The 144,179-nt window shown below is 35.2% G+C and overlaps 2 protein-coding genes across 2 annotated transcripts; one reads left to right on the top strand and one right to left on the bottom strand.

Moving 5' to 3' along the window:
• Window positions 1-51,452: 51,452 nt before the first annotated feature.
• On the top strand, window positions 51,453-135,243 carry LOC149775860 (uncharacterized). The gene is made up of 14 exons (XM_089943352.1): window positions 51,453-51,636; window positions 57,357-57,524; window positions 65,259-65,367; window positions 65,754-65,794; window positions 68,404-68,432; window positions 70,146-70,277; window positions 104,305-104,565; window positions 106,641-106,776; window positions 108,958-109,268; window positions 110,235-110,384; window positions 113,319-113,468; window positions 116,163-116,309; window positions 128,318-128,467; window positions 130,660-135,243. Exons 2-14 carry the CDS (start codon window positions 57,415-57,417, stop codon window positions 130,875-130,877), a joined length of 1,944 nt encoding a protein of 647 aa, XP_089799478.1. The 5' UTR covers window positions 51,453-51,636; window positions 57,357-57,414; the 3' UTR covers window positions 130,878-135,243.
• A 2,639-nt stretch (window positions 135,244-137,882) lies between these two features.
• On the bottom strand, window positions 137,883-142,718 carry LOC149775859 (uncharacterized). The gene is made up of 4 exons (XM_089943904.1): window positions 142,613-142,718; window positions 141,295-141,530; window positions 139,313-139,524; window positions 137,883-138,712 (listed from the first exon to the last, which is right to left on the bottom strand). Exons 1-3 carry the CDS (start codon window positions 142,707-142,709, stop codon window positions 139,348-139,350), a joined length of 510 nt encoding a protein of 169 aa, XP_089800030.1. The 5' UTR covers window positions 142,710-142,718; the 3' UTR covers window positions 137,883-138,712; window positions 139,313-139,347.
• Between the last annotated feature and the right edge of the window lie 1,461 nt (window positions 142,719-144,179).

The raw sequence follows: 144,179 nt of genomic DNA, 5'->3' as shown, positions 1-144,179 counted from the left end.
CCAATAGTCTGCTAGGAAGCAGAGCTAAGCCACTTGTAGCACTAGATATAAGTGGTTCAAGGCAAGTAGAATATCTCAAAAACTGCTTGGATGACAACTATTTTGAATTGCATCAAGCAATTAAGTATACAATGTTTTCAAAATTATCATCCAGGGAAAGGGCTTATGTTTGCACTGTGAACATCATATGTTCTCAAAAATGGCCTTTCGACATGAAATATGCATATATGAATTTGGGGATGGGGTGCATTAACTTTTGTATTCTGTGAATTGACTTGTCAGGTCAAGTGAATGATATTCCTATATTTGGCTTTATTATACCTATCCAAAAATATGGACCTTTTTGACCTTATTCATGTATTTTATTTTATTACGAATTTTTGTATCAGACAGGTGTATGCAACATTAAATTTGTGCATAAAAACTGTTTCTTGCACCCAAAGCTTCATCTCAGCAAGAGTTTTTGATGACAAAAAGATTCATTTTTGTATTTCTGAGTTACTTCCCTTTATCAACTTGCATTAGGCATTCCAGTAGCTTGTGAACACTGTAGCATTCACACATATTTGGCTGGGGTACTGCAATAAGCATGTCAGTGCCAACTTCCTGTGTCATAAATTGAGCAATGTGTGTGTGTGTGTATGGGAGTGAGTCAGTGGAAGATTAACAAATGCATTTAAAAATCGTACATTTGCAGGCTTGGTATCTAAATTATATTCTGACTGTATAATAGGATCATACGTTTGGGGCAAGTTAGGAATGTCAATGAGTAATTTATTTTGAAATAAGTGTTAAAAGTTCTGATTTATTAAACAGGGAAAGATTAAATTATATTTTTTATTAATTAATCAATCAATCAGTTGATCACTCAAATGTCGCGAAGGAGTCTGTACATAAACTGACTTAAACAAGTATGAAATTATAATTAATTATGACAATATGCCATAAATTTTATTGCAAATATCTTTCCATGTCTTCATTGTTACCATTATTGTTATTATTATTATTATTATTATTATTATTACATTGTGGACTCCACAAAGGATAACAGTCAGAAGCAGCAAACACCAGGTGAAAAGACACATCCTTCATCTGAAGTGATACAGAAGTCACAGTCAGACCAGGTTGGGAATACAAAATCTGAGACTAAGAAGCAAATTAAACCTGAACAGGAGAAACATGAGTCCACCGAACAGGCCATATCCACTGACCATACTGTTACTGGGACCAGAAGCCATAATAGATCAGGACTAAGTTCCCTAACATCAAGAAATGAGCCAGCAAGAAGCCAAATAAGTTCCAGGTCACAGGAAAGTACACAGAGAGAGAAAGATATAAATTCAAAGGATAAACCAAAAGATGCAATAGTGACATGCATAGAAACAAAAGGTGAAAACTCCGATAAACATCTTTTTTCTGTGAGTGAAAATGAGGAGAGACAGACAAAACATCAAGAGGGAGTTGACATACCAATGCCTCAAAGTAGTCACATGACTCCAATGGGCTTGGGTATGTTTTAAATTAAAGTTAAACTCTAACTGTGATTATTTATGGGCTAAAATCTTATCCTGATTACATGGCATAAACTAAATGAAACAATCAGAACACGCTCTGGTGTTTCCACCAATGTTTGTAAAAATGGCTCAGAAATATTACAGTAGCTGGCATTGTATACACATGTACATGTACATTGTTTGCCTGATGATACCATGTGATGTCAATTACATCAGAATTTTTTTTGTCAGGGCCATTTCTTGATTTAGGTATGTTTCTCAGGTACTTCCTCTCAGGTTTGAGCTGTTTTGATCTTCAGTTTTTATTAGGTAAACTTTCATTAACTTTGGTAATTAGTTCCACCTTCATGCATTTGGTACAGTACTACTGAACCTTGCTTACTTCAATATTTGAATAAGTTCTCTGCCTTTTCTCCAGTGATTTTCCACTTTCTATGGAGTATCACATAATCAAATACTATATCATTTGTCAGTTTTTTTTATATAGATTCTCTGCCTAAATTCTGGTGATTTCTCCCTTAATATGGAGTATGACATAATCAAAATAATGTATAGTTTGTCAGTTTTTATAATGGGTTCTTTGCCTATAATATGGTCGTTTCCCCTTTGATATGGAGCATGACATAATCAAAAGTACTGTATTGTCTCTCAGTTTTTATAATGGGTTCTCTGCCTATTTTCCAGTGATTTTCACCTTTCTATGATGCATGACATAATCAACATAATGTATAGTCTGTCATATTGTAGGGGTAGAAAATCAGCATGACACTATATGATATTAATTTTTATGTCCAAACCAAAAGTCACAGACCAAAACATTTACTACTTAAACTAAAGGATAAGACATGACAAAATTGTTTTGAATGCCATTTTTGCTGTGACTTTTAAAGCAATAATATAGCTGGGGAAATGTATATAGTCTTAGATGTGTGAAATGATCTTTTTAATCAGTAGCATTAGTGATGTATTTCTTCAAAAAAAATTGTAAATTATGAAATTGGCATAAAATACTTTTGTGGGTCTCCAAATTGGGAATAAAAAAATATATTTTGCAATATTATACACAATAGTCAAACAAATGGAGTGCAAGGGGTAATTTTGGTCATGCAGATTATATACTATGTACATTTACTGGGATGATTTCCAGTTCCTTATTTGTCACATGCACAATCAATGTTAACCAACAGGCAGAACATTAAGAAAGTAACTGTATCAAGGCTCCCTTAATTAGTTCTAGGGTTAACAAAGCACAGTACTGAGCACTTGTTGATACTCACCTAAGTGTCAATATTAAACAATTCATGGCTGACTTATGTAATCAACATAATTAAAACCTAAGTAGTCATCTATGAACACTGCATGTTTTCAAATCAGGAAAACCTAATCTTGTTTTCAGAACTTTGACATTGTGAAGTGTAATCAATATCGAGGTTTCTGCAAAAATGATAATACAAACTGAACAATCTGGTTGAATCTTGACGGTAAGACAATAGTTTTAAAAACACACAAGTTAAATGAACAAACTCATAATGTTTGTTTATACATTGATACTGGATTTGAATGCACTTTAATATAAATCTGTCAGCAACTTGTTTTGTCACTACATTTCAACATGTCTAACTTAATATACTGAATATTAAATAAATATCATTTTTATTAGGAAGAAAATGAAATGAATATTGACAAAATACCTTCATCTGAAATATTCTTTCAATCTTAAAGTTTCCTCCCACAGCATTTAAAGAAAGAGCATCAGTGTCTTTGGAGCTCTGTGCTCTACCTTTTGTCTGAGATTTATTTGGAAGGATTTTATCTTTCACAGTTACAGTTGTATTCATTAAAATTTGAGCATGTTATATTTACAAATTTTTTGACATGCTTATTGGGTTACTTGCTTATTTCTAACAGTTAGCATTTGGTTTCTGACCTGTTCTTAAACCATTCTTCTATTCAGTTCAAGAAGATCAGAAGCCAACAGATGTCAAACAAGAAGAAGTTGCTGATGAAATGGACAAAACAAGTCAAGAACATGACTCTCGTCCTTCAACTGTCTTAAGTGTCCATGAGCATGTCAAGAGACCAGAATCAGGAAAGAGCACTTCAAGTAAATGTAAAGGTGCAGATGCACAAATAAATACTGGTGATGTGGAAGAAAGCAAGGCAAAATCAAATACACTTTAATATAAATCCATCAGCAACTTCTTACATTACTTCATTGCAACATTTGTAACTTGGTTTTTTTAAATAATTATCTTTTTTATTAGAGATACAATAGAATAAATATTGAAAAAGATACTTTCATCTGATATTTTCCTTCCATCTTAAAATTTCCTCCCACAGCATTTAAAGAAATAGCACAGTGTCTCTGGTGCTCTGTGTTCTACCTCTTGTCTGTGATTTATTGGGAAGTTTTTTATTTGGAAGGATTTTACCTTTCAACTTAGTTTTTATCCATTAAACATGGAACATGTCCTTTTCACTAGATTCTCGACAGGCTTATTAGAACACTTGCTTATTTCTATCTGTTTGCATTTATTTCTGACAACTATGTAACCATTTTTTTCTATTCAGTTTGAGAAGAAGATCAGAAGCCAAAAGGTGTCAAACAAGAAGTTGCTGATGAAATGGACAAAACAAGTAACAAGCATGACTCTCGTCCATCAACTGTCTTAAGTGTCCATGGTCATGTCGAGAGACCAGAATCAGGAAAGAGCACTTTAAGTAAAGGTAAAGATGTAGAAGTACAAATGAATATTGATCGTGTGGAAAAAGCCAAGTCAAAATCAGATAGCAAAGAAGAGAGCTTTGTCAGCATTAGAAGTAATGACAGCCAACAAATCTACAGAGCATGTAGAGATACAGTAGATATAGACACTGATGAGGGAACAATCAAAGATGTCCATAAGGAACTTAGAGTTTCAGGTGGTGAAGATAGTCCAAGAGAGAGAAATAAAGAAATTCATTGAGCTCGAAGTGATTCTGAAGAAGAAGAGGATGATAATGGTGAAACAAGGAGAGGTGGTCGAGAAATTTATGGAGTACAAAGAGATTCAGTAGAAACAGAGGATGATAAAGGTGAAGCAAGGAGAGGTAGTGGAAACATTTCTGAAGCACAAGGAGATTCCTTTGTTACAGATGGCGACAGAAGATGGAACAGAGATGTGGACATTACTAATAACAAATGATTAAACATGTACGAATTGAAAGCATCTGTAAATAGTTAATTAATAAAAATTATCTCAATTTTGCTAAAAGAATATTTAATTTGATAAATTTAAGATTTTGCTTAAGTTTCTAAATGATATCTTATTTATTAGAGCATAGATGGTATGAATATTGAAAAAACCCACCTTTACTTTCTTTCCATTCAAAAACTCCTTCAGAAATTTAAAGAAAGAGCAGCTGTGTCTTTTGAGTTCTAGCCTCTAATTTTTTGTCTGCCATTTATTGGAATAGTTGTTATTTGGAAGGTTTTTACTTTTCACATTTACAGTTTTTATCCATTAAATTTGAGCATGTGATTTTCACTAGTTTAATGACAGGTTTATTAAGTTTATAATTTCTATCAGTTTGCATCTTATTTTTGACCAGTACTTAAACCTTTTTCTACTCAGTTCAAAGAGAATCCAATGATGGATTGAAAAGAAAGAGTCAAGAACACAACACTCGTCCTTCAATTGCAGGGAGACCAGAAACTGGAAAGACATCTTCTAGAGAAGGTACAGATTCACAAACACGAGTGAATATTAAAGAGGTAGAGGAAAAAAAAACATAACTAAAGAACAAAACAGAGAAGTGTTAAAAGTAACAACAGTCAACAAATCACAAGAATACTTGATAGATAAAGACACTGATAGTAGTCCAAGCACAGATGTCCATACAAGTCTGTTGTTTATGCTACAGATTACTCCCAACACACTGCATAGACTCCTATATGCCAGTATATTATTTGATGTCAAATTAGATTTATGAAGTTTAAAGTTTTTTCGAACAGATATTCATATATATATGTGTGTGTGTGTGTGTGTGTGTGTGTGCAAATTGATGTAAAATACAGCACATACAACAGATGCCCATTTCAGCCTCTTCACTCGATATGAAGTCCCTATTAGATGCATCTTCATCCAAAGAAAGTGAGCTGAAAGCAAATGTTTTGTGCTAGTGAGAAATTAATCTTCATTAAATGTGTGACAGGAGAGGCAGTGAAACCCCAAAGGCTATAATTTATGCCATGGACATGTTCATTTTTGATGTAGATCTCCCACATGCAAGAGAAAGATTTGATTAATTTCATATCTGTGTATATAATCGATTCCCTTGTACTTTATTTCTATGCGCAATGATTGAGCAGAATGTAGGTTAAATTGATTAATTAATTGATTACTTAATTAATTGATTATGGATTAATAGATTAAATTGATTAACTGTATATGATCCCTTATCAGTTGGGTCCAACAGCAAACCAAGACAGACGTGGATCTGCTGTCACATTCTGAGATGAGAACAATTATATGTGTTAAAGTCATACTTGCTTTTAAACATGTTATAACCACTTGTCTCTTGATTGATTGATATAATATTTTGATCTGAGTATGTAAGATACTGCTGTTGAAAAGTTTTCATGCAATAGGGCCTGAACGTATACTTCACCAAACTAATAATTATTAACACATTGATTTCAACTGCGAAACCATTATGAATGTTTGCCGACCTTCAAAAATACAAGATTTTCCACTGTGCTCATTCTAACACTTGTTAAAAATTGTCTGAGTTAATTATGATAATATAATTCTTTGTTGCACACAGTTGCTACTGGCATTATGATGTCACAAAGATACATATAACACTCTGTGTCACTTCATCACAATTGGAATCATGATTTCACAGACATAAAAATAACTCTCTGTGTCACTCCAACACAGTTGGAATCATGATGTCACAAACATAAATATAACTCTCTGTGTCACTCCAACACACTTGGAATCATGATGTCACAAACATAAATATAACTCTCTGTGTCACTCCAACACACTTGGAATCATGATGTCACAAATATAAATATAACTCTCTGTGTCACTCCAACACACTTGGAATCATGATGTCACAAACATAAATATAACTCTCTGTGTCACTCCAACACACTTGGAATCATGATGTCACAAAAATAACTCTTTGTGACACTCCAACACAGTTGAAATCATGATGTCACAAACATAACTCTCTGAGGAACTTCAACACAATTGGAATCATGATGTCACAAAGACAATTATAACTCCGGAGTTGCACTCCAACACAATTGGAATCATGATGTCACAAACATAAATATAATTCTCTGTGGCACTCCATCACACTATGAATCATAATGTCACAAACATAAATATAACTCTCTGTGGCACTCCATCTCACTTGGAATCATAATGTCACAAACATAATTACAATTCATTCTCTGTTGCATCATGTTGAACAATGCATCACAATGTCAGAAACTGAAGGAAATTGTTGAAGGAATGTTTTATAGCGTCATTATCTCTGTGAGTACTGGCCATTAGTTAGTTAGTGCAACGTTGTCAGATTGATACAAATTATCGTGCAATTTTGATATTTTATGGCCTGTAACTTCAGTTTGGTCCAGCACAGAAAAGTAAACAATGGCTTGATGAATAGAAAAATATATTAGAAGTTAAATGAGCATATGGTATGGCTAAATGCCTTCATGGAAGGCAACAGTAGCCAGACCTTTTCCCCCTCCCTAATTATATGTGACATCAGTGTATAAAAAAACAGACACCAAAGCAGTAATTGAAGTAGAGACAGATGGTAAATGCAGAATAATCTTGGTGTCAAAAGTTAAGTATTTAACAGGGAGTCATAAAAAGCAAGTTTAATGATTATGTTTATTTGCCTAATAGGTATTTAGTTATTATTAATACAGATTATATAAGAATGTTGTATTTTGAGTACAGCACATTAATTGAAGATAATTCCAAATTGTCAATTGTTGCATAACACATTCATGTTTTTACTGTTTAGTATTGGTACTTATTTACAGCCCATTAAGCCTCCTTTGCTTGTAAGGGAGTAACAAAGATCTTCCACTTCTGTCTGTTTTTTGCCATTTTCTCTAGTGTGCCCCAGCTGTGGTGAAGGGTCTTCAGCTCATACTCAGCAGTATGACGCCATGTTGTCTCAGGATTTGTATTACTGTAAAAGTACATCAGAACATTTATGCATCAGTTATAAGAATGTGATTAGATAGAATAGATAATACAATATTATATACAGATTGTAAAATATGAAAGACAAGAACATGGATATGTGTAACGATATACAACATGTGAAAATGTCCTGATAAACACCATACTAAAATTATTTTTGAAGTGATATATTCTGTAATGATATAATTTAAAAAAATCAGAATCCAATTTCCAATTAAATGTTTCAGACTCTTATTCTTGTTGATACCAAACTGCATATGTAAGCATGGAAAATCATGAAATGCATGCACGTTTTACACATGTTCAAGTAAACTCTGAAATGTATTAGGGAGCATTATAACTGCAGTATTACTTACTTTGTTAAGGAAATGAGTGTCATATATTCTTCATATTGTTTTTGTATACATCTGTCAGCAGCTTTTTTCATGTCATCTAAGCCTCATCCTGCCTCACCCACAATAGTTTTTAATGTTTCATGCTCCCTACATATCAAATGGATTGTTAAGACATATCATATCACACTGTAATTGGATCATATTCTGCATGATATGAATAAATTTTCTCCAGATCTGGTTTGAAAATAATATTCCCAGGCTTAATTGGTCTAGATTCCAGATTTTAACTTCAATTTTAATCCAGTATATACCTATCCTTCACTATGTGGGCAGACCCCTTAAGAACCCACCTATGTCAAGACATTTCCTGTTAAGGTCAGGAAATGGGTCAGCAAAGAGTTTGTTGGTTATGAACTAGAAGTCTGATAAACATTCATTTAAAAAAATGAAAACAACCAAAGACAGACAAAACATAAGAAGAGATAAACATATTTAAGTCTGAACAAGATGATATGGTGCCAAACAGCTTGGATATGTTTTAAATCAAAGTTGAGCACAACTAGTGACCTTGTATGGACTATAAACTTTTATATATAATTTTCTTCATTTTTAAACTGTCCTCTCACCACATTTAAAGAAAATGCATAAATTTCTTCTGAGCTGTACCCTGTATGTTTTGTAGATTTATTGGGTAGGTTGTTATTTGGAAGGATTTTGCCTTGCACATTTATATTTTGTATCCATTCAAACGTTTGAGCATTTCATTTACACTAGATTGTTGACCGAATTATGAAGTCACTTGTTTATTTATATCAGTTAGCATTTTGATTTTTACCTGTTCTTAAACCTGTTTATTGTTAAGTTCAAAAGAAATTGCAAGAAGGAGATCAGAAGTCTACAGATTTTGAAGATAAAGAATCTGCTGATGAACTGAGTACAAAGAGTAAAGAACACGTCTCTCTTCCTTCAACCTTAGGTAGACCAAAATCTGGACAGAAAACTTCAAATAAAGGTAAGAATACTAGCAAATACTAATGAGGCAATACAAAACAAGTTCTATGCTCTTCATTTTTGTCTCAGATTTATTTGGAAAGTTATTATTTGGAAGTGTTTTACCTCTAACACTTACTTACAGATTTTCATCCACCAAATTGGAAGAAATTCCACTACATAGTAAACAGGCTTATCAAGTCACTTCTTTATTGATATCATTTATCTATGTTCTGATATGTACTTACACCTTGCTTCTATTCAGTTCATGTAAAGCTGCAAGAAAAAGATCAGAAGTCAAGACAGTTGGAAGAACGAGAATCTCCTGATCAATTGAGCAAAATGAGTCAAGAACACAATTCTCGTTTCTCAACTGTTGAGAGACCAAAATCAGAAATGAGCCCTTCAAATAAAGGTAACACTGCACAAACATAAGCATGTACTAATGAGTCAGAAGACATAATTAAGCAGCCAATCAGAGAAGCATTAAAAGTAACAGCAGGCAACAAATCTCAGAAACACATAAAAACTCAAGACGCTGCTGGCAATACATGGACACATGTCCATTCGGGTCTGTGCTTTTTTTACTACTCATTACTCTTAAGAAACTGTGTCTAAGTCACATACCTGCCATTATATTATTCGATTAAAGATATGGATCTATACTGTAACAGTTGGATCGGACTTGTATTCGAGTATAAATGGAATCTAACTTCCAAGATTATGCTTCTTTGTCAAATTACTTTGAAGAGATAAGCTTGTGTGTAAAATAATGTCCAATACAACACATGCTGCATGCCCACTTAACACTGTTGTCCGTATATGAATGTCCTTTAAAATGTATCCTTTTGTCAAAACAAAGGAAGCTTATTATTGCAAAAGAAACGCTTGTTTGGGCTTGAGAAAAAATCCACATGTGTGTGTGTGTGTGTGTGTGTGTGAGGAGAGGGAGTCTAACTCACAGAGATTATGATTTAATCCAAGGACTTGTTCCCTGGAGGTAGATTTTCCTATCCTATCACGTTCAAGTGGAAGGATTTATCAATTTTACACACATATATATGATCGATTATGTTCTCTAGTACTCCATTACTGTGTGCTATGACTGAGCAGAACAATTATGCATCAAAAATAACAATATGATTAGATGAGATGAAATTATGCACAGAATTTTGGTATAATATGAAAGACGAAGAACATATGTACATGTAATAGGACATACAACACTTGCAGATGTTAATAACTCGCTGCGATTTGTAGGTCAAATGTCTGAATAATAAAATGAATGGGCTATTAATAACTTACTGGGATTTTACAAAAAATCAATAATTGTATAGGATGGTCTCACATAAGTTTTAATCATTTGCGAGCATCTGATTTCACAAGGCTCTTAACGATATATTTACACAGCCACTTGCCAAGATATTTTAAAAATGTCAGCTTTTGATATTTTATAGCTTTCATCATCATGACAAAACAAGTACAGATTAACCTTACCACTAATAAGAGAGCCAGGTTCTAGCATTTTGATGAAATTTCCATGTGGGACTATGTATTTCTCGACATAACACTTTTTCAATTCATCATACATGGTGATCTTTGTGTATTTATCTTGTGATATTGGATTATAAAGATTATCAACAGCATTAGAAAGTGAGTCTGTGACCCAGGTAAACTTACTAAAATAATCAGAATTTTATGTGCAAACCAGAGACAGCTTTTTATCTTATTTCTATTTTTGAAATATGTGCTGTAATTTTCATTGTCAAGCATAATTGTCATGTGCATACCTTGGAAAATAATTTTTTTCCTCTTCAACTTGGTATCTTCCATTGTAATATTATTTCATATTTCATACAAAATGTTACTATCCTTATTTTTTAAATGAAATTGCTACTGATTTTACATAAATTTTACTGAGTATTGGTTTTCATATTTCACAACTCTGTTCGATATCATATCTATGAGCAAAGCTTTTTTGACTCGCAGTTCATGTATTAGATCTAGCATGATAAACTTTTCACCTCTGAGATAAGCTCGAAGTTGATTAAGAATTTTATTATAAGTCGCTATTGCTATTTTACATGAAATATTTTTATTCTTGTATTTTGGCTTGATCTTTTTATTTATTGTTGATAATGCAATACCTATCCCCGACACTATTAATAATAATGTATTTGCAGTTCTGCCGGCTGTAGCAATTCCAGTCATTGTAGGTAATATTGGAATATAATTCAGCACGCTTATTATTTTACTACAAAATGTTCTAGCTGGTCTGACACAGTAAGGCTTTTTTATGGTAATATTTGTAGTATTTCATCAGCTCATCTCTATCTTTGTCCTGGAGACCTGATGAAATATGATTGAAGTCTATTATTTCTTTTTTTGTCATCATGAAACTGTTTCTTTAATTATTTCAATCGCTGTAGAAAAAGTACTTTTAGTTGAAACCTTATTGATCAGAGCACTAGATTTCTTATTGACAGGATCGGCAAGAAAACTCACTATACTTACTATACACTTCAGATGAGATATCATCATATCTAATACCTGGCAAAACTGGGAATGAAAATGGGGGATCAAAATGTGTTGGTATTTCAGTAATATAATTGACTCTATCATTTGTTTCTGTCAGTAACTTTCCAGCTTCTTTAGTTTTTCAACGCAACGTTTTTAGAACTATGTTGTATTTTATAATCTTTATCAATAATGGGCTTCACAGTTGTAATTTCATCAAGCTCATGATAAAATATATCTCGTTCAACATCATCATATAACTCAATCCTGGACTCAATTTCTGATACTGCATTTAGTGCAGCTTAATTGTGATATACGTTATACTTTTCTATATCACCGGTGAGACAGTCTATCAAAACTAGATATGCTGTTGTTAGCAGGTTAGTGTCAGTACTGTTATCTACTATTTCTAACATCTTTTCATCATAATAGCCCATACCGAACACAAGAAATACTAGACATTTAGCACATGTGTCATTGAGCTTACGATTTTTAAGAAACGTGTTTCTTGTTTCAGCGAGTTTGTTCAGCTCATCGTGAATCTTCTTAAGCTGCTCCTGCTCTGGTTTTTAACCACCATGAAATTTTGTTTTTACAAGGTTGAATTTATCAATAGTCAAAACATTTTCTTTATTTAGCTCAAGCAGTGTATTTATCAAATATTTTTCAACCTTTAATCGTCTTTCCTTGCAAAGTCTCTGATAGCATATTTCATTTAAGGGCCTCTCATTCCTGAAATTCTTGCAAAGTTACCGCTGTCTTGCTTAAGCTTTTTTTTTGGGGGGGAAGGGACCAGACAGATCCCCCCTCACTTATCTAAAAAATAAAAGGTGTTTTGTGTGTAAGTGTTACCCCCCACAGATATGTTGTTTGTTTTATTTTAAGATAGAAAATTTAGATCAAAAATTTATTTAGATTACATTTTTGATGGGTTATTTTTTAAATCCCTAGTGTTATCCATAGGGTTGTTTTTCCGAGTGGGTTTCTGTCACCTAACTCGAAATCCCTTCTCTAGACTCCAAGTAGACCTTGGCTAAAGGTTGCCTATATCCCGTGTGTGCCATATGAGTATATGTTATATTGTATGTGTGATATATATATATATATATATATATATATATATATATATATATATATATATATATATATATATATATATATATAGTTTTCGTGTATGGATAGCCAGTTATTGTGTCAAATCGTCCCCACTTGTCTTGCAATCCACATGATAATTGGATCAAAACTTTACTTTTATATTAATTCATTTTAATTTTGAATTTTGGCGAAGTAACGGTGTAATACTGGTTTGATTGGAAAAAAATATTTCCCAATTGTTCCATGTGAGTGTTAATCTGTGTCATTCTTCACATACTTGATTTATTGATTGAGGTCAGCTGTGCTTGAGTTGGGGTCCACACTTTCTTTCTTTATTTATTTGTATTTCTCTCAACTCAAGTTAGGCCACCTTCAATTATTTATTGGATTATTGCCAAAGTTCCAAAAGGGTTTAAATTTCCCACACAGAGGGGATTAACTGTACATTACAGGAGCTGTACAGTTGAAAAGGAAAGAGATAAAAGAGAAAAAAATACAAGAGAGTCTTAGGATTAAATTTTCCCTTATCCAGTTTTATAAGTTTTCTTCGTTTCAATTCCCCATAGTTCATCAACATCCCAATATTTACATAAAAGCTCTTTTATATTCCTAAATTTCCTTGGTACTTCCATTTTTTTGACTAACTTATTATTTTTGTATATATCACTTCTATTCCTAATGGTAAAACCAAACCAATAAATATATAAAGCTTCCCAAGGAGTTTTTGGTTTGGTTATTTAAGCCTTTTAAATCTATTTAAAATATTGGAACATTTGATTAAAATTAGGCTTGGTAGGGCCAGGGTAGGGCCAGCCCTCCCCTATTCTTAGCCCTATATAGCGTTGATTTTTTTAACATAATGTGTTTTAAAATTCCAAATATTGTTTATAATTTCATTATCAATTTTGTCAAGTTCATTGTTCCTTACATCTACAGACTTTAAAAGATAAATCATATTAGAATATAAATACGTTTCTGCAACTTGTGTTCGCTCCATTATGCGTACTAGCATTAGTGCCCAGATTTTGATATTTTCACTTATTTTCATTTTTACATTTTTGCAGTTTTCCTTTTCTTCATTTTTCTCAAAGAAGATTCCTAGGGCTTTAACCCTGTCTTTAATTAAGTGTGGTGGTAAAACCGGGTGGTTTCCCCTCCAGTTCCCTATTTTTAGTATCTCAGTTTTGTCATGATTGATTTTTGACCCCAACGCTTTCCCAAATCATTCATATTCCTTTTCCAAGTGTTTAAAGGAATTGGAGTCTTAAATGAAGTTTGTACAATCATCGGCATGTTGGAGAATTTTAATCTCTTCTTTTAGATTTGGAATTTTGATACCTTCTATTTCTTTGTTGGTTCTGATTTTAATATTTTAAAATTTCTATTGCTATTACATATATATAAAATAGCATTGACAGTGGGCAACCTTGTCTCTCTGATCGTTCTATGTCAAATTTTTCCATTCCAGCACCACTGACCTGTACACTAGCAGTTATTTTGTTATAAAGAATTTTGGTCCAATTTTGGAAATTAATTCCAAAACCAACTTTTTCCAAAACCTTTTGTATATAGTTATGTTCTAATCTGTCGAAAGCTTTTTCTTGGTCGATTAGTACCATAGCACTCTTCAACTCGGTTTCATTTATAAAATCAATTATTGTCCTTATATTTAAAATATTATCTTGGATTTTTCTCCCTTTTCCCCCACAAGTTTGGTTTACATTTATCATTTGGTTCATTCCTTTTTTTAACTCTATTTGCTAGGATTTTACTTAATATTTTGTAATCTATATTTAGGAGGGAGATGGGCCTCCAGTTTTGTTTAGATCTTCCCTATCTCCCTTCCTTTTATATATAATTGTTATTAACCCTTCCCTCATAGATTTAGACATTGTATCATTTGTTTAAAAGTATATTATTGTATAGACATTCAAGAATCGGCGCTAACTCACTTTAGAATTTTTTGTAGAATTCCGCAGTGAGTCCATCTCTCCCTGGGGATTACTTTGGCTAATTCTTTAATGGTGGATTGGATTTCTTTTATTCAGATGAAATCGTCACACAGGTCTCTGTGTTCTGGCAATATCATCTTGCATGGGATTCCTTCTAGGTATTCTGTAATTACCTGTGGGTCTATTTTTGGGGTCTTATATAGGTTAGCATAGTGATCTCTTATCTTTTTCATTATTTCTGCTTCGTCAATGAGTTTTATCCCATTTTCTTTCAATTTCTCTATTGTCTTTTCTCCACCTCTCCTCATTTCTTCCCTTTTATATAATCCTTCTGCCCTTTTATTTATGTTATTATACTTTCCTGCTCTTATTTATTGACCCTTTTCTTTATTCCTCTACTATTTGATTTAACCTTCCTGTATATTCTTTCCTAATTTCATCTGTTATAGTTTTTGTTTTAAGTCTTAGTTTTATTTCTTCTTTTTCCATTTGTTGTATTTTGTTTTTCTTTTTTTTTGGAGTGGCATATTGCTATTCTTTTAATTTTGATTTTAAGTTCGTCCCAGTCTGATATAATTTTACTTATGCTATTCCCTTTTTCATTTTTTATTTTAAATAATTCATTTTTAATTTCTTCCTCTAAGTCTTCTTCTTCTGATATTCTACTGTTAAGTTTCCAGATCCCTTTCCCCCATTTTTTCCTTATTATTTAATCCCATCTCCAAATTTACTAATTTATGGTCCGAAATTTTAAAATCTATGAGCTCTGCTTTTTATGTATGTTTTCTTCAAATTTCGTGACGTAGAATTTATCTAGTCTATTAGCCCCTTTGTTTTTTGTACTCGTGTGTATATTCAGTTTTTAAAAGGTTAAGTGTATATATCCATTAAATTGTGTTCTTTAAGAAGTTTTTCCATTAATTCCTTTGAGCTGACGTCATCTGTTGATAATACCCTGTTCTGTCTACACTTTCCCCCACCCAGTTAAAATCTCCCCCAATAAAAATGTGTTCCATTGTATAGTCATTTATATGTTTACTTAGATTCTGAATGAACTCATGTTTCTTGTATCTAGTTGCTGGACAGTATACGTTAATTATATGTAATTTGTTTAGTACTATATGTATCATTCTTCCCTTAAATTTTCTCCTTCCTCTATTCGTTTCCAGTTAAAACCATTTTTATTTTTAATAATAGTAGATACTCCTGCTCGTATATCATCCTGTTTATAGTTGTTTAAAATCACAATTGCATTCATTTTATCTTCTATCATGGCTACAAACTCTTTACAAAAGTTATTGTGAGTCTCCTGTATAAGGATGACATCATACTCAGTTAAATTTATTAATTTATCAATTTTAACTTTATCAAACCCTTTAGTGTTAATTGAAGCAATTCTGAAGTTTGTTCCTTCCATTTTTGTTTCCTCCAGGTGGCCGTTTTCTTTAATTTTATCTAATTTATAAGAAACTTATTTTATTTTTATTTTTAGTGAATATTTAATGATAATTTTAGTTAACTGGTTGGGGTCACTGGCGCCCCATCGACTTCTGATGCATCACTTGTTTTGTTTTCTGTATAGTCCGTTTCGTGCTCCGTTTCCATTTCCATTTCCGTTTCCTTGTCAGATTCCGTCATATTTAATCTGCATTTGATCCGTCCATTTTCTTCGTCTTCCTCTTCGTCCTCGTCACCGTCATCGTCTTCATTTCCGTAGTCATTTCCGCTTCTGTCATCTTCCTCAGTGTCCATTTCCGAGTCATTTTTTGCCGTCATTTGTTTGTTTATTATCAGTTCCTGTCATGTCACTTTGGTGATTTTCTCTCATTTTTGGGGAGTGTTTTCATCCTTTTCTTTAATTGTGGATGTTTCTTCTGTCGATGTTATGTCACTTGGTGACGACATCGACAGAGATTTCATTAGTTTGCTTTTGTTCCTTGTTGTTGGTATTGGAGTTGATGTAAGGGGCAGCAGTCCACTCAGCTCTGTTTCCCCCTGCTCAATTTCTAATTCCCCCTCTTCCTCTCTTAACACTTCAAACCTATTTTGAGTTATAGTTTGCCCCTTTATTGGTGTAGTCATTTTCCCTACATTATTAGGGGTTAGGAACTGCGCCCATTCTGGTTTGTTTTTTTTTGGTGGTTCTTCCTCTATTTCTGATTGGTTAAAATCAGGTAGGTTTGTGTATGTTTCATTTTCACCTTTCTTTCTTATTTGCTGAATGAGCTTTACAATATCTTCTTGAAAAGCTGTTTCTAATGGATGATTCTTTGAGTTTTGACTGTTATAGGCCAATTTTTCCGCGTACGTTTGTGGCCTAGTGTTAGCCGGTTGGCTTGTACACTCGTTTGGTCCATGACCGATTTGTCTACACCTGGTGCATGGTCTCTCCTTGTCTGAGTCCCTATACCAGGTTTTAAGTAAGAAGCCCATCACATAAAAGTAGGTGGGGATTCTTTTGGCTTCTTGTCTTGGCACCGATATGGTCCTTACACCGGTTTTAACGGTTTGAAAACCGTACACCGTTGCCATTTTGCTCTTTTTTTTTTACAGGTATTTTAAATTTCTCCTGTAAGTTGTCTATTACTTCTCTAGTACTGATTTCATGAGGGAGGCCAGATACGGAAACATCAATCGTTTTGGCCTCAGCCTCCCGTATGATTGGTTCTGTTCCAGAAACCTTGACCTTTAACCCTTTTACTTCTATTTCATTTGTTTTGATTAGAGGGGTACTATTTTTAGGGTATAAAATGTATTTATTCCAACCCCCATTTTGTAGCCCCTCTATTTCATGTATTTGAAACTCTTGCACTTTCAGTGATGTTAATATTTCTGCCTGTCTTGGGCAGTTTTCAATATCACCAAAATCCAGTGTTTGGCAGCCTTCATGGTGGAATGCTTCCAGCCTTTGGCACCCTTCGTCTCCCTCTATCATAGTGTTGAAGTAGGGTTTAAATTTGGTGCCTACTTGGAGCGCTGCCAATTGTTCACGCTCTATGGCGTTCGTTTCCATTGCAGTAGTGATTGGTGAATTATTCTCACTCTGTTCTATCTAAACTATCAGTGAGTTGGTCTAACACCACTGTATATTTATATGTTGTTGCTAACAGAATCACAATCTATCCAGAAAAACATTTAACTCTCCCCTAATCAAAGACTAGGTAAGAATTCAAAAGCATAAAGTCAAAACAAGCATCAGAAGGAAGAGAAAAAACTTTCCCTTTTAGGCACAACAAGAAAAAAAAATTAAATATGAAAAAAAGAATAAGGAAAAAGGAAAAAGGTGTAAGAGATCTAAGATGTGCACTTGCTTAACTCTTTGTAGACTTTCTTGCGGTTTGCTTTGTACGTGCCATTGCCGACGATATAACAACAGACTGTACTTCTCAAGAACGAGTATCAGAATTTATTTTACCTCGTAGTTGAAATTTCGATATCGCTACAGCCTCTGAACACTGTATTTTGATCCAAAATCTAGATGTTTTTCCATCTGTAACCCACTCTAACCCGTCAAATGAAGGGTTGTAAAACACAAACGCATACTGTGGCTTAATTTTCGAATAATAACTTGACGCAGATGCATCAAAACCCCAAAGATTATAAAAAGCATCGGCGAGATGTGGGATATGACCAACGCTATTTTAGCTCGTTTTGTACTACCACCAATTGCGATTTGGTCACACTATCCGCATACTGTTTATTGGTAAGTTCGGATGCAGAAACAGGCAAATGCGTGGAAGTTATCTTATTATCGAACATATCGATCGCGCCAGTAACTGTACTACCGGATTTTTTTAAGATAATTGGCATGTGCAAAAGTAATTGCACTCGCTGATCCTGCACTTATCTCAGTGTCAATACAAAATTTATTTATTAGATCAAATGGGGCAACTGGATTATAGGTCGTTGTTATTTTATTCGAGCCCATGCTTAACATACCTGTCATCGTATCATCGGATTTTCATTGGTTTAATATCGTTAACGTAATTTTTATTTGTTAAATCTGATACCGCTAATGGAATTTCTGTAGTTGTTATCTTATTCGATACCATCACCAGATTTCCCACCATAGGATCACCGGATTTTGTTGCTATGTTATCATCTACGAAATTTTTGTTTGACTGCTGATGGAATTGCTGTAGTTGATACCTTATTCGATCCCATAACTAGATTTCCCACCATAGCATCACCGGATTTTATTACAAAGTTAACCTTGACAAACTTTACATTTGTTTCAGAATCGTTATTGTTCAAAGTTGTATTATCAAGTTGAGTATTAAATATGAATTTCCCACCCATATCTATATTTCCAGCCATTTTTCCATCATATAATGACAACTTAGAATTATCTACCGAGCTAAGTTGTACATAGCTTACCGCCTGTGAATTATTTTTGTTGGGGGGGGGGGTATTCAGTTTCAAGATTTACAACTTTTCTTTTACTCATATTGAAATTTCCAGTCATCTTTCCACCCGACAACGATAACATACCATTACTGACCACACTTAGTTGTGCAAGGCTTACTGCCTGCGAGTCATCTGGGTTGATTGGTAGATATGTTGTCTCAAGGTCTAGCACTCTCTGACCTGACATTCTTAAGTTACCTGCCATTGTATCCCCAAATTTTTGTCTATATTTGTTTTAAAAACTCCACCAGCCGTAGTGGTTGCAGTTCCTGTTTTTTCGGTTGAGATGTCAATTAACCTATCACATCTTTTCTAATACTGCAAAATAAAATTTAACTTCGACCGCCTTATAAAATTTAACATTGACCGCGAGATAAAATGTTGTGAATACCTGATATAGATTGAGCATGATCAACTTTGACATGTAGCGCTTAATCAAACGTCAGCATAACCACGACCCACCAGACTGCCAATATCTGATAGTAGAACAAACTGGATCGGGCAAAACTAACCTGCTGATGAATCTGATACTCAATGCCCTCTTTAACTACGATCGAATTTATGTCTACACAATAAATCCACAGCAAGATAAACTGCTTAGCGAATATAACGAAAAGCTGAAAAATGAACTTGGCGTAGGTGGTGATATATTTATCATAAAACAACCTGAAGATCGAATTCCTATTGCCGAGTTAGACTCTGATGAGCATAACATAATTGTGTTTGATGACATTCCGCTCAGCAATGGAGAAATGAACAAGATAAAATCATATTTCCTCCTATCGCGTAACAGAAAATGCAATACAATATACCTAGCTCAAGACTTCTACAATACTGACATATTTATTAGGCGAAATATTGGCAACTTTATAATATTTGCCAGGCTAGACAATATCGACGAACAAAATATAGCCCTAGAAGAGTGCGAGGGTGTATTAAAAGACACAGTTGCCGAACTTTATCATAACGCTACTGGGTGTGGTCGACCCAGTTTCTTTTTATTTGATAAGCTAGCAAGAGATGGAAACCGTATGCTCAGATGTGGAATAGACAGGTTTTTAGACTGTGATAATTAATCTGTCCGTAAACTGGTATTGCGGTAAACATCTAAAATTAGTCTAACGAAATAAATAAAGTGAAACAATAGACGTAAAATGAATAGAGGTTCTAAAGAAATTTGTTGCAACCTAAGGGAAGGTTAAGCCGGGACGTAGAGGTCTACAGCAGACAGCAGAAGAAACTCCCAGACTTTTTAAGCCAGTCACTGAAGCTGTACTTGGCAAACAGCCATATATTTATGCAGTATCACCGGAAGATCTTAAAGAATTATCAGAGAAAGGATTACGAGGTATTCTTGAGGAGGAGAAAAAAAAGTTGCAGAGCAAATTATTGAGCGAATAGGAGATCCAGCTGTTCGACAAGCTGCATTATTAAAAAACATTGAAGAGCAGGTTAGAGATAGTGAAGAATTTGTGGCTTTTTTCTGGAAAGGATCAATAAATTAATGAGTAGCTTTATATCCAGTAGATGTTACCGAGTTAAGAGATTTTAAGGGGATTCTTTTTAGCGCGAATAAATTATGGGTCGATGATATAAAAGAAATGAGTGCAGATGAGGTAGATAAGTACATAATACAACTAGGAATTATGATACTCAAAAAATTGACTGGCTTTTAATAAGATCAGAGAATCTACTAATTATAATGAAGTAAAAAAATATTTTAATATGCACAGAGAATTAATTATTGCTGATTTTTACAGCATTGTACTTGATAACATAAAAACAGAAAAGGTTTTAATTACAAAATAATGTTATTAGAAAACTTAGCTAAAGGAATTGGAGACAAAATTTAGACAGGCCATGGTATGAAGATCTTTAACTCAACCGCTGAAATAGTTGATAGACTGATGTTATTAATAGCATCAAATGAAGCTGAAAATAGGAGAAGATAAATTGACAACGAAATTATTGAAATTTTAGATAATACCAGATCAAACGGTTATCTAACATCTGATGAATATTATATTTTACATAGTGATTTAATTCGCTCACGGCAAAGCACACAACTGCCATCAGTTCAGTTTTATCTGTCAAATAAAATAAGAATGTTATCAACAACGTTACAGCTTGATTCATCACAGACTGCAGCGGATATTGCAAACTTTTATGTTACTTCTAATCCACCAGTCAAACTTGACAGCGATAATATGATACGTTTAGTTTCAGCTACTGCTTGGCAGGCTATGGCGAGTATAAGAACTAATTTGAACGACGATATTACATTTCAAACAATTCAGCCAGCTGGCCGGATTTCGTCTTCTGTCAAGATACAGCAAGGCGCTTGTAACGTTATAGATCTAAAGAAAGCAATAATGGTATTAATTGCAACTAAAGTTGAATCTGCATCAGATAATTTTGAGCTCATTCCAAACTATAACACACTGCGTGCCAGAATTACTTTGAAAAACGGTTTTATAGTTGATTTCAGTATCATAGGGCCATTAGTAGGATTTTCTAGAAAATAATACGGTTCTGAATCACAAAGTTCAGCAATTTCTTATGATGGCTAGTCACCCGTGGACATAACGGAAGTAAATTCGATTTTAATAAATTGCTCTATTGCCAGCGGATCGTATACAGCACGTGGTAGTAAAGGTCAAACTATTTATTCTTTTAATCCAGATGTACATGGATCGCTAATGCAAGTAAATCCAAGACAAATAATCCACTATCCTGTTAGTGTTGAAAATCAAATATATGCTATCACGATGACACTGACTGATCAATCCGGTCGGCAGCTAAAATCTATACTTAAGGTCAGTTAACTAATCACAATGAGCTCTGCTCATTCAGCTATGCTGACCACAATTAATCTTATCGGGAGTTTTATATAACAAAATGAAACAGCGAAATATTTATCATAGAAATATCGTAGGAGGTTTTTCTTTGGAAAATATTCTTTAAAATAATTAAAAATGTACCTGGAATTGCAACAAAAAATGCGCCTATTGCATTAAATGCATCAAAAGCTTTTGCCACAGGAGCATCCTGTGCAGCAGGCTCAGATTTTGGACAGAAGATTGCTGATAAAATTAATAGCGGACCACCGATAAGCGATAGGGATATAAAACAAGCAATTTCTGAAATATCACCAACATCAGAAACTACTAAGGTGCTGATAAAAAACGACCAAAATACTGGCCGACGAAGAAATTGTTAAGAAGCTGATGACACGAGCTAAACCTAAAATCAACATCCCAATATTTTTAATAATTTTATATAATAGAGAACAATAAGATTTCGATTAAAACTTACCTTGGCCTAGCCGATGAAGTAACGATGGACGACTCGGCAACATAGTTCGAGTAAATTGAACATCTCGTCGAAAACTCAAACGAATCTAATAAAGCCAGACTACGGACTTTTAACACAAGAGACGAGGAAGTGTTTCCATTGCCCCTTAAAGCTGTACTCAAAGTTCGAGGTGTAGCTCAAGTAGATACAAATTCTAAAATTACAATTGTTAATAACGGATAGAGTTTGTTTAGAAGGTATCGCTATGTATCAAGTTGCTAATCAAGCTGTAGGAAATATTTCAATGCACTTGCCAGTTGCAAGCACACTTTTTAACGTGGTGTTGTTCAGCGACGATTACTCACAGTCAGTAGAAACAAATATGTTCTGGAATTAGGACACTGGAATTGGAGATACTAATATAATATATTTGAAAGTTACTGCACCCGTTGCTGGTGCTAACGATGATGGAAATCATGCTAATATTAGTTTCTAGCACTTCTCCATGTAAGATATGGAACAACAGCATCCGCTGATAATACTGCTGATAACACTAAACTGCAATAATAATTTTTATAATACAATTAAAACTTACCCACCAGTTGTTGATGCTGATCCAGCTGAAATGATAGCAAGAGCTTGGTACATTGCTATTTTAATTAACTCCAGATCCAACTACAATGACAGTTATTTAAAGAGAATTGCTTTGACAGATAGTTCACATCAGATAACAATGATGCTGCCGCTTAGCACAATATTCGGATTTTGCAGAGACTATAGAAAAGTATTTCGTGGAACGAAGCACACACTTACACTTGATCGAGCTGATCTGAATGATTGTCTGTTGAAATCTGATGCTAATGCTGATGGTGCGTTTGTAATTTCACGACTGGCTTTGTGGATGCCACGTGTAGTTCCATCGATAGAACTTGAGATAATGCTGACCACTTATAGCAGAAAAATTTACTCGGAACAGAATAAGATTTATGAAAGTGCAGTACCAAACACAACAGATAACAGACGGCGCACGCAACAGCACCAAGCGACCAGTTGCCAAGGCATGTATTTATTGTGTTTGAACGGCAAAATAGACGTGGAGATTAAGTTCAAAACAATTCAATTTTCGACAGCGCTGATGTCAGAATAAATTCTAAACAGAATCCCGAACGAGCTATCGAATGTAATTTCACAGCTGGAGCTGATATATACGTTTCTAGAGCTTTTATGTACCTTATGGAAGCTATGCAAAAATGTCAGGATACTGACAGTAAATATCAAACTCTTTATCCGATATTTCACTTTGATGTCAATAAGCATAGCGAACTAGCTATTGGATCGATCAGATATTAAAGTCACGTGGACACTTAGACAGGCTTCAGGAGCTATTAATTAGTATGCTCACGCGCTAATTGTATCTGACAGATTCTTAACGATAGATTCTACCAAGGGCAGGATGACCGTCCAAGTTTGAATGTGGGTGGTATAACTTTATCAAACAATCGTGCGGTGGGAATGTATTCATTTCCTGATCAAAAATGAATTCCAGTACTTATAATGAAATACATTGTGTATGAAGTGAATTTATTGCAGGGACAACACAAGCCATTGTTCAGCGACAGTCTTTTTCGCTTAAGATAGACTTCGAAACCCAGATTGCTATCACTCCGCCGGCAAAACTATTGCTGACACAGCGGCAAATAAATAAAATAGGACTGGAAAAACCTTTTATCGTAAATTTTTCAGCAGAGCGAGTTACTACAATATCGAGATCGCACGCAATATGTAGTGGTTTTCCGGAACCTGCATTGGCAACTCTATCGAAAACGTTGCTACCCAAATTACTACCAGTGCTAGGCACGTTGGGGATAGCTGTTGACTCGGGTGCCGTATCCGAGGCTGCAAACATGTCTATGCCTGGAGATGGACTCAAACAGTTAGTGTATCATTTAACTTTTGTCTAACGATTATAAATAAGAAATGCCCAAAACACGAAGCGTTCAGAAACGTAAAACATCAAAGAAACGTAAAACAACTAAAAACAGACGAACCGGAAAGCGACCCAAAGTGGAGACAGCAGTCCATTGCTATCAGGAATAGCGGGAAGTCTACTTCCCAATCTGCTGAAAATAGGGCGTGGGAGCGGACTAATGCTACCCAGTACCAGGAAGTAGATCTCTCTTTGGTCCATCCATTGACCAACTTTGAGATCTTAGATAAACTTAAGGATATCAGCAGATTTCAAGGAGTATTGTCTAAAGATGAGTTACCACTTCAACCTGGAGGGAGATATTGTGTTATAAATATCCAAAATTTCAACGATGGATCTGGCACGCATTTAGGTAGCGCTTTATAAAAACAATTATTTTGATTCGTTTGGGCTGCCACCAAGTGATATTATTAAACTGTACGTGCTAGCGTCTGAAAAGTACAAAACGTCAACTACATCCAGTAGGAACTGCAGCTTTTGGATATTATTGCGTTATACTTATCAAATGAATGTCCGGGACAAATGGCGATTTTCTGATATTCACGTAGTAATTTGCACCTAAACCAAGCCTGGAAAACGACAAAATTGGAATTTTATCTAGCAAGCAAATATAAAAATGACTACGTATTGTCTGAAATGCAGAAGTAAAACGGAAAATACAAACGAAACCACGAAAACTACAAAAAAATAACAGACTAATGATGAAAAGTATGTGTGATGCCTGTGGCCGGAAAAAGAGCATGTTTCAGAAACGTGATTCACTATTACCTGGAGATCAGGGAATGCCAAGAATTTCTAATACTATTTTAGTCGACGATAAAATTATAACAAAAATTCAAGGTCAGTTTGCAAGCGAAGCGTGTATATGTGAAGCTGACCATGACCTGTGTCTCGAGCAAGATAAAATAGTAATTTATTGCCAGTGTTGTAATCAACGGGCTGTAATCGGAGCCGGCTTAGATAATCACAAGTTGATTGGCAAATTACCGAAACCTAAATATTGGATGGACCCTGCCGCGCCACAGGTATACAAGGCCCTGGAATCACTCGGAAAACAGCTTGATGAAAATGACAATCCCATCCCGGGGAAGGAGCAGTGCAATTAGGTCGATGAAATTGCAATGCGTCACTACATATGTGACCGTGACAACGAAAACGATAAGTCTGGTTGTGACTGTATTATGCTTAATGAGCTAAGCGTTATGAGACCGAAGGAAATAAGGGATCGGATTGATCGTAAGCTGGTGCAAAGTATAAATGAAGTGAAATATAAACTGGGGCTCGGTAAACAATGTACGTTATGACGATGGAGTGCAGAGCGGTCTCACACATGAACTTCACAAACCTAAACAAAAGTTTCCTCGACGAAAGGTTGTCGCAAACTCACCTGATGATATATGGGCAATATATTTAGCTGATATGTCAAATATTGCTTTTGCATAATGAAAATAAAAGGCACCTGCTAAATATAGTTGATATTTTTAGTAAATACGCGTTTAGTGTACCTTTTACAGATAAGACAGGTAAATCTATAACCGATTCGTTGAGAGATATTATTGCCAGCACATAAAGAAAACCGAATTAAGGTATGGACAAACCACGGAGCGGAGTTTTGCAATAAGCAGTTCGAGCAGGTTGTGGAACGAAATATCATCACCAAATACATCACAGGAAATGAGGGTAAAAGTGTCGTCGGCGAAAGATTTAATCGTACGCTAAAGGAAAAGATCTACAAGCAACTTACGGCCAAGAATAATAACAAATATCGTGTCGGATTTTAATAACGCAATACATAAAACAATTGGAATGTCGCCAAACGAAGCTGTAAATAACCCAGTGTTAGCAAAAGAGCATATGTACCGACGACACAAGTTTGGAGTGGGTAATAGAGTTAAAATTTCGTTAGTGAAAAATACTTTTGAAAAAGGATTCACTCCTAACTGGTCCGAGGAAGTATTTTGTTACTTGTAACTTACCAGATGAAAAATACGGGAGAAGACATTATTGGAAGTTTTTATGAACAGATCTCTATCAATCTGATGATTTACATGACCGTGAGTATTGGAATTTGTCGAATCCTGATGTTCTGAATCACGATCAATATCAATGTAAAAATCTAACAGTCTTTTCGCAAACAAGAAATTTGTTTGGGACATCTTATAGATAAGACTTTTATATAATTACTGAAATGAAATTCCGGACGAAATAAGAAGAATAGTCAGAGCTAAAATCTTAAACATGAACTTCTAATTCGACACCGTCAAGCTGTTTATGAGCAATCAAAAAGTACGTGAATTTTCCTGTCGAATACGATCCTCACTCAGCGTTTCATGTGCTACTGACAGATTCGGAGGTATTAGAACTTGAGAAATATAAAAAATTATTTCTTAGATACGATAGAGACACTCTTTTAAAATGGGCCCACTGCTGTTTGACAAGGGAAAATCTAAAAGATATTCTGAAAATTGTTCTGTAAATAAAATTTCATTTAGTATTATTAAATAATGGATAGATTTGTTACTCGAGATAATATTATAAATCTCTTTCAGCTTGAAGAGGCTGTAAGAAATATGTTTCGTGGTGACAATAAAGTTGTAGCTCGCTTTGAAGTAGAAAGAGAAAAAAATAATTTGATTTTGTAAAGCAGTATAGAACATGATCATATACTTCAACATGGAAAGATATTAGTCGAATACGGTTAAGAAACCCTAAATAAATATCTTAATTTCTGCTTGACAGATAGTGAGGTAGCAAATATTTTAAATAGCAGGTGATGCATATTGAAAGAAGATTCTAACATTACATCTTTTTGATAACGCTGATTTATAGATTCCATCAGCAACAAATTTTACTGATGCTAAGCAAATATTAAAATGTCTTGCTGCTGATCTTATTGATGTGAATGACACTTCCTTGTTAGTTTCAGAGTTAGTTGATATTACTGATCTAGGATTTCTGAAATGTTTAATATATCAAATATTACCTAGTCTTACGTTTTTTTTGTTGTGTTACAACGTCTAAATTCTGAAGTCGGTTATCAACTCAGACATTATTAAGGTGGGCAACACTAAACCATTTGAAATAAATCCATGAAAAACTTCAAACACGAACCTAGGACAATAACATTTAATTTGATTTATATTATTTCCTCTGACACCTACATTCAAGTAACCATTATTTTTTTTATAAAACCAACAGTTTTTTTTGTTTTAATATATCTTGCCATAACCTTTTCAGAAGCTTCGTACACATTATAGATCGGATGTAGCTACAACTCAGCTTGAAATGACAAGTTGGCAATATTATTGTCTGTTGCACTGCCGTTGATATGATAAACTCTCATTCCGTTAGAATATCACCACCGCTAAACAAAGTTCAGATAAATTCGTGTAGGAACATCCCAGTATATTCGCTATCATTAGCGCCTTTCACTTTCATCCTATAACCAGACAGCGTTAGAATTCCAATTGCATTTTTTGTTTTTATGTTTATCACAACAACGCCAAGCTCGTTACCAGCTAAAAGATTATATCTCTGGTGACACCAGAAAATCTCTAGCAAGATCGTTAACGATTATCTGCATCTGGTATAAATTTTCCATAATATATTAATAGCTTTTCCAAAACTCTAATTGACAAATTTCACAGTACGCTCAATTAAAGAAATATAAAACAATAAATATAGGATGTTGAAACTTGCCGATATATCAAAGAAAAGTCTGTTCTTGACAGAACGATATCAACCGATAAAAATCGCAACCTCATTTGCTGGTTTGGATTACAGTTTTCGATTCGATAATAAACGTTTACTTACACACTTCTCTGACACAAACTTATATATTCTGCTTCAGCCAACAATCAAATCCCAGCTTGCAACGCAAAAGGACTTTAGAATAAATGTGTAGTTTATGTTAAGTTGTCTAAGCTAAATATATATTTGGAATCCCCACAGACACCTGTGTCAGAGCAACGTGAGGAATTTGCCTATCCTTATGTTACATCAAAATCTAATCGAATTCTTGTAGGGACAGATTTAATGTCGTTGTCGGATAATATATTTTAGGAGATTTGGAAAAAAAATAGATAAGTAGTCTACATCGGGGTCTGGCTGGAAGTTTGAAAAGATAATGGAAATAATTTTCCACACTATTCAATATAATCCATTGCGTGGTAGCTCATATGTCGAACTCCCGAATAAAATAAAAAACTCAAGATGTTGCTTTAATGTAAATAATTATGATAAAAAAAAAATTCCAATGGACCATACTATTGGCATATTTCCAGCACGAGACCATCCCTATCGATTATCAAATTATATTGGTTATGTTAACAATCTAAACTTTAGTGGGATCGGCTTTCCTGCTGCTGAGAATCAAATTCTAAAATTAAAAAAACAGAACAATCTCCTGCTACATGGAGGTATTAATGTATTTGGTGTCGATGACAAGCAAAAGATATATCCTAAGCGATATAGCATCACAAAAACAGTACATTTACTATTTTATAAAGATCACTACCAGTGGATACAGAATTTTAATAGGCTAGTCGGAGGTCAGTATAACAAGCATAATGGAAAGAAATATTTCTGTGTCAGGTATTTGCATGGATGTATATCCGAACATATATTTGATAAATACCTTGAATATTGCTCTAATGTTCAGAAAATGTCTCTGCCTGGCGGAGATGAAAAAATATTTCAATTTGACAAATTACAGGCATAAGATGAAAGCGCCTTTTATAGTAGATGCAGATTTTAAGTCCATTTTACTTCCAGTGCAAAGAGTAGAAAATAACCCATATAAATCTTCGACAAGGAAAATACATAAGCATATTCCCTGTGGCACGGCGTATAAGATCGTGTGTGCAGTTGATAAATCTTTATCAAAACCAGTAAGGATTTACCGTGGAAAGGAACCAGCTGTCTGGTTGCTAAGGGACTTTATCCACCCTATTGATCTCATCCTGCTGTTACTTGCTAAGACAAAAAACATATGAAACCACTAACACTAAAACAAGAAGCTGAAATTCCCGAAGCAGAAATATGCTATATTTATGAGGGCGCGTTTTTGCCTCAAGATAAGGTAAGAGATTACTGCCATATTACTGGAAAATATCGTGGTACGGCACATGATAAATGTAACTTAAAATATACCACACCGGATTTCGTTTTTATTGTATTTCATAATTTCAGAGGATATAACAACCAAATTTTAAATGAAGCGCTCGGTAATAAAGATATAATAAACCGCCTGAAAATTAGTAATAACAATAAAATAAAGTGTATCCCAAGTAATACTGAAAAGTACAGGTCATCGAAACTAGGAATGTTAAGATTTGTTGATAGTCTGCAGTTTATGGCAGCGTCGCTAGACGAGCTTGTCAAAGGCTGCAGTCAATTTAATAATTTGATTGAGCATTTCGGTGAAACTCCTGGCAGTTTATTGACACGAAAATGTATCTTTCCCTACGAGTATCTAGATGATTGGAGCAGATTTGATGAAAAGTGTCATCCTGACAAAGGTAAGTTCTACTCAAGGTTAAACCTTGAAAGCATTAGTGATGGTGATTATGCCTATGTTCGATCGATATGGGGGGGGGGATTCGTTCGGCTTAAATATCTGGGAGATTATCATGACCTTTACTTTATCACAGACGTTCTGTTGCTCGAAGATATATCTGAAAATTTCAGAGATGTCAGCGCTGATAACTACTGACTCGGCACCCGGATTAAGTTTGGACGCATTACTCAAGCACAGTAAAATAAAACTGGAGCTGCTAACAGACCCTGATATGTTCATCTTTATAGAACGGCGAGGCGAGGCGGAATAAGTGTCATAACAAAAAACATGCTAAAGCTAATAATAAATATCTACCCGACTATGATAGTACAGTTCCATCAAGTTTTATAACCTATCTAGGTTCGAATAATTTGTATGGCTACTGCCTATCGGAGTCTATGCCGTTCGGTCGATTTAGGTGGATTAGTGAAAAACAGTTTTGTTTTTTATGTTGATGAAACTGATAAATCTATACAGGACGACATAAGTTATTTAATAGCAGTTTGACTATCCTGTTGAGCTTCATGATTAGCATAACAACTATCCATTATGTCCATTGTCAATGCTGATAGACTCCAGTTTATTATTAGAAAACAGAGAAAGTATTCGTCTAGTGCAAGCACGTGATCATGGTCTGGTATTAAGACAAGTTCGTCGTGTGCTAAAATTTAATAAATCACCGTGGATGAAAAGATACATCGAGTCAAACACATCACGACGAGCAGCTGCCAAAACAGAATTCGAAAAAAACTTTTTTGAAGCTTATGAATAAGAGCGTCTTTGGCAAGACCATGGAAAATATCAGAAAGCCAGTCAATATTGAGCTAGTCAATAAAGTGGAACGTTGTAATAAATGTGTAGCATCTGATTATTTTGTCAGTATGAAAATAATGAAAATCTAGTAGCAGTTCAACGAAGAAAGACAAACTTGAAGTTGAACAAGCCAGTTTATGTCGGTATGGCATTACTTAAAATATCAAAATGGCTAATGTACCAATTTCATTGCGATTTAGCTAAGGTTAAGTGGCCTAATGCAGATCTGTTATTGACTGACACTGACTTGCTTAAGTACAAGATAATATCTGTGATATTTATCAAGAATTTTACGATAACCGGGAAATGCTTGATCTTTCAAATTATCTACACACAAAAAAACAGCAGATTTCATTGTGACGATAATAAAAAAGTAATAAGAAAATTTAAGGATGAGACAATTTTGGTTCCTATCGTGGAGTTTATCGGATTGCGTAATACACTATACTGCATAAAACTAGCTGATAATAAAATTAAGAAACGGATTTCTAGTTATGTTGAGATGATGGCAATAAGATCAAATTGTCACAAAACTGAGACTGATGTTATTTTAAAATCTGGTCTTTGTAATTTTGATGATAAAAATACTGATCTGATGGGATCAATACATTCTTGTTAGGATATAAAAAGTATAATATTGACTTTAGCAATGTGGATTTGTAATTTTGATGATAAAAGATACTGCTCTGACGGGATGAATACATTGCGTTGGGTTATAACAAATCTGATAGTGTTGATTTTAACAAGGTGGATTTTCTAGATTGGTTATTTGGGTAAATCTCTAGCGATTTCATATTTTCATAATTTTGTGCGAATATCAAAAATATCTCGGTTGTGTATGTAAATTATCGATATTTTGTAAAATTCAAGTGAGTTATCAATAGCGACATGAGACATATGGAAAATCTCAGCGACTTGTTAATAGCAGAATGAAATTTTATGACAATGTTAGTTATAGTAATTTTGCGTGCAATATACATATAAATCGCCAGCGATTTCAAGTAAAAACCCGCAGTAGTACACTATAATGAGCATTTCTAAGCCAAACGCTATTTTGTGTGACGACGATGATGATTCAGTGGTAGGTCCTAGAGCTAGGCAATCAATAATGAAATAGATTTTGTTGCCTCAACAAAGTTTGTTTTCATATTTGTTTAGACTAAGGGGGGGGGGCAGGAGAGGGTAATCATGCTTTTTTCCTAATACAAAATAGGGGTTTGGCAAAGAAACCTCATTATAGTCTACTACTCAAGTTTACTGAAATAACGTAAATTTGAAGAAAAAAATCAGATTAAAATTTCCGATAGAAAGTTCTAATCTTTTAGATTCTTAATATCAAACTGCACATGAAAGAATTGGAAATCGGGAAACGCATGAACGTTTCACACATGCTTGAGCAAAAAACAAACCTGAAGTATATTAATTTGCGTGAAAAGTGCCTGACTACATCCATATTTAAGGAAATATCTGTAATATGTTTTGATAATGAAATATTTTGAATACATTAAATATGAATTTATATCCAGAGTTAAAATGTACATGTCTATCATTTAGACCAGCATTGTATATTGCCTGGATAGTAGTTGCTCCAATGTGTTGTGTACTTAGTTTCAACCCCACCATTTTTTTAACTCTCAAACACTTGGGAACGGACAGGCAGATAATGTCTTCACAATGTACCAGTTTTAAGAAAGGATGGATTTCTCAAGCAGACTTGTCTATGTAGCTAAAGAGAGCAGGTGATTCATTTAATTAAATATATTTTCAATGTCTCAAGAAAGTACATGTGTTCCCCAGTTGTATACATTCATCTGTTAGCAGTTTTTCTAGTGCCATCTAAGCCTCACTTCGCCCCACCCACTTCATTGGATTTTTGCTTTGTTTCATTCCCCATATCTAGCAAATGAATTGTTAAAATGTAACGAATGCTGAATCTCACTGTAACTGGATTTTATCTGCAAGACATGAATGAATTTTCTCCATATCTGATTTTAAAATAATATTCGTGTGCTTCGTTGGTCAAGAAGCCAGATTTTAACATCAATTTTAATTAAGTACATACCATGCAATTTTCCGTTTAATCTACCTGTCCACTAGCTACGATGTCGTAGCCTCAACTTGATTTGTTGTGGTTGAGGCTACGAACTGATCCCATATCATGTAATGGAGCAAAAAAATAAAATCATCAATAAAGTCAGAAAAACAAACAGTGTAGAAATCAACTACATACGTATAATCATGTTGTGAAAGAAGTTTGGCTTATTTTGAATTTATTAAGCCCTTACACGATAAAATAAATTGGCATGGTTACTCTAACCGTATCCTGTCCGCCATGACAGATAACGCGAGGCTCTCGCCGTGATCCCTTTTCTACGTAAGTCTTGCCAGACCGTATTTTGGATATTCTACGCTAAATTATTATCAATTAAGTGCGAATAATCGCTTCTTGGTGGAATTTCAAAGTTGCCGATAAACCGTATTTACTTTTCATGCGCAGAATTTCTGACCCAAACGGCGCCAAATTTTTACTACGATTTGTTTATATTTCCAAATATGGCTTCAATGTCCTTATATGGCACACAAACAAACGAGGCTGAGAACGGAAGTAATCATTATTTGAAATAATATGGCGGACGATCTAAACGAAAATATCGGCTAAAAAAGGTAAACCAGATTTTACAACTATTTCTACAATGATTTTCGATACTTCCGGTGTTAAATAAGAGGACTACTCAATTTATTGGATTATATGCAAGGACTATGTTTAAAGTGTTATTATTAGGCTAAAAGAATGCCGGGTGTGAATCACACCCGGCTTGCTCCATTAACACGTATATGCTCATGTTAGTACCCTGTCCACGAGGTACGAGTAAGGGTACTAATATTAGTACTACCTGTCCACTACAATGTCGACATATCCTCTTAGGACCCAACCTGGGTCACGACTGTGCTTCCACGGTCAGGAAATGAGTAAACAAGGAGTCTCCTACAAAAATGAGAATACCCTGAAAACCATTCATTTATCGGGGATGAAAATGACCACAGACAAAATAAAGAGAGTGCGTTGATAGATCCAAGCATCGACAAGGTCATGTGTCTTCAAAGAGCTTGGATATGTGTTAAATCCAAGTTAAACTCTACTAGTGACTTTTTATGTGCTATAAACTTAGCCGGATAGCCATTGAATAAAATGAATTAGACAATACACTACACACTCTATTGTTTTCACAAATGTTTGTAAGAACATCTGCTATCTTATACAAATGTGCTTTGTGGACTAAATGACAGCACTCATCAGCAAAAACATTCGTCAAGGCCACGTCTTCATTTAGAGAATTTTCTCTTAATCGAAACAATTACATGTGTTTCCTGCTAAGTTTGAGCTTTGTTTGGTTATTATGCCTTTCAGAAAACTTTATTTAACTTAGGTAATTTATTTCATTTTCATGCTTTTAGTACAACACTATTCTGTATTGCTTTCTTCGAGTGATGTCCCTTTTTATACACAGTATCACATGATCAAAATACGATATAATGTTTATGATAATAATACGTTCTTCTTCCTCATTAACGAGGGGACAAAAGTAATAATGACTTTTATGAATTAATATTGTACTTGAATTTTATAACCAGTCGTGCGAAGTTAGATATTTGGTTGAAAAGTCTCGAGATGTTCTGATTGGTAAATGTTTCCTCTGTATGCAAAGCCAGTACGTCACCTCCCTTAGAATTTTGGACGTCGGTATTTAAATAAGTGAACTTATTTGCCTTGCTGTTGCAGAGGATCAACATCAGAGGTTAAATGGCAGGTTACTTTAACGATGATCCGGACGCAATATTATAAAAGTGAGATTAGCAAATTTTGCGTTTCAATTTAGGTTTGTAATTTATGAAAACAAGAGCTTAGACTTACCTTGAAAAGTTGTAGGACCTCTATCCAGCCCTCTTAATAATAAGTTGGTACCACTACCAATTAGCCACATTTTGTCATCTGCCTCCTAAATGGCAGATCACATGTTATGATATCTTTCTATCCTTCTGTACAACTTATGTCTATTAACGTCTTTCTCCATATGGTAACTTTAGTTTTACACTATCTACCTTTACTAGATTTTGCGTATGACTTGTACTTGGAGTAATGAAGAAGAAAATAATTAGATTTGAACCATATATCTTGACAAAGATTTGTGGATGGCTTACACTTTATGTAAATTGAGTCATTGAGACAATGTCTCTTGATCAAAGTTTCGAGAGGGCGTTTGTTTAAGGTAATCTTGACTCAGAGAAAACTGGATTTCGCTTAGTAAGGTTAGTATTGGAGCAAATTCGTTAACATTTTGGATGGATTGCACAGTGGATAAGAAAATCATATTTTGGAGTCTGATGATTGTAAGTCTAATAAAATAATAGTGGTTTCTGCACAGCAAGTTTTGTTCAAGACCATATACCTTGACCAAAGATCAAGGTCATTGAGACTCATTGGTCAATAATTTGCAGTATACTGTAGGTTGTTTGTATTGGCTTTTAAGGTAGCGGATACAGGGAATCATGAGACTGATAAGGCATTGTTGATGAATAAACCAAGAATATGTGATTTCTCCAATAGGAAAAGCAGCAAATTTAAATTTCTTGCTTTTTCTACATTAGTACATGTATTTTTCTCTTACACAAACTGACAAGATACTATGGGAGCATGGAACTCGCCTTCATTCAGACTTTCACGACCTATTGTTCTTTTCATCAAAAGAAAACACGAAAGATGTACAAGCAACATACACTGAACACAAATCATTATGAATATTTACAACTACACATGATATTTCCTTTTAGACCTAGACCTTAACATTAATTAATTAAACTAAAGGTGATGAAATGAGTTAAATAAACAATATTATAATTAGATACAATGTATATAGTCTTAGATCTGTAATTTTGTCCGTTTTTATCAGTAACAATTATGGTGCGTTTTCCTCATAAACACAGTTATAAACTAAGAAACTGTCATGAAGTGACCTTGTGGCTATCGACAGAATTGAGAATGATAACAAATATTTTGCATAAATATACACCATACTCAATACAAGAAGAGAATATAAAGGAGAATTGGTACAGTCATGCAGATAAGATACCGTGTACCTAAGCTGGGATGGCCAGATAATGTTTTGTAACATGCATATTTCAATGTGAACCAACTGGCTGAAAAGCTAACAAGGAACACGAGACTGTACCAAGAAACCCATAATGCACGTACTGTTTCTCACAATGGTGATACCATTAGACAATTTTATCCACCCTAGAACCTGTAATTGACCCAACGAAAACTCCGTGTTTAAAATCAGGACAAGCAAATCATATTTTCAAACCTTTCACATCAGCGAGTGAGTGTAATCAATACCGATGTTTCGATATAAATGATAAGTACAAACTGAATAATCTACGTCTAGACTGGTGGTAAACCAACAGATTTAATTAGCAATGAGTAAAAAGAACACATACTATTAGTTATACATTGGTATTGGGCAAGAATGTACTTCAATATCAATGGATCGACAACATCTTTAATTACATCAGTGCAACATTTCTGTCCTATTATCCTTAATTTTAAGTCAATATCATATTTATGAGAAAGAAAATGGAATCAGTATTGGCGACATACCTTGGCTGGATATTTTCCTTCTTTCGTAAAATTTTCTCTTACAGCATTTAATGTCCTTTTAGCTCTACCCTGCACGTTTTGGCTGACATTTTTGTGAGGGTTATTAATTTGAAGGAATTTACTTTTAACGATATCAGTTTTTATCCCTTAATTGGAGCTTTCATTTTCATAAGATTGTTGACAGGTTTTTCAAGTCGCCTATTCATTTTTATCAGTTAGAATTTTGTTTCTGACTTTTTATTAAACCGTTTTTCTATTTTGTTTATGAGACGTTGCAAGAAGTAGATAAGAATTCAATAGATTTCATGCAAAGATAATCTGCTGATGAAATAAATAAAATGAATCAAGTATACGACTCACGCCCGTCAACTGTAGATAGTTCAAATTCAGGAAAGAAAACTTCAAACGAAGGTAAGGGTGTACAAACACAAATGAGTACTAATTGGGGTGGGGGTGGGTGGGCAGAAACAAGTTTTAATCTTTGCTGTTTGTCTGATATTTATTGGGGAAATTTATCATTTAAAAGGATTTAACCTTTACCACTTGCTTATAGATATTCCTCCACCAAAATTTGAAGATGTCCTTTCTCACTTAATTGTCGATATGCTTGTTAAGTTGCTTGTTTATTTCTGCCCATTATTTGTTTCTGGCCTGTACTGACACCTTTTGTCTATTCCGTTCAAGAGAAGCCGCAAGAAAAAGATCAGAAGTCAACATATTTAGACCAAGGAGAATCTGCTGATGAAATGAAGATAATGAGTCAAATACTCGACCTTCGTCCTTCAGCTGTAGAGAGACCAAATTCAGGAAAGAGCACTTCAAGTAAAGGTAAAAGTGCACAAACACAAGCAAGTACTAATGAGGCAGAAAATAGAAAAAAGCAACAAACCCGGGAACCATTAATAGTAAAAGCAGCCAACAAATCTCAAGAACACGTACAGACACGATAGATAAAGACGCTGATGAGAGTGCGTTCATGTATGTCCATACGAGTCTATGTTGTTTGTGCTACTGATTACTCCTAACAAACATAGACACATATCTGCTATCATATTATTCGATGGATGATCTGTGTCTATATTGTTTGCAGTTGCACCCAACATATATTACAATATATATGGCATCTGATGTTGAAGACGGCTCCGCGCAAGCTGACTTTATAAAATATATTAATCCCGGTATTTAAGGTCATATTAACGTCTCTGCTATATTAATTTGCATCTGAGTGTTGTAGAGATGACTAAACAAGACACAAATAATCGTTTCCATGAGAAATTTGTTTTAGTAGTGATTTTGAGACATATTCAAAATACACTTACCATTTCATTTTTAGGACACTCCTCAGGTCAAAGATTAAAGAACAGTTAGTATACAGTTACAATTAAAATGTAAAAATAGCATACATGCAGCGGTGTTCTGATAACTGTATCAGTTGACATTACTAATGGTGTGTGTACGCGTGTGTGCTTGCGTGAGAGAGATAATATTTTGAACTAAGTTTGTGCCACATTTGAAACGTTTTAATGCAGTTTTATATCATCATTGGTAACATGTTCATTGGGATGGTTTAACCATTGGTAATGCCCTCATATTCATCTACAAGGTTGTTGGCCACTCCATCGCACTTGGCATCATGATGTCATTAACACATCAGTATGATTCTCTGTGGTTCTCCATTACGGATGACACCTGGATGCGACAAACATAAATATAATTCTAAGTGTCATTCCCTTTCACATGGTGTAAAAATGATTTCATTAGATGTGAGTGAACAATTTATTTTATAACTTGATAATTACCTACTAAATGTATGAGCTTAACTTGCTGTGAAAAGTATGAGCAAGTTTATTTTAATTAACTCCTGGCAAATTAACACTGTCAGTCTCTGGTTTATCAGACAACCTGTGTTGTACAAGACATGTTGCTAATTAAACAGAGAGATCCAACATCAAGAAACTGACGTAAATATGAGAATATAGTACAGCTCATGCAATTTTAAGTATCTACATGAATCGCGGAGGGAGGGGTGTACGCATGCAGAAAGAATAGTAAATCCCACCACCCTCGTCACGACCATCCTGATACCAGGAGCTGAAGCTGCTTCTTCAAGAGAATAATTTGCACTCTGCGCATTCTTGTATAGTCGAGTCGCATAGTGGAAGCGGTGTCAATAAAGTGGACTGGATTTACTGTTTATGACACTTGCTAGCAAGCACAAACGCGATTCATTGAGAGAGAGAGAGAGAGAGAGAGAGAGAGAGAACGGGGGGGGGGGGGCGACATGTAAATCAGTATTTCATGATACATGCACTCCCCGTTCTACCCCGACCAAACAAAATCTATATACTGTAAACAATGTTATATATCTCATGTACTAGCTCTTCACTCAGGCGGTTACCTATTTGGAACTGATGGAATTACAGATGTGTGCATTTTTTGTCAACATGTAAGTTATTTTCCAGTGAATATGATTCTAAGAATTGATTCTAGTAAATCGTAGATAGAAACTTGTCATTGTCTACCTCTGTACTCAGATGGATGAAGGAATGTGTTGTTGATGAAAAGGATTTCATACTGGAAAACGTTTACCGGATATATTCATTTATTCTTAAAATTTCTTCCCACATCATTCAAAGAAATAACAGAACATTCTCCGAGGTCTACTCGCTAGTATTTTGGATGAGATATCTTGGAAAGGATTTTACCTGTCACATTTATTTACAGTTCCTATTCTTTAAACTTTGAATGTGTTCTTTTCACTTGATTGTCTACAGATTTGTTTTTATCAGTTAGCATGTTTATTCTGATAGGTACTTAACTCGTTTTTCTGTTCAGTTCATGAGAAGGTGCAAAAACAAGATCAGAAGTTAGTTGATCTCGAAAAAAGAGAGTGAATTTGAAATGAAAAAAGATAGTCCAAAACACGACTCCCGCCCTTCGACTAGAGATATTGCAAACCCCGGAAAGAGTACTTGAAGTAAAGGTTAAGGTAAACAGGCACAGTCTAGTATTGATACAGTTGAAGACACAAGATGTCACAAAACAAAAGAACAGTGAAATATTAAAAAGACGACAGATGACAAACACCATGAACACAAAAAGGCTCGATAAAGATGGGAGTGCAAGCATAAATGGATCTGTATTGTTTTTGTATTATTGATTACTCCTAGATACATAGACACATATTTTCCAGGATATTATTATTATTGATTACTCCTAGATACACAGACACATATCTTCCAGGATAGTATTCCATGGCAGATCTGGACCTATACAGTTTGCAGTTGCATCAAACAACTTATGTGCGAATATATTCGGTATCTGATATTTAAAATTATCCGCTTTACCAAGAACATTTTAAGACATAAGTTGTGTGCAAAATGAGTCGATTACACGACTCACGATACTAATTCACTTTCCATAGCAAACCTATGCAAACATCATTATATAAAAAATTTAATAACTTAACATTCTGAGTGCTCATGACCAAACATATTTATCGTTGATGACAGCTTCTGTGTAGAGAAAACAATATGACCCGCAGCATATTCCGGATCTACATGTGTTTGAAACTTGTGCTTTCAATACCAAACCAAAGAGTCACGTGCTGATTCCAGTGATGCGTCTTTCAAACTCAAGTCTCAATACAACGTCTCAATGATTTTTTTCTTCCAGTTTCAAAATCTTACTTGCATTATCAACCAATCCTGGCCAGCCAGACTCTATTATTGTGACCACTGAAATAACCGAATGTAGGTTGAACTGATCTACTGTATATACTCACTTATAAGTAGGGTTCGATCTCAAATAACATAAACCTAGATCTGCTGTTGCATAATGCACCAGCAGATCAGTTTCTGCTTTGTTGGTTTTCTAATATTTAGTCCTAACAAATGCATCAACCCATATCTGCCGATACATTATGCGAACTCAGACGAGAACAATTATTCATCTTAGGATCAAGCATGCTTTTGAGTTTGTTCCGACTTTTCTTTGTTGACTGCTACTTATGGCTACATCACTGTACTGTTTAAGGTCATAGTTTATTAATGTCTCTGCTATGGTTAGTTGCATGAGTGTTGTAGAAATGACTCAGAAAGAAACAACGTTTGCGTCAGGAATCTATTTTCAGTATAGACTTGTGGACAAACTCAAGGAACGCCTCTTTAAATCTTCCTATCTTTTTGTAATTATTCAGGTCAAATTGGAAAGAATAATATAAACATGTAAAATTAGCATAGTCAGCAGGATATGGGGGTGTTATTATTTCTCTATCAATTTACAGTACTATCATTTTGTGTGTGTGTGTGTGTGTGTGTGTGTGTGTGTGTGTTACTGAGATAACAGTTTGAGCTGATTATGTACACGAGTTGAGCCGTTTCTATGCAGCAAGACCTGAACGTATATTACAGCATACTCTTTCATCTCATCGTTGTTGACACATTGATTGTGACAGTAAAACCATTGTTAAATTCCACATATCTTCAATACGAGAATTTCCCCCGTGCTCATTCTAAATAATGTAATTATTGTGTTCATTTATAAAAGTTGTGTGTATTATTAACCCATTTTCAAACAATATTGTAATGTGAATTACAGCGCAACAAATAAATATAACTTAAAATTTCAAACAATTATATTATACATTCATTTATTTACTGTTAAAGCATTTGTATATAAATATTTGTACTGTATAATCTCGATCTGCCGATAATTATTCACTTGTAATAGTCATCAAGTTTATAATAAAAACCAGAAATGACGTTGTTTTATGTTAAATTCTTTTAAAATGAATGGTTGGGCATTAAGTTTGAAAATCAAATGTTAATATCAGTAATGTTTTACCTGTCAGTGTTGTTTAGCTTACTATTTCCGAAAGAAAGCAAGACCCTGTTCGCTCCAGCGGCACCATCATCCTGTTTTAGAAAGTTCTTAGAAGACGTGCATCGACCCAATGTGACTCTACGTCACATGCATATGCGCTATGGCGTATGCTCATTTTTTTTCCATATAACATCATGACAAAAGTGGAAAATGCTAGCTTGACTAAAATATTCCTTTCATTTGTGGTTTGTGCAGTACACAGTTTCTAGTCTTAACAACCCGCCCACTGTGTTCCTCTTGATTAGCGAATATTATTCCTCAGTGCATTTCTTATGGAATGCTCTTTTGATAGTCTCAAGTCATAAATTTCAGTGTTTTTGGTCATGATGAGCAACCTACCTCTCCACATTTAGTGAGTTCGCTAATTAGATTACCGAGACAAAAAAAAAAACTTAACGTAACGCTGAACTTTTATTTCAAAACATAAACGCAGAGCTAGTTTCTATTCTGACGGGAAACATAATAACATTTGTCAAGTGTTTAAAGCTCCCAGAATTAAAGATACTGAATAGAAAAGAAACCAGAAATAAATTATTTCGAACCTTCTTCGTGTTTATCATATCATGCAAAATATCTTAATTATAAAACATCCTTCCACTTCTGGAAAATGGTAAATGTATTGCATTGTGATCAATATTCAAACCATTTGATACATGTAATACTGTGTTGATTTGCATAAATGTTAAAGAACTTGATTAAATTGTACTCCAGTTACTTGTGTCATGTAATTAGTCAAACTGAGACGCATTCAGTTTGAAGTAATATCTTCGGAACCAATTCTAAACTCAAAATAAAAGAAGACGTAGACGGACCAGAAACCATTTGTATAAAAGTAATTGCTGAACAAAAACCCCAATTTTTGTTTAATTTAGTGAAGATATACATGTATTTAATCAATCTCGAATGTGAGAACTTGCTGTATAGGTTCGTGTTTACTGAACAACCAACTGTGAAAGGAGTAGACACATATATGCATACCAACAGATCCAGGTCTACTTTACTCATTCTACTGATAGTTACTCGAGAAAAAGTAGACCCTGATCTACTGGCATAGTATGTTATGGAAAATCTGTGTCTCCACTGTTTGTGGTTCACTGTACATACTAGACATCGGTAAATACGGTATTTAAAATGACAAACGTATTCAACTGTCATAGTGACATAAATATGACATAATAATATCTGTCCAACAACAATTACGTGTCATGATTCTATCATAGTAATATCTGTCCAAAAAGAATTACGTGTCATGATTCTACCATAATAATATCTGTCCAACAACAATTACATGTCATGATTCTATCATAATAATTAAGATCTGTCAATCAACAATTAAGTGTCATGATTTTATCATAATAATACCTCTCAAGCAACAATTACGTGTAATGATTCTAGTATAATAATATATGTCCAAAAAGAATTACGTGTCATTATTCTATCATAATAATATATGTCAAGCAACAATTATGTGTTATGATTCTATGATAATAATATCTGTCCAACAACAATTACGTGTCATGATTCGATCATAATAATATCTGTCCAACAACAACATAATACATGGGACCTATCAATGTGACAGCAATTAAATGTCATGAATCTAACATAATATATATCCATCCAACAACAATTAAATATCATAATGCACATCTGTTAAATAACAGTTAAGTGTCAAAACTCTAATTATGGACATTTAAAACTGAAGCTGATTATATAATCAAAGAGATAAGGTTTTATAAAAAGTGGGAATCAATGACTTGTGTCTGCAGTTAAAACAACATCTAGGGAAATATCTTAGCAATCCTTTTCATCCATGCCTCCGTGCTTTACATGGCAGTGTCCATTCTGTGCGACCAAATAACGTTTGCATTACAAAACATTTTAAGAAACTTCAGGGTCTTACTAAATTTAATACCAAAGTATATATTCCACAGGCCTTTCATGCTAAATGTATTTGTGAAGAGAGGCAAAGTATTAGATTTGATAGTTATTTCCCATGGATATTGTTGCACTTAGGGGAAACCTTGAAACAATAGTTACAAATACCTTCATATGGAGATGACCGATTTCTCAAATGATGTTTCAAATATTAATATAAAATCTGAAGTGACACATAACAAAATCAAACTTCAAAAGTATAATAAAGATTATTTACAGTAGCATGTATACGACAGTAAAAGGGACAGTGAATAGCAATATTTTTGGAGTTTGTTTCTCCCATATGACTTCAACTCTCTAATATTCTCAGTGTTATACTGTAGCCTTGTTAGAGCAACCACTTGAAACATAACAAGGAAAATTCATCACAAATAATCTCGTACAATACAAGCTATTGCGGCTACACACATTATGTAAAGTTTTTAGGCGAGGGTATAAATATTGAACACTGATTACATAATCAAAGATGTAAACCTTGATTAAAGTGGAATGCAGATAGATGCAATTTGGACCACCTCGGTTATTTACAAAACAATAATTGCCAGAGAAGTTGCAAATGCTCTGAACTATTTCTTTTTTCTTCATTCGCATCTTCTAGGACTAGAATTCAGTCAGTCCAATAGTACAGAAACAGATGAGATCCTAATAGACTGAGGCTTCATTGTTTGCGTAGTAAGTTCAAATGATTATTCTGCAAATCACTACACCGTCATATATCCAAAGCGTATATGATTGAGTCTCAGATAAATAGGCACTCTGTTCAAATTCATCCTTAACTGCAGTGATTGTTTGGTAGCTTCACATTGGTTCCTTGCATCATGGGAAAAAGTACAGAGATTCGCTAAGATGGAAGAGGATGGTTAACTGCAACTTCACTTTTCAGGTGCTCAGACTAAATTCACAAGCCAAATTCTCGGTCGAACATGGAATCGAAAATATGGTATTTACACCATGAACACGAACCACCGCATCTCAGCATTGAATACCCGAGGAAACTCCCAACACTGCAAACCTTTTACCACAATTTTTACCAAATTTATAAAATACCAAAATATTGTATTAAATTGATCTCGTTTGTTTAAATAAATGCCGTGTATTTTGTCTATTCACATGATGTAGTAAAATCTTATAAAATACCCAAAATACTTGTGTATTATCTTGACCACTGAGCACTGTAACTAGAATGTTATGCCATTATCCGATGTGTCTGCATTGCATTTAGTCCATCACCAAAAAATGGCATGTTGACGAGATACAACCTTGACCTTGTAACAAGATCAGAAAGTCAACATGATACATTCTCTTCGTTAATGATATATTATCCGGTAACTAATTTGTTTTAGTGCTTCGTCACTGGAGACTACGGGCTCGTTCAAAAAATAATATTAAATTTAAAATTAAGTAAACACGTGAAATTCACCTTGAAATGAGAGCCAGGATTGAAATAAAAACATTATTTCGAATTCTAGGAATGATGCAAACGTTTGTAAAGTTTCTTCAATTGTACTAGTAACTGCTTCGAAGTAGTAGAGATGACAAACAATGGTTCCAATAGTGACGACATCATATACCGGTGTACCAAGATTAATTCTTTGATTTCATATGGATATGAATAATGAAGCACACAGACAAGTTATAACTTCTAGCAAATACTCTTCTGAGATAAATTTAAATTCCTTAATTAACTCTGTTATATTCTTCTGTGAGTTTTCACCTGATTTCTACCCATTTGAAGTGACTTTCCTTTTTCCTTCCGGCAAACGCCTGAAAATAGGCAGAGAAAAGTGTGTATTCATAGCCACATGACTGAATAGTCATGGAAGATTCAACAAAAGTCGCCATTAAGCGTGCATTGTTAGCATATTCTGTGTGATTGTATTCTTATTCTGTTTGCATCCCATTTTTCTTGGGAGGCCCCCACAATCACTTCCCTCGTTAACCTCTTTGAATGGGATCTATATTATACCTAAAGTTGCAATTCAACAGTATCAATACATATTGCCCTCTTTTCAACAGTTCAAGGGTGCTTAATACTGTATCTTCTTCCTCATGAAATTGATCACAACAAACGAGCTTTGCTGTTTTTTCCCTTTTGTTTCTTGTTGTTTTTTTTTGCTAGTTTGTTCTGTTTTTTATATATTATATGTTGCTTCAGTCCACTAGGAGGAGTATCCTTAGTTAGTCTATTTACTTCAGCCTCTATTGAAAACATATACGAATTTTCTTCACATACATCAAATGCTGTAGACCGGTACATCCAAAAGTGTTTGCATATTAAGAAATATGTATTCGTGCTACTACATGGGTATGCTGCAAACTTGTTTTATCAAACTAGGCTGAAACGAGGGCCAAAATGGTGATAAATATCAAAAGAGATATTTTTTCATGTTCCTTAATTTGAAATGAAGAAATAATATTTTGTTATGTATATTTGATTTAATTATATCTGATTTAATATATATTTATTTCAATTTAATTGTTTGTTTGTCAGTCTTAAATTTTTATTTATTTTTCATTACTTGCTATTGTAATGTAAATGTATTCACTGGAGATGATACTTTTTCCAGAAAATAGTTTGAACTTGGCTGTTCGTTTTAGTAAACACCAGGTGTTGACATAGATCTTGACCTTGATTCAAAATTAGTAGCAACCAAGTAAATAAGTTCTATATTTTTTTAAATGATTGGTTGTTGTCGAGGTAATGATGGGACGAATGATTTAAAATGTAAACAATATTTTAAAATTTTATTTCTTAGAGTAAAATGATTGGGTCTTATCAAGAACATGCAGGGGAAATGTGATTTTTTTTTATATGTGATCATGACCACGTGACCCTTATCCGGGGCGTAAAATTCAAGTTTTAAACCATCGTATTAGAGAAGTAGACACAGTTGGGCATTTTCCTTACACTGGAAGGTTTTGTGCCGTTTGAAGTTATTTCAAATTACTTGGATTAAAAAGGATTAATTCATTTTTCCTGGAAAGTATGTGTGCTCATGTGAAATTCTTGAACAAGGACAGCTTTTATTAAACGTTAATAAGATTTCCAAAACCGGAGTGGTATTTCTTGTTTCTACAAGGAACTGTAGACTTCAACACTACAGATTACAGTATACGTCATCGTCTTCCATCTTGAATTCTTCATCGGGACTCGAACTTGAAATTATTGGAACATTTTATTATTCGGACTATTCTTGGATTATTTTCGGATTTGATTCTTAAAACCGTCAGTTCATATTTTTCATTTTTACAAAATTGTTCCAGGGAAATAAATTATTGTATTTTTGAAAGCTTGTCGTTTTTACTCTTTCTTGTGTTACTATTTATTTTAGCCAAAAAACGTAACATAAGAATACATGTAAATAAGTCAGTCAACAGTTGTTTTAGTGTCATTTCTCAAACACAACTTCGATGGCACTAAATCAATTGTCTAGAAAATATATGACAAGACAGTCATAAAACAAAGATGGTAACAATATGGTGATTTGTCAGCTCAATAAAAAATGGAAAATAACTTAAAAAATTTCTTATTTGACACTTAAGGAAGAACACAAGGAGAAGTCTGAAATGAGCGAAGGGTTTTTCTTTCCTGCAGCAAAATAAATGTCTTATAGAAGACGGTCAATATATGTCGGCAATCACAATACAATATTAAAAAAATACTCGTTTTAAAACAAGCATGTACCACTTGACGGACAAATCTTTTTTTTTTTTTTTTTGCTTATTGGGATGTCAGTATATGTTTATTGAAATTTAAGCCGACCTAAAACAATACAGTTAGTTTTAAGACGATTAAACATTTACCTACTTATCCATTGATTGCATAGTCTGATCTAACCGATGCCAAATTGATGATTTAGATTTACTGATAAAATACCAGCGACTTTTATCTATGATCCAATAGTTCATATGCAATCTTTGATATAGAAGTCTTAATTGGAACACTGTTCTATTTGTGAAAAGATGAAGACATTCTGGAAAAAAGTAATGACTAATTACTACAAAATGTACAATTGTAAAATTTAAAAATGTAACCTTTTGCCACATTCTTAGAGTACCCATGCTTTTTACCCAAGTGATGTGTACACTGTATACTAAAAGTTTAAATTAAAGTTGCACAATTGCTGATCGTAAATATTTGATTAAACATTCTCCATTTATACTTAATGAAAGAAAATACAAACTTTTCACCTGTGCTATATCATTCAGTAACCAACCAATTTAAGTTTTTGATATTTTTTTAATTAACAGATGCAACTTGATCAGTTATCTTATTTAATATCGATTCATTTACTTGTAAAGTGACTGTAGTAATGAAACACCTGTACATGTAAAGACAAGTTGGATATTTAGAAGTTTGGAAAGTTCATGTGTACATAGCATAACATGGATGAAATAAAGACTTTGTACTAATGTGAGTCTGTTAGAACTAAAATGTTAAATGAAAAGTGAAAATCATACATTTTAAATAAAACTAAAGCAAAATGTCAGAGTTCAAAACGAAATTTAATTATTAGAATTCAAAATGAAAATGCAAAATGAAACCCAAATGTGAAAATTCAAAAATGTAATTTGAAATTAAACACTTGTTCAAAAGCTAAATTGAAAAGAAAAATAATAAAAAATCTATAAGTCAAAGATATAGAGTGTGGTTTATTCCCTTTTATTACAACCTTCCATATGTTAGCAGGTGTGAGTTAAAGGTCAATCAAGTGGCGTGTGAAGTAGTACATGTGAACTTTGGATAGTTTTTGGCTTTATGGCGGTCATTCCAACGGCGTGCTGATGGTATCATCTGAGAATGGGTAACTCACAAAGGCGTGTTGGATAGTTGTTGTAAGCGTTGGATAGTAGATAACTGGGTATTAATCATAAAAAAACGTCGTGTTGGATACGTGCTATTTGGTGGTGGATAGTAGATCACTCAGTGTTGGTCACTCCAAGGGCATGTTGATGGTATAATGTGGGTGTTGGAGAGTAGATTACTGGGTGTTGGCAGCGCCTAAGGTGTGCCGAACGAATAGTGTGGATATGGTGTGTGTGTGTGTGTTTACGTGTTGAAGATTATATCACTGGGTTTATGTCACTTTTATGGAGTCCTGATGGTATAGTGCGGTCTTGGATAGTAGATCAATGGATATTGGTCATTCCAGCGGTGTACTGATGACATAGAGTGGGTCTTTGGTAGTAGTTAACTCAATATCTATTGCTCAGAGGGCGTACTGATTCTATATTGTGAGTGTTGAAAAGCCGATAAATTGGTGTTGGTCACTCAAAGCGAGGTGTTGGATTGAAGGTGTGGGATGTTGGATAATGTAACTGGGTAATAGGCAGTAGGTAGTTGTAGTATATCTATCATCATTGTCCAGAAAAAGAGTCTGGTCTACGGAGTGAAAAGAATGAAAAAGACGAAAGTTCAGAAGGTGCAGAAAAACAGAAGAAAAAAAAAACACATTCCAAAACTAAATTTAAAGCAAGATAAGAAGAATAAGCAGCGGGGGGAAAGCTCTTATCAATGAAGAACCTAAAGACTACAATAAATCTAAGCTTTGCGCCATATTTTGACTTAGTCTGACAACGTGGCAAATTGAAAAACAAATTCCTGTCTTCCAAAGTCCGATTTAATCCCTCATGTTAAATTAAAACAAACACATCTCTAATAAAATGACTGATACTATATGAGATCATAATGTTAGCTTCCCACTGAGCCCAGAGGGTCACATATATGTTCAGTCCCTGGACTTTTTATGATGGATTTCCCACCAAGGCCAGTGGGCTTTACTTTCAAGATCGTTGTCGTAATGTTAATTCCTGTCAGAGAACAACATCATTATCATCATCAACATCAACATCATCATCAGCAGCAGCAGCAGCAGCATCAATCCCGTAACCCAAGAGTTCGATGGGTCACTACAGATGATTTCACAACGAATTCTCTCCATATATCTTTGTTTTCAACTGCCCTTTGTCCGAGACCAGAGAGCCAGTGTTTGTGGTTAGACTGCCGCTAAATTCTTCTTCCGACTGGGCTAACGCGGACCTTTGAGTACCTTATAACTGACGTTATATATTAAGCGTGAATCTGATGTCATAACGAGTATGTGCTCCGAGTTTCATCTTATTTTCTTTGACGGTTCCAAGGTATCATGTTCAAAACGGTTCACGAATAGACAAGGCGGACAGAAAATAGAAATGCAAGCCCACTATTTCTGCCCTACCATAGCTCCACCCTACCCTCGGATCGGTCTGGTGTGTCAGGAAAACGGAAAACGGAGGCGTAACTCGACGATACTAATCTGTTCTGTATATATCGAATTAATTCTTTCTGGAGAAATATATTAAATACAGTCCAGAATAGTTAATTTGGGACACGAGAGAGTGTTTTATTGTTTTATTATTAATTTTTGTTACATTTACTACATTAGCCATTCTTTAAGAGTATTCTTGAAAATATGGTTTTACACTGACGGGTTTCATCTCATGGCAGATGGTTCTCTACTAGTTACACAAGAATGATATTTTTCGGACTGTGTACATTTGAAACAACATGACAGACGTCATCACGTGCGTGACTATTCCCTTCTAATTTGATTCTGAAACTGTGTTAAGTACGCCCACATTTATTTTATAAATTCGCAAGCGACTTTGAAAACGTGACAATGTTAAGCACTATCCATGAACATCAAGTGCATGAACCAAAGAAATTTAAAGGGCAAATTATGTCAACCAATATATTCTTGTTTCTTGTGTTTCATTCTTCCTTTCACTCAACTATCAAATCAAATTTTAATCTTGAACTTCAGTTACTTTGTTGAATAATTAGCGTTGTAAGATAGTGTCACATCAGTGCAGTGCATCAAGGGGAAAAGTACTGAGATTCTTCAAAATATGCACGGTGTACACACATTTTAAGCACCTTAGTTATGCCACTTTCTAGTTATCTGTCTGGGAGTATAGGTACCATAGTTGATAGAGCACCTGACTCGTAATGCAAGGATTGGTTGGTTCAGGAACCTGCTCAGGCCAGACTTGGATGACTGCCTCAATTTTCCTTTGTTAAAGCACTTTGGTCTTAATGTTATTACTATTATTACAACTTCCCGTAATCAACAAATAATCCAAATATCTAACAAAGCTATAAACGGAGACACAAATACATACAGCATACATCCTAGGATTATTAAACAATTGCATTTTCTTAACGGTGTTTGGTTGCATTTTACAATTTTTTCTTATGCCCCTTTTAAAAATTCTTCCAACTGTAGGATTTAAGCGATGAAAAGAAAGGAAAGCATAATACTGATTAAGAAGCAATATATAGCGATATTGCCAAACTTTCAGTAGATAATAAAACATGCTGTTGAATTATAATTTGTACAGTTTTGTTTGTATATTACTTTCTTTTTATCATAACGAAAATCCACCACTTGCAAACTTGGACATAACTATTGAAACTTTTGACTTAAATAATCCAAAATCTTTTTTGTGTTTTTTTTAATTAAAAATTACTGCTACTTTTCCATTACTCGTAGTCATACGATTTCATTAAATTTCAATAATTCAGCCAATCGTCTGTCTGGTGAATCAAGAACGTGTGCAATAGTTCAGTTTCAAAATTTGCACGAGTTAAATTTTAAAATAACGCAGTAACCCCTTTTGGATAGAAAAAAAAATTATAAAGAGATCTAGAAAACAAGCAACACTTGTGAAGTACTCGTTATTTTACTACTACTACTGTTACCACTACAACTACTACGACTAGTTACTACTACTAAAATTTACAACCTATAATTTGCTACTGTTGGTTCTACTACCACTATAACTGCGGAGATCTACAACCTATTAGTTTCACTACTGCTGCTGCTACTATAATTACAAATATTGCTGCTGCTGAAACACACAACCTACTACTACTACTACTACTACTACGCATTGACTAATTTCATTCTACACCTTGTTTTATTTTGTATTAATTCAATTGTTGCTTTAATTTGCTCAGTATTTTATGCAAAACGCAGACTGTAGCTATAGCGCCAAATTCGTTAAATAATAGAAACCTAACCAGTGTCGTTTATTTTTATTTCTTTCTTCTATTTTTAATTTTGTTTTCTTGCCAATTATATTAGAACGGGCTGTGGGGTGAATTTTATACGTGAGAGTTTCACCAATCGGAAGACAGAGTATCCGCAGTGCAACAGTACTGGTATTTAGTTTCAATCTTCCTGCATTCCCAATTCAGTAATCCAAGATACATATATTCTCAGATACTTTGTTTTTTTTTCACAATTAAATGTAAATCTCGGCTGCGCGTTATCGAGGTCGATGTCATGGAAAATGTTTGTGTGAAAACATGGCGTCGAAGTGGTGACACAGAATGAAAGGAACGATACAGCTTCGACCTCTACATCGATTTGTTTGGAAATAATATTATTGATGAGTGAAGAAAAGCAATACACTGTGAAAAGACTCTAATTTCGATAAGGTAAATATTTATGTTGTTATTTTCAAAATCCTTATTCTAAGCCAAATGGACGGACACCGAATATTAATAATAGGAATGGATAGGGATATTTGCAGATTGCTTAAGTGGCATGTGTATATTACACAGCTAAATCTTCTAATTGCAAAGCAAGAGATCAGAGTGCTGCCAAACTCCACTAATTAAAGTCTATACGCAGGACTTAAGCTAAATAAACTAACTGAAAGAAAGAGGTTAGAGTACTGCCAAACTCCACTAATAAAAGTCCATTCGCAGAACGTAAGCTAAATAAACTAACTGAAAGAAAGAGATTAGAGTACTGCCAAACTCCTGATTGGGGCTGATTGGTTCCGTTTGTTCCAAATTGACTCCCCCCCCCCTTTAGATCATTAACCCAGCCTATTCATGTTCCCACTTCCTAAATGTTTAATTGTCAAATAGACCCTCACTTTATGAAGTAAATTCTGTACTGAGATTAATGGAAGTTTTGTAATTACGACTTGATGAAAGTTTATTCATCCACTTAGTGTGACCTATCTCAACCTATATAAATTTGTGGAATGGAAATAGTGACCTATCTCAACCTATATAAATTTGTGGAATGGAAAAGTGGCTTTTCTTATTGGGACATAAAATAAATAGTTAGAGCTATCGTATTTGGGGCACCAAGCAAGACTCCAATTTCACTTCCGTCATTCACACTTTTTAAAATGAAACTTTATGATTAATACAAAAATTAATCCACTCGTTTCAAGTTTATGCCATAAGTCCGTTGTTTTGTTAAGGTTGAAGAAATGTCTTGCATAATGAAAATATGTATAGCATTCAGATTGCAGATCTTTTGCCAGATATTCATTTAGTGAACAAGAAATTTTTGCATGAAATTAAGAATTTTTTTTAACGTTCTGAAAGCTAATACTTTCTATATGCTAGGCTTGAAAAATAAGTCAAGGATAATCCTTTAATCTAATTTCGAATTTACAGGTTGACAAATCCACTAAATATATCCGGAAAAGTACCAGCTGACAATAATTGTCTTGGATATTATTGAACTACTCTTTCTAATCAAGGGTAAACAATAACTGACTATCATTCTAGTTTGTTATTGCACAGATCAATGGCACCCACCCAACCCCCGTTATTTAACTGTTTCCGTTCATGTATCGAGTATAATGCCCTCAAAGCAAGGCTTGTTACTGTAACATAGGTAAGCATACAGATTTGATTAGATTACATGTGTAATGACACAAAATCTATCTAGTGTGGATGGACTTTGGGAGGGAATATTGAATGACATTTAAATTAGAGAGTTGTTCTTTAAAAAGAAGCATTAGCAATCATTACTAGTTATCTGATATAAGACTGATAATTATTATGTATTAGGTTTTTGACTGTGGTTAGACATGCAATAACTAACCGTTCAAGTGGTAAACTAATCCAGTGTGTATTGTCAGTCTTTCTAATAATATTTAATCGAATGTTTCATACACTTTTATGTTTTGCACTAAGTTTTCATACACTTTAACTTTCACCCTAATTTTTAATGTGTTCGAATTTTTTAATTTAATTTATATTTAATAGTTTAAGTTTCTACTCTAGTTATTCACATGCTTTAATAAACTGTAATTTTTCAGACACTAGTTTTTAATATACTCTAATTTTCATACTCTAATTTTAATATACTCTAATTTTAATATACTCTAATTTTTCAAGCTCAAGTGTAGCAAGAGAAGTGTGAAAACTTTATTGAACCGCTCCAGTGGCCTAGTGATTGGAGCGTCCGCTTCGGATGCGGGAGGTCGTGGGTTCGATCCCCGGCCGAGTCATACCAAAGACTTACAAAAATGGTACTAACAGCTGCCTCGCTTGGCGCTCAGCATTAAGAGGTTAGTGCTAGGACTGGTCGGCGTGGTGTCAGGATAATGTGACTGGGTGGGACATCATGTTACATGTCTGCGATCTGTCACACTGCAGACACCGTAGCGATATGACTGAAAAATTGTTAAAACTACGTTAAAAATCCAAATTACACATACACAAAACTTTATTGTGATGCCGCAGGGGACAACCACCCTACGTTTGGGTGATGTGGATGCCTCCCCATAAGCTAATAGTGCTGGTTTATCAACGCAGGTTAGACTGTATTTATGATAAAATGTATAATTTCCTTTCTTTTCATTAAAACAAAAAGTCTTTTTGTATTATATAATTTAAAAAAAAAATTCATATTGCTAATTTATATACATGGCAATTTGGTCCTGTTAATCTTACGGTTCCACCCAATTTATTAGTAAAAATGTATGATGCAGAATTATCAGTCATTGATAACTTTTATTGAACAACAGCATAATGTTTATAGCTCCTTGATCTTTGAATGCAATGAATATATGTTATGTACTGTATATTACCGTACATATTCGCTTACAAGCCTGGTTCTACTGCTTTATTCCATAGATTTGGGTCTATGCAGCTTGTTAAGAGTAATCAGTGGAACAAGCAGTATAGACCATGATCTGCTACATTATGTACGACAACTCGTGAGAGTCTATGTTGTTTACACTTGGACTTGTCTATTCAGTGTTTATATAATGTAGTCAGCTCATAAAAAAAACTCTTAAAAAAAATTATTAAAGGATATCATGGGAAAATGTAAGATGTCAGATGATAGAATATCAGATAAGATAAGTAAACACGGGGTTTAATAATAATGCACAAACTGAAATCGACAAAAGAAATAATACACGAAAGAAGCTGATGTACCTTGGGGGCAAATCCCTGGGGCGAGAGATACGGTAAGCTTGCTTTATAACGCTGTATGTGTCCTATACACGTTAGAAATTATTTCCTAAAAAAGAAAATTGCATGTTCGATTCTAAAAGAATCGAAGGAAGCTGACTCACATCCAATAAATGTTAATATATGTCACTATAGTTGTTTTGTACATATGTTATATTGTATGTCCATCGTGAGGTTTTATCTGTCATATCTAGGCAATACTGTGAACGGCATGACTGACATGTTGGTCATCATTGTTTTCATGTATTGGATCAATAAGCTTCCACTAGCATATTTGATTACATGTTCTTTTCATGGCATTCCAATCCGAATTGCATAATGTCTAGTACTCTGTGATAAGTTGTGACAAATCTCTTTTTTGATTTTTAATTCATGCCTAGGAAGTTGAGGTATACTTTATTACTAACCCCAACTTTTACATTGAAGTCGGCGTTGGCCTCTTTGTCCGAAGAGATAAAATAATTTATATACTAAAGAAATATCAACCATTATAACCAAGGGGCTAACGTTATGCATACATGTGCAATTGCACATGTCCTTTTTAAGTAGACTGCATTAGCCGAGGTGTTTAAACATTGTATAAACATTGTTTGACCTAGAATCATGAAACTTGGTGAATGGATGGATCTTAGTAAGTCTTACACCCGCATCGCAAACTTTGATCACTGTGACCCATATTTCATGCTTAACTGACTTCAGTTCTATATTTGACTTTAAAGTGTATTTCTCAATTCCTGTTCATGCCGCAATCGCCAATCTAGATGACTGTATGCATCTCAATTAGTACCACACCTAACATCAGTTAGATATGTTTGCGACCTATATTTAACATTTTAAAGGCTTGCGTAAAGTTTTGCGTTTAGTGAGGACAACATTAGATGCTTTTTTAAAAATCTACTGAATAATACTGGTAGACCTTGAATCATGAAACTTGTTGAGAGGATGCGTCTTCATAAGCACTACACCCTAACCTTCAAAGTAGGTCGCTGTGAATCGCATTCACATTTAACGGCTCTTTTTTGTTCAATTTGATGTTTTTACTGGTCATGCATTGATTATCTGGCTAGATCAGTGGTTCCCAACCTTTCCGAGTGTGAGGACCCCTTCTTATTTTTTAAGATGCTAATAATTGTACATTTAGGCTCTGTTAATTGAGAAAATACATAATGACACAATACCCCACCACCTCCACCCGCCTCCCGAGGCCCACCGGTTGGGAACAACTAAGCTAGATGAGTGTATAAATCTTTCATAGTACAACAAAATATACCAAAAGAAGTCACTATGACATATAGTGTACATACTTCTGGCAAAGGATAAGATTTTCATTTAACCCACTGTTCATGCTAGAATCGTGAAGTTGATTGTCAAATACATTTCATATAATTAATACACCTTGCCACAATAGAGCTTTACTGTGACCTATATTTCTTCTCTTACTAGATTTTGTTAAGTGTCTGCATTACATGAGGTTTTTCGGCATGTTATATACATGTTCTCTGAACCTAGAATCGTGAAACTTGCTGTGTGCATCTTGATAAGTTCTACAACCTTTCTTCGAAAGGATATCACTGTGACCTAAATGCAGTGCTTCTAAGACTTTGATGATATTTTGTGGTAATAGTTTAATTGTTCTGAGTGCTATTTAGATTCCAATTATGAAACTTGATAATTGGACGCATATCTGTTGCGCTCTAATTTTCCATTCAAAATTTCATACATGCTACTCTTCTATTCTAATTTATCGTTTATTCTAATTTACCGTACACCATATATTAACGAAGGAATATTTATTTTTCTCCCTTTTTGCAACACACAGAACTGTACTTGTATTAAGATAATGCCAATAAAGAATCTGTTGAGTGTTGTGATGAATATATATATGTATTTCCTTAGAAGTAATCTGTTGCCAAAAGAAAATTGACCATGGCCTGCTTGGCATGAAGCGAGGGCAGATACGGGTCTATTTAGGCTGCATGTAGACCCGGCTTTTGAGTGAGTACATACGGAATGGTCAGACACAGAGGAGAATGTCAATGCTGTTGATAATTTGAAGCAAATCACAACGATCTGACTTCCCAAAGCATTATTTGATAAAAGGACTTGGTCAGTGCACAGGTGCTCGACGCGGGCTGAAGTTACGGGCTCCGAAACGTGCGATTTTTTTACTCCGAGACAAGTCCGAGCTCATGTGATAATAAGTATAACCTTTTGAGCCAATCATATTTCGGCGTTGACGTGTGTGCCGCATACTTGACCTATTTTGAAAATAGAGTCGCATGTATTAAATGTATGTGCAGTGAAGAAGACAATGTCTAATTCTTGCATTGAACAGGATTCCTAAAGTTAAATCGAGTTAATGGTAAGTAAAAACTTACTTTTGCATCTACCACTGTTCTGTAATTCAAGAAGGGATGCACCATAGAGTTGAAAACATGGTACATGTAGTGGTTTTCACATGTGCACGCACTTGTCCAAAACGAAAAAATTCGCGAAAATCGCACGTTTCGGAGCCCGTAACTTCAGTTTGGTACATCGCAGAAAGGTCAATAATGGCTTGATGGATAGAAAAATATCGCAGGAGTAAAACAACCATATAGTATGGTCGTATGCCTTAAAAAACGGAAATAGCAGAAGGAAATCGAGGTTCATGGGTGGAATGAAGTATTTAGAAGTTCCGTACCTTCTCTCTTATATATTATGATAGAGAGGGTCCTATGTCAGAACGGGTCATGGGGGTAATCTAAGGTATTATTGTCACTCTGAATGATTTTTTCCTTTACATTATTGTGTGGGGTTTTTTTTCTCTTCTCAACATCGAGCTCGCGTCGAGCACCTGTGGGTCAGTGCTGTTCACAGTTCGGTAATGCGCACATATCAGTACGACAACAGAGCAAACTCCTATATAAAAAGTGTCTTCATTTCAGATAGCGGCTGCATTGCCTGAATACCGTCTTTCTTGGGTACAAGTTTAAGTCATCAGTCATGACAAACCTACTACCGAGGCTACAGTTCCGCACTCCTGGGCTGAGCTATAATGTCATCCCTATCCACAATACTACCACACCAAAGGACCATGGCAAGATACGTGAGAGGTAAACTTGTATTATCAAATTTGATACGCATACTGTTCTCCTTTTATATAACAGTGTTCATGAGAATCATCGCTGGGAGAGAGAAGTTTACTTAATGCCTTGTGCATGATTAACGTTTTGATGATTAAGATTCAGTCTGGTTTTGTAAGTTTGTGTTTGGCTGTGTTCCCAAAATACCATGCTGAACTTTTAAAACATGCAACAAACTCCAAACCAGGAAGTGAACTACTTACTTTTATTTTACGTTCGTCGTATGTACTCGCCTATAAATTGTCGAATTAAAATGCAAAAACTAAAACAAAACAGGTCTGTATTGTTTGTTCTTCTGACGGCTTGTAACAAGCTGCACAGACCCAGATTTGCCGGCGCATTGTGCTTTTGGTGGTCTGGAGATGCGCAGTTTGCAGTTGGACTAGACGTTTTGGCGAGTATATGCGATAGATAAAGGTACGTGAGTTGGCAGTTGTCAAAAGGTTAATTGAAATTGTTGGTGTTATAAGAATCTACTATACTGTTTTGTATTATCTTATAAGGATGAGAAAATCTAAAGTCTCTGAGAAAATCTTTATTATTCAATTGATGGCCAATTACATTTGCATCTGTCTATAACAAGAATCAAAGCTAGTACTACATAGGTAAAGAGCAAGTATGTGAATCACAGATTCATTGATAAATACAGCAAACTGCAATCTGCTGTCAAGCGTGACCCAACCAATATATGCCTGCCATACCTACGCTAGCAGTCTTAAACAGCAATGCTGCCCACATCCAAAGTAACAATCATAATCGTGTACACTGAAACCTACAATAGTTTCAAACCATAAAATGCATAGTGTTGCAGGTGACTGCATTATATGTAATAAGAATATCGCACTTGTGTTTTAATGCGGCTGGGTGTGGTGTGTTTGTTTTGTTTTGGAGTGATGCTGTTGGGGGGGATTGTGGTTGTGTTATAATAAGAATGGGAATGCCACACACACACACACACACACACACACACACACACACACATATATATATATATATATATATATATATATATATATATATATATATATATATATATATATATATATATATATATATGGTTGCACACCACTATATTCATTCCTGACTCTGTAGGAAAAAGTATTTTCTTAAACAAAACAAGGTAACTGTAAACAATTTGTTGCCTCACGGTTAAGACAAGTTCATTATTGATTCTCCTCCTAAACTACTGGAGGTTTGCCATCAAACGCAGCACTGACCCAGTCCTTTTCCTTTCTTGATGAGCCCAAATGAAAATTGCGTCCCTTTCACATTCAGTATGTCCATGATGGTGTCCATCTCAAGAATCTTTTTATTATATCTAGTCATGAACAGATCGTGGTGTTGACATGGAGTTAACACTAAAATACTTCTGTTCCAGCTTTTCAAAAACCTTCTCAGTAAATCAAACCTAGACAATTCAAGGAAAAACTTGGCGTCTCATAGGTTACATTTCACTTGTTTATTGATAGTATATCGGACCATGGAAAAGCTTGGACATCCTGGGGTAATAATCTGTACAGTGGTTAAAGTTTTTCCAATCTTTCAAAGCGTAGAAGAAATTTTGAAGATGAAATATTGGATAATGTAATGAAAGCGTAAGGACAAAGTTTCACGCTGCATATATACAGAAGTATTCAAACCATTTAAAAAACAAAATTATAACTTTATTTTCATAATTATTTAGCAAATTGAGTTTAATTTGTAGATACATTTATTTGAAGGATAAATCATCATGTGTAAAGAGTGTGTAGTCTAGACCAGTAAAAAATGAGCACAATAACACAGTCGCAATATGGTCTTTCGTCCTGGTTAAAAGTCAGGTCAAACTTAAAACGAACTAGTATCTCAAACACAATTTGAAATTATGGCATGCATTTGTTATTCTCTTATCACCACATTCAGTTTATTATATTAAGCTTACGTTACTTTAGCCTTCAAACTTTTAATATTTGAATAAGACTAAAATGTATAAGTACATTTATCTTTGCCTCAGCGTAAGGTAGAGTTAAGTTGCGATTGAGCAAACGTCTCACAAATACTGGGTAACTATGACCTTTTTTTGCATTATATGATCATCATCTTAAAAGGATCTTTTGAGTGTTTATCACATATGGCCATCAAGCTCTAAATTATGGTTACTGTTGGTTGAAATTCATCTTAGCATGATTCTAATATTTGACCAAGGGTCAAACCATTAACGATGTTATTGCATCTTTAGAATTTACTATATTATGTCACTCATAGATTTTAGATGACTGTTCACGCAGTTGGAATAACTTTTAAATTCTTAATAGCAAGTAATGATATTATTTGTTTTTATACTCCACCCCTAGTTAGAACTCGTCAAACCCATCTGTCCATCCATTATTTAATCTGGCACAATCTTGTTTGCATTTTAAGTCCTGCAGTTGTTTCATGGATTGTCCTGAAGCTTGGGAAATAGTATAGTCATTACATGAACATGTCAATATCCAATCCGCTCAAGGCTTACATGAACATGTGAATATTCAATCCGCTCAAGGATATAAACGACCTTTGGCCGGATGGAGAAGAAACACATTCATCGAGCCTCTCGACGAAGATTAAAAAGAAACACAGGATATATAAATACATCAAAAGAAAACATTAGGAACGACAACCAAATTGTGGCCAAAATGAAATTAGCAAGAAAAAGTTGTAGTTGTAGTTGTTGTAGGGTTTAACGCCATTTTTCAGCACACGATAGGCTATACATGGCGGCCAGTATTAATGGTGGGGGAAGAACCCGGGAAACCCCCAGAAAGAACCACCGACCCACGAGAAGTTACTGACAAGCTTTCTCACATACACCACATTGGCTGAATCCGAGACTCGAACCCACGCAGACAGAGATGAGATGGCAGTGATCCGTAACGGAGAGCGCTTTAGGGGACCCTGCAAAAAAAGGTGACGACTTCTTTATGGCTAATAACATAAAAGAAAGTCCTGTACATGCCGACTATAATGAAAATGCGAATAGTGTGGTACCACTCTGGAGGTAAACAATCCCTCTGAAATCTAAGCAGATTTCTTGAGTTGTTAAGCCATTCAAACCTTCTAAACTGTCATAAATGAATGTTGTTATGTGTATCTATATTATGTGTATTATTTTCATAATAGTTTCTATAAGGGTCATTAGTTAATGACATTTTATTGCTAATACTCCATCAATGGACTTGAACTATACGTCATGAGTTCCAAGGTTAGTCGAGTTTGAGAGGCTAAGCTGTTCCTTTTTGGTCGGTGTTAGAACATCTGGTTTGTTCACCCTAAAGAATATTTCGAAATACATCGACGATTCATTCAAAGCCTATGCGTGTTAGTTTTCTTTATAAGTGAAAGTGCTTTAACATTCATTTAGAAATTATTTGGATATATAATAGATGTATGGACTTATTTTCAAACATCCAAAGACTCTTGGATTTATAGCTGTATTGGAATAACAGTGTATTCATTAAAAGACATTTTGGGATTATATCAGTTAACACTTCTGTACGGTTTACACACCAGTAGTGGCGTCATTCGGAATACCTTTGGAACTTATTCGGATTACTCGGAACTATTTGAATTCATAGAAATTTTAGGATTTTAGGAATTCATTCGCCATACTATAAGTGTAAGTTATTTTTACTTTTTTCACTTTGCTTTTTAAGGAAATAGATTATATTTTTCAATTTTACAGATTTTGGTGGTTTTGAACTTTCTTGTTACGTAGTGTAAGACCCTAGATTCGTTACAACCTACATGAAAAACTAGGAATACAATGACTACTGCCAAAGGTAAGCCGCTAGACAGTACAAAAAGTAACAAAAGTGCGAGACGGGATCCCAAGTGAAATACATACACATATACTGAACTATTCGCTGAAGCAGGATCGGAGAAAACAACGCTTATGAACGCGGCAGGATAGGAACCTGACAGCTTAGGAGTGCGAGAATACTTGGCTTTATCGAATATACACGTACGTTTGCACGCTTGCTGGTACTCATGCTAAAATCGTAGACATCAGCAAGGACCTAGACGGGCTTAGAAAAAGTCTGGAAGAATAGCAAGACAAGAGGAACTATAGCAGTTATACGCACAAATTGCAATCAAGGAAAAGGATCGTTACAGGTGACCTCGTAGCCAGCTTTCCGTAGTTCCAAAGACTATCAGCGAAATTCTTCAGAAGCAAAGAACAATCAATGAAAAAATTGTCCACCTCTTCAGCAAATAGGAAGTTACTAAAAGCTTGATTCTCAATTGTTGCACCTTGAGGTCGGTCTGCTTTAGTTTAAATGACTGGACTGGAAGTGCTTCTGTGCCTCGCCTTTTGTTACTGAGAGCATAATTATGTTTATAATGAATATTATCTCTGTAAGAATAGAACCTATATCAATTTCCTGTTGGCTGAAGAGGATTTTCAATTTTTCATGAAAAGAAATCCGGATCAGCTCGCTGGAATGCTGACATCGCTGGTAGAAAAGACGGATAAAGCCACACCACAGTACTGCTCTTGACAAGTGCCCTGTTATTGGTTTCTTGGTAGTCAGCTTCTTTAGACTCGAGCACTGTCGGAGACAAGCATGGTGCCAGTTTTCAGGCAGTTCGGGCGGTTCCGGCAGACGCTGGCACGGGAGTGGTCGAAACCCACTTATTCTGTTTTGTCTTCTGGGACTGCATGCCAAGGATTGCCCATGCATATGCCCAGAAGCTCTCGTTCAGACGTACGCCCTGTGCGGGTGAAGCCTTACGAATTGTCCAGCATGAAATACAAAAGAAACTTTTTTTCTTCACTCTGTCCTCGCCCTGCGCGAAATGTGCAACGTGCTGTTTTGCACTTGACGGCTCACCAAAGATATAGGTATCGGCTTCAAATGTAGTTGGGTCTGTCATGGGGTTGGGAAGGCCATCCCATATCTTGGGAGCACCCACCCGCCCACGCCCGTCGGATGTAACTGATACACATCGTGCTAAGGAGGCCGTTGTTGAAGCCATTCTTTATCCGCCAATCGCTCCTGTGTTCAAAAGAATGTTATCACAGGTGGTCTCATTTTTTTATATCAGTGCCGTTTTAGAAAGCTTCGATCTCTGGTTCACCCTGAATGGTGCACTTCATCTGATTGAGAAACTTTATCAACTGAAAATAAACATGAAAGCTGTAAAATCTTTGCGCCAGCGTTAGTAACCCTGATGTTTCGGCAGGCAACAGGTGATCGCGAAAGTTGAGGCCTCAAGCGATGGTCGAGCACCATAGGACAAAGTTTACTTGATTTTGACAGAGCCTCATTTCATAGTCTGCATTTCATGAGCTACAGCGGTTATGAACCACTTCAGTGTTGACGTTGGGCAGCGCGTGCATTTCGAACACATTAAGAAATATGTCGTTCATGAATCAAGCGTTATCCGGCGCGTACATGTCATGGTTGAGCAACAGTTGCAAGATCTGCGCTATCTCTACATTGCTATTGTTAAATACCCATCGGTATTAACGCAAAGCACAAGTGGCAATATCATCACCTGAAACTATTGCTGGCTTTGACAGTGTAGTTTGTATGGGTGAGTAATCTAGATGATCATGTGGCTCTTGAACATCCGATATGCACAGACTCAATAGGCACGTTAACGCTCCGAGAGATCTTGTGCAGATCTTCGAAATTTAATCTGAACATGGCGTCAGTATCTTGTACACAAGGTGTTTTGTTTTATAAACGGGAGAAAAAAATATTCACCATTCTGCATAGGTATTATGACATGCAATGCTTGAAAAAGAATTGCAGGCTGCCATTCATGAAAAAAACTGAACTACAACGTCGCAGCATGACAGGTCAGAATTACAACCACTTGCACGATGAGCAAAAGTATAACCAGTATGGTATATGTCAATACTTCTCTAGTCTGCATCATTTGTTTCAGCAATGGTGACACCCCCGGGTTTCTGATTACACGCATGTATTCATAAATTAACATAATGTCCACCTGTCCTATTCCACCACGATCAGGTAAAAACAACTGAGAGTATTCTCGATTGGAACAACATTGTTCTGCTAGAAGTCGTTCTTGTGGGTGGCGAGTTCTAAGGGGTTACTGTCTCCTATGGAAAGATACATTAGCACATACTGCGTGAAGGTGGCATCCATCAGCCCTTGATACATATTTTACATAAAAATCAAAATCCGGTTAATATGCAGGAGTTTACTGCCAGCCCTGAAATAAAACTCTTTTCCTCACGGACTATGTGTAAACATGGAGCTGACCATGGCCCCCGTTTGCCTTAGGTTCCGCTCTACAGTTTCGAATTTTGTATTGATTAATATTTAAAGAGACATATATTCACATATATTTCCTTTTGGTTATTTTGTTTTTAGGAAGCATTGTTTATCACACATATTTTTAAAATAACTGTTAATATTGTATCTATTTTAGTGCATAATTGATCGGTGTAATTTGGATTACACAGTATAGAGCTTGTCTTTACAGTAGATGTGTACCTTTCAAAGTCTACTATCTCGATTTGGTCATTTTCACTTCCTCGACTTGAAATATAAATTAGAAAAAGACAAGCCAATAAAACGTTTTACTTTTTATATATTTTATTAATTCATTTACTAAACTTTCAGAAACTGGTGTTGTTTATGCCTTTCTTTATCCGTCAATTGTCTACTGTGTCTAACTCATTTCCGCTATTTTAACAACTGCTAAAATTATTGTACATTGGACCAGTTACGCGCTCATTTGTCGAGCAAATTGGAGCAACCATTTTGATAGCTGTCTGCTTTAGACAGAGCAAAGGTTACATAACTACCACATGTACAGAAACTGTTGTCACAGTGTATGAAAGTAAAATCGATGGATGACAACGTTCTCTCTATTGTGCATGTTGCCAATGAAAACAACTTCACACTGTACTGATCCCTCCCTCAGAAGTATATAGTAAATATAGAGCGGAACCTTATAGACTGAAATCCCCGGCTGCGAGGTTGTCGTTTGCAAGACCAATTCGGACTTCAGCTCCAACTTACATATCGTGTCCTTAGCGACCATCAGAATTGCCTCTGCATTAAATGTATCAGGTTTGTACCGCTGAGACGTAAAGCAAAGTTTTCAAAACATTGGTGGTTTGACACTCAGCATAGACAAAAGCTATCGCCCATTCCCCACTCTCACCACGAACGGCCGGATTTAACTTCATTAGGCTCCACGGGAGCCGCGGTGGCGGGACGTCGGAATCGCTTTCAATCCAGTAAGCAAGGTTTTAATGTCAACTAATGGTAGTACGGTTGTTTAGGCTAACGCCTCAAACGAAAGCCTTACAACTAACATTGGGTCTATGTTTGCTGTCAGAGACATCATTAGATGTTAAGGTTTTTATGTTTACGCATATCCATCGGGATTCTCAGCCATTCCAACTGTCTTCGACTTCGCAATTAGGATACGAGCAGCTTAAAGCAAAGCTATGGTGTAGCACCAAGACAAACCAGACGTTGGAGTATTATTACAACTCGTGTAACAAACTGAAATCAACAATGTATTTCTGGCTGGCATTACCAATTATTCTAACACAGAAAGCGGTTGCGAAGAATGAAATGTGTATTTAAATCGTTTATTAAAAAGCGATAACAATGATACCTGGAATGAATCAGAATAATTATAAATATATGAATGTATAGTGATGTCCGAACCTAATTACATTATTGTTTTTTGCAGGCAGTCTTTCAAAAGAAATATATGGGTCTCAGACAGTTCTGTCATCCATGTATATGATGTCAGTAGTACAAGCACCCGTAGAATTTCGCGCAATAACAACTATCGAAAGGTAATAAGGACACACGTGTGCTTTGTTCAACATGTCCGCAAATGTACTTAAAAGAAGGAAACAATTAGTGTAACTTAAATGGAATACTTGTCTTCTTTTATCATCCATGCAGATTTTGTGATGTAAAATTAAATTAACATCTTATGGAGCTTTATAAAACTCAGGAAAATGTTATGAATAATCTAGAAAAAGTACAAGCACATTATTAGAAAGTTTATTTGGTGGAATTCTAGCAAAAATAGTACAAACGAATTTGTAAAAAACGGACTTAGTATTTTTAAATGATACAAATATGAAAAATGATCTCTGAAAGGTCTAAAACTGTTATCTAACAATGTTCAAAGTTTCTGAGTTGTTGAAGTTTTTATTAATGCTTTTCATTATAGACTTCAAGACTTAGACAACATGATGAAACAGACTTTAAGAGGTAAATGTTTTATCTATGTTAAGCGGATAAAAAATCTTGCACAAGCACTTTGCCAGAACATATTGAAGATGTACATATTTCAACATGTGGCCGTTTTAGATGTACCATCATATTTACATATTTTGTGCAATTAAGTTACATACCGTGAAACTCTTTTAACTTTAGTGAAGTGGTCTGGTGGTTAGAGCGTCCGCCTTGGATGCGGACGTCGAGGGTCCGAACCCCGGCTGAGTCATACCAAAGACGTATGAAAATGGTACTAACAGCTGCCTCGCTAAGCGCTCAATATTAAGAAGTTAGTGTTAGGACTGGTCTGCCTGCTGTCAGGATAACGTGAGAATGGGTTAGACGTTATGTTACATGTATGCAGCATGATGCCCCATTGTTAGACATCACTATAAACTGCCACTCTGCAGGCATCGTAGCGATATGACTGAAATTTTTAAAGCTACGTTAAAAATCACACACACAGACACACAGACACACACACACAGCTTCAGTGAACATTTGCACACAAGTTGAGCTAGTACACTAAAAATTAGAAGATAAAGAAAATTATTTATTCATGTATTCTCCAAATTAAAGGGAATTTGCAAATTTATATAGTTGCAAGTTTGTTAAAGTACTCTGTATTCTTAGCACAAATACGTATTAATACCAGGATGAATAACTATAACATTATCTTTGTCTTGATTTTGATTCAAATGTGGTTATGCAAAAGGAAATATAAATATTATCCTTCTTTCACTCTTTTTTCCATCAATCCACAGAATGGTGAATACTTAATATCGGCACATTTTATTTGATTTTACCAGAATTTGCTGTGATGAGTTTGACGAGTGTAATTGACTGGTATTGCAGGTGTTATTGCACCTAACCGATCTAAGATAGTGATTTAAGAAAAGTATTTACAATATGATCCTATTTGACAAAATATGGCGTTGTCCATGTACCCATCTGTGCATCCATCCGTCTGTTCATTGTTTGTTTGGCACATAACTTGTAATGGTTTTAGAGATTTTCGTGAATGTTTGCCCAAGTATATATACTGACAGCGTGTTGCACTGGATAATCATTTTCCCTACTTCAACGGGTCACGGCAAGGGTTAATTAATCTTGAATCAAATGAATTTATGCAATCAAGTCTGACGTATAATTTTGAATCGAATGTATTTTAATCATGTCTGACGTATAACTTTGAATCAAGTGAATGTATTGTAATCATGTCTGACGTATAATTTTGAATCAAATGAATATATTTTAATCATGTCTGACGTATAATTTTGAATCAAATGAACGTATTTTAATCATGTCTGACGTATAATTTTGAATCAAGTGAATGTATTATAATCAAGTCTGACGTATAATTTTGAATCAAACGAATGTATTTTAATCAAGTCTATCGTGTAATTTTGAATGTATTTTAATCATGTCTAATGTATAATTTTGAATCAAATGAATGTATTTAATCAAACTTTAATTAGCTACATATTGTGATTAGACAGTGTGTAACACACCGGAGTGATGCACGCTTCATTAAGGTCAAGGTCAAAAGTAGGGATAATAAAAGTTAGTACCCTATTTGCTTATCAGACTGTCAGTTTCTAGCCATAAAGTTATCATAATGAAACTTTAACAAGGTCCGTACCTTGTAATACAACATTCACATCCCTTGCTCGGTTGTCAATGTCATTTTGGTAGGTAAGGGTCACATGATGATCATAGAAGTTATTGTGTATTGGTATTTTTCTTGTTTGATTTCAACCAGTTTTCTTTAAAACTGTCATAAGAAGTTTTCACACCATTTTGATGTTGTCCCCTGATCAGCTTGGACAATTTTTTGGCTTGTAGATACTCCGGCATTTAAAATACTGACACATGCTTGTTATCGTTTTTGCCTTTAAGCTCTGTCTTAACAATTTATATATCAAGTTTGCTTATGAGCAGATTTTGGAGAATAGTTTAGTGTTTGAAATTATTTTTCGGTGTGAATATATATATATATATATATATATATATATATATATATATATATATATATATATATATATATATATATATATATATATATATATATATATATATATATAATTACCTTTTTGCAGCAGGCATGTTCTCTTTTCAATAATTCTCTAAATCTGCTTATTAGTCACCCAATAACCCATAATTACAACTATAATAATAAAATATCCGGGATATAATTTGCGCGTACATAAATTTACATAAAATAACAGATGACGCTATGGCTAATCCATTTCTACGTCAATATAAAATATCTTTCAGCATCCGCAAGAAGTCATAGTCATGTAAAGTTTTACAAAGACAAAGGTTTGTTTGTTTTATTTGTTCGTCTTGTCTATGTTTTGTATTTGCCTTTGAAAAAACTCATTAAAAGTCGAAAGCACTTAGGCTAGCTAGGTAATAGTTTTGCACTGTTCGTCGTTAGTTTATTATATATATGATGGATGCAAAGGATATATGAATTGGTACAAAATTTATGGATTTTTTAATAATGGACATAAATAAAATGTCCCTTGTACACAGCCCTGCGCCCAAAATAGCAGTCTTTCAAATTAAGTTCTGCTGTACAAATTTTATTTTTATTGTAGGTTACCTGATCCAGGCAAACAGTCCCGAGGTAAGTATTATTGTATCTTATTTTTGCTGCATAGTGCATAACTGATACGTGTCATATGACATATATGAAAATATTATGTATGTATGTATGTATGAGGTTTAATGGCACATCAGCACAATCCTGTCCATATACAACTGAATAAGTTTAGGTATCGAAATTTAGGCATCAGTTAAAGAAAGCGTACAAAACATAAATATCGGAAAGAAGGGTAATTTAAACGGCACTCTTTAAAGAGTCATAGACGTACCCATTTGGGAAATCATCATGATATGCATTCCAGAATCATAAGGTTGTTTCCGTTAATCGCTTCTTAGGACATGAAGGAGGACATATCGAACCTGGTCTATATTCCTATGAGTAGAACATGGATTAACATATTGAAAGAGGTGAGAAAATACCACCTAGATAAATAACAACATTGTATGTAAAATAAAACGTCCTTTCTGTATAAATTGATGTAATTTTTTTATTTTTAGTAAGTAAATGTGGTCTTGAAATATTTAGTTTGTAGCAGCCATGATTGAGTCTTTATCCTTAAGTTCATTCATCCATTAGTCGTTTGGTTTCTGCATGATAACTGTACCAGTCCTTTCTAGATTTCAACTAAAGTTCATAGTTTACCTTTATAAAAATGATGAGTTTAATTTTCAGAGTCCAGTAGCATTGTGTCGTGAAGTTTTGGCCCCTAATACCATGTCCTTCTAAACTGTGATTTTCACAGCATAACTTCACCAAGTCATCAATGGCATTGCTTTCAATCAAATTTAGTACGTAGCTATATATTCAAACATCTCTATTCATCTTAATTAACAGCATCTGATGTCGTCATTTAGTTGAATATTGTCTCCGATTAGTCATCCAACAAGACTTTGTTTTATGCATTATATATTTAACAAGGAATACTAGGTTTTTAAATTGAGTTATTGTTCACCCCCATCCCCCGATTGCCATCCTTTCAAAATGTGTTGTTAGCAGCTTAACAGCTTCAGAAATCATTCATTTAAGAGTAAATTTGGTGGGTAACTTTATACATGGATTTATGAACTCTTGAATGAGTTTGGTTGCCACTATTATTGCATCATACATTTTGTGGAGTTATGGCCCTGACTATTGGGCACACCCACTTTTTTTTTGCGTAATGTGTAAGGTTTAACTGACCATAGCATCTCACTAACATCTCCATTTTCCTAAATAATCAAAAGTCGATCATCAGGGCTATTTCTGTTAATAATAGAAACAAAATTAACAACTTCTCGAGGACAAACAAATATAACTGTTATTCAACATTTGTCTTAATCCATAATTTTCATTGGCCATATAAAGATCAAAAGGGAGAAGTGTGTGTGTGTGTGTGTGTGTGTCTGTGATTTGGATTTTTAACGTAGCTTTAACAATTTTTCAGTCGTATTGCTACAATGTCTGCAGTGTGGCAGTTTATTGTGATGTCTAGCACTGGTGCATCATGCCGCAGACATGTTCCATGATGTCCCACCCAGTCACATTATCCTGATACCAGGCCAACCAGTCCTAACACTAATCTCTTAATGCTGAGCGCCAAGCGAGGCAGCTCTTAGTACTATTTTAATAAGTCTTTGGTATGACTCGGCCGGGGATCGAACCCACGACCTCCCGCGATAAGACTGTGTTTAAATTATTTATGATATATGTGTATAATATTATTCCCTTATCTTGGTTATTGTTAATTTTCTGCAGCTTCCTGTACAAAGAATCCCCAAGCTCGAAAGAAAAGCCATGAACCCATATCTCTGTACAATGAGCACGTGACACATACCAACACTGAGAGTCTACGCAGTAGCAATCAGAGACTACGCCCAAGGTTTCCAGGTAGGGGGTTATTTACACATTTTTGTCAGTACAGTAGCCGTTCATTTATTCATAAAGCCCTGGGAACTCCCAGTGTATTTGGATACAGAAGCATTTGATTTTAAGGATGTTATGATATATTTTGGTATGAGTTTAGTTTAGCTAAGAGACCAGTACGATCTGGTTATTCGGGGTTTTAATAAACATAATTTTATTGCATTTATAATCCAGACGATTGTCCGTTCATATGATAAGTTAAAGTGTGACATTATTATACTGAAAAAGTATAGACTTTTTCCTTGTTCCTTGTCTCAGCTCAGCAACATTACGTTGCTAAAAGTTGCATGGGACAATTAGAAGTCACAATTAATAAGTCAGAATTCCATTCAATAGTTCAACATAGTCTATTAGATTATATGAGTAATAAACACAATAAATAATTTGCAATAACATAATATTTTATCAGTAACTGTTGCTATGACTCCATGGTCTAAAACTAAGTAACAGAAAAAGCAAAACTAACAAGTTTAGTAAAATTCAAGAAATTATTTAAGTCTCTAAGTAAAACAAATGAAAATTTAAGAGGATCTTGCATTGTCTATTCAGACAGAGCTATTCCAAATCAAATTTTATGTCGAGAATTTTCCACCAGGTTATGTATAAATTAGGCATCCAACAGTCTTCTATTATCCTGAAGGTTAAGGGGTGTTTAAAAGATTTCATGAAAGATTGAACAGTTTGATTCGGTCATAGTGCTTTAATGCAGAAAAAGATTGGGGTGATTGTTATATTTTGCTGTTAGGGAATCCGTTCATGAATCATTCGGTTGTAGTCCTTTTTAAGTAGTTTTTGGTCATACTGTCTGTGGACCACTGAGGTATTACAAGATAAACTTCTTTTTAAATGTAGATTCCAAAATCTTCTTGACTATGTCTCTGATTTAAAATACAAGTCGTCAAGGGTCTTTGAAGTAGGAATAACTAATCTTCACTCTGCTCCCTCAAAACTGAAATTAAGATTTAAATTTTCAACCTTGTGATAGAGTTCTGGTTCTCTTGTCCATATCTTAGAATCCTCTTCGGGCTAAATTTTATGGTCATTGTGCGATTGAAAAGAATGTAAATGACTAAAAAAAAAAAATTCTCCTTAACTATGGAAAGCAATTTGACAGTAGTGACATTGGTTTAATATAATGAACAATCTAGACCAGAAACTCCCACATCTATAACCACAGGAAATAAGTGAACTAAACCAGCTATTGTGTAAATATGAGCACATGTTTCCAGATGTTTCAAAAGGAACAAATAATCACTACTATGGCGTGTAAATTGTAGATTTTACGCTTCTGAAGCCGCACCTTTACAGGAGAATCCTCTCAAGCAGGAAAGTTTGAAAAACGAAATTCAATATTTATTGGAGAATCATTTCATAGAACCTAGTAAGAGTAACTGTGCCTAAACCAGATAATACTACAAAAGTAACAGGTGTGAACAACACATATTCATTTTCAATACCTGGAATAGATGACTGTATTAACAATATTAGAAATGCTAAATATTTTACCTCTTTGAAAGGATTCTAGCAAATTCCATAGAGAGAGCAAAGGATATTTTGGCATTTGCAATTCGAGATAAACTTTACAAACATAAAGTGTTGCTGTTTGGCATGAAAACGTTTTCGGCAACATTCCAGCATTCAATGAAGATGATGACATCTAGGTTGAGTTTTAATGACATCAGTGAAAATTTAGTCCCTCTGAAGTTAATAATGGCTGCTACGGAAAGTCTTGTTATCGCAACTCCTCCTGATTGAATTGTGATATCAACACTGGATTGTTACTAAAACGTCACATTGTGATGTCCTGTTAGACATTCAAAGCGACTTAATTACTTATTTACTTACTTACTTACTTACTTACTTACTTACTACTACTACTACTACTACTACTACTACTACTAGTAATAATTATAAGAAGAAGAAGAAGAAGAAGAAGATAAGGAAGAAATGTAGAGAGATATTTATTTTTATACTTTCAATGACTACGCATGGACTGAAAATATTTCATATATAACCAACATATAAAATACACAAATCAGTGATAAGACAAATCAAACAGACAAAAGATCTGAGGATTCCCTCAAAATGCATTAAAAATTCACATTTCCCGTAAAAGAAATAAATTAATATCCGAATCGTAGAATCTAATATTTGCAGGATCTTATTTGAGCCTTAACCTGCTATAGCATGATGTTTAATTTTGTTCCATAACCAAATGATTTTTAAACAAAAACCGAAAACAAAACCATTTAATAAGCAACTCGTGTTTCAAGTTGCTGTTGCATGCAGAAATAAATATCATCCAAGGCACCATACACAAATAATCACAATTGAAAGAAAGAAAGAATGTGTAACAAGATAACCGAGTGGGATTTCGGATTTACGACAGAACACTTTTGATGGTGATACAAATACAATATTTAATGATAAATGACTTGAATAAGAAAATAATTATTTTTAATACGTGCATATAATATCCATTTTGGATAAATTAACATAATCTGCACGAACTGAATAATGAAAATACAAATAAATAACCTAACACAGTACAAGGACAATGGGTGAATATTCAAAGTGATTTCACAACGAAAGAATTATGTTTTACTCAAATAGTAAAAACTGCTATTTTACTTATATAGAAAATTTTTATTCACTCAAATAGTGAAAATGATGAAAACAAAGGGACAGGTATACAAAATCTCTTCACAGTTCACAAAACACACTGAGTATTACAAACCCCTAAGATTAGCCCACGGCTAAAATATTACATATATGCAGTTACACACTCCGCCACTAGCACACTTGGCTACCAGTCACACTGGTCAATCAAGCAGTCAGTATTCCAGATTGGTCAATCAAGCAATTAGCGCCCACCAATCTCGGTTAGCAACGCCCGATCATCTGCTACTCGACCAGCAACACTGTTAACTCGGCTCTACGGCTGATATGGTTCAACTTTACAGCTGCTATGTTCAACTTCTCTGGTTAGCTCTTCAGCTGGTACCACGTCGACTCCGATCACTCCGATAACTCTGATCACTCTGGTCAGCTGAAAATACATCTAACACCGTGTACTATGCATGACACGGCCATATACGATAAAACGTGATGAAGTTATTTACGGTAAGCTTAACAGGTTGCATTATCGGCACAATAATTTCAAAACAATACACAAGTTCAGAAGTGAACCTAACAGTGCCCGACAAGAATCCTACGGTACTTAACGTTTCTTAAAAATGCAGCTTTATATATTGCTAATATAAATCTCGTGCTAAGTCACAAACAAGAATAGAAAATATTTGCACGATACTATGTAAGCCAAACCTACATAGAAAATATACACAAATAAACGTGGATGTACAATAGTTATAACTTATGCACAAGAAATTAATAACTCACATACTTCTACAGGTGAAGATATGCAAGTCCTTAAAGTAGACCTGTCACCGACAAGACATTCCATAATGTAAAGATTTAGTCTTACGGTGAGGCATTTATAGACAGGCAATGCCGCAATACATCGTCTGTGCTTGGAAGTATTCGGTTCTTCCTATCGAAAACACTTCGCACTTGCGGCGTAGGATAAACCGAACTCACTATTTCGAAATCTTTGTACAATATACATAAATCACCCTCGAGTATCGTTGTACACAAAAAAAAAAAACGAAACCCGAGTACATGTAATCAATAAATAAAATGATTTATACAATTCCGTGACAATACCTCCCTCCTTAAAAATGTGGTAACACTTTTAGAAAAATCACAGAATGTGATCGTAAACAATTATTAAAATATTCAATTTTGAATAATGAACGAAAATGATCTGCTATTTACAACCTACTTAAAAAAATGAGCACCCACATTTTCTGACCCTCAAATCGCCTCGATTCGGAAATTATACGGTTGCAAAGATAACGCACAACGCATCAGTCTTGCGACATTTGCTTTGTTCAGGTATAAGAGCGGCTGATGGTCCGTTTGTAAGGTAAACTCCCTCCCAAAAAGGTGCGTATGGAATTTTCCTGTCACTCATACTAAGGCTAGGTACTCCTCAATCACGGAGTAGTTTTGCTCCTTAGAGAGCAATTTCCTACTTGCATAAGCATTGGGCGATTTCATCCCCTCTTGCTCCTTTAGCAAAACATCCCCAAGACCCATATCGGACGCATCAGTCCTCAGCACAAAAGTTTTGTTCAATTCTGGCAACTTTAAGATTGGTGCACTTACCAGTTTCTGTTTTAAAGCGTTAAACGCTTTTTCCTGGCACACACCCCATGGAATTTCATTCTGTTTCCCTTTCCTAGTCAAATCTGTTAATGGGCTGGCAATAACTGCAAAATTGGGGACAAATTTCCTGTTAAACACAATCAAACCTAGGAAAGATCTTACCTGTTTCTCAGTTTCTGGTATAGGTGCATCTCTGATTGTTCCTACTTTGTCTGGGTCAGGTTTCAACTGGCCTAGTCCACTTACAGGATGTCCCAAACATTCTAGGTTAAAATACCCTACACTACATTTGTTGGGCCTAGATTGGCAGTTTGAAGTCTATCGAACAGATCCCTTAATACCTTACATCTTCATCTCAGGTATATGTATAAACAAAGATATCATCTACAAAACTGTCGACGTTTTCCATACCGTTTAACAGTTTACGCATGAGACGAACGCACGACGCACAGGCGTTGACTAAACCGAAAGGCATGACTTTAAATTGATTAAGACCTTTGGGAGTCGCGAATGCCGTTAACTCGCAGGCATTATCGGCGATTGGTATCTGCCAACATCCCTTGATAAGGTATAGCATGAAAATGTATTTGGGACCTGCCAACTTTGAAGATCAACTTTCTATGTCTGGCATTGGTTCTGCGTCGAACACTGTGATTTGTTCAGTTGCCGAAAGTCAATGCAAAACATTTTGTGCCGTCTTTCTTTCTCACTAACAACGGGGGACGAGTACGGGGAACTGGAAGGGTCGATCACTTCCTGATCTAACATTTCCCCCACTTCTTCCTAGATTGTCTCCCACGCATTAAATGGTATTGGATATCCTTTAATCCTGATTGGCTCTGAGGTATTCAACTTGATCTCGTGTTAAATCAATCCAGTACGGCCTGGTTTGTCCGTAAACACGTCTGGTTATTGGGACAAAACCTCCAGAATCTGCATACACTGACCTTCGGATGAATCCGGGCATGCACTGTTTCCCGGTATGGGGGTATTCAAGGTGCATTTCTCTACTGGATACGAATTCCTATTCGTCACATGATCTATCTTCTATGCATACTACATTCAAGACCCCTTTATCAATTGTATGACTAGCTCTTTCTTCGTAATGTTTCTGAAAATTTGACCAATTTACCATGTCAATGACGTAGTCCAACTACTTTCAGACCGTCTTCTGACAAACCCGGCACGAACGACAAAATCATTGTACGTCACTGTTAGCCTTGGGCCAATAACATTCCCATAATACCTTAACCGTTGTTATATTCAAACTCAAATGGTCTGCCGTACTCGACTCGTGTGCCACCGTTAGTACATGCGGCCTAAATTTCTGGGGAACAACTAGCTGCAAGAACTTCCTACCATCAGGCGTAGTATAATCTCTATACATTAAACCATTGCGATGTAGATGTAGAGGACCCCCCCCCCCATTCTTATACTTCCTCTTAAAAATGCAACTTTATATATTGCTAATATAAATCTCTTGCTAAGTCACAAACAAGAATAGATAATTTTGCATGATACTACGTATGCCAAAGCTACATAGAAAATATACACAAAAAACGTTGTAGTACAATAGTTATAACTTATAAACAAGAAATTAATAACTCACATACCTCTACAGGTGAAGATGTGTAAGTCCTTAAAGTAGACCGCTCACTGACAAAACGTTCCGTAATGTAAAGATTTAGTCTTACGGTGAGGCATTTATACACATACGATGCCGCAATACATCGTATGTGCGCTGGAAGTATTCGGTTCTTCCCGTCGCAAGCTCTTGGCACGTGCGGCATAGGATGAACCGAACTCACTATTTCGAAATCTTTGTACAATATACATAAATCATCCTCGGGCATCGTTGCACACAAAAAACGAAACCCGAGTACATGTATTTAATAAATAAAATGAATTATAGAATTCCGTGACAGAAAGAAAGAAAGAAAGATATACAGAACAATAGAAAGAAAGAAAAAACAATTCTAGTCTATTTAAAACTGACGAGATATTCGTGTGGCATCAATGACCGTGGAAATTAATCCAGGTAACAGATGCATAAACATCCAAAGGTTTGTTGAAGGACTGACTAACAAATTAATTAATATATTCCTTTTTCAGCTTCCAAACTTTCGATATGTATTGAAGTTTGCTTGAAATGAGACGAGGATATACTCAGTGCTACTTCATTTACAAAATGTTGACAAGAGATACACTGAGCCCGTTTTCCATCACTTATAATAATGAATTAGTATATCCTCCTGCCATGAGAATCCGTTTTATGTTTTTACAAATGCATTTACCTTTGCATGTGAATGCGATTGAGACTGACTCAGATAGCTGACCAAATGAGATTAATTACCATATCCGTGTGAAAAAATATTGATTATCTTTCAAATATTCGAACAACGGGACAGTTAAGGTGCTTCGTTAATCAGAACGCATACTATGGGTTGCGATACAAATTCTGAAATGTTATATTTGTTACAAATGTATGATGTATTATCTTGTATCATAAGATATGCATTTTATTTCGTTCAGGTTAACAGTGCCCTCCAATCCTATCTTTGTAAACAACATTTTTAATAAGTATAAGACACTGCAAATGCAAATAATTTTTTATATATATTTAAAGTATTGAATATTAGCGATTCAGACTATAGACCTTTTCGATGTAATTAACATTATATTATTTATACGGAACGCATCTTCTTTGTAGGATGGTGTAGTTAGTGAGTTTATGAATCCTGCATTAAACCTGTGATAAGATATAAGGCCTGCTTTTGAGAGATACGTTGTATTTAACCGAACTCCTTTTCTAGTAAAGTATTACAATTTTCTATTTATAAAGGAGAAATGTCACACTCAAAAGCAAAACTATCCACCCCAGCTTTAAACGCTAACCCCATTAGAAAAAAAGAAAGTCATAGATTCCCTTGTGAGATAGCTGAGGGTCCGAAGCAAACATTATGACTGTAGAAACTGAATGTCGAAAAATTCTATCGCTCCCATTTTTATATCCATATTCTTTTTCCCCCGAAATTGTGGACCAGAGGAAGTAAACAATAAGTTCAGTCGGGGAGAGGAACATAAAGTATCATATTTTGCGCATCAATCAACCTGTCATATGCATAATTAACTTGTTAGTAAATACAGGCGTTACTTTCTCTTCCATCTTAGGTTTAGGTGTCTTACTGAGATAGATAGATAGATAGATAGAGAGAGAGAGAGAGAGAGAGAGAGAGAGAGAGAGAGAGAGGGAGAGAGAGAGAGAAACAGAGGGAGAGATATCACATTTAATGTGCTTAAAATGTTTTCAGAAAATTCTTCTTTTAAAGATTATTTGACCAAGAATGTGTGTGTGTGTGTGTGTGTGTGTGTGTGTGTGTGTGTGTGTGTGTTACAGCGAAACCGTCATTACGGCGACAGTTCATTGTCACTGGGTAGTCATTATGGCGACAGTTGCATCTGTGTCAACCTAATGTGTGCTCTTCTTATGAAGTTATGTAGCTTAGATTGCTGACTGATTCACTTACATAATTGTATACATGTATCAGTTTCATCGGTAACTAGTATTTACTAATTTTGATGCAAGATATGCACGATTTTATTAAATATTGTTATGCAAAAATTTAACCGTGTGTTAAGGTTGTGTTTTCTCCCACCGTCAGGGAATAACTATTAAGGCGACATTTCTAAAATTGCTTCCTAATTTTTCAAAGTTAATGAATAATTTTAAGCAGATATATTGAATTGATTTAAGGTCTTTTATCTCGATTCAAATCCCTTGTTAAGACACAACACACTCAACTTTTCGAAACGGGTTTGAAAAAAAATCGAGCTGTAGTTAAAAATAGCGTTATCTTAAATTTGTGTTTGGTAAAGAATATATAAACGGAACAAACTTAATAAATAAATCATAAAAATAATATAAAAAGTATTATAGATCAATATATTTATAAAAATTGTATCAATGTTTTACACATTCAAATATTTTATTTTGTTCTTAATTTATATAATAACCAATGTTCTCTTTCCGTAAAATGTAAATTCGTTGACAACTAGGACCTCGAAAGTACGAAGGACATACATGTAGAGAACGCTGGTTAGTATTGTTATATATTATTTGTGCAATAAATAACTTTGTTTTACTCATGAGATGAAGACGTATAATAATAGCTTGTTGAAACTATTTAACATGTTCGTAAATTTTCTTTGAGTACAAATGCAAGATTTTATTATTTTTGGATCAAATTGCAGATGTGGCGTGAAATTATGTCCAAATATATTTTGATGCTTTATTCATTACACCGTACCTTTGCATGTTATGATTATGCCATTTGTAATGACATGAAGTCTAATTATATGTGTAAACATATAGCAAATGTTACATGCATAACAGAGGCCCCGAGTGGCCGAGTGCTCTAATCACTCCATTTCACCTCTGTCTGCGTAAGTTTGAGTCTCAGGCTCAGCTTACTTGGGTACGTGAGAAAGCTTGCCAGTAGCTCTCGTGGGTCAGTGGTTCTTCCCAGGGTTTTCCAGGGTTCTTCCTCCATCAGTTATGCATAGCCTATCTTGTGCTGAAAAATGGCGTTAAACCTTACAACAACAACATGCATAACAATGTAATGTGTGTGTATGTGTGTGTGGGTGTGGGTGTGTGTGTAATACAGTGAAGGCAATAATTGATTTAGAATGTCACGCAATTTCATGTAACATTATATTTAATGGTGCAACATTTTGCAGAGATAATTTCGCAGTACGTTCTGTCGTGGTCAACATGACATAAACTTTAAGATCAATGTATGTGCTAACATCACAACAAATTTGGTACCTAGTGACCGTTAAACTCTCTTGTTTGTAAGCATGAGTGGATTTAAATTAGGACCTACTGGGTTAACGATTATAGACAGAGAGCAATGTTAACATAAGGTCAAGAAGTGGAAAATGACAAGAGCTAAGACAAACCAGAGCAAACATTTAGGAAGTCTTGGGCCATTTGAAACAGGTGTGACAGAATGATATTTTCTGATTAGTATAATGCAAGTAGTCTAGAGATAATTATTGTGACTTCAATGGGCGTGTTAATATTTTTTGGCCGTTGGAGAAGTAATCCTGATTGGCTAAGCTGAATGAGGGTGTGTGTGGTCACAGGCGGAATTCAATGTTTTAAGAAATTTCCCACATGAAATTAGGCAGTCAAAGTTCTGAGGGAAGCCAGAATTTAACTCTGAGGAAAATTAATAAGTAATTTCTCTCATTATGTAAGTTATAAAAAGGAAGAGTGTCTGGAAATTGGAGAGACTTATAACCAGAGAAGGACAGAGGGAATTCCGTGATGATAAGTGACCAAGTGCTAGACAAGGCACAAAGGTATTGTCTAAATTGCATACACCATGTTCATTTATGTAAATTTGTAATTATTTGTTGAATTTATTAATTTTAACTTCATACTTAAAAATTTTTCTTGCGTTCATAGAAAAATTTGTGCATTAATGGTCTGAAAAGTCTAATGATTCCAGTGTTGTAAGAATGTCATACAACATTTAGTTGGTATGGATGAGCTCGGATTTAGTGGTTTTGTATGTAACAGAAATATGAATTGTAGGAATTTCATGCATTTCTTCTGATACAATATCCAAGGATTTAAAACAAAACTCACATATGTTGTATCATGTGTACATGTTTTCTTAACAGGACAAGTATAATTATTAGTCAGTCAGTTTAAATGTAGGCTTGTTTGTGCTTTATGTGGGGTGCAAATACTATAATCTGTTATAATACTATCCATGGGCCTGCTCAGCTCACAAAGCTTTAAATAAAAAAAATTACAGCTGCGCTGTTGTTTAACTAATTGAGGGATTTTAAAAGTGTTTTAAAACAAACTGCGTGTGAACAGGTATATGTTTTCAATGTAGCAGTGTATACATAAAACATTATTTTAGCAGCATAGTAAATCATGCAACTCAACGTCACTGGGAATTTCCATGTTAGTAGAATGTGAAGCATTTCCTTGCACAGGATTACAGCACTGGTTAGTAGGTTAAAAATATGTTACATTACAATATATATTGAAATCTTGTATATCCGCTGACTGGTGATGAGTAATTAAATAGTTGTAATGATAATCATGAGTGATTCTGCACCTACTATGGAATCACGTACGGGTAAATAAGCTCCACAACAACTAGAGGCAATTAAGAAATACCTTCCAGTACATGATTCTGTCAAACAGGAGTTAAAACAACATCAGGAAGCCAAGTGGAATTTACAGAAAGTACAGAACAGTTATTGAAATCAATTGTCAAACCAACCAAAACAGTTGTTACAGCAACTGCGACAGCAAAAAAAGCTTTTGAAACATTACCAGTGGATATTTCTGGTCATCTTCAACCCACTCCACCGCCCCATCAACTGCTTCAACCACCACCACCAGTTCAACTACCTCAGCAACCTCTCTACAACCACCACCAAAAGTTAGGACTAACATAATATATAAATTTACTGAGGAATTTATTGCCGCTGTCAGCGATAAAGACCAAATATTTGATATTGCTACATTTGGATATGGTGGTAGAGATCAATATGTAAAACCCAAATATATTAAAACTTTAAAAGGTGCCGATTATATTAAAGATGTATATCGTATCGCTACTAATACTAAGCAGATTAAATCGGAGGAAGATATTAATAATTTTGAAATCTTTAACAGGCAGTAAATGAACATGCTGCAATTGTAAAACAGAAAAGGGAAGAAAAACAGGAAGAAATGAATCATAAAATTAAAGAAGCAGAAAAAAGAAGATTAGAAATAAAATCTAGGTCTAAAGCAATGAAAGAAATAAAAAAAACTGAGTCATAGTCACTCCAGAAGCACGCTCTGGAACGACATCACTATCTATATCAATAAATATGTTGACATAGTCACACTGGACTATTAAGCAACGGGTGGTGCGTGGTCAAAGATAAAGTAAAGACGGAAGTGATGGGACAGTCAGAAGAGTAATGATAGGAAGGGCAGAAATAAGTAAAAGAGTGTCAGTGTACGTTTTCGTCCCTTCATACTCAGACAAATCCGGCTACCGTAGCGGCAATGAGATAAGGAACCTCAACCGGCATAGCCCTGAGAATCACTAGGTCTTACTTGTAGCTAACTAGTTCACTGGAGTGTGATTTTGGAAATCTCCTGATTCTGAGATACCAAATAAGGGGCTTCTGCAATTATCGATGGTAATTTGTTCCAAGTTCCTGTTGCACATGGGAAGAAGCTGAACAATTTGTTGATACTGACTTTAATTGGAACTTTTTCTTGTTGTTTGCCCTAGTTTGGCTATATTCCAGGGTCAGGTATTTGTCCGCTGATATGTCCACTCGGTTATTCGCAGTCTTGTACAACATGGTCAACTGGGCCTTGGTTCGCCTGGATTCGAGTGATTACCACTGGAGATGGTTCAACATTGCACTGACACTGCTAGTGTTACAATATTTATTTGTGGAATCTGAAAGCTCTCCTCTGAATCATCTGTATCTTAATTATTAGATCTGTATTATGTGGGCTTCACACAGTAGATCAATACTCAAGACCTGGTCGAACCAGAGTGAAATATGCTGCAATTTTTACTTCTTCATTGTTGATTTGGAGGTTGCGGCGAAGAAAACCAAGGTTACTGTTCTCTTTTTTCACTATATTGTCTCTTTGCCTTTTCCGTGAGAGGTCTCTGGACAATTCAACCCCAAGATATTTTGTTGCCTGCTCATTGGCTTACTTGTGCCCCTTAAGAGTATATTCGGACAAGATTGGTGATTTTTTTCCTGTTGACTCTTAGGATGCTGCATTGTTCTGGGTGGAACTACACACCTCAAGTTCTTTCCCAGAGCGCCAGTTGGTTCAGGTCTTCTTGAAGGATCTCACAGTCCTTGGAGACATTTATTTCCAGGTAGACTATACAGTCATCTGCAAAAGTTATTGTGATGGATTTGACACTCGCGGGTGGATCATTGATGAACACCAGGAATAGGATGGGACCCAAAACACTCTCTTCAGGTACCCCACTAACAACCGGTGCTGGGTCTGCTGTTGCCCCATCTACTATAACTTTCTGTGATGTATCTGTCAGGAAATCTCAGATCTATTTCTGAGTAGTACCAATGATGTTATAGTGGTCCAACATACTGAGGAGTCTTTTATGGGGGACACGATTGAAAGCCTTACTGAAGACAAGGATAGCAAAGTCATACTGCTTCCCTCTGTCTAAGGATTTAGCAAGCTCATCCACTGTGGTTATGAACTGTGTTTCACAGCTTCGTCTGGCACGGAAACATTCTGCAGCAGATACATGTAAGGGAGACAGGTCTATATTTGCTGGCCTTGAATCTTTCTCCATTTTTGAAGATAGCTGTAACGTTTGCTGTTGTCCACCAATCAGGGACATAACCTGTTGAGAGGCACCTCTGGTAACTATAACTAAAGTATGGTGCACACTCTTCTGCTAGATCTTTCAGGATCCTTTGCTGGGATCATGTCTGGTCCTGTGGCCTTCTGTGGGTTAATTTTCCGCAACATGCTGTATACACCTTCTTCAGTAACTTTCATGTCAGGTATTGGTGGGTAACGATCTCCATGTAGGCTTGGTAGATCACTCTTATCATTTTGTGTGAAGACTGACTGGTATTGACGATTCGGTATGTTAGCCTTATCGGATGCCTCAGAATGTAGTTTCCCGTGTTCCCTGAGTGGTGCCACACCAGAGTTGTCTCTACGTAAGAACTTAACGCAACGCGAGAATCATCATCAGATACCGTACAAAAACTAAGGACACGAACGGCATCGTCAGAGACTTACTATTTGATGATGACTACGCCCTAAACGCTGACTCTGAAGCTGACGTGCAATGCAGCTTTGACAAGTTATCTGGTGCTTGCAAAAAGTTTGGCCTTACTATCAGCACAAATAAAAGTGGAGTATTGTATCATCCAGCCCCAAGGAAACCGTATGTTGAGCCAAACATCACAATCAACGGCCACAAACTCTGCGCAATGAGTAGGTTCACCTATATTGGCAGCACTGTGTACCAGAACGTCATCGATGACGAAATTAATGCCAGGATTGCAAAGGCCAGCACAGCCTTCGGCAATGTGTGGAACAGAAGAGGCACTAGTCTACAGACGAAGCTGAAAGTATACAGAACGCTAGTAATCCCAACGCTACTATACGCTTGCGAAACATGGACAGTGCACACAACTTGCCTCAGAGGACTCTTCAACATGAAGTGGCAAGACTGGATCCCGGATGCTAGGGTCCTTGCCGAATCAGGCCTGCCCATTACCCACACCATCATGGAGTCACATATGCGATGAGCAGACAACGTAGCCCACATGTCAGACAGCCAGCTTCCGAGAAGATATTTTGTATGGCGAGCTAGAACAAGGAAAACACAACAAAAGAGGCCAGAGGAAACGCTACAAGGACACCTTGAAGAAGTCGACCTCTTAAGCTACCTGCGCACCCAAAAACCTATCGATTCCCCTCAAACATTAGATGAAAAAAGTGATTGACGAAGACCATACTTGTCTAGTCTTATGACAAATGTAGTTCAGCCAACTCAATCTCAGCACGCTGCTTGTTCTGTAATTATTGCTATATCAATGGATTATACACGGATGCTAATAAAAGCATGTCTCCATCAGTACTGTAATCAGAGGCCTACACATCTGAGGATAGAAAGCCTATGCATGTTAAAAATTTTCAGACATAAAATAATAAGAGAAAGAATACATTTATAAAGTTTCCACTTGTAGAATTAAAATTGATGTATTAAGAGTGTATGATAAATTATTAATAGAACCACAAGGATTAAAAGTTTGAAGAACAAATATCTAAGTTGTGGTCAAATCTTTCAAAGAAGTGTGCTATTATCTGCATTGCTTGTAAAGAATATAAGTAAGATAGAAAGAAACAGGAGACAATGAATGAATTAAGGAAAATTTACAGAAAGTAATACTTACCGACTAAACTCAATTATGAAGAAAGAGAAATGAAAAGAAAGAAAGAAAAATAAAAGAAAGAAAGCGAAATATTCGAGAATTCAACTTAGCAAGAGTAATAAACTTTTATTTTACATTATAAATAATGTCACATGCTTGATCAGTGAACAATGAGAAACACTGACAATATTTACGAAAATTGTGTTATGTTTTATTTTGTTAGTGGTGCCATGTGTAAGATTTAACAGAAATACGGTATTTTTCAATTAGATCTAGATTACCTTATAAACTGTACCTACTAAAGCTCTGTGTGTGTGTAAAATGTACATATTAAAGCTGTGTGTAAAATGTACCTACTAAAGCTGTGTGTGTGTAAAATGTACCTACTAAAGCTGTGTATGTGTAAAATGTACCTACTAAAGCAGTGTGTGTGTAAAATGTACCTACTAAAGCTGTGTGTGTATGTGTAAAATGTACCTACTAAAGCTGTGTGTGTGTGTAAAATGTACCTACTAAAGCTGTGTGTGTGTAAAATGTACCTACTAAAGCTGTGGGGGCCCCGAGTGACCGAGTGGTCTAAAGCGCTCTCCATTACTGATCACTGCCATCTCACCTCTGTCTGCGTGGGTTCGAGTCTCGATTCGGCCAATGTGGGTATGTGAGAAAGCCTACCAGTAGCTTCTCTTGGGTCGGTGGTTTCCCGGGTTCTTCCTCCACCATTAATACTGGCTGCCATGCGTAGCCTATCGTATGCTGAAAAATGGCGTTAAACCCCACAATAACTAAAGCTGTGTGTATGTAAAATGTACCTACTAAAGGTGTAAAGTGGAGGACGAAAGGACCGGTTATCAATATTATTTACTTGATTTGTATGTAAAGGATGCACTGTCATGTTACTTTTTTATATATCACATTATCAAAAAGGAAGGATAATGACTTTGGCATATTTATAACTGGAATTTTATATCCATGATTCTTCGGTGACATATTTCAGCTGATAAATTTACGGTCTCTCAAGTCTGTGCAAACTTTGTCCGATATTTGCATTCCGTCATATGAGATTAAACTAATGTAAAGAGTTTTATATGCAAATAAATTATATGGATCATTAGACTAAAATTCACATTAAGTAAAGTTGAAGGCAATATCCTACTCTGTTAGAGGTCCAAATTATTTGAACACGACCCAGTTGTATAGCAGTAAATTATTATTTCATGCCGACTCAAGCACACATAAATCTTAAAGTAAGAGCATACTAAACATTTTACAATGCTATTTATAGCTGACAGACGTCTACAAATAATCGACACTTTGCGATTCAAGTAAAGACGGTCATTTTTTTCAAAACGATGCTGCGTACTCGTAATGTTAATTCGTCCTAAAACAGCCCTGTTTTAAATGGTTTATTACTCTGTACAAGATTATGTTGAAACTACTCTTATGTTAAGAAAAAGGAAATGTATCATTCATTAATGTAGTAGTTGTACAACTTCTCAAAAAGCAGTTGCTATTGAAAGAAGAAAAAGATCAGCATTTGTTACTAAAATGTCAGTCGAATATTTGAAGGAAAAAATAAATGTTCATTTTTTCCACAATACAACTATTTTGTATTGAATGTTTATACTGCCTACGCATCTGCTTGCCTGCTAAATCTCTGTCGATTTGACCAACATATGGTTTTGTTTAGTTTTTATTTTACTTTTCTCTTGACTCATTTAAAAATTACTGTAGGATTTGCAAAACTTTCTTGAAGCCCTTGCATTCCAATTACTATCGATCGGGTAACATCTATCAGGACTATGGGCTTGATGGCGGTTGTGTGTAACTACAGGACAGTGGTAGGCAGAACAGCGAGCGAAAACCATACATAGATTACAGTCCTTTACGTCACGAGGCATGATATATATATATATATATATATATATATATATATATATATATATATATATATATATATATATATTATTATTATTATTATCAATATTATTATTATTATTATTACAACTGATCAAGTCAAAATTTGCTACTACGCGACACTTAATGCAGCTTGATTGACGTGTGAAACAATGCCCTCACGTAGAACCTAATGCAGCCTGTATGGAAATATCAATCATTGCTGCTTCCCGATACCTATTAAAGTCTCTATGGACATTGCAAACCTAAGTAATATAAAAAACCTAGGCCCTTTGTCTTATTCAGTTTAAATTGGGTAATAGATTCTCATCCACTCTAAACAGTTTCCGATTATCAATCCCTTTGTTATCCTCAAAATTTTTATTGAAAACGCATAGCCACTGGTCCTCAAAATAGTTGTTATGACATCAAAATAGACGATTACCTACGCCACTGACCATCAAAATAGCAGCTATTACTAAAATTACAGTATATCTTGGGCAAAACCAGACATGTTCTAATACTACTCATTTTCTAATGTTAATTCCGTTGTAAAATTATAATGTCCGATACTCTAGAATTGATTAATTGCTACTTAATCTAATTCTAATTTTTCTCCTCATCAGTACGTGGAGTCATATAAAAATATACTTGTCTAGTGCCGCCAGGATCAGGATCATGCCCTCTTCTCAGTGAAGATGGGAACACGCTGATCACTGACAAAGAAAAGATTCTGGAAAGGTGGGCTGAACACATCAACTGCGTCCCGAACAGTCCAGCATCAATCAATTATGAAGCCATTGATTGTTTTTCCCAAGTCCCAGTCAATGAACCATTGAATGACCCACCAACCCTGTTGGAGAACCCAGAAAGCAATACATCTGCTCTCTAGCGGTAAGTCTTCTGGCTCAGAATGAATCTCAGCAGAGATATACAAGGAAGGCGGTGCAGCTGTGAGTAAAAAGCTCCATCAGTTGTTTCAGCCCATGTTCTCCGCCATACAGACTGATGCATCCACTATGCATTACGAATCGTCATCTGAAGAAGCAACCGGAAGTGGCCTTACAACTCGCGATGTTTAAACGCATCGTGGTCGTCATATCTTTTCCAAACGATGTATGTCATCCTCTGGCAGACACACTTTTTGTGTCCTGTATGAAATTATCGCCGTACGCACTGTCAACGATGTCAGAATCATCTCATCAAGCATATATCTCACGTTCATTTTTTGCACAACTGTCTATGAGATTTATCTAAGTATTTGGTTTATTAAAATGATGACCAAGCAACAATAACCAGATGAATGTTTTCTGCAATGATACATTCTCTGCAGATCCAGTTAGATCAATGGTATTTCCATGGAAATCCTCTCGTAGAGGATTGTTTAGTGCAACTATCATCATTTCGTGTGCTGGATGACCAAATCGTGAGAAATACGGCTCACATTCACCCACTCCAAGAAAACTAACAGGGTAACAAGCCACCATATCGAATTCAAAACATGAACCCGATATATAATCGAGAAATTCCCGTTGTGTTGAACGCCACGAATTGTTTTGCTGGGCAATACGAGCAACCACAGACGAGATGTTAAAACAATTATTCAGCAATTCATCTATGCTGATTTGTGAATCGACGATAGTGTATTTTAGCGATACGTGTTTCATCGTACAGGGGCACCATCTATCACTCTCATTCCTCCTAAAGAGGGAAAGACCATTAAATTCATGTGTATCGATAATATATCTTTTCGTATCCTATGTATCGTGAATCGTATTTATGCGCGGCACAGGTGTATCTTTTCACCCATATTGATGTTAGAAAAAAAGTAATTTCATTACATCGTAAACTTGAAATTGCTATTTATTTCTTTGACTATAACAAAAACAGGAGTCACTCTAAAGGAAATGGTTTTCTACTTGCCAACTTACTTTCTCCCCAGTTATCAAGAATAAGACCATCTCTTTTCTTTTAATTGCTTAGTGTTGCAACTATCTCTGATATTCTTCAGTTATAGCAATAGTTTCATGATGGCTGTCACAGCAGCCAAATTGGATGTAAGATCGACACTTTGTCACTTAAGACCAACAGTATATCATTAGAAGTCTTGTCGGGATACAGCAAGAACTTTGCTACTGTTTAGAACATAAAAAAAAACAATTTGCATGCTTTGAGTGAATAATGGATGTATTTCACTAAAATACTTTCATCCATTCGATAAAAAAATGTCTGGTATTCGCGCATTTCAAGAAACTTTCTTACTGAGGACACTTCAATATATGGGATGGGAGAGGGATTAATTTCATCTACTAATGGGTCCAAAAACTAATATGACCACACCATTTTAGAAGGAGTTAAATGATTTATTATGGCTTGAAAATGATATTGCAGATTCTGTGTTCCGTCTACATGGCTGCCGGTGAAACTAATTATCAAGGAGGAAAGTATTAAAATATTTTTGCTATGGCGAGAACTAAGCAAACTTCCCTAAGTCCATTGGGATTAGAGGGTTAAGACCCTTTACTAACCACCTGCACGTTAAGACCCTTTACTAACCACCTGCACGTTAAGACCCTTTACTAACCACCTGCACACGTAAGAATAAGTTCATTTTATACCCAAAACAGTACGATGAACCCATTTTAAACATTTCAGAACTAGAAGTGAAAGGCCAAGTGGACAATATATCAGAAGCCACTCCGATAGTCCGAGAGGTTTAGGCCAAGGTAACATATCTAAGAATCAGGCCTCCCCTTGGAAATTGTAAAAATGGAGAGATAGAAAATAAATTAGAAAGAAAGCTGAAGATCAAGGTTAGAAAGAGCCGGATGGCAACAGTGTGGGGTTATCAGACTGTTAAGACTTGTATAAGGGTACTTACACTAGTAAAAAAGGATGCAGACGAGATCCCCGTTGTTCTGTGTGATGGGATTTCTCTTAAAAATCTGGTACAGGGGCTGCGAGAATGATAGGCTGTGCCCCAAGTCTAAGCAGACGGGGCATGACCGAAACTAAAGCGAAAATCTCCCAGCCCAGAGTACTTACGCTAATCAAATATGTAATAAGTTCATCAACGTGATGGAAGGAATTGAGGAAGAAGTACAAATAGAAGAAGCGATGGGGCCTACAAACGCAGAAATAGACTAATTGATAGCACAGTGCATAAATACTCAAGTAAATAAACAACAAGATACGGGGAAAAGCACAGAGGGCAGTCAGGTAAGTGTTACACAGGCCCCACCAATAAATGCCATAGAAACATTTACAGTCGAAGTAGCTAGCCCAACCATCCCTCATGGTGGGCGGACTTATAATATCCAAGTTCCCAGCATAGACAGATCTGTAATCTCAGATGGGGCGGAGAAAGACTCCAGTTTCTGCAGAGAATTGGAGTGGGATGATTTTAACGGAAAAGCCCCCCTCCCCCTCCCAAAAAAGAAAGAGCCAACAAAACCCGAGTTGACACATTAGAACAAGGCGAAAAACATATTACAATAAATATTATTTATTGCACAAACAGGTGCTGGATGAAGGGGGACGTCCACAGAGTACATCCCAGAGGATGATGGGGTCATAGAGATATGTCTCAAACCCCTGACATCAACTCCCGCCCAAAAAGAGAATAAATAGAAAGATGTTGAACTCAGGAGAATCCATGCAAGTGGGTGACCCCCATATCAGAAGGGAGTCAAGAAGAGAAAAACCCCGAAACAGTGATTCCCCATAAAAAATATCGCCATTCTTAGTTATAAAAGTAAAAAAGGAAAAGAAAAGTTTGGAGACTGACGAAAAACAAACGCAATCGGATTAAACAGATGGACAGGAAGAAAACCTGACTGACTCAAGCGATACTGAATTAATTAAGACAATAGACTGGGGAAAAAAAACAGACGTTTCGGAAACGGACATGAAATCAAGCGACAATAAGACTAAGCGATCAACAGAATCAGGAAAACTAGTGACGTATACAACGGAGAAAACAAACATGGAGACCGACAAATCAAATTATACATCTCAACAAGATGTTAACAATTGTCGTTTGAATTAATAAACTAAGAAATACATTTAAAAAATAAGCAAGATTTAACCGGCAGACAAACTAAATTGGGAGTAAAAATGGAAGAACAAACTTCCGGATTGCGACCATTAATATAAATGTGGTTAACGAAGAAAAATTAGGGAAAATATTAGAGGAAACTAAGGACTATGAAATAATAATGATACAAGAAACGCGAAATAATATGATAAAGGAAATAAAAGCAAAATTGGAGTAAAAATGGAATGCAATTTTAATCACTAGTGATAATCAAGAAGATATTAGGTAGGGTAGCAACAATAATTCGAAACAATAAAGGTATATCATGAGAGCAACTACATGTAGGGGATTTTTTAAAGAACGTTTAATCGGTATAAAAATTAAGGACTGGCATTTTGTCAACTTTTACTTTCCTGCACAAAGAATTTAGAAAAGATATTTTTTCTTAGAAAACCTAAGCACATATTTACAGGACATTACAATGGAGAATTTTATAATGGGGGGGGGATTTTAACTGAGTGGAAGATGATCAGATAGGAAAACATATTTAACACCAAAGGATAAATTACTTATTTGATGCATATAGAAGATTAAACATTTTAAGGAAAGAATTTATGTATGAACGATGGTGTAGACCAAGCCAGTAGGCATGGGATACATAACAGCGTTTAGAATAACTGAGTTTAAAATATAAGACCATAAAATGGTTAATATAGAAATAATAATGGAGAAAAGGAAAACGTGGGGAGAGGCGGAGCAATGGAAATTAAATAAGAAAATATTAGGGGAAAATGAATATGAAGAAATTATAACAGAAGGATTGAGGGGTTTAATAAAGACAACCAAGATATTGAAAATGAATGGGATATCTTAAAATGGAAAATTAAAAAGAAAACTCTAAATTATTGTAAAAGAGGAGAGAGAAAATAAAAAATGAGCAACAAAAACTTAAAAGATTTTTAGACTTGACAGAGATAGATGAGAAAAAACAAATAGCGCAGAAACTTCTAAATGAGGTTTTAGATGAAGCAAAATGATGGAGGGAAATATGAGCGGGGAAATTTACAATACTATACAAAAAGGCAAAGGGGTTATATAAGAGGGAAGAATTGAGAAAGGGAGGGGGAGAGTAGAATCTGGAAAGTATAAGGGATTAAAATGATATTTATTCACCAAAAGATGATACATTGAAGTGTATAAAAATACTATCAAGATGTACATGATGTGATGTCATCAGAACACAAACACATGTAAAATGATTTCATCTCAAATGAGGAAATAAAGAAATCAATTTCATCCCTGGCGAAAGGAAAAACGCCAGGGATGGATGGGCTCACCGCAGAATTCTATCAGAAATTCCAAAAAGAAATAACGCCGATTTTAGAATCACTATATAATAACATATTTTAGGAAAGGGAAAATTTTATAAATCCATGAGGGAGGGAATGATCACGATATTATACAAGGGGAAGGGAGATAGGGAAGACCTTAAAAACTGGAGGACTATCTCTCTTCTAAATGTCGATTATACAATATTGAGTACGATTTCATGAAATAGAATAAAGAATTGTGGGAGGAAAATAATTAATGAAAACTAAAGTTGTGGTGGAAAAGGTAGTATCCCTATCAGGCTAATGTTGTAAATATATAAACCGTGATATCCTATATAAACCAATCTGGTCAAAAGGGTGCCATGACACTCTTTGAACAAGAAAAAGCTTAGATTAGAACACAACTACATACAACAGGTACTAAAAACTATGGTTAAGAAGAAACATCAGGAATGGGCCGAAATCTTGTACACTGGAATAAAAGCGAGAGTACAGATAAACAGCAATCACGTAAACATTTGAAATTCAAAGGTCAGTGAGGCATGGATACTCACTGTCCATGCTATTATACGTAATAGCAATTGAGATCTTGGGTCACAAAATAAGAAACAACTCGAAAATAGAAGGTATTCCAAATTTGAAACACGAGTATAAGATGCTCCAACACGCAGATGATTGCACGAACTTTCTCAAGAATGCAAAGTCTTTAAGCACCTGCAAAACGAATTTGAAACTTTCGGAAAAGACTCAGACTCCAAGATCAACCACGACAAACAGAAATTTTAAAGATAGGAAATCGGAGGGGGAATCACCCGGTACTCCCACTTCACCTAATAAAAGATACAGTCAAGGCTTTAGGAGTGACCCTTGGCCATAAAGCAAACAATAGACAATTACAAATACATAGTGTCAAAGATTAAAGATAATATAGATATTTGGATGCTTATGCGGCCAAGACTTTCATGTAGGCCTATAGCAATCTGAATTATATCATAAAATCCGTTGGCCTGGAAACAAAAAACTGAATGAATTAGACAAACAAATTGAAAATTATATATGGAACAGCAAAACGCAAAATCTACCCAAGGAAACATTAGATAGGACGAATACTAGGGGGTGATTAAGTCTTCCCAATTCAATTATAGTTAAGTTAGCTAATACTTTAAATAGATTTGTATATTTAAAAAAATGTAAAAACTCCGAAATTAGCACTGGAAATTTTGTAGACATACTTGTTGGGTTTAACTTTAAAAAACCGCCCTGATATATATATATATATATATATATATATATATATATATATATATATATGAACAACCTTTTAACTAAAAACTTGAAGTTGCACGGAAATTTAGGTATATTAAAGAAATAGTTTTAAAATATATCGATTAAAAGGAACTATGGGGAACAGAGAGAGAGAGAGAGATTCGAATGGCTCGGGGAAAAACACCGAAAACTGAAGATATATAGTAGAACAAAATACTAGGGGATTAACTGGGAAAATGTGTGGAAGTCATGGGCGGGAATTAAAGTCCTTACAAGTTCAAAGTATGATATTTAAATTTTTACAGGATGTATGGCTTACGGGCGAAATGACTTTCAAACGCCACATGGTAAAAGAAATACCCAAATGCCCAACAAAATACCATGCAATAGCTCATAATGCAGATATGCAAACAAGGGAGATACTGAAGAAATAATTTATTATATCTAGACAGAATACCTGATTAGGTATACAAAATACAACTGAGTATATTGTTAAAACAATGTTGAAGTATGGTCATGTAGTTAGGATTAAACAATAAATGCTTGACTAAAATAACTTTTCCTGCACCCTTGTGGAAGACCACTGTGGGGGATTGGCCCCAGTTCATCGCCCAGCTTAGGGGGCGGTTACAGCCCGTGCGCAGGCTGGGGCTGCTCTCTCACATGTCACAAGTACACAGGGATGCTGGAATGGAATTTTTAAATCTTTCAAAATTTTTGTTCTTATTATTTTGGCTCATTAGCATAATCTAACCTTTAAACGCACATTACAAAAAAAGGGAAACCCATCGATATAACACAACATTAACAATCTCTTTAGAGAGGTTCACCAGGCCTTTCAGACGGGGAACAGGGAACCTGCGTACCGGAGGACGTAATGAGCTTACGTAGAACGAAGTGAACAGGGCATTGGGGTAGTTCATGAAAACCTCAGACGCAGCACATGGACAAACACACAAAAACATAAGGGATACACGAAAACAACACTCACAAATAACAAAGACACACACAAATAAACATACAGACGCAAAGGGAGAAATTTCTCCCCTTTTGTTTTTTTATTTTCATTTTGGTCTTCGGCCTTTTTTCTGTAGATCTCTTTTCCAGCTTTAGGAAAACTCAAGGAACCATAAGACCATGTCCTAAAATAAGGAGCAGCACAATTATCAAATAAAGGTAGTGTAGCCCTTTATATCAGGCAAAGTGCCCTCGAATAATAATAAAAGAATGAGAGAGAAACTTATAACATGCAAACAAAAAAAAATACAGCTTAGGGTTTTCTTCGTATTTTGTACCTTTTGATAGAATACATAAATGTCTCTCATTCTTAAAGACATTTAAAAGCATTAAAGTACCAAAAAGAACTCTAGAAAGGAAAATGTTCCTATTTAAAAACAAATAACAAGTATACAACCAGGGGAACGATATCACATAATGTCGTCCTTACAATAACATCTACAGCATACAAACACTATAGCAAATATACATATAGCAAACACAGGACATAGGCAATCACATAAACAACAGGAAGAAGGGGATCCGCCATAGGCAATGGTCTTCGGTCGGATGAACATCCCATTAGCTAGAGGAACCGGGGTGGGGGGGTTATAAAAAAAGTTAAACATAAAAACGTTTACAAATGGATAAGCAGACGTTGTAATGCAGTTTTAAAAGGCATATATTTATTATTTTGATCACCTTAAAAATATAATTTTGTTTCTTTGTTTTGTTTGGCATGGCAATAGGGTCCTTAGAAACATTGTCGCCTTAATGCTGGGTTAGACACAATATGTGTGTGAATATTATGTCGGCATAAGGATGTGGATGCACATACGTAATACAATTTTAAAATGCTTATATTTAAGATTCTGATCATCTTAAAAAATAATTGTAGTTTTTCTATTGTGTTTGGTATGGCAATAAGGACATTAGAAACGCTGTCGCCTTAATGCTGGACTAGACAGAATGTGTGTGTGAAAAGTTTGTGGCCATAAGGATGTTTTGACTATCACAGTTGTGTGTAGGCATTAAGGCGACACAGTATTAAGACGACACATATGTGTTTATATTTAAAAAATAAATTTTGTTGTTTTAAACATGAATATTGAAGCTTGATAATAGGAATTATAATCTATGTTGATGAATTCATATACAAATATGTGCTACTGTTTCATAACACAACATGATGTCATTCTGTCACCCTAATGCTGCTCTGTGACATATGTCGCCCTAATGCTGGTTACGTGCTCATGTGTGTCTGTGTGTGGTGATTTCCATGTTGTTAGATTTTCAAGTTTCGTTAAGCTTTGTGCAAATTCGACGTGTAATCATCTATAATGTCTTAATGACTGTGTCAATAGATTTGTCATCTAACATACATGTCGACACTGTTATTTCACTTAATTCGTCAATTAACTTATTGATCTAGTGGACATAGGTACAGTCTCTCTGCCAATATGAAACTGAACATTGAAGTATGACATAACTAACCAGTGGCGTTACCAGGGTTGGTGTCACTCAGTGCGATAACTCATGGTGTCACCCCTATGGACCCCCTTCCTGCACAAAATTTCAAAAATGTTATAGACAGTCATGTGTGGTAACTCATGGCGTCACCCCCCAGGGACCTCCTTCCTGCGCAAAAATTCAAACATTTTATAGACAGTCATTATGGTGTCACCCCTTCTGATGGTGTCACCCGATGCGATTAGCACCCCCACCCCGCACCCCCTAGTAACGCCAATCCACCTAACTATTAAAACTTATTATGACTATTTTTTAGTAGAATTTAATACGATTATTACATTGGAAAACATTTGATGGTGCCAGCAAGCACAGACAGAACTTGAGCAAATTTTAGATATGTCTATTTTTGTTGTACCCTGCAGATCGATAACAAGTTTCCTTTATGTCTTCTCTTTTATATGGTGTACCTAGTCATTAAATGTAATACGAAGTGTTAATGATGTTTCTATATACATCAGGTTTATATGAAGGAGTGTAATGTGAGGTCATGAAAAGAAACTAGTTATGTGCTGTAAAATGTAAGACTGACAGAGTATCAGGTATGGTTAATGAACACAAAAAGAAAGAATTGAATCAAATTATATATATATATATATGTGTGTGTGTGTGTGTGTGTGTGTGTGTGTAATACTTGTACTATATGATACCTTCCATTTCATATTATTTTTTCATAGATATTACCTGTAATCAAGGACACATTTGATATTTTCACTGACATTCAAATTGATTATATTGATACTATTGTAATGAGCCGTTTCATTATATTGTAAACATATGCATAACATAAACTGCATAGACCTAGATTTCATGGCGCATATGAAGACCTTGATTGGCTGGTGTATAATAAAATGTATAGACCCAGATTTTCTGCTGCATGTATAGACCTTGATTTGGTGGTGCATGCGCAGACCTTGATTGGCCGGTGCATATTACACTGTGTATACCCAGATTTGCTGGTGTATATGACACCGTGTTGACTTCGACTTGTTGGTGTATAATACGCTGTGTAAACCCAAGTTTGCCGGTACATACTGCAGGTAGTGATCTGTAATGTTGATTTTACATTTGGATTCTGGCAATCATAGTAGACCCTGGTCTGCCAGCAGAATATGTCAATGCCCATTTGGTCTAGATTGTTGTAATTATATATCTGATTGGGCTACTCATTTTATATTATGACCGATTTGCCACCCAATCTTTGACCACTTTGCTTACTTGGCATTATGGAATGGAATATCCAGACAGTGATATTTAGATCATTATATCATCCTGGCATTACCTGTATGGTCATCTTATTGATTGATTGGCTGGGAACTCAATTTTCGTTGCACTGGAACACCCTTTTGCCCACCATTTGACCATTTGGTAATACACATTTGGCAGAGCACTAAATTCTAGACCACCTTAGAAATTACCATTTGGTCAATAACCATGTGCCAACTCATCACGTATGCTATCTATATACGGGTTTGCGAATTAATATACGGGTTTACGACTTATTTGCGTATTGAATACATTTATTGAGAGTGTGGGTACACTCTAGCAGAAACCATTGGACTCTCTACTCTGTCATGTCTATAAGCTCAAAGCAATATAGCAGAGACAATTTGACTGTGCACGCTGTCATGTCTACAGGAACGGCCTTAGCAAACGTGGGGCCCCTTGATTTACGCGAGGGTCGCCTCTGAGCACGGCATTTGGAAATAAACTTTTAAACAAGTTTTATATAATATTGAACTTAAAATTTCTTCCATCGCTTTAAAGTTACTTTCTCTCTAAGGATATATGTCTTAAAAATTACTAACGCGTGGGCCTCTGTGAGCGCGTGGCCCGATTTGGCCGATTCGGTGCATTCTGCCTAAGGTCTGCTCTGAATGTCTATATGATCAAAACATTAACAGGGACAATTTGATCCTGTACTATGTCATGTCTATATGTTCAAAGTTCTAACAGGGACAATTTGATCCTGTACTATGTCATGTCTATATGTTCAAAGTTCTAACAGGGACCATTTGACTCATTCAGTCGTGTATGCTCGAAACAATAGGAACACCAACGAAAAGCCCAAATCAGCTGCATTACTAAGAATGCATCCATCCTGCCGAATCTCATCACGCACATTAAGAACTGACCAAAAACTTGAAATGATCTTGTAATATTTTAAATTCTGGCTTATGATTACCTCAACTATTTACTATATTAAATTTTAAATGTTGAGTATAATTAGAACTTTAAGTTAAACAAATTTGAAGAATACAGGTTCATGCTACACACGTCAGCCGTCGACCCTAGTACAGTAAAACATATCTTTAAAAACCATTGCTATAGGTAACCACCATTTTTGAAAGAACATATTTTCAATGCACATATTTATTGATTATATAGTGGTATGATCTGTGATGAGAGATTACCTGCCTTAAGACACCATGGTGTTCGGATGATTGGTTTGTCACTGAATATTTGTTATACTGCCTTGCAGTATTGTTCCTGTGAAAAGCCGATGATACAATCCTTGTAATTTGTGAAAAGTTGGAGTGGATCTATACCTGGACAATTTGATATAAATAATATTCACACATTTTATACATGTTCGTTATAGACTTGTAATCAGACATGCATGTGTCATCTGAGAATTAAGGTAATTCGATCATTTGGATTACTTTAGCACTTAGGGTCATTAGAATTCATGATCAAGTCTATTCAAACCTTTGCGCCGTCCCCATAAAAGAACTTCGTATGAATGTAAAGGGGACTATACTTTCATTATAGTGGTCATACACAATATGTTACAGAGAATGCATTATTCTTGTTCCCCATATTGATATATCATAAAAAAAGGTTGATTACGGGATCAAACGTAAACGGCACCATGGAAAAAGAACGTAGCCATGACATGACTATATGCATCGGGCAGAATTTATTTTAAAATTGGCACTGTCACTAAGCTCTATGTATATATTGCACACATGTTCCATATGTAGATATAGCATAGAAGTTTATGTTGCTACATCAATAGGCTGGATATTTAGTATTTTAATTTCTAGTTTTGTATATTTGCAAATAGCGTTTGTTACATAAATGTTTGTTTATGTTGCTTACACATAGTTTTTGATGGCTTTTATGCTATTTTAGATGGGGCATGTATTAGGTGTTTTGTTTTGTGTTTACCTCTGCCAAATGTATAGTATTTTTGGTTTTCAGGGTTTTTCTTGTCTTGCTTCTATATTTTAGTTGCTTTAAAGTTCTGTTATTTGCTTTAACGTCTCAGTTACTTTTATATTCCTGCACTCTGCTCTCATATGTGTTTCCTGTATATGTTATTAGTACTCCAAAACTGATATATTTTATGTTACATATCCTTCCAATGCATTAACACGTATCGTATGTGTATGCATTGTGTATGTTTTGCATCGACTTGTCCGTCTCTTTGTCCTTGTATGTTTAAATCTATATGCATGCAAATTGATATCCGGAGGTTGTATTTCCAGCCATTATACATTCATAGTTTAACATTGCACGTAAATGTAGAGTATACTTTATTCATGTACACTTATTTCTCCGCACTTAATTTTGAGCAGAACTTATCATTTGGGAGTATGTAATGGTGAGGGCGGTATCTGAAGTTTGCATTGGCCAGTCACAATGCGTGTACATTTTAATACTGCTTGTAATTGTAGAATAAAAGCTAATCATGTAAGTGGATTTCTCTGAATTGATTTTTTTTAAAAATTATGAACTGGAGGGTAGGTGCTGCTTTAGGGGTGTATGTAATTTTAGGATAGAAATGTGATTTTAATAACTATTTTATTTAGAAAAATGCATTAGTACCAGCGAATCTTAAATTGCAAGAGTTCAGGGGACGTTTTGACGGACTTAATAGACACACGGATCTGCTCTTTGTTTACTATATCTATTTAATTTACAGTGTTTTGACCCATCTATTGGTCTCATCAGGTGGTTGCGGCCAACCGTAAATTTATTCATATGATTTCTTATTTTTCTCTTTGAATGAAACGTATTCCTGTCACAGATCATAACGTTGTCAACGTATTCCTTCTACCGATCAATCTAAACACTTCAAGCTCATCAGTTTGGCAAAAACATTCCCCTTGTTTTGTTGATACATATGTATATTTAGATCTTCCTTCCACATCCTGACTACAGGCACCGTAACAAAGTCTTTTACATAAATGCCAACCAGATTTAGTCTCATAAGTTTGTCAGGAATGTCAACACTCAGTCTGCTCAGCAACTTTGTTTTAAGAAATTCTTGTGCAAAAAGTTGCACGCACACTCCATGCTTGATGCTCTCAGTACACGGAAAATGTCTATCGAATCACATTCGGGCATCTTACTTTCATTGAAACATTTTATGTCGCTAATTCTGCTGCTGGCGGACATCGATACTTGTTTCATACGGTTTACTTAAGAATCCCCCTCTCATGACTTCATCGGTATTGAGAACTACATCACTTTTGTGACGTGGTTGACCCCAACGAGCGACCAAAGTGTTCAAGTGATTGTTAGCAATGGTACTAGAATTTGCTGGAAAAGTGCTAGAATCAAACACAGCAAATACATTGAAATTCGAATGGTTGGGGAACCTTTAATGTACGCTTCCACGAATACTTCACCCACAACTACCTGATTTGGCTGGGAAGTCATCGACACGTGACAAACACTTCAGTTTAATCCCTTTTAAGTTAACGCTGCGCAACGTAACTGTAAGAAACTCATGGTAGACGATCTCAAACTGGTTCGTATCTCGGATGTTGTTTCCATTGACGTCATACATCAATCAACTTCATGCTAATGTTCGGCAACAGTTTAGACACGATGGGTAGTATTCTATCTAGCAGTAAAACTATGACTGGTACATTTTGTAGTCTCATATAGCCATCTATAAGCCTGCAAATTAAACAAAGAAATAAAATAGCAAATACATCTTTACTGCGAAGTCAATCTTTAAAACGTACCGCACTATTATTAAAAAAATTAAGTTGTCCTTATCCATTCACATTTAACCAGCTAACTGTGAGTAGTATAGGCTTTAGACAGTTGAACTGTAACACTCCTAGTCGGTAATACATCCATTGATTGTCTAACAAAGAAACAATCTGCAAACGAGACAAAGTCGCCTTTGAATGTTACTTGAGAATGGTATGTATTGATGATCTAGTGGAATAACAAATCAAACACAATTTGATATTTGGTGCATCCTGTGACAGATGTCCGTTCGCTCAGAGAATGTGCCGGCCAAAATATTTGAAAGGGCGATCATATCTGGTAAATAGAAGGGTTTAAGGAAGCCGATATGTACGTATGTTTGTGTCTGATTATCTTTGTTAGTAATTCATTTGTATAAATAAAAGTGTTATTTTTTATATTGCTTACTACTGATATGAATATATCTAGGTATTACATGGTGGTGTATGTTTGTTTATAATTACCGATTTATCGGGATATTACTCTCAGTATATGGTTATACCTAGATCATTATAAATTATATGTGGGTGTTAAACGATGATATCTTGGTATTTACAATGATACATGAGTATTTATAATTATATCTTGGTATTTATAATTATATCTTGGTATTTATAATTATATTTTGGCATTTATAATTATATCTTGGCATTTATAATTATATCTTGGTATTTGTGATCATATCTTGGTATTTATAAATATATTTTGGTATTTATAATTATATCGTGGCATTTATAATTATATCGTGGCATTTATAATTATATCTTGGTATTTATGATTATATCTTGGTATTTATAATTATATCTTGGTGTTTATATCTTGGCATTAATAATTATATTTTGGCATTTATAATTATATTTTGGTATTTATAATTATATCTTGGTATTTATAATGATATATGAGTATTTATAATTATATCTTGGTATTTATAATTATATCTTGGTATTTATAATTATATTTTGGCATTAATAATTATATTTTGGCATTTATAAATATAACTTGGTATTTATGATTATATTTTTGTATTTATGATTATATCTTTGTATTATATGATTATATATGGATATTTATGATCATATATGGGTATTATATGATTGAATCTTGGTATTATGTGATTATATATGGGTATTTATAATTATATCTATGTATTTATGATGATATCTTATATGATTGTATCTGGATGTTATATGATTGTATCTGGGTGTTATGTGACTGTATCTGGGTGGTATATGATTGTATGTGGGTGTTATGTGATTGTATCTGGGTGGTATATGATTGTATGTGGGTGTTATGTGATTGTATCTGGGTGTTATATGATTGTATATGGGTGTTATGTGATTGTATCTGTGTGTTATGTGATTGTAACTGGGAGATATATGGTTGTATCATGTTCCACAGTTTACTTTAATCTATAATTTTACCTGTTGGAAAAAACAGTAAATGAGATTCTATTCAAAAAGGTATAAAAATGGAATACAAAATATAGAATTCTGCAAGTTACCTCAGTCAGTAATAGTAAGAGCGACTTAATTGTGTCTGAAGCGTAAACCGATCTGCCATATAGATTCATGTATAAGTGAAGAAAAATGCAAACAATATAGACCCTGATTCCGTAGTCGTATTATGCGCCGGTAAGTAGGGGTAGTATTGTTTGTTCCGCAGTTACTTATAACAAACCGCATAGACCCATATATGCCTGTGCATTGCGTGATGGCATCTCTATGTCATGAGCAGTATGTAGTTGTACGTGACTTATTAGTGAGTATACAAGGTGCTTACTATTGAATTACTATAAACACTTGGGCTAATGCATGTTGCTAGTGGATGTGGAGACTTTAACCTTATATGTTACAAGCAATGCCCCCCCCCCCCCCGACAACTTGAACAAAAACAGTCTCTTACAGTACAGTACATGACAGATTTAGCATCCATAAGATTTCATAACGAGTCTTATTCTGCTTATTCTGTTAGTGAAAGGAACCAAATAACACGGACACTGATCTGTCTGTATCAGGTAGAGTCTTGTTCTGCTTGTTCGGTGAATGATTTAAATAAAATGAAATGGACACAGATCTGTCTGTACATTATCATGGAAGATCGGGCGTCTATTATGCTTTTTCCACTGATGATTTGAACCAAATAATACTGATCTCACTGATCTGTCTGTACATTATCATGGAAGATTGGGCGTCTATTATGCTTTTTCCACTGATGATTTGAACCAAATAATACTGATCTCACTGATCTGTCTGTACATTATGCCGACGGTCCAGGGGTGAGTTATACTTGTTCTAATAATGCTTTGTCCAAATAATATACATATTGGTCTGACTGTATATTATGCCGACAGATCAGAAGTCTATTTCAACTCTTCCACTGATGATTTTAACCAAATAACATAAACACTGCTCTTACTGGTCTGCCTATACGATATACAGGCACATCCGGAGTCATTTATTATTTTCCAATAGTGATTTTATCCAGATAATATAGACATTGCTCTGACTGTCTGTGGAGCAAAATGACAAAGATAAAAGGATGCATTATGTTCACAATAATATACGGAAAAAACCTCCTAACAATTCTACTTTTTCTGTAAGCAATATGAGTCTAAAATTACATATATCAGTCTCGGTGCTCCTGTACCATTATATGATACTGTCTTGTCTATAGTTATCACTTTTCATAAATATTTGAACTCAATAGGCCAAGTGGGTTTATGTTATAATCCTCCATCTGCGGTGCTTGATCCGTTGTCTGTCATCATTTATTCATCTGCAACTACCATTTTCACTTTTTCGCAAAATCCACTAGATCAACTTTGATCAAAATTAGAACAGAGCATTCTGGGAAATGTATACAAATGATGCCAATCCAACTTCAAACATGGCCCCATTACCAAAAATATTTTTTTATAAAGGATCCTAAGGGTTTCTTCTAAAACCTAGTTAAGACGAATTTGACCGATTTGGACAGAAAGCATTATCACAAAGGCCTTTCAACTTTATACAAAATGATGCTAATCAATAATCAAATATGGCTGTCATTACGAATAATAAGAACAGTTTTAATGACTTCTCAAAAAATTGCTGAAGAGCAAATTTGATGGCAAGCATCTTTTATTTATGATGACCATTCTCTGTTGATCATGGCCACTGATACTAAAATAAAAAAATTAAAAAAGTCTTTAAGCAGCTTCTTCTGACAAATTAGTCAGTAGCATTTGACCAAAATTGATACAGCTTCCTGGAAGAAGATTTTACAGGTTTGCACAATCGATGCCAATACTGGTTTTAATAAGGTTGCTATTATTTATAATAAAAAAAGAACAAAAGGTCAGCAAAGATTATCATGATAAGAACAATACTAACCCAGATTCCTTTAGTACCTGCCCTGGCATTTGGTTTTGAGGTACCTATCAGCCAAGTAAGTGATCTCAGAACCTCTTGTTTTATGCATGAATAGATATTTAAAAAATGCCTTTACTGGTATGCACAGTTTTAAGTTTATGAATGACTAAGAAGTTTTGGAATCTTAAAGCAAGAGAAAACTTCTCTAAACTAATATAAATAATTTAGTACACAAATGAGAGGGTATGAAAATGATAGACATTATGGTAGTGGATACGAGAAGTAGGGTTACAAACAAAATTAATAGGATTCTAAACCATTTAATATAAATTTAAGAATTATACTTACAAAATGCATTATCGAGATATCTTAAAAACATTTTTCTGTAATTTCTACAGTCAAAACTGCAGTTAATCCAAAGCGACACACATCATGTAAAGTGCCGATTGACCCAGTTGAGTTCAGTCCAGGGATGACAACATACATACAATGGCAACACAGCCTTGTTGCTCGAAGGAACAACATGATTTTCTACAACCCAGGAATGCCACCTGGAGCCAAACTGAACCTGTATCGGGCGGAGAGAACTTACAGCTCCAGAAACTTGATGGAACTAAAGAGAAAGCAGTATATACAGCGATTGAACCAAAATAGAAAAGGTTAATATCCCATTTGCTGCTGCATTTTGTGCATGAGCGATTACTGATTTTATTCCACTATGGTTACATTTTGAAAGGAATGGTTAATTTGGCTAAAAATGGCACATTTCTGTTCTTTTGCTCAGAAAAGTATACAGTTCTCATTGGAAAAGTGTGTGTGTGTGTGTGTGTGTGTGTGTGTGTGTGTGTTGGGGCATGGAGTGGCGGCAACACCTCTGAATCTGCTCTTGAAAAGTATATACCTAGATCTTCTGTTCCATTTATAAATGTAATGAAAACAATACATAAAAATGATATACTGGTGCTATATTTGATGGCAGACTTGGGTCAATGATGTTTGTTCCATGGACCACATAATTGGATTTGCAGATGATGTCGATTTTGACAGATCAAGGTTATGATGTTTGCTCTGTTATATAGACTGTTTTGCAGATGCTGTATGTTATGGCAGATCCATGTCTGCAGTGTGTGTTGCACTGATGATTTCAGTCAAAGGGAACATACTGTGATCGTTTGGTAATGTATGTGATGGCAGCTTTTGGCCCATTATGTTTGGTACATTTATGATTTTGCTTAAACACTAAACCGTGATGGATAGGCACATTTTATATATCAGATAGAGGTCTATATTGTTCATAAAGTGCACATTGTACATGGATACATGTACATGTACATGGATAAATGTAAGACTTGAATTGCCTCATTAACGTCAGTAATTGATAGACTTTGTCCGTAGGTTAGACATTTTATCGTGTTTTGATAAATCTTTTAAAGTAATACAGTAATTATTGTCTTTCTCGTATAATAAATTCAGTATCAGAGCAGATCCAGTAATTTCTAGTAAACTTCAAGTTTGAGAGGGGGTGGTTTGTTTTAACTGGAATGTTAACTTTCTCTCTTTTAGACGCAAATGTGTGCAACTTTGTCTATTTGAAGTTCTTGTTCATCTTCTCACACACTACTGCGCCATGTTTGAATTTGAGAAAAACAAATAATAAAAGCTGCTCATGAAATTTTTAGCAACTGTGACATAAAGCAGTTAGACACTGACGTCTTTCAATACTGTACACATCATGCTTATATACTGGTGGAGATATATAAAAAGTTCCTGTGCTACTGATTTAATAGCAAAACATTCAATAGAAAACATCCTAAGGAATCTGATTATTTGGCCAACTGCTCTTTCGTTTGGCTATAAGGCATACATCAGACAGCTGAGTGATCTCTTTCATTTGGCTATAAGGCACACATCAGACAGGTGAGTGATCTCTTTCATTGGGCTATAAGGTACACATCAGACAGGTGAGTGATCTCTTTCATTGGGCTATAAGGCACACATCAGACAGGTGAGAGATCTTCATTTGGCTATAAGGCGCACACCAGACAGGTGAGTGATCTCAGGCTCAATTATGCCTCCTGCGAAAATTAGGAAATGAACATTGTAAAGAAAATTGAAGACATTATGCTGTGTTGGAATAGTATGTGAAACATTTTATGTTTGAATCTAATTTATTGATTGGCTAAGATGGGTTTGATATCAGTCAGCGTGTGCGTGTGTGTGTGTGTGATTGGAATTGTTAACGTAGCTTTAACAAAAAAAATTTCCAGTTATACCGATACGATGTCTGCAATGTGATAGTTTATAGTGATGTCTAACACTGGGGCATCATGCCACAGACATGTAGCAAGATGTCCCACCCAATCACATTATCCTGACACCAGGCCGACCAGTTCTGACACTAACCTCTTAATGCTGAGCGCCTAGCGAGGCAGCTGCTAGTACCATGTTAAAAAGTCTTTGTTATGACATGGCCGTTTGTTGTTATATTAAATTCCTTTATCCTTTTATGTTGCAATATGTAGTTGCATTGATTTCTTTTGTACTGTTGATGCATCAGAACTGACAAAAATTGGTTACACCAAGGACGTTAAAACCTGGATGATATTAACATTTGGGCGGTATTTTAATTATAACAAACTTTTAAAAATATATAGAAAATCTGAGACGCAATAAAATGTTTGATATCGTTAGTAAAAGTCTCGTTTTATCACATTTCACTGCATATTTTTCTTAGCATTTCAAGGTGTCCACGGCAATCAGGAATACATGTATATGAAGTACATGAGATACATCAACCAATCCAAAACAGTCCCACTTCCAAGTAAATCTGGATGGAGGAGACCACAGTGGCTGCCAAAATTAGTTACCAGGTTTGTTAAGAATTTAAATATTTGTCAACACAGGGATCATATCAGTTTACTTCCCTATAGTCAACTCAGATTAATCAGTCTTCAGCATTTAGCACGAATAATTAACGTTTCCTCAACACGCCTATTCAGAAGATGTTTTTTTTATTATTATTTATGTATACCGCGAAACAAACTATGAGCAGCGTAAACTCAGATCTTCCATGGCATTAGAACTGTCAGATCAAATTCCAAACTTATTCTCCTGGTTATGACTTCATGTTAACAATTTAGACCCAGATCTACCATGGAGGAAAATTAGGCATGTCATTTCAAGATCAAAATTATTTTGGTCTGCTTACAATTTCATATAAGCAATTTAGACACATGTCTGCCAGGAAAACGAGATAGCACTTGAGTCAGTTCTACGATGGTTCAGCTGGACATAATTGCCAACAAATCAGGGTTGACAGTTTTTAGTCTGCTTTCAGTGTCAAGTGAATAGAAGAGACTCTGATCGGTAGTCATGGAATGAACCACCACAGCATGGTCATCATCTTATGAATTTATATCAACGATATAAACCCTGAAATGCCAACATACAGTGTGACAACACAACATTTTCATCGAGTAGTTTACAGGTTAGGTTCTAATCTGTCATCATATGCCAGGGTCATCTACTTATAACTTTATGTGAATTGTGTGGACCCTGATCTATCATCGTATGTGGTGATGTTGCATCGGAATCATCTAATTATGACTGAATGTACACAGCCTAGATGCTGATATGCAGTTATATAATGTGTTACCACATCAGAGTCATCTAATTCTTTGATTTCCAGTCTATGAACTTTGATTTCATGTGAACACTGAAGACCCTGATCGGCCATTGTATAATGTGTCAACAAATAAGGCTCATCTTACTTATGATTTCATGTTTACAGCGTAGACTATAATCGGCCAATGTTTTATTGTTCCACCATATGAGGGTCATATAGTTATGATTTCATGTGAACAGTGGAGACCCTGATATGCTTTCAAATAATGTGCAATATATCTACTTATTATTTCGGGCTTACTGTGTAGACCCTCCTGATCAGCCAGTTCACAATGTGCCACAACCGAGTCATTTTCTTATGACTATTCATTATACATGCATTTTTCATGCCCAAAGGCCATTTTTGAGAACACGTGATGTCCACAGTGCAAAGACACGCCCTTTCCATGGGTGATAATTTTGAAAAACAATGTGTACTTAATGGCTTGATACAATTCTAAATAGTTGTCATCCATGCAGTTTTTGAGATATTCTACTTGCCTTGGACCAACGTGTCTACTGCTATAAGTGGCTAGCTCTGCTTCCTAGACGACTATTGGTATTTCACTGGCCACATAATGTAGAGTGACTGCGTGAGGTGAACATGCCTCAGATCACTTTCAAGAACAACACAAGACGGAAAAACCAAATTCACAAATATATCTATATCTTTAATTATTACATAATATAGCTCAAAACGTCACACCATAGACTTAAGCTAAGAAATTTGCCAGGGGCTAATTTGCGAAACTGTCCCCTCCACCCAAGGTTAAGAGGCATCGAACTAGAAAAAACTGTTTATCCATAACACCCTGAAGCATTCAGACTTTTTCGGGAGAAGGAGATGCATTTACCATGCTGGTTCCAAATCCTTATTACATTGCAAAATGGTCAGAGTGTGTGTGTGTGTGTGTGTGTGTGTGTGTGTGTGTTGGAGAAAGGAATAGGAGAAAAAATGCCAATACAAATTGCGCATTCGCAAGCTTGGCATCGGAGTTACATTCTATCTGTATGTTAACTGAGATTTTCAGCAACATAGTGGAGAATCAGTGAGAAATTTATTTTGAAATGAGTGTTAAAAATCCTGATTTGTAAAACATGGAAAGAATTAAAGATATTGATGCGCAATTAATCAAACAGTTGTTCGCTTTCTTATACTAAAGATCACTAAGGACAATATACAATATATACACAATGTTTATACTAAAGATCACTAAGGACAATATACAATATATACACAATGTTTACAACATGCATAAAATAATAAATACCTTGATAATATACAATAAATTTCATTGAATATTTTTCTGTTTTCATTATCATCATCATCATCATCATCATCATCATCATCATCATCGTCGTCGTCATTATTATTATTATTATTATAGTGGGGAATCCACAAAAGATAATAGACAGAAGCAGCGAACAACAGAAAAAAAGGCATATCCTTCATGGAACGTTTTACAGAAGTCACACTCAGTCCAGTTTGATAGCTCCAAACCAGAGATTAAGAAGCAAGCTCAGACTGAAATGCAGAAGCCCAGGTCCCCCAAAGATCATTTTTTCACTGATCAAGCAGTTATTGTGATCAGGAGACCTCAAAGATCAATACCGCGGTCGCCAAATGGGCCATCAAAAATTCCAACAAATTCAGGGTCACAGGAAAGTACAGAGAAAGCTGAAGATGTTCATTCAAAAGGTGAACTAAAAGATTCAATTTAGATAGGTGCGGAAGTAGAAGGTGAAAAGTCTGATAAACCTCTTTCTTCTGGGGATGTGTGTGTGTGTGTGTGTGTGTGTGTGTGTGTGATTAGGATTTTTATAGCTTTAACAATTTTTCAGTTATATCGCTACGATGTGCAGTGTGGCAGTTTTTAGTGATGTCTAGCACTGGGGCATCATGCCGCAGACATGTAGCATGATGTCCCACCCAGTCACATTATCCTGACACTAGGCCGACCAGTCCTAACACTAACCTCTTAAGCAAGGCAGATGTTAGTACCATTTTTGGTAAGTCTTTGGTTTGACTCGGCCGGGGTTCGAACCCACAACCTCCCGCTTTCGATGCGGACGCTCTAACCACTAGGCCACCGGAGCGGTCTCTGGGGATGAAAATCAGCAGAGGCAGACGACAAAATAATAAAGACGAAGGTGACATACCAATGTCTTTACAAGGTCATGTGTCTCCAAACGGATCTAGTATGTTTTAAATTAAAGTTAAACTATAATAGTGACTATTTTCGGGCTATACACTTATCCTAATTATAACGAGACAATCAGAACACGATCGGATGTTTCAACCAATGTTTGTAAAAACAGCTCAGAAATATTGCAGTGGCTGCTATTGTATATACATGTACGTGTTTAAATTAGTATTTGCACGAATTGCAAAATCAGAAATTAAAAGGATTGAATATTGAATACCTTTGCTGGATTGTATCCTTCTTTCTTAAAATTTCTTCCCACCTCATTTAAAGAAAGATCATAAATTCTACGTTTTTTGGGAACGTTATTATTTCGAACGAATTTGCCGTTCACCCTTAATTAGTATGAATCCATTAAACTCCGAACATGTTGGTTTCGGTCGATTATCGGCATGCATATTCAGTCGCTTGTTTATTTCCTTTACTTTTTCTGACCACTAACAAAGTCATTTATTATTCAGTTCATGAGACGATGCAAGAAGAAGATCAGAAGTCAATAGATTTTAAACAAAGAGGATCTACTGATGAAATGAACAAAAAGTGTCAAGAACACGACCCTCGTATTTCGGCTGTAGAGAGACCAGCATCAAGAAAGAGCACTTTAAGCAAAGGTAAACGATCACAAATAAAAGCAGGTTTTTTATGGAGTGGATGGAAACAAGATGTAATTAATAAAGAAAATGAGCAGCAATGAAGTAACGATTTTTGTAACAAGTCTCAAGAACATATAGACTTGATAGACAAGAACATCGATGGGTCTGCAAGCATAGTTGTCCATAGGGATCTCTATTACTTTGTACAATGATGTTGCAGAATGTAGGTCATATTGCTTTACCGAATAAAGATGCATTGTTAGAGCTTTAGTGTTTGCACTTGTATATAACTATTTGAGGTGCATTTTCTAAATATGTGGGTGTTTTAGAGCAGGAAATTAATTGCCATTAGATTCATGTTGGAAAACAAAGCATGTTAGATGTGTTATATTATCATTCTTTTGGCATGCATGGTTGACAAAGATACTTACTTTCAAGAGCAAGTATTTTCTCAACTTGTTGGGGTGCATGCAATATTTCCTTCGAATGAAACTAGAAGATGCAGCTATTGAAAGTCACGACATTTGTTAATGAGCGACAAGGTCAATGATGGCATGTGAAAAATGAAATAAAGAGAATCTTTACAAATTACTAACACTTTATTGTAAAATATCAAATATAACATGCATGCAGAAATTGAACAATGACTTAATAATTACAACATTTATACATTCTGGATGTGTCTGCGTGGGTTCGAGTCTCGGGCTCCCCCAATGTGGGTATGTGAGAAAGGTTACCATTAGCCTTCTGTGGGTCGGTTGTTCTTCCCGGAGTTTTCACTGGTTCTTCCTCCACCAGTTATACTGGCGATGTGTAGCCTATCGTGTGTTGCGTTCAGCCCAACAACAGCATCAACATTCTGAAGGCTTTATCCTATTTCATTAATTAAGAGATTACGTGACAGTAATGTTCATTGTTTTCACCTTTCGGCTAACACATGCACATCAGATGATTAATATGATAGGAACTACTTTGTACTCTAGATAAACACTGCAAAGTCTGAAGGATAATATAAATTAGAGGATGTAAACATCAGAGAATCCTAGCATACAGAAACAATTAGAGTTGTGTTGGTGGATAAGTATTTTGAAATTGTATTTATACGGGGAGAATTATCATTTCTTAGGTGAATGTTTCAAGATTTATTTTGAGCTAAAGTTCAAAGTGCAGTTGTTGAATATAAATAAACACGTGTTGCTAGCCAGACCGAATTAATTAGACCTGAAAATCAGAGGAGAAAATAATCATGGTTTTTATGGCTCAGGTTTGTGATTTGTGAAATCAATAGGTTGAATTTATTCTGAAAAGTTTCATCATCTCAATCTAGTCGGTAGCATCATCCCACTTTTTATTATGCACCTACCGGAGGACCGAAGCCATATAGTTACAATGCCTTTTGCATCAATACATACATCCATCTATATGTTAACCCTTTTCTCCATAGAGTACACTGTCTACCTTTACCAGACTTTTTGTACGGTTTTCACTTGGATTAGTGAAGATGGCATTTGATTATGGGGGTCAAAATGTAAAAACAATCATGGTCTGTGTGACTAAAAACATTATTTCTGCACAATGACCTCACTCAATGTTGGTGGATAGTTAGAATTAAGGGTAAATAACCTATTCGCTGTGGGGTTAACATGCTGAAGGTCATGGTCACTGTGCATGATAAAAATAACATTGGCCTCTTCATTTAAAACAATTCGGTTTTCAACCACGTATCTTCACAAAGGCTTGTGATTGGCTTTGACTTTGGGTTAGGAAAGAGTCTAAAAGTTTTAAGATCAATTGTTAAGATCACGTTGACTGAAATCAACATGGCTTTGAAACAACTCTGTTCAAGAGACCATGTGCCTTGACCAGTGTTTGTGGAAGGATTGAGCTTAAGGTAAATGCAAGTTATTTTAAGAGGGAAATTATAAAACTTCTTGGTCATTGTGACGCAGCGATTTGTATTATATCAGCTTAGTAAATCAAACTTTGTGGATGGCTTGCATAATCTGTACACATGAAATCTACAGATTCTGGAATCTGATCATGGTTAGTCTACTAGGAAAATAGTGGCTTTTGAACAACACGTTTCCTTCAAGGCCGCATATTTTGACCAGGTCATTGATACCCATTGGTTAATAATTTTCAGCGTGAAGATTGTGGCATGTATTTTCCTTGAATCTTGATTGTGAAAAGGAAAATCACCATTGCTGAATAACCCAGGAATGTTTCATTTTGTTTAGAATAGTAAATGCTGCATATTTAAATTGTTTATTTTGTCCACATTAGTTGCGTGGAACAAGTTTTAATTCATACGTTCAGGATTGAATGTTTCTTTTATCAAAAGCAAACTTTGGACACGCCAAAAAATATTAAACACCCTTTACCATGAGTATTTATGTTGCTGTGTAATATTTTTGTTTGTCAATATGTGTCCCCAGACCAAAACATTACTTGCTTAAAGTAACATATATGATATGACAACATTGATGTGAATGGTACATTTACTGCAGTTTGATTGAATAATAGTATAATTGGGGAATATATATATATATATATATATATATATATATATATATATATATATATATATATATATATATATATATATATATATATATATATTCTGACTTGGTCTACCGAATTTTAAGCAAATGTCTTATTTATCAGAAATAAAAGGAATGAATATTGAAACAAATACCGTTGGTCGATAATTTCCTTCCTTCTTTAAAAATGTCTTTCCACAGAATTTAAAGAAAGAGTATAAATACCTTCCTAGTGCTGCAATGAATTATTTTTTCTCTGAGATTTAATGTGAAAGTTATTATTTGGAAGGATTTTTCCTGTTACACTTACTTTTCGTCCAATGAACAGTAAATTGTCGACATGCTTATTAAATCACTTCTTTATTTTTATTAGTTATCTTTTTCTGACCACTGAAGCCTTTATTCTATTCAGTTCATGAGAAGTTGCAAGAGGAAGATCAGAAATCAAGCTATTTCGAACATAGAGAATTTGCTGATGAAATGAACAAAAAGAGTCAAGAACACGACTCTCCTCCTTTGGCTGTTGAGAGTCCAGAATCAGAAAAGAGTACTTCAAGTAAAGGTAACAGTACACAACGACAGGCCGATCTTTTTGGGGTGGAAGGAAACAAGACATAATTATGCACAAAAAACAGATAGGCAATGAAATTAACGTCATCAAGTACATCGCAAGAACACATGCAGACTCGATAGATAAAAACACTGATGGGTCCACAAGCATAAATGTCCATACGGATAGCTTTTAATATGTTCACTGATGTAGCAGAATGTGGGTCAGATTTGTTTACCAAATACACTTTCTTATAAGTCTGGATCCATTGCAAACAACATAAAACCAGATCTGCCGTCGCTGACTGTTGAGGGTGTATGATGCCTGTTTCTTATGCGATGCCAGATGAGAACAAATATGCGTCTAAAATTCAAGCATTCTGACGTATATTACTAAAGTAACTATGCCGTTTAAGGTCATGTTAATTAGAATATTATGTTAATTTGTCTGTTATGTTAATTTGTATATACCCATTGTTGAAATGGCTCACCAAGACACAAAAAATGTCTGCGTTAGCAATGTATTTTTCAGTACTGACTCAAGGAAAACTGAAGATACACCCCTGTGAAACATCTCATCTTTGAGTAACTACTCAGGCAAAATTGTAAAGAACAACTGGTATAAAAGTACAATATAAAATGTAAATTTAGCATGCACTTCAGACTATGGTAATGTTAGGATTCTGTCAACTGACATTACCAACAGCTTGTGTCTTGTGTGAGACAATCCTTTTAACTCAGTGTGTACTTGAGTTTGGCAGTTTTGATGTAAACGTCCTGCATGTATATTACAACTTCATTGTTAACGCGATTGTGACTGTAAAACCAATCATTATATGCTCAGACCCTTAAATGCAATATTTTTCTCCCTGCTCCTTCTAACACATTTGTTTAATATTTCTCAGTTAAGATGAGAAATATAATTCTCTATTACACTTAGCATGATGTGACATACCTAAATATAATTTATATGGCTCTCCATTGCACTTGGTATCCTAATATCAAAAATGCGAATACAATTCACTGTGGCACTCCGTTGCATTTTGGGTCGTGGTGTCGAAAAAGCATCGAACTGTTCCTCCATTTGTGTTGTGTTTTAAAGAAAGAAGGTTTGATGGTTGACCAATCAGAAAGTGTGTTAGATTCAAACATTTTAAAAGTTCCTTTTACTGTTATATGTAGCCGAAATATACCATTTTTTTCTATCAGAGTAGTGTATGTGATGGGTTCAGTACATTATTACATGTTTGTTTTGTATTATATTCAAAATTTTGCAAGTATATGAGATAGAAGTTTCAATGAACATTTTGTTTCAAATCTTCATAGTTACGTAATCAATTTATAATCTTAAATTGCCGTACAAAGTACGAGGAAGCTTACGTTGAATCCTGGAAAATTGTCATTGCTGGCTTACGTAGCTGCACCGCAGTCTGTTTTATCAGGCAACAAATGTTGCACATGACATGTTCTGATGATTCAGCAGAGAGAATCAACATCTTGCTATACATATGTGTCAGAGCAATGTACAGTAGACGCGAACTTTTGTTTCTCCATTAACCGCATTGGGGTTGGTGAGAGTGAGGAGGCAAAGCATTTAAAATAAGCCTCTCCACCTTATCCTATAGTCCTCATGGAGTTGCAGTTGCTTCTTAGAGAATAGATTTGCTTTGTACATCAAGCTTTCTCGTCTAGCTGCTTCTCACAACCACCGCAAAGTGGACGCGGGTCAATAAAATGGACTTGATTAACTGTTTATGATTCAGACAAACATGCGCTAAAGAGTTTCAGAGAGGTAGGGGATGGAGAGAACATGCGGTCGACTACTGTATTATCTTCGTTGATGCCCTTATAAATTCACTTACAAGTTTATTTATTCTTGAAAACGAAATGTTTCATATCATTAAAGACTTTGACGAGAGAGAGAGAGAGAGAGAGAGAGAGATATGCACTAATGTCTGAAGAAGACATGTAAACTTTATACTATAAACAATGTAAACAATCTTCACTCAGGATGTAGCGGATTTGGTATTCAAGGAATTACAAACATGTGGTTTTGTGCAAACGCATATGTAATTCTACAAGATAATAATATTCTGAAAATTCATTCAAGTGACTGTTAAGAGGAAACTTACGTATGCATCTATGTCTGTAGTCAAATTAGTGAAGGAATGCTTCGTAGAGCCGTATATCTCTGTAAGTACCGACAGTTCATAGGTGAGTGTAACATTGTTGTGCTATACAAAATTTCATCAATTCTTACTTTCTGGGATCTGAAACTTCAGTTTGGTCAATCACAGAAAGGAAAACAATGGCTTCGTGAGTAGAAAATATATTGAAAGAAGAATGAACCCTACATTTTGGATGAGTAACTTCATGGACAGAAATCAGCGGCCAGAGATCGAGGGTCAGGTGTGGAATGGACATTTTCGAGTTTCCAACCTTGTCTCGTTTCAAGTATGCAAGACAGGGTCTCATTATCGAAATGGGTCACAGGATTAATCTGAGGAACATTGGTCTCACTGTATCATTTGTTCTAGCTATTTCTACTTTTCAGGACTAAGTTTGCATCAGCCACCAGTGAACTGATTTACAAAGGGTCATATATGTATATACATTCAGCTGTAGAGACTATGTGAGCAGTTTGGGCTGATTAAGCCATTTCTAACAGTTACCTTTTAAATGACTACTGACGCCATTTTCTATTCAGTCCATGAGAATTTGCAAGATGAGGAGGAGCAGTTAACATATTTCGAACAAATCGAATACGTTGATGAAATGAACAAAAACAGTCAAGAACACTCTCAACCTTCGGTTGTAGAGAGTCCAGAATCAGAAAAGGGCACTTCAAGCAAAGGTATGTACATACACTAGCAACTATTAACGAGGCATCTCTTCATTTCTATTAAATTTAACTTTTTGTTATTATGTTAATGTGCATATAAGCAATGCTGAAATGACTCAACATGACACAAATAATATTTGCATTAGTAATGTGTTTTCAGTATAGACTCCAAGACAAAGTTCAAATGTACCTCTGTAAAAACATCTCATCTTTGAGTAACTATTTAGATGAAATGTCAAAGAATAATATGTATAAAATTCAATATAGAAATTGTAAATATTTGCATACTGTAGACTATAGTGATATAATGATTTTCTATTAACATTTCGACCGTTTTCTGTGTTTGTGGTAACGAGAGAAAACATTTTGAGCTGATCATGTACATGATACGTTTTCATGCATTAAGTCTTGAATCTATATTACATCATACTTTTGCATCTCATCATTGTTGACAGCCTAATTGCGACTGTAAAAACAGTCTTAATGTCATCAAAAATTAAAATGCAAGACTTTTCCAATTGCTTATTCTAACACACTTGTTAATTTTTCCCCAGTAATTATGACAAATATAATCCTCTGTTGATCTTGGCATCATACTGTCGCAAATATAAATATAATTATCTGCGGTACACTTTTGCACTTGGTGTCATGCTGTCGCTCAAAAATGCATCCAAACTTATCTGCAATTTATTGATTTTATTGATGATGTTACTGCTAGAAATTTGGATGGTTGACCAGTCAGAATGTGTTTTAGATTCTCACAGATTAAAATATCCCCTTTTTGATGTTTTTACCTGAATTATACCATTTTCTATCAGATTATATTTTGTGATGGGTTCAGTAAATCACAACACGTTTATTATGTATTATGTTTGGAATTTGTTAAGTTTATGGTAAAGAATTTCTGCATGAATGTTTTATTTGTTAACTTGAGCTTTAATTGCCATACAAAGAAAGGGCGAGCTTACTTTGAATCCTGGCAACTTAACACTGTTATCAACCTCATTGTGTGTTTTATCAGTCAGCTTGTGTTGCCAATTAAACAGAGAGATACAACATCAATAGCTATACATAAGAATGTGTTGTACATGACGTGTTGCTAATTTAGAGAAAGTGAATAGCTTTGCACGGGATGTTTGCTTGCATAGTCACATCTGACAATTGCAGCAGAGGCGCCGTGGTGTCAATAAAGTGGGCGTGTTTTTCTGTATGACCCCAGCAGGCATGTCCAAAAGAGTTTGATTAGTTGAGAGAAATAGGCAGGCAGACAGACAGACAGACTGAGACAGACAGAAACACAGAAAACACCGTGGGCATTGATTTATCTACCTCGTTGTGCTTATAAATCCACAGACACCTTTTCTTATTCTTAAAAATGAAATGTATTACATCATCAAAAAAGGTTTACGAGAGAGACGGGGGTGATCTGTTTACAACTGCTGAAGACTTGTAAATCCTTACTAATGTTGCTGTGATACATGCACTCCGACCCCTCAAAAACAAAATGTTTTAAAAACTATATGCTTTATGTACTGTAAATTTTTTTAATATATATTTGATGTAGAAGTTTTAGCTGCACTCTGTCATCAGTCAGAAGATAGTGGATTTGGTGTTCATGAACGTACAAATATGCGTATTTGTGCAAACACAGAGGTAAGTCTTCTTTTGAATAAGATTCTGAGACTGGAGTAAATGCTAAACAGAAAAGCACCCTTCAAATTAGCTTTATATGCAGATTGAAGTGGGAACGTTTCGGACAGTTGGATATCTCTGCTAAGTACAGGTAGTTCATTGATGATCTTAACTTTGAAAAGTCAAACTTTCGATCCGTTCTTACATTTTGGGCCTGTACCATCAGTTTGGTTCATCGCACAAAACTATAAATGGCTTGATGAATAGGATACGTATTAGGAGTAAAATTAGGTATACATTTTGCCTGAGTGTCTTCACGGATATAAATAAACCGCTTGAGATCGATGATCAGATGAAACACACATATCTGATTTATTTTTGTACTTAATACTATTTTCACAAATACGTTAAGAGAATGTAAATGGTTGATTTGTAACGCTTAAATTTAGCTCTTCCTAAATTTCTTATCGACATTGGAACAAAATAGATATGAGCTATCAGGTTCAATTTGCAATGTTTCAAACAAAGAGAACATAATGATGTTCTTTGAATTAATATTGTTGAAACTAATCGTAAATGAGGCGAATATTGCCAACAGTCATCGCTTTCAAACCATAATGTGTATCAATTGACACATGGAGTTTAGTCATTTGTCATGCAAATCGTATTTTTCTACCATTATTTTTGCCAGAAAGAATATTGGGTGAAGACTTAATTGTCAGTAACACAATACGAAAGTGTACTTTACTGAATTTGCATTTTGCGAGTAAAATCTAGAATCAGTTAAACAACTTATCTATTTTCATTCTAACGTTTGAAAATTGTTCAGATATTAGCCAGTGTTAATATCTAATTTGCATCCCACGTTAAGTCAATTAAAACTTGATTTCTGAATAGAGATTTTATTATATTAGCACATACATAAAAAGTAATAGTTCTTGACACCAAAGATCACAAGTTGTTTAAAACCAGCATCATATTTTGTATTCTAGAATGACATTAAATTCAGTAACCTGAAAATGATAAATAAAAAAGTACCTTGTTTGCTCAGACAGGCTTGGCAAATTGATAGCTCGATGATCTCACTATTATTGTTTGCAATTAAATTAATTTTGGGTGTACTAATCAAATATATCAAACAAGCGGCAGTAATATGATATACATTTATAGCAGCACCAATCAATTAAGTGTTAGTAATTTGCATAGAAATAAATAATACATTTGAATTCTGGGATATATATATATATATATATATATATATATATATATATATATATATATATATATATATATATATATATATATAAATTCAGCATAAATCTAACAAATGAATTAAAATACTCAGACTTTGCGGTCAGATAGTCAAATGTTAAGGTTGGTGAGAGAGAAATTAACTTATATCTGCAAAATGGCATTGGTTATACACGAGAGACCGCAAGCAATATTTGTAGATGGCTTGCATTTGGAAAGAGGAACCTATGAAGTTTGGGGTTACAATGTCAAAGGTCAATGCTACTGTGCGTAATAAAATTAAATTTGCTTCTACATTTAGTAAATTCAGTTTTCAAACATGCACCTTCACCAACGGTATTTTAATGGTTTACACTTCGGTAGAAAGAAGACTGAAGATTACACTGGTCAACAGTGAAATCATTACTGACTTGAAAAGGCCCTAATCTGTAGTATTTTGGTGTGCCGAACACGAATATAACCGTGAAAAATTTGTATTGGCTCTCGTTTTGAAGATATTCATATACCTCATTTTCTATGTTTCACTGTGTAAATTTCTCCAGTAGGACTGCAGCAACATCCGGAATAATGATGTAACATTGCATAATACCATCATGCTCACATCATCCACAGTTGATTGCATCATTTTCTGATGCAATGCAATACTAATGCCATGCGGCTGCTGAAGTAAGTTGACGTCAGCAGTGTACTATACATGTGTAGGCCTATTATACTAATGCCAGGCGGCTGCTGAAGCTGACGTAAGCAGTGTACTATATAAAGCCCAATCAGATAGGTTCAGCATTTAAAATATTTTAGACGTTGTGCGAGACAGTTCAAGCTACTGTTACATAAAACTTATTATTTTATCCATTTACGTACAATAAAGAACAGTAATGCCTCGAAAGTGTGTTAATACCGCGGACAATTTTTGCTATATTTGTGGGGAAGTGACATTTGCCAACCAGAAGAAAAGTATCAATTCTCAAGTGAAGAAGGCATATCATCTTTACTTCGGATGCAAGGTTGGTGACCAAGACAAGCCTTGGGCTCCGCATATATGCTGTGCTACATGTACAACACAGCTTTCACAGTGGTTGAATTGCAAAAGGTCATCAATGCCGTTTGCAGTCCCAATGGTGTGGAGAGAGCCAAGCAACCACCTAAATGACTGTTACTTCTGCTTGGTTCCTCCTCTTTCCGGCGGAATAACGAAGCGAAAGAAGTCGAGAATAGTCTACCCAAACATTCCGTCTGCATTGAGACCAGTTCCACATGGTGAGGGACTTCCTATTCCAGAACCTCCAGCAGAATATTCTCTTGATTCATCTGACGAAGACAAAGGTGAGTCGACCTGTTCTTCTCCTGGTCCATCAGCATGCAGTGATCCAGATTTTCACTGTGGTGCATCATCAACCCCACACAGAATAACACAGGAAGAACTAAATGACCTGATTCGTGATTTGGACTTATCAAAGAACAAGGCAGAATTGCTAGGATCAAGACTCCAACAATGGAATCTTCTAGAAGAAGATGTCACAATTACTGCATATCGAAAGCGCCACCAGCAATTGGAGCCTTTCTTCAGAAAGGAAAGTAATCTGATATTCTGTTCCGATATTGAGGGCCTCATGAATGCTTTAAAAATCACTCATGACCCACAAGAATGGAGACTATTTGTGGACTCTTCGAAACTGAGTCTCAAGGCTGTGCTTTTGCACAATGGAAACATTCTTCCATCTATTCCAGTAGCGTATGCTGTCCACATGAAAGAGACATACGATAACTTAAGGCAGCTACTGAATTCCATTGAGTATAACAAGTACAGCTGGCACCTCTGTGGTGATTTGAAGGTAGTTGCCCTTTTAATGGGACTGCAGCAAGGATATACAAAATACATGTGTTTCTTATGCGAGTGGGATAGCCGAGCAAGGGAAATGCACTACATGAGGAAGGAATGGACTCACAGGCAGAATGTAGCCATTGGAGAGAAGAATATCCAACACCCAGCTCTGGTTGAGGCTCAGAAAATCTTGCTACCACCCCTTCACATCAAACTAGGTTTGATGAAGAACTTCGTGAAAGCCATTGACCGGACTTTGCCAGCATTCCGATACCTGCATGAAAAATTCCCTCGACTCAGCGAAGCAAAGATTAAAGAGGGAGTTTTTGTGGGTCCTCAGATTCGAGAGCTTTTCAAAGATGACCGGTTCAACAACTTGCTGGAAGGTGACACGAAACAAGCATGGAATGCTTTTCGCCTAGTTTCTACAAACTTCCTCGGAAATGTTAGGGCAGAAAACTATAAGGAACTAGTAGAAGACATGTTGATGAAGTATAAGAAACTTGGCTGCAATATGTCTCTAAAGATTCACTTCCTTCATTCCCATTTGGATTTCTTTCCTAGCAACTGTGGTATTGTTAGTGATGAACACGGCGAACGTTTTCATCAAGATATCGCAACAATGGAACAAAGATACCAGGGAAAATGGTCCACTACAATGCTGGCTGACTACTGCTGGACACTCCTCAGAGATGCTCCCGAACAGCTGTACAAGAGACAGGCGAAGAAATCTAAGATGTAGTCAATGACTTGATTTTTTATAGGTAGGCTATTACAGTGACCTTTTACTATTGGAATGCATTTCGTTATGTAAACATTAATTTCTTGCAGATTACAAAAAAACTAGAGCCAATTTTGCAATTTGACTGTCATATTCGTGTTCAGCACATAAAAATTGATAAGAATTGACTAATTTTATTTCAGTAACATGACTTTTGTAAAAATTTGTTGTCCAGTGTTATGCGGCAAAAAAATCGTATCGGAACTACTTTTGTTCTAGAAACCACGTACTTTAACCAAAGTTTGAAGATGGCGAGCGCTTAAGATAAGGGTCAGTTGATTGTGAGGGATAAATATCAAAAGTTATACTCATTTTTACTCGAATGAAAATGGGTTCTGCCTGGTTATGATCATTGTAACTCGGAGGGAAATGGGTTTTGCACAGTAACTATTGTTTTAGATAAATTTAGTAAAACGAACTTTGTGGATGGCTTGTACACTGCTTACAAATGAATATTGTAGATTCTAGAGTGTGATGTGATGTGATGTGATTTGGAGTTTTAACTTAGCTTTAACAACGTTTCAGTCATATCGCTACGATGTCTGCAATGTGGCAGTTTATAGTGATGTCTAGCACTGGGGCATCATGCCGCAGACATGTAGCATGATGTCCCACCCAGTCACATTATCCTGACACCAGGCTGACAAGCCCTAACGCTACCCTCTTAATGCTGAATGCCAAGCGAGGCAGCTGTTAGTACCATGTTTTTAAGTCTTTGGTATGACTCGGCCGGGGATCGAATACACGACCCTCTGCATCCGAGGCGGACGCTCTAACCACTAGGCCACCGGAGCGGTCCAGATTCTAGAGTGTGATTATGGTAAGTCTAGTCAGAAAATAGTGGTTTCTGCACAGAAAGTATTGTCCAAAACTAGACTATTTTACCAGGCAACAGGTTAATAATTTCTTGTGTGAAGCTAATTGTTTGTATTGCGTTTTAATTTGCATGAAACTGAAGAATGTAGAAAATAAACTGGAAAAAACACCATTGATGAATCAACCTCGAATGCTTTATTTTGTTTATAATAGTAGACGCTCCATGTTTAAATTGTTTGTTGTGTCTACATTAGTGTTTGTACAACACTCATAGAAACTAACAATAAAAATGTTAGTGTGGAACTAATCTTATTTCATACCTTGATGATTTATTGTTCCTTTTATCAAAGGCAAACAAGAAAGATCCACTAACAGAGCACTAGACCCAAAATATCATGAATATTTATGATGTCACAATATGTTCTTTTCAATACCTTTTCTCCTTTAAGTCAGTACCTATATTGATGCATAAATTGAGAATGATAAAAATATGCACTATAGTCAAGGGAAGAAAGAGATGCAAAGGAGAACTTAGTGTTGCAGATCAGATTCCATCTACATCAACTGCGATGATTTCCAGTCCAATGCTTGTCTTACACGCTCATTTCAGTCCATTTAATCAATAGACAAAGAAGTGAACAAGGCACATAGAATGAACCAAGACACCTATAATGAATTCTATGGTTGACAATGTAAAGAGCAGAGCACATTTTGGTACTCACCTGAATGTCTTTATTATTCACTTTGTTGCTCACTTAAAACTTGTAATTGATGAAATTAAAAATACAGTCATTCGAAAAGAGACCATGTCTGAAAGCAACATGTAGCACATACGTCTTCTTTTAAAACATAGTGTATCATGGAGTTTATTAAATCCCAAGGTTTCTACAAAAATGACCTTATCAAACTAAATAATCTCCGTTAATTTTGGTGGTGAGACAATGGTTTTAATTAACCACGAGATAAACGAAACAGAACCTCATAATATTTGTCATTATTAGTTTTGGATAAGAATACACTTTAAAATAAATCCATCAGCAATTCTTTCATTACTTCAGTGCAACATTTCTGATTTGGTATATCGTCGTATTAATCAGAAATATAATGAAAATTGAAGACGTGCCTTTGACGGATATTTTATTAACTTATTAACATTTCGTCCTGCAGCATTTAACGAAAGAGCATAAGCGCTTTCGTTTGTTCTACACTGAGATATATTGGGAAAGTTAGTATTTGGAAGGAGTTTACCTTTTACCCATCCTTAGTTTTTATCCAGTAAACTTTGAACATATCCTTTTCAGTAGTGTCAACAATCTTGTTAAGTCATTTGTTTTTTCTATCAGTTACCTTGAATCTGATCAGCACTGAAGGTTTCTTCTATTCAGTTCATGAGAAGTTACAAGAAAAAGATCAGAAATCAACAGATCTCGAACAAAGAAAATCTGCTGATGGTATACACAAAAAGAGTCAAGAACATGACTCTCGTCCATCGACTATAAGGAGACCAGAGTCAGGAAAGAACAATTCAACCAATGGTAAATTTGCACAAAACAAGCAAGTATTAATGCAGTGAAATGAAACAAGACATAATTAAACAAAAACAAATTAATCATAACGACAGCCAGGAAATATTAAAAAAAAAACACATTTAGACACGATAGATAAAGACATGCAAGGAATGTCCTTTGGAATGCATCTTTTTGACCAAAGAAAGAAAGGTCAGTTTCGAAAAGAAAAATGTTTGCGGTTTGAGTAACTATTAAAGTCAGATTGGACAGAATAATTAGTTATACAGTACAATATACAATTGCAAAATTAGCATTGCAGAACATGATGATGTAATGACTTTTTATCAGTTATCAATACCATCACTTTCTTTGTTTGCGTGAGAAAATATATTGTGGGCTGACTATATACATGAGTTGAGACGTTTTAATCCAGAACGCCCTGAATGTATACTGCAGCGTGCTTTTTCATCCCATCATGGTTGACAGGCTTATTCCGATTGTAAAACCATTATTAATCTCCTGAAATCTTCAAATGCAAGCTGTTTCCCATTGCTTACTCTAACCCATTTGTTAAATTATTTCCGCAGATAATTATGATAAATACAATCCTCGGTTGTTCTTGGCATCATTCTGTCACAAACATAAATATAATTCTCTGTGGAACTCCATTGTACTTGGTGTCATGATGTCGCAAAACCATCCAAAATTCTCCTCAAATGATTTCTGGTGTTACTACCAGAAATCTATATGGTTGAACAATAATAAATTGTGTTACATTCAAACATGTTAAAAGTTTAATTGCTATGTGTTGTAGCTGACTTATACGTTTTGCTATCAGAGTAGAATTTTTGATGGGTTCAGTAGCTTATGGTACGTTTATTGTGTACTATATTTAGAACTGGGTAGGTCTATAATGTATACTTTCTGAATGAACGTTTTGTTTGGTAATTTGATAATTGTGTACACAATGTATTAGCTTAAATTTCCATACAAAGTACGAGGAAGGTCATTTTAATCCTTGCAAATTCATAGCTGCTTAGGTATCTGGACCCCAGTATCAGTTCTATTAGGCTACCTGTGTTGCATAAGATATGTGATGATAGTTAAAGAAATAGGATAACTTTGCACACGACGATATCTCGCATAGTGCATCTGACAACCGCCACAGAGCGTGCATGGTGTCGATAAAGTGTGCGTGATTTACTGTGTATAACCCAGCAAGCATGTCCTAAAGAGTTTGATTGAGAGAGAATGAGAGAGAGAGAGAGAGAGACAGAGAGAAAGAACGCACGAGGCATTGAATAATCTACATCACTGCCATTATAAATCATTTGGCACTTTCTTCTTATTCTTGAAAATGGAATGTTATTAAACCATGAAATTGGTGTACGAGAGAGAGAGAGAGAGGTGATCTGCCTACGAATGTTGAAGACATATAAATCCATACTAATATTGTTATGATATTCCACCCCCTCCCCCTCTGAAAAAGTGCTTAAAACTATACACTTTATGTACTATAAACAGTGCTATATATCTCATGTCGAAGTTTCAGATGCACTCGCCCTTCACTCAGGAAATACACAAAATAGTGGATTTGATTTTAACGGAAATATGGAGCTTTTAGAAGAGTTGCATATTTCTGTCAAACTTTCGCTAGTATCATATGTTGTGGGGCCTGTACCTTCAGTTTGGTTCATCGCACAAAGTTAAAATGACTTGATATATAGAAAATATGTTAGGAATAACATGAGGAATACATTTTGGCTGAAGATCTTCACGGATGTAAATAAACCACCAGAGCTCGAGGGTTAGGTGTGGAATGGAGTAATTTGAAGTTATTAACCTTGTTTCTTATACAATATAGGCTATTGCTTCCGTTCAGCACTAAACTTGCATCAGTCACATGTAAACTAACTCACTATATATATATATATATATATATATATATATATATATATATATATATATATATATATATATATATATATATATATATATATATATATATCTTAATTAAGTTTTATAAACTATGTGACTAAGTGGCTGTTTTCGCCCATGTTACCAAAGTACCAAAATTCCAAAATTACGGGCTGATTCATTCGAAATCCTAGTGTGCCTCGGATCATATAAAGTATAATATTTAAAATAATGGAAAACATTTACCTGCTTTTTTCCGTAGTTATTACTTCTTTTTTCAGATATGTTAAGAGATTGTCAAAGGTTGATTTAAATTTGTCCTCCTGAATTTCTGACCAAAACCCGAACACAATAGATATGAACATACAGATCTTGTTTTCCTCGCATTATTTCACCTCATAAATACTGTGCAAAGAGTTATTGATCAGTAAAACAATATTAAAGTGTTCTTTACTAAAATGGTATCTTGCGAGAAAACTCTTCAATCAGTAAACCAATTTTTTTCCATTCTAACCTTTGAAAAGTGTTAAAATATTATTGAACTTAAATATTTAATTTAAAGCACACATTAAATTTATTAACGCTAGCTTTCTGAATAAAGATGTTATTATATAAACACATATATAATAAAGTCATATATCCATGCATCCAAAGATGACAAGCTATTTAATTTCAGCTTTATATTTTGTATTCTGGAGTGGCAATGAATTCTGTGATTGAAAATAAAAAAGTGCTTGCATTGATCTAACAAGTGTACTTAAGAAACAGTATCAAACATATATCCTCCTTCCTGTTAATATATGTGACATTATGGCAGGAAATATGTAGTGGCACAGAAGAACAGATGGAAATATCGACTTATGGCTCATGCGTAATGCTCTTTGTTTAAGATGTTGCGTATTTCACACAGGAAGTTATAACGACAGCCTTGTGAAATATATGCTTTTTATTAACTCACGTTCCTAACAGTATTGAAACAATCATTAGAGTACAATAATTAAATGTAACTTGAAAAGCAAACAAGTGCATGAAATAGTGATGTTTTTACTGTTTTAGTTTTTGAAGTTGTACTGCATCCTCTCTTTAATGGCAAATATAAACTGTTACATAGATGCAGAAATTTAATAATGAATTAATAATTGCACGATTCGTACATTTTGGAGGTTTTCTTCTATTTCATTAGTTAACACGATTAAGTGACTCTAATGTGCATTGTTTTCATTTTTCGATTAACACAATAACACAAGACAGCTAATATCATAGGAATTATTGTGCATCATAGATAAAAGCAGTTTGCAGAGTCATGTAAAACAATATACATTAGAAAATGTATACACAAGAAAATGTATACTGTACACAATATACATTAGAAAATATATACACAATATACTTTAGAAAACGCTAGCGTACAGTAACAAATTCCATAGTGTTGGTGGCTAAGTATTTTGAAATGTTATTTGTAACAGTATCATTCCTATCTAAATGTTTCAAAGTGCAATTACTGAATGTAAATATTCAAGTCGAGTTGCTTGTAAGACGTGAAAGGTAACATTGCAGAAGAAATTTCTGATGGCTTGTGACTTGCCCCCTTGATCGAAAAATGGGACATGACCGACGTGACCCCCAGAACAAGAAGTATGAGCCACATGTTTATTTGTTGATTAATTATTTTTGCCCAATAGAGATTGTGCACACATTGTGGTCATATCTGCTTTCTGTTTAGTAGGATGGGTAAGAGTGTAATTAATAGCAAGGTTTCTACAAAAATGATCTTAACAAACTGAATAACCTGGGTTAATGTTGACTGTGAGACGCTAGTTCTAAGTACCCACGAACTAAACAAAAACTCATCATATTAATTATATATTAATTTTGAACAAGAACACACTTTGATATCCATCCATCAGGAACTTCTTTCACTACGTCAGTGCAACATTTCTGACATGGTATATCGAATTTTAAACATATATCATGTTTATCAGAAAGAAACTATAATGATTATTGAAGAAATGCCTTGGATACTTTCATTCCTTCTTAGAACTTCTTCCCTTAGCATTTAAGAACAGAACACAAATGCCTTCGTTGGTTCTGCGATCAGTTTTGTTATCTGAGACCTATTGGGAAAGTCAGTATTTTTAAGGATTTTACCTTTTACCCTGTCTTTGTTTTCATCCATTAAACTTTGAATATATCCTTTTCAGAAGATTGTCAGCAATCTAATCAGTTCACTTGACCTTTTGTTTGTATCAGTCACCTTTAATCTGATCATCATTTAAGACTTTTTTATATCCAGTTCATGAGATGATACCAGAAGATGACCAGAAGTCAACAGCTTTCGAACAAACAGAATCTGTTGATGAAATGAACAAAAAGAGTCAAAAACACAATTCTCATTCATCGACTGCAAAGAGACCAGAATGGGGAAAGAACACTTCAACCAATGGTAAATTTGCACAACCGCGAGCAGGTATTAATGCAATGAAAGGAAACAAGAAATAATTAAGCAACAAAGATGTGAAGCTTTACAAGTAACGACATCTAGCAGATCCCAAGAAGACATTCAGTCTTAATAAATAAAGACAAAGATGGAATGTCATTTGGAATAAGGGAAATGATCAATTGTCATGGCCATTGTAAAATATAAAGATAGATTTTGTACAGTAACTTTAGCGTTAGATCAAATAATATAATAAACTTTGTAGATGGCTTGCGCAGTGTATAACAATGAAACTTGTAAGTTCTGTAGTGTGATCATCGTAAGTTTAGTACGATCGTTGGTGGTTTCAGCACAGCGAAAGTTCTTCAAAACCATATACCCTGACCAGGTCATTGAGTTCAATTGGTGAATAATTTCCGCAGTGCAGGTAGTTGCATATATTGGCTTCTAAGGTAGAAGATAAGGGAGACGCTTGAGAATTAAGCCGGAATGCTTGCATTTTTAGGATATAAACGTTGCATGTTTAGTTTTTTGTTTTGTATATATTAGTGCATGCACACTCTTAGCAAAACAAAGAGTATACGGTATTTGTTTGGAACTATATTTAAATTATACTTTCATGACTAATTGTTTCTTTTATCAGACACCACAAAAATGCACAGAGAAACAAGTCATGTTTAATATACATGACGTTACATGACAATTTTTGTTGATCATTATATACATATTAAAACATAACTTATTTAAAGAAAAGGATACGATCTGACAACTTTTTCATGAATAATAAGTATGATGTGTTTTTCCCAAAAACAATAATAAACTGGGGAATAATAAATAGTCTTAAATACCTGAAAAAATCCTTTTTCAATCAATAACTATAATGACGTCTTTCTTCACAAAAATAAATTATAAGTTCCTAACTTTTCAGGACATCGTCTTGTGGATCTACAAAATGAGAATATTGACAAATTGTTTTGCAAGAATGTACACCATAGTGAAGACGAAGCGTGAAGTTCAAAGTATAATTTATGCATTCCGATAACATGTACATACACATTTATGAGTTGTACGTTGTTAGTTGTCATTCACGCATATTTAAATGTTAACCAGTTAGCAGAATGGGTTACAAGGCAAATGCAACCTTACCAAGACACATAATTAATTCTAGGTTGGCTAAGCTAAGTGCAGAGCACTTGCTATTGTTCAAATGAGTGTCACTATTATACAATTTGTGATCTAAAACCTGTAATCTCCGCATTTAAAAATCCAAAGAGTCATCTGCAAACAATACGTGTTTAATATCAGCATAATTAAATCTTGTTTTCAAAACTTTAATAACATGGAGTGTAATCGATACCAAAGTTTCTATAAACATCCACACACACAAATGAACAATTTGGTGGATCATGATGGTAAAACAATAGGGTTAAGTACCATGAGTTAAACAAAGAATCTCATAATATTAGTTATACATTAAAAATGCATTTAGTATGAATCCATATCCGACTCTCATCATTACTTCAGTGCAACATTTATTACTTAGTTTCCAGAATTTTAAACAGACAACTTTTTTATTTGAGAGAAAACTAACTAAATGTTGAACATAAAATACCTTTGCCGCATATTCTTCAAAGTTCTTTTGCATACCAGGGCCCAGCAACGTGGAATGAATTGACCATTGAACTTAGACACAAAGACACGGTGATCTCATTCAAGAGTGATCTTAAAACTCACCTATTTCGACTGCAAGAACAAACTTAAAGACTTAATAATGTTTACTACCTTAAATATTTTCAGCATGTTTTATGTTTTCTAACTTCATGGTGTTTGCATTTTGTAATAATATCATTATGTATGTTTTTTATGTTATAATAGGTGTGGTCTAATGTTAAACCGCCTAGAGTTTCTAAAGATTAGGCGCTGTACAAAGTCCTCGTTGTTATTATTATTATTATTATTATTATTATATTCTCCTTCCTTCTTAACATTTCTTCCAACAGCAATTAAAGAAAGAACATATATGCCCTCTGCGTTTAACCCTCTACCATTTTCGTGATTCATTGGGATGGTAATTTTTGAAGAGCTTTTGTCTTTCACACGTAGATTTTTATCCATTAAACTTGGCGCATGTTCTTTTAATTATCAACATTTCTATCAACACTATTTCTTTCCATTACTTAAATCATTTTTATATTCAGTTCCTGAGAAGTTGCAAGAAGAAGATCAGAAATCAACAGAGCTAGAACAAAGAGAATATTCTGATGAAATGGATAGAAAGAGTCAAGAAAACAACACTCAACCTTCGCCTGCAGAGAGACCAGACTCGGCAAAGAAAACTTTAAATGAAGGCAAAGTTGCACAAACACAAGCGAGTAGTACTGGGGTAGAAGAAAAGAAGACACAAATAAGCAACTAAACAGAGAAGCTTTAGAAGTAATGGAAGCCAGATAATCTTATCGTTCCATTTGACTTTAGGACAACTAATATTATTTCTCGCTTGGAAATATTTTCTGGGCTAAGTCAAGATCAGATCTACACTTGCCTCCTCAATCAAGCATGGTCGAGGTGCTTGCATAGACATTTAACACATGAGAGGAATATGCGGGACATATAAAGGGGTGATTATCCCCTCCCCCATGCTATTTTGAGACCTTTTCAGTCCCAGCCTCCATTTATAAAGTTCACTATCCCGACTAGCCCGTTAAGCCTCTCATGGATGCCAGAGCTTCGCAAGTGTGGATTTCGTCGGGCTCATTCCTTTGCCTCTCTGTGAAGAAATTAGAAGCTTTAGAGACTAGGGCCACGCCAATTATGCTTATAACTCCGTACAATGAATGACCTGTTCTCGGCGGCTTCTTTCAGTTTTTAGAAGGGAAAATCGTTATCGAATTTTGTTTTGCAACGATTATTGGAAGAAGTAGCAAAGAATCAAGATATGCCGTGTCTACGGCCATGGCGCTATCAGCAGAGTTGCTACACCTCCGCAAGGTTCTTACTATGCTATAGCAATACCTCAAAGGTATTGCTATGGCATAGTAAGAACCTTCTTAGGGCTGCTCCAATTGAATTAGATACCAGAGTGATAGGAGCAGTGGCTGCTCATTTCAGGTATCTGGCGATCCTCTTCTGCAGTACTGCGACGACTGGCTTCTACACGACATCAGAAACATTCCCTCCGACGTCATATATCACACTATTGGTACACAGCGTCCCAGCTAGGACGTATACCGAACCAAGACAACCCAGATCTCGTTCCTTCTTATGACTTCGTGTGTAAAGGAGTGAATCTCCTTATCTATCTGGATCGGATTTGCTTTCTCCCAGACAGGATAAATATAATCCTGGCTCTTCTGAGGACTTAGAAGGCCAAGACCACGTTGTCGGCCCGGCTTGAACTTTCTCTGCTGGAGATATTGAACTCAGCGGTGACCTGGTATCTCTAGGAACACACCATTTATGTCCTCTCCACTTCTCCTTTTGTCCATATGAGAACCACACAAGGACTTGCTTTCAATTCCTCTAGATTCAGCATTTCAGTACTACCTCAATCAAGAAACATTTCTGATTGGCGTTTCACTGCATGTCCCAGAACTCTACTCCTAGCTGTACACCAGCGCGTCATATTCAGGATCGAGATCTCATTTTAGAGCTATCAGTACTTCTTCTGGACCCTTGCTCCCAGGAAGAAAGTCTCCTCTATATAGAAAACTTGTGAAATGAGAGCTGTGCTCTTCGCCGTGAAAAGGTGTATATATAAAATCAAGGAGTGTTGCGTGATAGTCTCCTGAGACAACACATCGTTATTGCATACTCCTTCTCTCTGTTTGGAAATCACGAACGTTTAGTGCTGGGCAGATTTGGAAGGAAGAACACCCTGTGTTTGTCACATTGTGGCGAAATAAATATCCTTTTGGACAGCTTGTCCAGGACAGACAATTTAGCTTCAACATAATGGGTCTTGCATCAAGCAGTTGCTGAGTCCTTTTTCAGTCGATCGGGGAAGGCTTTGATGCACTTGTTAGTCACGAGACTGAATAATAAGTTCTTGTTTATGTCACCCCTGTCTCAGACAAAATAGGTGGATGCCTTCAAAGCCTAGGGTGGGATCTGCTGTTCGTGTACTCACACCCATCTTTAAAATTGAGTCCACAGGTATTTCAGAAAGTCAGGAGATCCACATGTCGGATTGTACTGATAGCACCTCTGTGGCCTCAAAGATTTTGGTTCAACGACCTTCTCGACTGGCTGATAAACCAACCCAGGGTGTTACCCCTCGCAACACAATAGGTTTCATCTTCCCAACAGTCCACATATTCTCCGGGGAACTCGCTTGTCTCATCTCAAGCGATCTATCTGTCAGACTACGTTTTCGAACAAGAATGCCGACTGCATCTCTAAGGGCCGGGGACAATCTGCTTCCATGGTCTATGATGCAAAGTGGAGAATCTTTTGCGATAAATTTATTAGGACAGTGAGTAATCATAGCTGCCCCTTTCTGTGTACAGTAGCAGATTTTCTAGTCTTGCTCTTGGAAGAGAGATGATATTCGGCTTCCACAATATAAGGTTACACAACAGACCTTTCAAGCATACTTAGATTCTTCATAGGCTCAGCCATTGTCTTAGATCGATCCTATCAAGTATATCGAGCTCAAGAGGCCAATGTCTAGCTCCTTGATGTCGAGATAAAATATCACATGCGAAAAAAACCGTTATGAACATTTTAGTGAGGCTTCGTTGAAAATCGTACACTTAAACCCATTTTTCATGTAGATGTAGCTACAGCACGGTGAAGACGTAAAGTACATACTTCCTCTTTATAGAGGAGGGGCTGTTTACTATTCAAGAGGAATTACTACTCTATTTCCTTTGTATGTCAGTCAGATTTAATCACAACAAAATACCGCCAACTTCCCTCAGTACTGGCATCTGCGATCGACATCCCAAGTCTCAGCTGCATCTGTGCTGAGGATGATCAGGATAAACTAAGGACAAACTCCGTTCTTTTTCTCCACCTTTTATTGGAGATGGATCATTGCCAAAATGCACCAATGGAAGTAACTCTCAGATTTTATGTCATAGCATAAAAGCAGAGGTAGATTCTGTTCTAACTGAAAACATATTAGCGTTTGCTAAGTACTTAAAAGGTTCCATAAAAAATAGCTCAGATGCGAATTATTTCAAAGCTCGTTGTTTTTTTTTTTTTGGGGGGGGGTTGATGTAAAATGTCTTAATTGTTAACATCCTTCCAATTTTTATAGCTGGTAACTGTGTTGCATAGTGGTCAATATTCAATGCCGTTGATATATGTAATATTGTACTTTCTTGCAAAAATATAATATTGCATACTTATTTTTTTTTCTTCTTTTCTTTGTATATAACAAGCTCTGATTCTGGACAATATTTATAGGTTACTGCATTTGTATGGGAAAATATGAACGAGGTTTTTGGATGGAATACTGCACGACCTTGGGAGTTCAGTATATCCTTCCGACAAACCGAATTCATATTTTCCCATGCAAGTGCAGTAACCTTTTTATTATATGCTCATTTCTTTATTTTACCTAAGGCTTAATTATATAAACAAAATACACTACAAGAGACAACGTAAATGAATGTATGCCGCATTCCAAACTAAATACACAAACGCATATTCATCATTACACAAAAACAACATTATTACTGCGCACATAACTCCGCCCAGATAAAATTGAACTTAGTCGCGCACTCGACATAACTTTCGAAAGAAAATGGCGTGTCTAGTTAAAATTGAAATTTGGAGTCATATTGTGAATGAATGTGCATTGCAACAACTTTTCCATTTGATCTGGAAAGAATAGATTTTGGTATTTTTCTCGATTCTACGAAATTTCGTGATTATGGACTAGATTTGTATGTGACAATTCCACATGAAATACATGAGATTGAAGAAGCTAGAGAGAAGCATGTTGATATTTGCAAATGTGTTTCTGTTTCTGTCATTAAATGTTTGAAATCATAATTTGGGAAAAATATAAAGTCTTTCAATTCCAGTTATCAAAAAGACGCTATTGAATTTAATGCTTATTTCATTTTGAGTGCAGTAAGGAGGATGTAATTGCACTTATCATCGAAATTACAGTACAATTTCGAAATGTGTAATCCAGTTTGAGAACCTGTGACATGGCTCATGTAATTCGGATTTGCAGAACTAAGAAAATACATTTTGAGGAAATTCAGGATGTAAAACTGTAAGTATATTTTTTTTTGCCATTCTTATCACCATCTAAAGAAGAGAGTATATGACTCGGCACTTGTATGTTATTTGTAAGGACCTTATCTTGCGTCTGTTATATACTGTAGCTAGCCTAAATCCGAAACATTGTATCAACAAAGTTAACACGGAATGTGCCAAAACAGCTGATATGTGGCAGCCCACGAAACGTCTGTTTTAGTTATTCAGAAACAAGTTTAAACAACCACAACGTAAAGCGCCTCTTACGCGAGTGTACACGATTTGTTTACAAATCAAAAGTGCTGGCGTCTGCGTCCATTGTTTGTTTACAGTAGAAAGTAGTTCCTTTATGCACGTGAATGCTATATGTGTATTTGCGCGCGGGTTCCATATCGGGTAATACTGCACGATTCTGACAATGTAAAGTTAACGGGGGGAAAATGAGCATATAATAATTGTAAATATTCAATGATCAAGACTGATGTAATGATATATGCATGTATTTCAGAATGCTAGTCTTATTCTATAATAATTAGATTTGAATATAAATATAATTTTTTTCAAATGTTGATATTGTTGTTTATGTTTGTTATATTTCTGATAGCTCAGTAGAATTTTCCCCATGAATAGGGACAATATGAAAAAATCAAACCTGAGTGGACAGAAATTGTGTCCGAGACCAGGCTTGCCAAGTTCCTGGTACAAATCTAACACCACGATGAATAGATTTGCCTATATTCTCCACATGTTTTGGAAAAGATTATTTTATTTCTCTAAACAGTTCTTTCTCGTTCAGAAAAAAAACCACTGCAGAATATTAAAAGTCTTTGTGAATTTTGCACATTATTAATGTTAATCGATGACATCAAGTGCACAGCATTACATAAATAGGGCATGATCTTATCTTCCCCTGTTGTAATCTTGTCCATCTTATCTTTCCTTTCGGTAATCCTGCCCAGGAAGAAATACTAGATAACTCTGATGAGCACAAAAGTTTTATTTATTTATTTATTTATTTATTAAAACGTAATTCTGGGCGAATAATTGATTATGGTTAAAGTGTTAGGTAACGGGCCTGACTGAACTTTGATAATGGAAAAAGCTGACAATCTTGTTCAAGGCAGCATATTAAATCAAATCTAAAACTTTAAAAGTGCAAGCAAAGTGTTCAATTGTCGTCTTGTTAAGTATATATTTTCCTTTGTATTGCTTATTCATAAAGAGACCAGATACTTTGAATGTATCATTCATTTTTTAAATTTTTAATTCACATAAGTGTAACTTTTTCATTAGTCATTTATCTGTTTGACAAAAATAAATGAAATGATTGTTTCATTATACTTACATGTCCAACAACAATTAAGTGTCATAGTCCTTTCACTGTTTTCCGATAACAGACATTTAAAATTGAAGCTGATTACATAACCAAAGAAGCAAAATTTTATTAAAATAGGGCCCACATACTTGTGCCTTGAAGTTAAGAGGTATTCAAATTGATACACGTTTTTTTAAAGTGAAAGAATGTAGAGAGGACCAAGGCCCATTTCCAGAAAATTTTTAATTGTTCGCTTCTGTCAGTGACTTTCTAGACATATTGAAGGTATACAAATAATTACACTCAGTTTTGTTAATGTAGAAACTTACCATGTAGGTTCGTGTTTACTGAGGAACCAACTGTGAAAAGAGTAGATACACATATGCATGCCAACATATCCAGGTCTACATTGTTCATTCTACTGATAGTTAAGTGTGGAAAAACGTAGGCCTAGAAGGTGCAGTAAGAGTATCGAACTTGTAATCAACGGGTTACGGGTTCAATACTCGCCCAGGCCAGCTAGGGTTGGCTGCCTCTGTTGTCCTTGAGAAAGGCAATTTGCTCCCATTGTATCTGCATAATACAGCCAATATTGTGCCGTTACGGTCAACATACAACAATGTAGACCCTGATCTACTGGCATAATATGTGATGGCGAATCTCTGTCTTCACTGTTTATGGTTCCGTGTGCATATTACACGTGGATAAAAACGATCTTTAAAATTTGAAATGTGTTCATCAATAAGTGTCATAATTACATAATATTACACATATGTCCAACAATTAAGTGACATTTCTCTATGTCCAAGAAGAATTAAGTGACATTTCTCTATGTCCAAGAAGAATTAAGGGTCATAATTATGTCATACTACACATGTCCAAGAACAATTAAGTGACATTTCTCTATGTCCAAGAAGAATTAAGGGTCATAATTATGTCATATTACATATATGTCCAAGAAGAATTAAGTGACATTTCTCTATGTCCAATAAGAATTAAGGGTCATAATTATGTCATATTACATATATGTCCAAGAAGAATTAAGTGACATTTCTCTATGTCCAAGAAGAATTAAGGGTCATAATTATGTCATACTACATATATGTCCAAGAACAATTAAATCTCAAGATACTATAATCATATATTTCAAATAATGGACATTTATAACTGAAGCTGAGTACATAATCAAATGTTTCATTAAAAGTGGGGACTCAGAGACTTCTGTCTAGCAGTTAAATAACTTTAACAGAATATGTTAACAATCCTTCGCATTCATCCCTCCATGCTTATGGCATTGAGTTCGTAACAAATTACGTAAGCTACAGTTGGTCAAGGGAGGCTACTAAACATAAAACAAATGAGCATACTAGTAGTTACCTCCCTTGAATTTTTTTCCCCTGCTGGGTAGTTCTTGGATCAAAACCTAAAAATTCTTTGAAAATAAATCAGTGCTTTCTCAAATAATGTTTCAACTCTTGAAATAAATTATTTAGTAACATAAAAAGAAAAGAAAATTCAGAAAAATGTCATAATGATTGTTTTCATCAGTACGTGTACGACAGTAAATGGACCATGAATAACTATATATATGGAATTGTTTTTTTCCCCTTTTGGTATTAATGTACATTTACATCGTTTCAATACTTGAATGTTCTCAGTATTCTGAGTACCTTGACCCTTCAGAGGGGCCGCTTGAAATCAAGGACTTGGAAAATACATCACAAATAATGACAAAAACCATACAGTCTATAGCGGCCAGACATATTTTACAAGTTGTTAGGCGCATGTAAGATACTGAATACTGAGAAGCTAATAAAGACGTAAAGCTTGATTCAAGTGAATGCCAAATGACTTTATATTAATGCAGCTGAAATAACTTAAACCACCACAAGATGCTGATAAGATGTTTATTGCAAAGAGATTTATGACAGAATTGTTCCAAATCTTTCTATACCCATCTTTTGTTTCAGATGGACCATTCAAAAAATAGGACTGGGACAAAAAAAAAACCATCCAAAAAAATATTACATTTCCACAAACTCTCACAACTACAAAATCTTTATAAATCTTTAAACAAACTAAATATGCACTGTACTATAGCATACAATTAATAAATGGTATGAATTTGTATTTTTTTAAAGCAAGCGGTTTTAATAAAGAGGTGACGAAATACATTCTTATTATAGTTTGACTAGTATTGTACAATTTAGAAACGTGTATATGACCAAGGAATTATATACCAGATTATAGAGAAAATGTAAAAGCGAAAACACAGATAAACACATGCCTGCCTACTCATAATGTGCAGAAAGATCCGTATCTACGCTATAAGCTTTAACGAGTGTATACTTGGATCAAAACAATTTATAATTTATAATTTATAATACACCCCCATCCACAAGAAATCTAATTAAATCCAAATGGCGTTTACATAATGGAAACTGAACAGAAGTGTCTCCACTACTGTTGAATCCCATGGAAAGAAAACATACGACACCTCACCACACCCCCATCCCCAAGAAACAGAACTTTTTGTTTTTTCCATAAATTGTCTTTGTTTAATGAACATGGTCTCTGGGATTCATCTTCTTGCATATTGATTATAGATTGTTTAGTAGTACAACAGTGTCATGCGTAGTGGAAGTCCTCCGAAGATGGCCTGTATTACTCACATTACGCTCACACATCCGTTTGTGCTATATTTGGAAAATCGAAAAGAGAGTCTGAAAATAAATAGGTTTCATTATAATTATATTACAAATCTTGAAATAAACATCACTAATGATTTGCAAGAATTTGAAGAAAATAAATATTCCCACTAATTTTTCAGAACTCTTTTTGAACAATTACTTGTTCATTCTTTCGTTCATTAACTTGCAGACATGATGGAAAAGACAACTGGATGTTCAATTATTAGACCTGGTCTTGTGTTCTATGATATACCGTATCATGACAAAATTCAATTTGTGACATTTAGACTTAATATTTCAGTGTTATATATAAAAATGAGTTACAAAGCAGCCTGATTTAACTTAGTTTCGGGATGGTCCAATTTGAAGCGAACAAAATGAATATTTCCATTCCGCTATTACATAACACCACGCTCACTTCCATATAGGACTCGACTACCCAAAACATTTCCCTGCACTGCATTTCTTTGATCCACAAAGAATATTTTGTAGAAAAATATATATTTATCTTTTCCGTCCGTCCATATGTCCGTACGTCAAATTAGGTTTTGAGTCTGGGTCAGCTACTTAGGCACTGTGGTTGGATATTTTTGTTCCATTACCACATTTCTATTTTCGCTTTTAAACCCTTACCGACACAGTATCTGGTTGGCTGTCCCAATCCATATTTAGCCATTCTTGGCAACAAGTCCGGCGACTACCCCGGCAAGGACTAGACCCATGAGCGTGGACGTGGACCCACCCCTAACGTCAAGCCCAAACATACCACCCGACTGCGCTGTGGGGTAGGGGACTGGCACGGGAGCAGGTACTGGGTAAGGCACTGGATAATGGCGAACCTGAACCTGAATAAAAGATCAGTGCACAGTTTTCCATCAAACACTATAAAAATGAAATCTACAAATAAATCATAAAATTAACATCAATTGAGAAGTCACAATTTTTAATATACATCAAAGGGGTTAAGAATATTTTGCGATTTTCACATTTTTACTGGTACTCGACCTAAAATGGCAAGCCATTATCATCTGCCAGTAGCTAGTGAAATGCGTGTCTCCTTTTTTGTTTAGTCAATGACATCATTCCCATACGTGACATCATTACCATAATGAAACCTCGTCCAGAAGATTTAAAACTTCTCCTTCAATCTCAAGGGTCATATCTCGAACGAAGCTACTATTCGGACCACCTCGATCATTCACGAAATGGGGATTGACAGAAAAGTTGCTAATGTATTGAACTACTTGTTTCTACCAGTCGCAAATTTTCTGTCATTCCAATCGTATATATATAGTGGAGGTGGTCAGAAAATTAACACAGTAACGGGGCCGCGTGTTTGGAACTAATTTGTTGCTATTAGAATACAAACGTGACCTCAGAGTTGTCCGACATAGGTATAATATCCAAAATTGGATAGTAAAACGCCAGATAACAGAGTTGCTTATTTAGCGACTACTGCGCAGAGTGGGCTTGTGTCCGAATTGCAGCGATTGGTTAGTGGCTTCACATTCGAAATTTCTCATCAATGGATAACAGTTAACTGTGCTCTAGGTTCGCTGGTTGGCATAAATTTGCGATAAGTCAGAAGAGAGCATTCAAAGCAGGGAACCAGACTAACGGGCGCAATGCATCGAAATTCATATGTTCAGTATTTTTACCGAGGGAGGATCTCACTAGCACCGGAATATGACCAAGAAAAATTATAAATTACCGAGGATGGTCCGCACTGTTATGCATTTGACTGATAATACGCATTAGGGTACATTCGACCGAGACATAGGTTAAAGAGTCAGTCGAATGTAGCCTAGAGCGTTCCGTTCTCATTTCACTATTACCGTCTGGGTCGAATGTGAAAATTCGAAAAACGGTATTGAACTTATATACACAAACTATCCCATCTAAAAAATCAAACCCTGTGAAAAATGTCCAGAATCTACCACTGCAGACATTTAGTCTATTGCTACAATTAGCTTTTTAGTTTTACTTGATACCAAAAGATTTCAATACATCCTTGTCTTTCGTTTAAACCAATGTTGTACATGGTGTAGCTAAATCTCATAAAAATGCACAAAATAATAACTGTTGCATGTGATTTATACCACTGACACTATAACCAATCTGTCCCATTATCCAACGTGAGTGTATAGCAATGTATCGATCACACCAGAAATGTCCGGTTGACGTGTTGTGACCTTGACCTCGAAGACATAATCAGAAATGTAACATGCTACATGCAATCCATCGATGATGATATATTAAACGAAACATTATTAGTATTTCTTCTGAAAAGACCAAAAAAGAAATGTAACGATAAGACCATGCAAATATCTGAATTTACCCTGAAGGACAAGTCCAAGATTGCAGTTATTTCGAATTATATGAATGACACATAAATTTATCAAGTTTCCACCACTGTATCGCTAATGACTTCAAAGCTGTAAAGAGAACACAAAAAACTTAAAAAACAAAAATAAATAAATAAATAAATATACAGGTCAAACAGTAAACTTCAAGAAAAGGATTGGACTATTAGGGCAGTATGCGGCACACCTTCTGGTAACGACGTGATGAACTGGAATTGACTGACAGATTAAAAAAAAGACAGACGGACTTACAGCTTGTCCACTCCAGTAGTCACCATTGAAAGGGACGTAAGACCCCTGCTTCATGATGGGCTGAGGATTACCTAACCAGTATCCACCTTGCATTGTCTGACCGTAACCTTGATGAAATGAGCCGCTAGACATCGGGTAGTATGCTCCAGTATTGACGGGAAACATGCCGTATTGTTGGGGTTGGTAGCCACCTGGATATCCAACAGAACCAGAGTAACCGGAATATCCAGATCCTGCTGGAGAATGAAAGCGGGAGAATATTATAAAACTAGATATAATTTGTCCACTACATGTGTATAGTATCTGCGGCCACTTTATCAGTGCAAAATGTGTATCCCGCAAAGTAAAGAATGGTCTGAAGAATTCAACTCTGAATGTTCCATTAGAGGGATTGATCGTGTAAGGCCGTGATTATTTCCCTCCGTGTCTTATTTGAAACAAATAGTTACCAGACTCATGAAAAGAACATAAAATGATCTTGGTTTTCAAATAATGGTGTGGCCGCAAGCCAAAATGTTTCACTTTTCAACTCCTGAGCAAACGAAAATACCTCTCTGAAAGTAGGCAGATTATTGCTTCTGGCAGGAAACCTTTCTTTTATATACTTAAATTTCTTGGTTTTTACTTTGTATCTGATTCTGCTCATTTCATGTGACTTTATTTTGATCTTCGTGTAGTCATTGAAGAAGATGATGAAGAAGGTATGTACTCAGCCACATGACTGAGTGGTCACTGAAGGTTCCACAAAAGTCGTCACTAAGCTTACAATGTGCGTTGATGTTCTTACTCTGCCTACGTGCCATTTGTTGTCCAAACTCCTCTCTTTAAACATTTTAAATGGGAATCATATTGCTCTTGTACTTAAAAATTACAGTTGGGAGGGGATGAGGCCGGGCAGAGGTCTAACAGCAATAACAAATATTGCTCAGTTAATAAGGTAGGTTCACTTTAGCAGTTACAGGGGCTGCTAAGTCTCATGTATTCTTTCTCATCAACTGGGGTAAATAAAAGTGATACATGCTTATTCAATTAATCTGGAAGATCACCCCTGGATATTTTGAGTTCTTACCATACTATACACTTATTCATCAGTTTAATTGCTATCAAACAAATTACAAACAGACAGCTTTTATTGAAAACATTTGATGCGAATTATATATATATATATATATATATATATATATATATATATATATATATATATATATATATATATATATATATATATATATATATATCACATGTAATCTAATTTGTAGTCTGTACCTCAACAAGTGTTGCAATATAAATAAAAATATATCTTTAATTGTGTTTCTACCTGGGTATGGTGCAAATGTGTTTGGTTGAAACTGTTGAAACTGGGCTGAAGCGAGAGTTAAAATGGCGGCTAATACCAAAAAAGATACTTCGTTCATTTTCCTCAGTCTGCAATGAAGAAAGATAGTATACATATATATTGCAATTGTTTGCAATTGCAAACGTTTTACTCTAAATCAAATAAAGATCAAAAACGACTCTGTAAAACTATATAAATACAAAGAAAGAAAACTCTACAACCAAATCAATGTTGTGAAGAAATCTCAGTAGACGAAATTTCTTCTAAAAACAAGCGTAAGAAGAAAAAAGCCGTAAAAGGAAGAATAGCAAGCACTCTATAGCAAAAACTAATTCAACTGTTACTAACTCAGTGGTCAGTATCTCTAAGCTAGAACTTACGGAGGCAGAAATACAACTTTTATCAAAGGGTTTGAGTTTCTGTCCCGTCCAAAGACATATGACAGAGGGAAACTGAAAAAGGACACCGAAGAGTTTAGCCGCCAATTAAGACTCGAGGCCCATTTTGCCTTGCATCCAATAAATAAATCAGAGGAAAATATAAGCTGCGACCGACCAATATTCAGAAAGAAAAGTAACTGGACCCCACCAAAATGTTCAATTCCAAATCTAGAATCCTTTATCAACTCAGTTGAAAACGACACTTCCAGACACATCAACCAAACAAAATCCAATATGACAAAGGAAGAAACAGATGCTCTATACTCACTGAAAAGCAGAACAGACATCATGATTAAGCCTGCAGATAAGGGTTCCGCTGTGGTCGTTATGAATAGGGAAGACTACATTAGTGAAGTACGTAGACAACTAAGTGACGGTAGGTTCAACCAAAAACTAGACCATGGTGCAACACTGGAATATGCAAAAACCATCACTAATATTATTGACGAGGCGTACCAAATCGCCCACATATACCAGCAAACGAGACACTACTTAAGCCCAGAAAACCCAAGGGCAGGTAGATTTTATCCTCTACCTAAAATCTACAAACAAGGAAACCCTGGCAGACCTATAATCTCCGGTAACGGGCATCCCACAGAAAGGATATCAGAATATTTGGATCATTTTATGAGACCACATGTCCACAAATTAATATCATATCTTCAGGACACGACAGATTACCTCATAAAAAGTAGAGCAAGCGAACCATTACTGCCAGATACAATACTTGTTTCCTTAGACGTCACATCTTTGTATACTAACATACCGCACAACGAAGGGATACAGGCATGTAGAGAAGCATGGGAAACTAGAACTGTAGACAATCCACCCACACACTTCCAAGTCCAACTCCTGCAGATTGTCCTACAACTTAATAACTTTGAATTTAATGAAGAAAGCTGCCTCCAAATGAAAGGAACCGCAATGGGTAAAAAAAATGGCCCCTTCGTATGTTAATAGTTTTATGGGAAAACTGGAAGGTCAAATTTTAGCATCGGTTGAACTTACACCATACGCTTTATCGATGATATAGAAAAGAAGTGGCAACATGGAAGAGAAAGTCTGGATGATTTCATATCAAAGGAAAACAATTTTCATCCCTCAATAAA

Source organism: Sinohyriopsis cumingii, chromosome 19 (genome assembly GCF_028554795.1).
Source record: "Sinohyriopsis cumingii isolate HCF-2022 chromosome 19, ASM2855479v2, whole genome shotgun sequence".
In the NCBI taxonomy this organism is placed as follows: domain Eukaryota; kingdom Metazoa; phylum Mollusca; class Bivalvia; order Unionida; family Unionidae; genus Sinohyriopsis; species Sinohyriopsis cumingii.
This window is presented reverse-complemented; position numbering and strand designations above follow the sequence as displayed.

What these genes read in the sequence shown, in the direction of transcription:
- LOC149775860 (XM_089943352.1), top strand. Translation starts at nt 57,415, where the DNA reads ATGACAAACCTACTACCGAGGCTACAGTTCCGCACTCCTGGGCTGAGC. An exon ending in GATGAAACAGACTTTAAGAG is followed by an intron (nt 65,795 to 68,403) that starts GTAAATGTTTTA and finishes TTTTTATTGTAG; the next exon opens with GTTACCTGATCCAGGCAAAC. An exon ending in AAAGGGCACTTCAAGCAAAG is followed by an intron (nt 116,310 to 128,317) that starts GTATGTACATAC and finishes TTTTATATCCAG; the next exon opens with TTCATGAGATGATACCAGAA.
- LOC149775859 (XM_089943904.1), bottom strand. Translation starts at nt 142,709, where the DNA reads ATGAACGAAGTATCTTTTTTGGTATTAGCCGCCATTTTAACTCTCGCT. An exon ending in CACATTTGCACCATACCCAG is followed by an intron (nt 141,531 to 142,612) that starts GTAGAAACACAA and finishes TTCATTCTCCAG; the next exon opens with CAGGATCTGGATATTCCGGT. An exon ending in ACTACTGGAGTGGACAAGCT is followed by an intron (nt 139,525 to 141,294) that starts GTAAGTCCGTCT and finishes TCTTTTATTCAG; the next exon opens with GTTCAGGTTCGCCATTATCC.